A 127,971-nucleotide genomic window follows, 5' to 3' on the forward strand; every position below is an offset into this window, starting at 1 on the left:
CATTTTGCTCCTTTTTTGTTCCTACATTATTATTAACCTCAATAACACTAATTTCAAGTCATTTCCAGTCAATTTTGACCACCTCACAGGTCACAATATTATTTTCATACACTTTCGGACAAATACTGCAGGGCCCATTATAGATATGTGATTGCGCCAACCCCCTTCGTCAGGCTGGTGTCACACGTGCATCCTGCGAGCCGCCTATTTCTGCTGCTTACAAAGGCTCAGAAAATGTTTTAACAGTGTTGTCCTGAGTTTTTCTTACTGTAGAGGAAACACAGCAAATGTCCTTCAGCAGCTTCTTGTGTATCACAGGCTACAGCATTTGTTTCAATGGACCTGCACAGGGGCAAATGCAGGATTTGTAGAGGGGGTATTTCCACACCACGCCACCAGTGGGCGTGACCAGCATGCATGGGGGCGTAGCTATAATATTAGACAGTGCTTGGCTTCTCTTCAACTCTTCCTATCCCCTTAATATACACGGGCAATGCTGCCTGCACTACTGTTAGGTGCAGCTCTCCCTTTTCAAGCAGAGCCATGTGAAGTGGGGAGAAGGGTCCAGCCACCTCAATTATACAGTGCTCCAGGCTTGGAGGGGGGTTTTCCAGGCACTAGGAACCCCCCCCCCCCTCGGTTTGCCTATGTTGCAATTAAAATACACTACATGTAGCATTCATGAAGGGTAGATGCTGTGGAGAGAGCTAGTGTGCCAACCCAGAGCAGATGCCATAGCCACTAATTATCAGTACATATCTACAGCTTTTTATAGACGCATAGTAAAAGCTGCTTCCAATAGGCACGTGTGACACCAGCCTAAGTTCTTTGGAAGAGGTGGGATGAGAGTGAACTCTCTCTATTCAAGTAACTAAAGTGCATGTCAAATATTGTGTATTAAAAATGTTTTAATGAGAATATGCCGGCATCATCTCTCACCGTCACACCATGGGTGTATTGCTGATGTTCCCCCTATACACTCACTGCAATATTTAACTAATCAGGTCAGCTATTATATATCCGTATGAAACTAAATAGCTGAAAATTCTAAATTCCAAATAGATGATAACTGACGAATACATACAAAGTTTAAAAAAAAAGGGTTTTTTTTTATTATCAAGAAGGATGTGTAACCTGTAGAGATCCTTCAGCTACTGCCAAATCTCCCCCATAAGTCAGGTTAGGATACAGTGTTTCAGTCCAGATTTCACAAGAGCAGACTGTGCTGTTCAGTGTATTAATAATAGAGATATTCATTGCTGTTCCATTTCCACAGAACTAAACGGTGTCACGTGTGGGAAGATGAGGTTAAGACTCTTCTGGTAAGATATATGTTCTATTTATCTTGTGCTTTCTTATGTACCCTATCTAATCTATGTATCTATCCTTCCTATCTAATCTGTTTAATCTAACTATCTAATCTATCAATTTCATCTAGCTATCTAATCTAGTTAGTCTATCTAAATATAATGTGTCTCAGAGCTCCTCGTATTGCCAAGCAGTCAATTAAAAAAATTAAAAAAAACACACACATTTTTCAAATACATTTTAATTGAACTAAAAACTCACCCAAAACCCCTCGTTCACCATGTTAATATAAAATAAAGTCCAATGGAAAATTATTCTTTTGTATTATAAAATAGAAAAAAATAATAATAACATGCTATCTGTGATCTGATTGGTGGTAGCTTGGGGAAACACCTGCAATTGGCTGAGTGGGAAATCACATGGTTATTTCGTTTTCAAGGCTCGTAGACAACAGGTCGCATTTCTTGTTATGTCTATTTATTTATTATTTCCAGTCAGTGTACAACCAGCAAAAAGAAAGGAGAAAGAAAATTGTATTGTAAAATGAAGTGATTAATGGGGTGTGACAGGATGGACCGCCACCTTGTCTGTTGTTGAGGTGGACCGGCTGGGCTTGCTTTGCCACCATCTCCTTTCTTTATCCCAAATTGCACCTCTCTAACCGTAGTAGGAGGGGCCTGCTGCCACCACTAGACTCCTTCGCCAGCACCTAGGACCGCTTCCTTCTGGGTAACTCTCGCTGCTAGTGTAGCCCCTCGCTGGGCACCTGGGCTGGTATCCCTGACCTCTTCCATCAGATGAGGGTTGCTGTGGATGGTTCCCCCCGGCCTATCACACTGGCCAGAGCTGCTGGGTAGCGGGCAGAGCGTTGGTACTAGAATGTTGGGTCCCAACCTCAGAAAAGCCGGATGGCGGATTAGTTTGGGTTTAATCTGTAGGTCACAGAAATTGCCGCAGGTAAGTAGGCTTCAAAGCAGGATCTTTAAGCAGTGATGTTTATTAGCTCAAGTGTCCTATTAAGGACAGTTGCATACACTAGGTTTAAGGTACTAGTGATCTCCAGAAGTACAGATGGAATAATAATATATTACATGGTCAAACGGTCCACTTTTTATACAGATTTACACAGATACCCTGGCAGGAGGTAGACATGAAAAATGGGTAAAAGGGAAGCTAAAAAGTTCACCCGCTTTTACAACATACCATTATATGTTTTTTTTTGTTTTTATTTATGTTGTTAAATGCCCTATGTAAACCTGTAAACTGACTGCTGGCATGTTCCTCGGGGGCTGGGCCTGCTTCTTGATTACCCAGAGTAGGCAGACAGGTCAGAAAGCCCAATAGGTGTTCCTTAGCTCTGGCTTATATAGTGACAAGTTTATTATTCTTATTTTTATTCAGCACAAGTTGATACAGCCCAGCCATGGAGCATAATGGTGGTCGATAAATATTTATTTGTATTGTTTGTTAATCATGGATTGGTCGTTCCCAAAGACCTAGCTTAAAACTGTCACTGTGTAGGCAGAGCCATTTACTTGAACAGATTTGGCTCTTTGGCGCTTTGACCGAACAGTTGGGTCATAGGGGTGTCCATTAGCACCGTCAGATGATCGCCCTCAGTCAGATTGGGATGATCATCCAAACAACTCTTCTGCTAGTCTCAATCGGCAGCCAATTGATCTTGATGAGATGTTGATATGGTTTGGCTGTCATTTTAGGCCCACACCAAATTGCCCACTGGATAGCAGTGTCAAAAAACATCAGTTGCTCCTTGTATTTTTTTTGCATCTAGCTTAAAGTGAAGCTTAAAGAGATACAGGTCTAATATTAATATTTTTCTTCTGCAAAGCCTGTTGCAAAAAAAAATATCCATTACCAGTATTTCGGAGGGGGGGGGGGGTGGGTTGTGGGGTTCTTAAATGTACATTATATAGTATAATGGTGACAATCAAAGTAGGAATACAGTATCTTCATGGAGAACATTCTACCTGTATTTATAGAAAATTACATCTTATATATGGGCATCATACTTACAGTATAACATGCACATGAGTATGACAAATATACATCCTGCCTTAGCATAGTCAACAAGGTACATAGTTCAGTAAATAAAAATGTTTCTACAGCTCCGATTTGAAGAGCTCTATGTCTCCCACTAATGGTCATATTCAGTAGTGCAGTTTTGCCTTTTTATTTTTATTTTTTATTTTTTTAACAATATTTACAATGATTTGCAGCATAGTGAAACCCTTTCCTTACACCTATCCGTGTGGTCGGCACTACATACTGGGGCATATTTATGAAAAATGGTGCTTAGGGAACTGAAAAGTGGTGCTGTTATACATAGCAACCAATATGATTAGAGATGTTATTTTTATATCACATTTTAGAAAATTAAAGCAATAGTATAATAAGTTGGATTGCAGCAAATTGTGTGGCACATCTCCTTGAGCACCAGTTTTCATAAACATCCCCTAGTAGATTTACAAACAGATGATTACCCTATATGGCCTTACAATCTAGATTCTGCTTTCATTTAGTGGTCCAATAGAGTTTGAGCTGATTGTACCTAATAAACAGACTTGCCAACTGTCCAGATTTGAGGGGAATGTCCACCATCCCCAGGACCATTTGCCCCGTTTCCTTGACCATTGAAAGATACACTATATGGACAAAAGTATTTGGATGCTTGACCATTACACTAACAGGGACTGTATTGACATTGTATTCAAATACATATACATTAATATGGAGTTTGTCTCCCTTTTGTAGTAATAACACCTTCCACTCTTCTTGGAAGGCTTTCCACATGATGTTGGTGTGTTTTTGTGGGAATTTGTGCCCATTCATTTTGTAGAGCATTTATGAGGTCAGACACTGACGTTGGACGAGATGATCTGGCTTGCAATCTTCATTCCAGTTCATCCCAATGGTGTTCTATGGGGTTGACGTCAGGGCTCTGAGTGGGCCAATCAAGTTCTTCCACACTGAACTCATCAAACCATGTCTTTGCAGTCCTTGCTTTGTGCCCTGGGGCACAGTCATGTTGGAATAGAAAAGGGCCTTCCCCAAACTGTTTCCACAAAGTTGGAAGCATAGCATTGTCCAAAATAACTTGGTATGCTGAAGCATTAAGATTGCCCTTCACTGGAGATAAGGGGCCTAGCCCAAACCCTGAAAAACAGCCCCATACCATTATCCCTCCTCCACCAAACAGTTGGCATAATGCAGTCAGGTAGGTAACGTGTTCCGGCATCCACCAAACCCAGACTCACCCATCTGACTGCCAAACAGAGAAACGTGATTCGTCACTCCACAGAACACGTTTCCACTGCTCCATGGTCCAGTGTCGGTGTGCTTTACACCACTGCATCCAACGCTTGGCATTGGTCTTGGTGATGTGAGGCTTGCATGCAGCTGCTCGGCCATGGAAATCCATTCCATTAAGCTCCCGTGGCACAGTTTTTATGCTCACATTAATGCCAGTGGAAGTTTCGGAACTCGTCAGCTACGGAATCAGCTGAGCGTTGACGACTTTTACGCACCATGCGCCTTGGCAGTCGTTGACCCTGCTCTGTGATTTTACGTGATCTTCCGCTTCGTGGCTGAGTTGCTATTGTTCCTAAAACTTTCTAATAATACCACTTACAGTTGACTGTGGAATATCCAGCAGAGATGAAATTTAACGAACCGTTTATTGCAAAGGTGGCATCCTATCACAGTACCACGCTTGGAGCAACCCATTTTGTATCACAAATGTTTGCAAATGGAGACTGCACGGCTAGGTGATTGATTTTATACACCTCTGGCAACGGGTCTGATTGAAACATCTCAATTCTATAATTAACAGGTGTGGCCAAATACTTTTGTCCATATAGTGTATAGCAGCTAATATGATTACAAATGTTATTTTTATATTACATTTAAGATAATGAAAGTAACATTATAATAAGTTGGATTGCAGCAAATTGTGTGGCACATCTGCTTGAGCTCCAGTTTTCATAAACATTCCAAAGAGATGATTACCCTTCATGGCCTTACCGTCCAGATTCTGCTTTTATTTAGTGGTCCAAAAGAGTTTGAGCTGATTGTACCTAATAGATGGACTTGCCAACTGTCCAGATTTGAGGGGAATAGCCATCATCCCCAGGACCATTTGCCCCGATTCCAGGACCATAGGAAGATATCTGCCACTGATCAGTGCCCCTTCAATGCCGAGAACCAGGGTCAGGTATACCCGGCATTTTGTGTTTTTAGGGGACAGGAAGGGGACTGGTTGGGATCTAAAGCCCCCGAATGTGTGCATTGTGTCCCGAAAGCAAATATATAAATGTTGGGAGGTAAGAATTAGCTTGTTATTGTCTCCTTGGGACAGGGGAGTTATTGTTTTTTTCCATCTTGTAGGAGTAAAATTGACTTACTGTATACAAAATCTGTCTTCTGTGGTAGCAAGCCAACAACGCACAAGGAAGAAATAACAGCTGTCTCGTTTTAAATCCCTGCGTGGAACGTGATGCCCGGCGGCACATGCTCCAATTCAAAGTCTACATGTTTACACTTTCAATGAAAAAACAACACGGCGCAAAATGATTTATGTAACGGAAGGAAAATATTTGTAGAGTTGTAGCCAGACCCTAAACCTGTTTATTGGAGGTGATACCTCGTGACAAGTCATTAGATGATATAGATAGTCCACTGTTTATTTGGCTTGGGAGCTTCATTTCTTGGCACGATAACAATTTTTTTTTTTAGATAATTTTCATGAAATGCCAGCCGGGTATGACATTAAATGATACCATTGCGTGCCTGGCGTTCAAATCAGTTCAATATGACCTGCAATGTTGCACAACAGAGGGCTTGTATGTCATGCCAGCTTCCTGGATTACAGAAATCTCAAGATCATTATGCTTTTTTTTTCCCCCTGTGATAAAATATATAAAGAATAGAGCTCACAAACTCAGACGGAAGGCGGTGTTGTTTGGTGAGTTCTTCAGGAAGTGACATTTTATATCAAGCAATGAACTTTCCAGAGTCTCAGATTTTCAATGAAATATTGTGGAAAGAAATTAGAGCTGCTTATCTTTATCTCCTCAGGTCTGACAAGCACGACCAGTGAGCATTATGTTTGTCAATGCTGTGCAGTAAATCAAGTATAATAATTATTAGTATTAAGGAAAGAAGATTTGGATATATTCCTCATTTTTGCTCAGTATCACCTAGAGTCACTAATCTGCCCCTGAACACTTCACACAGCGGCGTAAGGGTTAGCTTTGCACTGGGGTCATGGGTTCAATTCTCGACCACTGCCTTATCTGTGGCGAGTTTTTATGTCCTCCCCGTGTTTGTGCTGGTTTCCTCATGGTGCTCCGGTTTCCTCCCACATTCCAAGGGCATAATGGCAGGCAAATTGGCATCCGACAAATTGGCCTCTAAGATGTGTGTGTGTGCGCATGGTCATAATTTAGATGGCAAGCTCAAATGGGGCAGGGACTGATTTGAATGCTAAATTTTCTTTGTAGAGCGCTTTGTAATATGATTGGCGCTATACAAATAAATGATAATATCATCATCTATTTATATAGCCCCAATAATTCCGCAGCACTGTACAGAGAACTCATTCACATCAGTCCCTGCCCCATTGGAGCTTACAATCTAAATTCCCTAACATACACACACAGACAGACTAGGGTCAATTTGATAGCAGCCAATTAACCTACTAGTATGTTTTTGGAGTGTGGGAGGAAACCGGAGCACCCAGAGGAAACCTACACAAAACACAGGAACAACATACAAACTACACACAGATAAGGCCATGGTCGGGAATCGAACTCATAATATGTGCTCTAGGAAACCAGATGGACGCTATGCAATAGAATAGTCTGCCCTTGACACAACCAAATTTAACCAACTTTTGTATCTGTGTGCCCTAATTGGCTAAGCATCTGATTTTCCTAAGGCAAACTGAATGACCGTATTCCTCTTACTTCCTGCACATTCAAGGGCCGTCTGATGCCATTGGGGTTGCCCGGCCAAACATATTTTACTTTCTACCCAATCAAATCTGTTTTGATTGAATTTTGATAATTTAGAGGGAACAGTTTTCAAATTTGGTTAAAATATTTGCAAACTTTCCATGATGATCTGTCCAATATAGTTTAAACCTGCCAATGTGAAATTGTTGCCATTGGTCCGGTAATGTGTTTACTAAACACTTGAACTCCATTATTGCTGTTCTTTACAAATTCTAATATGAACACTTTGACAAGTTTCAAATTTTATATTGAATCATAAAAATCACTGATTCAGCTGTGACTAGAATGCTGCCTAGGTCAATTAGCATACTAGCCAGCTTAATTAGCATACTAGCCTGGCCTAACTGCAGGAGTCATGTAACTTCTCTGTAGTGAACAGGGGGTTAGAGATAGGGATTTTTTTTTACTAAAACTGACAAGTCCTTTATATATCTTCAATTGAAACAGATGTAGTACAGTACTACATGAAAAAATAAAAGTAGAAATTATAGAATACTGTTTCAATTATTTGAGTTTTGTCTATTTGTAGCTTAGTCAATACAAAGTGAAAAGTTATGAACATTAAGCTATACTCCCTAGGGACAATATTCAAATTTATTACTCAAAAAGGATTACAGACTCTACATTGTCTTTATGCAAAATGTAAACTCCCCACCAATAAAGACAAACTGGCTGTGTGAACTTCATATAAAAGTGTACTTGACTCCAGATATTTCCTGTATCGATGACCGGAGCCTGACATCACTAGCGTTTATTAATAGATTCCAATGCGTCAGACACTCGTCATACAGATATGAATTACATACAATAAGCATAATACATGACTACAATTAAACATTATAGTAGATACATGAATACAATTATGCAAGATAGCAACGTGAGTTGTGAGTGAACAATGACAGCACAGATACAGGAATGAATTCCACAAGTTCGGTAAACAAACAGCATGACACTCATGCAAAATCCAGCATAAAACATGACAGGGACATACAAAGTAGATGGAGAGAGAATGGACATGAGAGCTAGGATACAGGGGACTTAGGCTGTAAGAGCTTACATTCTAGAGGGAGGGGGTAATGAGAGACTGTAGAAGCAAATGGGGGTGTGATACATATATTTGTCAGTTACATGATCGACATTTATATGGTCAACACCATAATTTGGTGAACGGAGGAAGTAAGAGAGACAGGGGAGGGCTGGCAGATTCCAGCCCGGGGGGCAAGCACACAGCAGCGGCCCATCCTTAAAGGGTGGTTTTTGGTACAATATATATTTATCTATATAAAAAGAGGCTATTGTAGTGTTGCTTAATCCATATATAGATTTTTATGAAATGAGCCTTAATTCAGCTCTGGGGGGCCTGAGCACTTTAAACTGGGTAACCCCCTAGGATGTAGCATGGTTATCATTTTAGACAAGTACACAGGCAATACTGTGTGCACTACTGTTAGGTGCACACAGTTCTGCCTTCACGAGCAGTACACGGTGAAGCGGGACATACCTCCCAACTGTCCTAAGCGAGACAGTCACCCAAATTTGGGACTGCCCCACCAGATTCAGGACATTTGGCAGACTGTCCTGCTCTCTCCTACCTGTTCTTGTCAATGTCACCACCTGTGGCTGCTGGTGTCTTTAGATCATTTGCTGGTTGTCTGGAACCTGAAATATTGGAGGTCCTATTTGTAAAAAAAAGTGGGTACATTAAATTTAGAAAACTCCAACCAGTCCCAGTGTTAAATCAATAGCACACACGTTTTATAAATAGCCCTCCCTCCAGCCAGAACATTAAAATAATAATATTTACATTTGCTAAATACATCTTAAAATGCATAGCAGGGAAGTTTTTCCCAAATAACACACCTGGGATAAACCTTTATTCCAAACCAAATAAAGACACGGACACAAAATTAAAGTTGGAATGAATGACGGTATTTATTTATTTTTAAACTAATAGGACTGTAAGGCGGACGAGAGCAGGGCAGTCAGGAACGCAAAACCAATACGGTGGAAAGGTCAGACCATAATACCACCAACCCAGGATCACACCTTATCTATTGGCCGGTGCTAAGATCAAGTCCAACGGCAAGACTACACCCCCTATAAACTCCGCCAGTATAAACCATATAAACTGGCCCAAAGGTCCTACTAACAAAACGGACCAACCATGGTATGACACCATAACCGCAGGGGGGTAGTGACCTATGACAAGATCACCCAAGCACCATATGCACAGTTACAGACTGCACTGTTCTCCTACTCTCAACAACTACATTCAAAGTTATGTAACCAATTGTAGGGAGGGCGGGCGGAATCCGGAAGCAGGAAGGGCAGAAGCCTCTGCACACTGACTTATAACTGTGTATAAGTCCCAACCCCTTCCTGCACTCATTGGCTGAAACTTACAGGAATCCACAGATAATAGGTTCTTTGGTAAGTCACTCACCCGCATGATTTTAACTGCGTTTAGTCTGAGGGACACACTTGTTTTCTTTCCAACCAACCTGACATTAGATAGCAAACACATTTAATATATAAACCTATTTTCCTCCCTCCAAACAGCCCCAGCAATAATTTAAATAGCATTTACATTTAACAAATATATTAATTTCCCACAACAATCACAGGCATTAAATAAAACTTAATCGCAAATTAATAAATAGATCTAAGTTCCACAAACAGCACTCCTCGATTAAATTAATAGCATACCCCCCACATTATATTAAGACCCCCCTCCCTCTCACACATACATACATACATACATACATACATACATACATACATACATACATACATTCATATACTGGCCCCTTCTCACACATACATACATATACTGGCCCCCTCTCATACACACATACATATATTCATATACTGGCCCCTTCACAAACAGACCTACATACATACATACATACATACATACATTCATATACTGGCCCCTTCTCACACATACATACATATATTCATATACTGGCCCCTTCACATACAGACCTACATACATACATACATACATACATACATACATACATACATTCATATACTGGCCCCTTCTCACACATACATACATATATTCATATACTGGCCCCTTCACATACAGACCTACATACATACATACATACATACATACATATACTGGCCTCTTCTCACATACATACATACATACATACATACACTGGCCCGTTCTCACATACATACATACATACATACATACATACATATACTGCCCCTTCTCACATACATACATACATACATACATACATACATACATACATATATATGCTGGCCCCCTTCTCACACACACATACATACATACATACATACATACACTGGACCCTTCTCACATACATACATACATACATACATACATACATACATACACTGGCCCCTTCTCACATACATACATACATACATACATACATTTACTGCCCCTTCTCACATACATACATACATACATACTTATACTGCCCCTTCTCACATACATACATATACTGCCCCTTCTCACATACATACATACATACATACTTATACTGCCCCTTCTCACATACATACATACATACATACATACATACATACATACATACTTATACTGCCCCTTCTCACATACATACATACATACATACATACATACATACATACATACATATACTGGCCTCTTTTTACATACATACATACATACATACATACATATGCTGGCCTCTTCATACATACATACATACATACATACATACATACATATACTGCCCCTTCTCACATACATACATACATACATACATACATACATATATATACTGGCCTCTTCTCACATACATACATACACACATACATACATACATACATATATATACTGGCCTCTTCTCACATACATACATACATACATACATACATACATATACTGGCCTCTTCTTACATACATACATACATATACTGCCCCTTCTCACATACATACATACATACATACATACATACATACATATACTGGCCTCTTCTCACATACATACATACATATACTGGCCTCTTTTCACATACATACATACATACATACATACATACATACATACATATGCTGGCCTCTTCATACATACATACAAACATGCATGTATACATACATACATACATACATATACTGGCCTCTTCTCACATACATACATACATACATACATACATACACTGGCACCTTCTCACATACATACATACATACATACATACATACATGCATACATACATACATATACTGCCCCTTCTCACATACATACATACATACATACATACATACATACATATATATGCTGGCCCCTTCTCACACACACACACACACACACATACATACATACATATACTGGCCTCTTCTCACATACATACATACATACATACATACATATACTGCCCCTTCTCACATACATACATACATACATACATACATATACTGGCCTCTTCTCGCATACATACATACATACATACATACATATACTGGCCTCTTTTCACATACATACATACATACATATGCTGGCCTCTTCATACATACAAACATACATACATACATACATGTATACATACATATGCTGACCTATTCTCACATACATACATACATACATACATACATATACTGGCCCCTTCTCACATACATACGTACATTTATATACTGCCCTTTTTCACACACATACATACATACACACATACATACATATACTGGCCTCTTCTCACATACATACATACATACATACATACATACATACACTGGCCCCTTCTCACATACATACATACATACATACATACATATACTGCCCCTTCTCACATACATACATACATACATACATACATATACTGCCCCTTCTCACATACATACATACATACATACATACATACATACACACATATACTGGCCTCTTCTCACATACATACATACATACATACATACATATGCTGGCCTCTTCATACATACATGTATACATACATACATACATATACTGGCCTTTTCTCACATACATACATACATACATACATACATACATACATACATACACTGGCCCCTTCTCACATACATACATACATACATACATACATACATACATATACTGCCCCTTCTCACATACATACATACATACATACATACATACATATATATGCTGGCCCCTTCTCACATACATACATACATACATACATACACGGCCCCTTCTCACATACATACATACATACATACATACATACATACATACACTGGCCCCTTCTCACATACATACATACATACATACATACATACATACATACACTGCCCCTTCTCACATACATACATACATACATACATACATACATACATACATATACTGGCCTCTTCTCACATACATATATACATACATACATATACTGGCCTCTTTTCACATGCATACATACATATGCTGGCCTCTTCATACATACATACATACATACATACATACATGTATACATACATATGCTGACCTATTCTCACATACATACATACATACATATACTGCCCCTTCTCACATACATACATACATACATACATATACTGCCCCTTCTCACATACATACATACATACATACATACATACACTGGCCTCTTTCCACATACATACATACATACATACATACATATGCTGGCCTCTTCATACATACATACATACATACATACATACATATACTGCCCCTTCTCACATACATACATACATACATACATATATACTGGCCTCTTCTCACATACATACATACATACATACATACATACATACATACATATATATACTGGCCTCTTCTCACATACATACATACATACATACATACATACATATACTGGCCTCTTCTCACATACATACATACATACATACATACATACATACATATACTGGCCTCTTCTCACATACATACATACATACATACATACATACATACATACATACATATGCTGGCCTCTTCTCACATACATACATACATACATACATATACTGGCCTCTTCTCACATACATACATACATACATACATACTTACATACACTGGCCTCTTCTCACATACATACATACATACGTACGTACGTACGTACACTGGCCTCTTCTCACATACATACATACATACATACATATGTACGTACATACATACATACACACATACATACATACATACATACATAAACACATACATACATACATACATACACATACATATACTGGCCCCTTCTCACATACATACATACATACTTTCATATACTGCCCCTTCTCACATACATACATACATACATACATACATATACTGCCCCCCCCCCTGCACGCGGCGCTCACCTGCTTCATTGGCGCGCAATGTCTTCATCTCTTGAAGGGACGGAGACCCACGCGGCGCCGCAGCTAGACTGGAGGAGGTGGCTGGCCCGGGGGAGTGGGCAGTCACCGGGGACCGGCCCGAGTACAGCTTTTTTGCCCCGGCCCGGGTGCCATGTGCCCCCCCTGCACCCCGGGCCAGCCCGCCCCTGAAGAGAGGGTAGGGTTGGCTACAAGTTGTTCTATTGCCACCCATCTTAAATCTTAGGTATACGGACAATACTGGGACACCTAAAATACTCAATGAGTGGCGTCCTGTCATTCACTTAGCATTTTTTATTTTTCACATTGAGAGCCAGCTCCTCTGTGACTTTAAGTCAATCACATCTGTTTGCTCATTGGGCGACAATAGGAAAGAGAGGTTGGGCCTGAGTCATTAAGCAGAGCAAGGCAAAAAAAAGGAGTAAATTTGATCCTGGACAAACCATGTTACAATGTAAGGGGTGCAAATTAGTTTATTATTTTGCACATAAGGAAAATACTGGCTGTTTTTTCATGTAGCACACAAATACTCGATAGCTTTATTTTTACACTGAAATTTAGAGTTGATCTAGGACATGATCTACCCCAACTCTAAATCTGCCAATACATTTAAAATTTACTTCCCCCTCCAATACAATATGGTTTTGCCACGGTGCAAAGTTACTCCTTTTTCTTGCTTTGCTCTCCTTAATGACTCAGGCCCATTGTGTTTAAGTCATACTTGCCAACTTTTCAAACAAGGTCATGTGATAGTGGTAGTAGGAGGCCGTAGTGACGCAATTACATTGGCTCCGTCCAGGCTAGCAAATGCCAACATTTATGGCATTCCGTAGCGTGCACAGGGTTGATTGATGCAAAATCACGTCACTAAGCCCCACCTCCATCACGGTCCAGAAGGATGCCTACTCTTCCGGGAGTCCAGGAGGGCGCTGGGAAACTCTGGGAGAGTAGGCTGGTATGGTTTAAACATTTAAATTAACTTGAGTGTACCTTGAACACTTCCTATCATGTGATATTGTCAGCCGCTATTCCTCTGCCCCACAGCAAAGTCATCCCCCTCTTTGGCCTGCTGCTCTCCCGCCTTTGCTGCACCCAAGGAGGTGTGGGGACAGTGGCACATTTATTATAAAGGGGGCGGGGGGGTTTGTTGCCGTTAAACAAGCCTTAGATAGATGCTTGCACAGAACACTACAAAGCACTTTAATAAATGTTGAATGATTGTATTTAGTCTAGGGATGAGCGCACTCGGATTTATGAAATCCGAGCCCACCCGAACGTTGCGGATCCGAGTCGGATCCGAGACAGATCCGGGTATTGGCGCCAAATTCAAAAGTGAAACTGAGGCTCTGACTCATAATCCCGTTGTCGGATCTCGCGATACTCGGATCCTATAAATTCCCCGCTAGTCGCCGCCATCTTCACTCGGGCATTGATCAGGGTAGAGGGAGGGTGTGTTAGGTGGTCCTCTGTGCTGTTTAATTCTGTGCTGTTTAGTTCTGTGCTGTGCTGTGCTGTGCTTTGCTGTGCTGTGCTGTGTTCTGCAGTATCAGTCCAGTGGTGCTGTGTGCTGTGCTCTGTCCTTCTGAGGTCAGTGGTGCTGCTGGGTCCTGTGCTGTGTCCTGTTCAGTCCAGTGGTGCTGTGTCCTGTGCTCTGTGCTTCTAAGGGCATAGTTATTTCCCCAATATTCCCCTGTGTTTAAAAAAATAAAAAAAAGTTTTTTTAAAAAATACCAAAAACTACTTTAATTTTTTTTAATTACCACAAAATTTGCACAACCAATCCTGCAGTATAAGCCCATTGGTACTGCAATATTACCAAGTTCACACATTCAGCAGTAAAAGTCCAGTGGTACTGCAATATTACAAAGTTTACACATTCTGCAGTATCAGTCCAGTGGTGCTGTGTCCTGTGCTCTGTCCTGCTGAGTTCCGTAGTGCTGCTGGGTCCTGTGCCGTGTCCTGTTCAGTCCAGTGGTGCTGTGTCCTGTGCTCTGTGCTTCTAAGGGCATAGTTATTTCCCCACTATTCCCAAGTTTTTTAAAAATAAAAAAAAAGTAAAAAAAAATAAAAATTTTTTTTAAAAAAAAAAATATAATAATTATAACCAAATTTGCAAAACCAATCCAGCAGTATAAGTCCATTGGTACTGCAATATTACCAAGTTCACACATTCTGCAGTATCTTGTGCTACATATAATGGAGACCAAAAATTTGGAGGATAAAGTAGGGAAAGATCAAGACCCACTTCCTCCTAATGCTGAAGCTGCTGCCACTAGTCATGACATAGACGATGAAATGCCATCAACGTCGTCTTCCAAGCCCGATGCCCAATCTCGTAGTACCGGGCATGTAAAATCCAAAAAGCCCAAGTTAAGAAAAAGTAGCAAAAAGAGAAACTTAAAATCATCTGAGGAGAAACGTAAAGTTGCCAATATGCCATTTACGACACGGAGTGGCAAGGAACGGCTTAGGCCCTGGCCCGTGTTCATGACTAGTGGTTCAGCTTCACCCACGGATCTTAGCCCTCCTCCTCCTCCCCCCCCCCTACAAAAAATTGAAGAGAGTTATGCTGTCAGCAACAAAACAGCAAACAACTCTGCCTTCTAAAGAGAAATTATCACAAATCCACAAGGCGAGTCCAAGGATGTTGGTGGTTGTCAAGCCTGACCTTCCCATCACTGTACGGGAAGAGGTGGCTCGGGAGGAGGCTATTGATGATGTAGCTGGCGCTGTGGAGGAACTTGATGATGAGGATGGTGATGTGGTTATTGTAAATGAGGCACCAGGGGGGGAAACAGCTGATGTCCATGGGATGAAAAAGCCCATCGTCATGCCTGGTCAGAAGACCAAAAAATGCACCTCTTCGGTCTGGAGTTATTTTTATCCAAATCCAGACAACCAATGTATGGCCATATGTAGCTTATGTAAAGCTCAAATAAGCAGGGGTAAGGATCTTGCCCACCTAGGAACATCCTCCCTTATACGTCACCTGAATAACCTTCATAGTTCAGTGGTTAGTTCAGGAACTGGGGCTAGGACCCTCATCGGTACAGGGACACCTAAATCCCGTGGTCCAGTTGGATACACACCAGCAACACCCTCCTCGTCAACTTCCTCCACAATCTCCATCAGATTCAGTCCTGCAGCCCAAGTCAGCAGCCAGACTGAGTCCTCCTCAATACGGGATTCATCCGAGGAATCCTGCAGCGGTACGCCTACTACTGCCACTGCTGCTGTTGCTGCTGTTAGTCGGTCATCTTCCCAGAGGGGAAGTCGTAAGACCGCTAAGTCTTTCACAAAACAATTGACCGTCCAACAGTCGTTTGCCATGACCACAAAATACGATAGTAGTCACCCTATTGCAAAGCGTATAACTGCGGCTGTAACTGCAATGTTGGTGTTAGACGTGCGCCCGGTGTCCGCCATCAGTGGAGTGGGATTTAGAGGGTTGATGGAGGTATTGTGGCCCCGGCACCAAATTTACTACCGGGGCCACTCCACTGTGCAGTCCATATTTAGGTGTATCAGATATTAAACAACGGTGACAGTTGATGCCCAATTTTTTAATTATATTGTGGCCTCGGTACCAAATTGTGTACCGGGGCCACCACACTACGCAGTCCAGATACTTGTTTGGTGGAATTCAGACCAGTTGAGGGTTTTATTATTATTATATTGTGTGGACCACTCTATCTATACCACACTACAACTCTATATACCACTCTATTTCATACTTTAATTCTATTTAATACTTTAATTCTATTTCATACTTTAATTCTATTACTAATTACCATAAAGAGGAACAAAATAAACCAATTTTACCAAAAGTATAATATGACTTAGACTTACAAACACTACACTTGAAAGATCGTGCCTTTAAATGAAAAAGTCAGTCTTCATTGCACGACTATGTGCAACAGGGACAGTTTTTTGGGTTTACAAAGTCAAACAATAACACTTTGACCCTGTCTGTCTGGGATCTCAATGACGAATTGTCTGTACCATGTTTGGAGGAGGTATTGTGGCCCCGGTATCAAATTGGGTACCGGGGCCACCCCACTATGCAGTCCAGATACTTGTTTGGTGGAATTCTGACACGTGGAGGGTTTTTTAATCATATTGTGGCCTCGGTACCAAATTGTGTACCGGGGCCACCACACTACGCAGTCAAGATAGATAGATGCGTATTGCGTATCATAGATAAAGTACATTCAGTGGTGTGGGGCAAATTGAAAAATATTCAAAATGCACTGACATTATCAAAAACAAGAGGTTGTCACACGCTAAAACTCCAACATGTATATGATGGAGAGGATGGAGGAGCAGCCGTATGTGTAGTGTAATGCAGATCTGTTGAAGGTTTTTTATATATTTTATTGTGGTGCCCAGTGCCCACTCCTCTACGCAGTCCAGGTACATTTATTGGTGCGATTCATAAAAGTTCAGGGTTTTTAAGATATTGTGGTGACCCACTCCTCTACGCAGTCCAGGTACATTTATTGGTGCGATTCATAAAAGTTCAGGGTTTTTAATATATATTGTGGTGACCCACTCCTCTACGCAGTTCAGGTACATTTATTGGTGCGATTCATAAAAGTTCTGGGTTTTTAAGATATTGTGGTGACCCACTCCTCTACGCAGTCCAGGTACATTTATTGGTGCGAATCATAAAAGTTCAGGGTTTTTAATATATATTGTGGTGACCCACTCCTCTACGCAGTCCAGGTACATTTATTGGTGCGATTCATAAAAGTTCAGGGTTTTTAATATATATTGTGGTGACCCACTCCTCTACGCAGTCCAGGTACAATTATTGGTGCGAATCATAAAAGTTCAGGGTTTTTAATATATATTGTGGTGACCCACTCCTCTAGGCAGTCCAGTTACATTTATTGGTGCGATTCATAAAAGTTCTGGGTTTTTAAGATATTGTGGTGACCCACTCCTCTACGCAGTCCAGGTACATTTATTGGTGCGAATCATAAAAGTTCAGGGTTTTTAATATATATTGTGGTGACCCACTCCTCTAGGCAGTCCAGGTACATTTATTGGTGCGAATCATAAAAGTTCAGGGTTTTTAATATATATTGTGGTGACCCACTCCTCTACGCAGTCCAGGTACATTTATTGGTGCGATTCATAAAAGTTCAGGGTTTTTAATATATATTGTGGTGACCCACTCCTCTACGCAGTCCAGGTACATTTATTGGTGCGAATCATAAAAGTTCAGGGTTTTTAATATATATTGTGGTGACCCACTCCTCTACGCAGTCCAGGTACATTTATTGGTGCGATTCATAAAAGTTCAGGGTTTTTAATATATATTGTGGTGACCCACTCCTCTACGCAGTCCAGGTACAATTATTGGTGCGAATCATAAAAGTTCAGGGTTTTTAATATATATTGTGGTGACCAACTCCTCTAGGCAGTCCAGGTACATTTATTGGTGCGATTCATAAAAGTTCTGGGTTTTTAAGATATTGTGGTGACCCACTCCTCTACGCAGTCCAGGTACATTTATTGGTGCGAATCATAAAAGTTCAGGGTTTTTAATATATATTGTGGTGACCCACTCCTCTAGGCAGTCCAGGTACATTTATTGGTGCGAATCATAAAAGTTCAGGGTTTTTAATATATATTGTGGTGACCCACTCCTCTATGCAGTCCAGGTACATTTATTGGTGCGATTCATAAAAGTTCAGGGTTTTTAATATATATTGTGGTGACCCACTCCTCTACGCAGTCCAGGTACATTTATTGGTGCGAATCATAAAAGTTCAGGGTTTTTAATATATATTGTGGTGACCCACTCCTCTACGCAGTCCAGAAAGATACCTTGTTGCAACGTTTTGGACTAATAACTATATTGTGAGGTGTTCAGAATACACTGTAAATTAGTGGAAATGCTTGTTATTGAATGTTATTGAGGTTAATAATAGCCTAGGAGTGAAAATAAGCCCAAAAACTTGATTTTTAAACTTTTTATGTTTTTTTGCAAAAAAATCCGAATCCAAAACCTTAAATCCGAACCGAGACCTTTCGTCAAGTGTTTTGCGAGACAAATCCGAACCTCAAAAATAACGAAAATCCGGATCCAAAACACAAAACACGAGACCTCAAAAGTCGCCGGTGCACATCCCTGATTTAGTCCCCAAATGGGTTTGCGTTAAGTTGTAAGTCAAATGTTATTTTCTAAACATCACATGCTGCAGTTTAAAATACATTGTGGTACAATATGAGTAAATGATGGCTGTGCCGTGTTCTGTAATACCCTTAAGATGCTGGATGAATAGTTACTTGGGTGATAATACTATTGACTCAGCTATAAAAGTTCAGTTGAAAGTATTAAAAGGTTTACACAGAGCAAACAAACAAACTCACCAAAATAGTTTTGTACATCATAAGAAGCACGGTATATTATTCACACCTCAAGTGGCTCTATTTTTATTCAATTTGGCAAGGATAATTCCTGTAAGTGAGTGTGGGTGGAAATCACGTAGGGAGATGTGAAAGGTGTCACCTAGAGATGAGCGAAAGGTCCTTATGCAGTTCAGCAAATTTCCCACTTTTGCTTTGGACATCCGACGCTGTCATTGTAAATCCTGCACTCCGCGGGATTTGCAGTTTGTAACTAAATCTGGGACGAGGGAGTTGATTCATTCTGCAGTGTGGTTGGAACAAGACAATAGCATGAATAAAGAAATCTATATAGAGGAATTTAAACATGAATAAGATAAATACAAGTCTGAGGAGTAAGGCCTGATTAAGGGTTCCAGCAGCCCCAGGCAAATATCCGTCCCTCCCCCAGTATATAAGTGTATAAGAATACTCCTGAATATGAATATATATTCCCCAGCACTAAAACTTAGATAGAATGTGCTGTTACCTGTTCTTGCAGTTCTGACTACCTGCTTTTCTCTCTTGCTTGTTCTTGCATCATCATCATCATCATTTATTTATATAGCGCCAACATATTCCGTAGCACTTTACAATTGGGGACAAACATAATAAACTAATAAACAAACTGGGTAAAACAGACAAAGAGGTGAGAAGGCCCTGCTCGCAAGCTTACAATCTATGGGATAATGGGAGATTGACACATGAGGTTAAGTATACATTTTGCATCTTGGCCCAGCCAGACTGCAAAGGCAAAAGTGACTCATAAGCAAAATGATCCTGTCACACAACAATGTTGGTCAGGGGGTAGTTGTCTTGTGTGAAATTGTGTAACAGGCTAAAGGTAGTGAGGTTAAGAGGGTGGTTGAGGAATATTATAAGCTTGTCTGAATAGGTAGGTTTTCAGAGAACGCTTGAAAGTTTGTAGACCAGAGGAGAGTCTTATTGTGCGAGGGAGAGAGTTCCATAGAGTGTGTGCAGCCCGAAAAAAGTCCTGTAACCGGGAATGGGAGGATGTAATGAGGGTGGATGAGAGACGCAGATCTTTTGCAGAACAGAGTTGCCGAGTTGGGAGATATTTTGAGACAAGAGAGGAGTTGTATGTTAGTGCAGCTTTGTTGATGGCCTTGTAGGTTAGTAAAAGTATTTTATATTGGATTCGGTAGAAGACAGGCAACCAGTGTAGAGACATACAGAGTGATTCAACAGAGGAATAGCGATTTGCAAGGAAAATTAGTCTTTCCGCAGCATGCAAAATAGATTGTAGGGGTTTGAGTCTTTTTTTGGGAAGACCAGTAAGGAGGGAATTGCAATAGTCAATGCGGGAGATGATAAGAGCATGAATTAAGGTTTTAGTAGTGTCTTGCGTGAGATATATGCGGATTCCGGAAATGTTCTTTAGATGTATGTAGCATGATTTAGATATAGAGTCAATGTGGGGAACAAAGGATAGGTGTGAATCAAGGATTACACCTAGGCAGCGAGCTTGTGGGGTGGGATTTATGGTCATGTTATCAACAGAGATAGAAATGTCAGGTATGCTCTTGTAGGTGGGTGGGAATATTATTAACTCTGCTTTAGAAAGATTAAGATTGAGTTGGCGAGAGGACATCCAAGATGATATGGCAGAAAGACAGTCAGTTACACGGGACAACACAGATGTCGAGAGATCAGGAGAGGATAGATAAATTTGTGTATCATCCGCATAGAGATGATACTGAAAGCCAAAGGAACTTATTAGATTTCTAAGAGAAGCGGTATAGATAAAGAACAGCAGAGGACCTAGCACCGAGCCTTGTGGTACTCCAACTGATAGGGGAAGCGGAGCAGAGGTGGCTCCAGAGAAATTAACAGTGAAAGAGCGATTAGAGAGGTAGGATGAGAACCAGGATAGAACAGTGTCTTGAAGACCTAGGGATTGCAGCGTTTGTATGAGAAGAGAGTGGTCAACGGTGTCAAATGCAGCCGAGAGATCCAGGAGAATTAGGAGAGAGTAATGGCGTTCAGTTTTAGCAGTGATCAGATCATTGACAACCTTGGTCAGCGCAGTCTCTGTGGAGTGTTGAGAACGGATGCCAGACTGAAGAGGATCCAACAGGTTGTTTGCGGAAAGAAAGCGTGTGAGGCGAGTGTAGGCAATTCTCCCTAGAAGCTTGGAGGGGCAAGGGAGCTGAGAGATGGGACGGTTATTTGAGAGAGAGTTTGGTTCGGAGTTTTGTTTTTTTAGAATAGGAGTAATCACTGCATGCTTGTATAGTGATGGAAAGATGCCAGTAGAGAGTGAGAGATTACAGATTTGAGTTAGAGGTGAAATGAGCACAGGAGACAGGGATCTACCAATTTGCGAGGGAATAGGATCAAGAGGACAGGAGGTAGAGTAGGAAGATAAGAAGAGAGTAGAAATATCCTCTTCATTTGTGGGGTCAAATGAAGAGAGGGTGTCAGAGGGTAGTGGGACGAAATTGAGCTGATTGCTTGTCGAGGAAGAGGATACCATTTCTAGTCTGATCTTATCAATCTTGTCCTTGAAGTAGGAAGCAAGATCCTGAGCACTGATAGTAGATGGAGGGTTCGGGGTGGGTGGTTTGAGAAGATGTTTAAATGTATTGAAAAGGCGTTTGGGGTTAGAAGCCTTAGCATAGATAAGAGATTGGAAATATGTTTGTTTTGCAGTGTCCAGAGCATTTCGATAGGAGTGGTAGACAGAAGTATATGTGAAGAAGTCATTAGAGCTTCAAGATTTACGCCAGTGACGTTCTGCTTTACAGGACAGTTTTTGAAGATTTTGTGTTGCTTTAGTGTGCCATGGTTGACATCGAAGTCGACGTGTAGTATGTAGTGTCGCTGGAGCCACTTGATCAAGGGCCGTTGCTAAGGTTAGGTGAAAATGAGGTACTGCCATCTCAGGGGATGAGAATGTAGAGATAGGGGAGAGAAGCCGTTGGAGAGAGGTGGAAAATTGTTGAAGATTAATAAAATTAAGATTTCTGCGAGTATGAGGAGGCTTGGTAGAGTTACACAGTAGAGAGGTTAGAGCAGTGGGGGTGAGAGTGTAGCTGATAAGGTGATGAACCGAGAGGGGGAAGGGTGTGTTAAGAAAATTAGAAACTGAGCATAGTCTAGAGAAAACAAGATCAAGGCAGTGGCCATCCTTATGAGTAGATGATGCAATCCACTGGGAGAGGTCAAGTGAGGAGGTTTGAGAGAGTAGTTTGGAAGCAGCTTTGGAAGGTGGGTTATCAATGGGGATGTTGAAGTCACCCATGATGATGGTGGGGATGTCTGAAGATAAGAAGTGAGGGAGCCATGCAGAGAAATCCTCAATAAATTGTTGGTGTGCTCCGGGGGGACGATAGATCACCGCAACACATGGAGAGAATGGATTAAAAATGCGAATAGCATGTACTTCAAAAGATGTGAATGTGAGTGATGGGACACTTGGTAGAACTGTGAACGTGCACTGTGGGGAGAGAAGTAGTCCAACCCCCCCTCCTTGTCTGCCTTCAGGTCTGGAGGTGTAGGTGAGATGGAGGCCACCATGTGAAAGTGCTGCAGGTGAGGCAGTGTCTGATTGCATGAGCCATGTTTCTGTTATTGCTAGAAGGTTGAGGTTTTTTGAGAGGAAGAGATCATGAATGGAGGTAAGTTTGTTACAAACAGAGCGTGCATTCCAAAGGGCACATTTAAATGACTTTGGAATAGAGGGGAGACAGGTGATGTGTTTGAGGTTTGCTATAGAACGGTAGTGTTCTGATGTATGTGTGTGTGAGGAGTGTGGGGGACCTGGATTAGGTGATATATCACCAGCTAATAGAAGCAGAGTGAGAGAAAGATAGGTAAGGGGATTATAAGATGTGTGACCTTTTATTTTCTGGCGACAGGTGGAGGCTGTACTTGTTAGAGATAATAAATAGGACAACAGTTCATGGGTGTTAACTAGAGGTGAGTGGAGTATTGCAGGTGCAATATGAAGTTTGTGTGTTGGTGGAGGGGTGAAAGATGACACAGTCCTAAAGATCATGCCATGAAAAGAGACTAAGAAAAGCAATTTGTTAAACATTGTGAAAAAGGAGTCAAAGCAAAAAGTAGGGGATTTTAAAGCATTACCTCTTTGCAGTGTTCCATATAGATAGACAAGTAATGCAGAAATAGGCTGTGGCAGATGTAGCTTATTGCTGGAAATAAAATCCAGTCAAATGTTGTCCTAAGTTTGTCTAACTGTGCATTTTCGTCCACTGGGTGAGAAAATCCCACTTCGTGAAGAAATCACACACGTCTACCCCCACATACGTCTCCCATAGAATGAAGCTAAGATGTAGTCAGTCTAATTTAGGAATACACTACAGATGTGCTAATTGGTCAGCTAATCAAAGGAAAAGAAAACATTTGTTGGATAGGATAGAGGAGGCCAGATACCCATCATAAATTAGGCAGCAATAAAAGACTGGGCCAACCTAAATTTAAATAGATAACAATTTCCTATAACATACTTTAAACACAGTTGCAGAGATGAGATACAGAAATTAATGTAGTTCTGCAGCTCTGATTACCTGCTGTTCTCTTTTGCTTGTTCTTGTTGCTCTAAATACTTGCTGTTCTCTCTTGCTTTTCCTTGCAGCTCTGACTACCTGCTGTTCTTTCTTGCTTGTTCTTGCAGCTCCTAGTACCAGCTGTTCTCTCTTGCTTGTTCTTGCAGCTCTGACTACCTGCTGTTCTCTCTTGCTTGTTCTTGCAGCTCTGAATACCTGCTATTCTTTCTTGCCTGTTCTTGCAGCTCCTACTACCTGCTCTTCTCTCTTGATTGCTTTTGCAGCTTTGTTGTCTTCTAGCTGGTTTCTGGAAGGTAGTTGTCAAAGAGCTATAATCAAATACAAACATCTACCAGCCCCATCTGATTAGTATTTAGCATTCTAGTGACCACTGAGGCCACTGACAGCATCCTTGTAACCACTACAAAATACAGAGGGCAGTCCTCATGAACGCCACACAATACCGAAATCACCATACCCCCAAGTCATTTAATCAACCCCAGCCAATTCATTGACCCCTTTAGCCAATGCATGTAATACAAAACTGGATGGATTTGGTTTGTTTGTCTGTCCGGATAAGCATCTCTAGTTTTAACCCAATCGATGCTGACCAACCCGACAACACTTACCCGGAAAGTTGACAGCGAACGGACCCTTACCAACCAGGCTCCTTCCCGACCGATGTGACCAATGACTGGAACATCGCGATGCCTTCCATTCGTTGGTCACATCAGTCGGGAAGGAGCCTGGTCGGGAACGAGCCGTTCGCTGTCAATACGTTGGGGTAGTGTTCTCGAAATAATGATCATCATATTCCGTACCCCACCCTTTTAGGTAGACCCCTAAGTATATATACATAGTTTTCTTTCCTTTTTTTTACATTTAAGTTTGATTACCACCGGCGTTCCTCCTCCACCTGCCACACAGACGCTCTCGTGCACCCCCCATCCGTCGATTCAACTTTGTTATTTATTATTAACAAAAAGTTAAATTGCGGGAGGGTGTCACATTCGTGTACCAGCTGTAGACACTCACCTTCATCTCTTGGCGATGACATCATTCTGGATCTGGGCGCATGGTTTTCCATCTATGACGCAGTCGTGCAGGTCGGCATCTGCTGTAAGGAAATCGTTCTCATATAAGCTTTCTTTCTCTTCCACACGTAACATTATATTAGAGATGCTCACTGACCCCCGTGTTTTGGTTTTGGTTTTGGATTTGGATTACCGTTGTGTTTTGGTTTTGCCAAACCGCCCTTGCGTGTTTTGGTTTTGGTTAGCTATTTTTGAAACAAATACCATTTTTTTGGTCTAAAATAACCTAATTTAGTGCTCCACCAGTTTCTTGGATAAGTGAGGTAATTCTAAAGCTAATAAATTATGAAAAAAACAGTTTAATCCCTGGTAGGCCGTCCTTAATTCTAACACTTGCCTGCAAATTATACAGACAAACCTGGTTGTCTACCTCCTCCATCTTTGACTATTGGCAATGTAGCCATCGTCTTTGGGTGTATATTACACCCTCCACTTGTAGTTAAATAGGAAAAAATCAGCCTGCATTGACTGAACAATATAACAAACAAATGGACCAAGGTAGTTTGGTGGCTGTCTATGCCCCCCCCCCCCCTCTCCACTTGTAGTTAAATAGAAAAAAATCAGCCTGCATAGACTGAACAATATAACAAACAAATGGACCAAGGCAGTTTGGTGACTGTCTATGACCCCCCTCCCCCCTCCACTTGTAGTTAAATAGAAAAAAGAAGCCTGCAGAGACTGTAGAATTAGAATATTAAAAGAAATGGACAAAGGCAGTTTGGTATCTGTCTGCATCAGACCCCCTCTACACTAGAAGTAAAATAGAAAACTATTCAGCAGTTATAGAATAGAGAATAGAAATAGAAATTGAGAAAGGCAATTTGGAATCTTTCTGCATCATCCTAATCAACATCCTCATTAGCGCCCTCGTCGCCTACACAAATCTCCCCCTCATCCTCTTCTAATTCCAAAGTGCCATCCTCAATTTGTGTATCACCGGCTACACTCGGGCTGTTCAGGCACACATCAGCAGAACTGCTGAAAGGGCCCTTCTTTATGGGTACACTAACAGAATGCTCACGATTAGACATACCACTGGTGGATGGACTCTCCACAGGGATTGTTGTCATTTCTGATTCAGAGCATACATTTTCCTCTAATGCCTTACTGTTATCTTGCAGCTCGGCTTTCACGTGTAACAGTAGTTGTGCACCACTTTTAGACTTCAAATTACTTGGTCTTGCTTGGTCATGAGTGACCGTACAAGAAGAAGGCTCAGTAACACTTTTTGATCTGCCACTAATAGAGAAAGGCGAAGGCCTCATTCTTTCTTTGCCACTGCGTGTGTAGAATGGCATGTTGGCAATTTTTTTTTTATCGGCACTTAACTTTTCCTCAGTTACACTTCTTTTTCGCTTCAACACGGTAAAAAAATTTTGGGTGTGTGTTTTTTTCCCTGATTTAAAAAGACTATGTACTTTTACATCAGCTTTACCAGATGACGAACTGGGAACACTACCATCAGGACTGGTGCCAGCACCTGCTTTCTGATTTTGCTCATATGTGGACTGCTTTGAATCCATTTTAATGAGCCCAAAGCACTTGTAGTGCAAAAAATTGTAGAAATACTGCGGATAAATATGACTTTTGACAGCCATAAAAATTAGTGTTTCACACTGGGGATTATGGGACACCCCAAAGCACTTGTAGTGCAAAATATTGTTTTAGATACTGCTGACAAATATGAGTATTGACAGCCAGAAAAATTAGTGTAAACACTGGGGAATATGGGACACTTCAAAGCACACGAGTGGAAAAAATTGTATTAGATAGATACTGCTGACAAATATGAGGTTTTTTTTACAGCCAGAAAAATTAGTGTGAATCCCTGGGGAATATGGGACACCCCAAAGCACTTGTAGTGCCAAAAATTAAAAAAAAAGCCTCCTCTATCCTCCTCTCTTACTGCTCTAACAATTGCTAATAGAATTGGTATTAATAATAGAATTGTATAGAATAGAATTGAAACAATAATGTGTACAATTATTGCTATGTCCCTGCGCTAATATAGCCTGTGACCTAACCGTGCTCTCTCCCTCTGTCAAATGGCGATGGATTGCTGTGGAGGCTGGTATTTATGCTTTTCAAATCTCGCGAGAACCGAGCTCAGAAAGACAAATACGTCACAATGACATTTTGCCTCGATTTCGATACCGAACGGGCGGGAGAGTACTGAGCCTGCTCGGCTCGGTACTCGGATAGGCAAAGTTCGGGTGGGTTCGGATCTCTGGGAACCGTGCCCGCCCATCTCTAGTTAAAACAAAAGCGAAGTTTTCCAGTTGAATCCTGGTCAGGTTTTAAGGGGGTTAGGGTCCCGATCGTACCTCCCGTTGGTGTACTGCAGAACTTTCACCCGACGAGCCTGTTCTGAGTCTTCCACTGGATGGGTTTGGACAAAATCTTCACAGGTCTTGGTCGGAACTCCCATTGGTATACGCTGGGCAGAGCTTTGACCCGGGGAGCCTGTTCTGAGCCTTCCACTGGATGGATTTGGTTTGTTTGTCTGTCGGATTATGCAGTCGGACACCCATGCACCGATTGGGATGAGACCAATCCGAAGTGGTCCAGTTGGATCCTGGCCAGGTTTTAAGAGGGTTTCGGGTCCCGGTCGAACCTCCCGTTGAAGTACCCTGGGCAGAACTTTAACCCGGGGAGCCTGTTTTAGGCACTCCATTTGATGGATTTACAAAACATTTAATATTAAAACAAAAACGACACTGGTCAGCCACCTAATGGCTGTGCTGAAAGAGCCGCTAAGCTGCTAATTATTTTTAAAATGTTGACAGTTACATCCAACTCATTGGTAACTTAATAACTTGAAGATTTAAACCGAACAAAGTAAAATGAAATATCCATCGACTAGCTGAAGCCAGAAACTAGCAATGTACTTGTATCCAGCAGTTGTCTGGAACGAGTAACTAGCACAGGGTCTGTAATCACCAACTGCCCAGAGCTAGGAACTAGCATAGGACCTGTAATCACCAACTGCCCGGAGCCAGGAACTAGCATAGGACCTGTATTTACCCACTGCCCAGAGCCAGGAACTAGCATAGGACATGTAATTACAAACTGCCCAGAGCCAGGAACTAGCATAGGACCTGTAATCACCAACTGCCCAGAGCCAGGAACTAGCATAGGACCTGTAATCACCAACTGCCCAGAGCTAGGAACTAGCATAGGACCTGTAATCACCAACTGCCTAGAGCCAGGAACAAGCATAGTACCTGTAATTACCCACTGCCCAGAGCCAGGAACTAGCATAGGACCTGTAATCGCCAACTGCCCAGAGCCGGGAACTAGCATAGGACCTGTAATTACCCACTGCCCAGAGCCAGGAACTAGCATAGGACCTGTAATCACCTACTGTCCAGAGCCAGAAACTAGCATAGGACCTGTAATCACCAACTGCCCAGAGCCAGGAACTAGCATAGAACCTGTAATTACCAACTGCCCAGAGCCAGGAACTAACATAGGACCTGTATTTATCAACTGCCCAGAGCTAGGAACTAGCATAGGACCTGTAATCACCAACTGCCCAGAGCCAGGAACTAGCATAGGACCTGTATTTACCAACTGCCCAGAGCTAGGAACTAGCATAGGACCTGTAATCACCAACTGCACAGAGCTAGGAACTAGCATAGAACCTGTAATCACCAACTGCCCAGAGCTAGGAACTAGCATAGGACCTGTAATCACCAACTGCCCAGAGCCAGGAACTAGCATAGGACCTGTATTTACCAACTGCCCAGAGCTAGGAACTAGCATAGGACCTGTAATCACCAACTGCACAGAGCTAGGAACTAGCATAGAACCTGTAATCACCAACTGCCCAGAGCTAGGAACTAGCATAGGACCTGTAATCACCAACTGCCCAGAGCCAGGAACTAGCATAGGACCTGTATTTACCAACTGCCCAGAGCTAGGAACTAGCATAGGACCTGTAATCACCAACTGCACAGAGCTAGGAACTAGCATAGAACCTGTAATCACCAACTGCCCAGAGCTAGGAACTAGCATAGGACCTGTAATCACCAACTGCCCAGAGCTAGGAACTAGCATAGAACCTGTAATCACCAACTGCCCAGAGCTAGGAACTAGCATAGGACCTGTAATCACCAACTGCCCAGAGCCAGGAACTAGCATAGGACCTGTAATCACCAACTGCCCAGAGCCAGGAACTAGCATAGGACCTGTATTTACCAACTGCCCAGAGCTAGGAACTAGCATAGGACCTGTAATCACCAACTGCCCAGAGCTAGGAACTAGCATAGGACCTGTAATCACCAACTGCCCAGAGCCAGGAACTAGCATAGGACCTGTAATCACCAACTTCCCAGAGCCAGGAACTAACATAGGGGCTGTAATTACCCACTGCCCAGAGCCAGGAACTAGCATAGGATCTGTAATCACCAACTGCCCAGAGCGAGGAACTAGCATAGGACCTGTAATCACCAACTGCCCAGAGCCAGGAACTAGCATAGGACCTGTATTTACCAACTGCCAAGAGCTAAGAACTAGCATAGGACCTGTAATCACCAACTGCCCAGAGCTAGGATCTAGCATAGAACCTGTAATCACCAACTGCCCAGAGCTAGGAACTAGCATAGGACCTGTAATCACCAACTGCCCAGAGCCAGGAACTAGCATAGGATCTGTAATCACCAACTGCCCAGAGCCAGGAACTAGCATAAGACCTGTAATCATCACCTTCCCAGAGCCAGGAACTAGCATAGGATCTGTAATCACCAACTGCCCAGAGCCAGGAACTAGCATAGGACCTGTAATCATCACTTGCCCAGAGCCAGGAACTAGCATAGGATCTGTAATCACCAACTGCCCAGAGCCAGGAACTAGCATAGGACCTGTAATCATCACCTGCCCAGAGCCAGGAACTAGCATAGGACCTGTAATCACCAACTGCCCAGAGCGAGGAACTAGCATAGGACCTGTAATCACCAACTGCCCAGAGCCAGGAACTAGCATAGGACCTGTAATCATCACCTGCCCAGAGCCAGGAACTAGCATAGGATCTGTAATCACCAACTGCCCAGAGCCTGGAACTAGCATAGGACCTGTATTTACCAACTGCCCATAGCTAGGAACTAGCATAGGACCTGTAATCACCAACTGTCCAGAGCTAGGAACTAGCATAGGACCTGTAATCACCAACTGTCCAGAGCAAGGAACTAGCATAGGACCTGTAATCACCAACTGCCCGGAGCCAGGAACTAGCATAGGACCTGTATTTACCCACTGCCCAGAGCCAGGAACTAGCATAGGACCTGTAATCACCAACTGCCCAGAGCCAGGAACTAGCATAGGACCTGTATTTACCAACTGCCCAGAGCTAGGAACTAGCATAGGACCTGTAATCACCAACTGTCCAGAGCAAGGAACTAGCATAGGACCTGTAATCACCAACTTCCCAGAGCCAGGAACTAACATAGGGGCTGTAATTACCCACTGCCCAGAGCCAGGAACTAGCATAGGATCTGTAATCACCAACTGCCCAGAGCGAGGAACTAGCAAAGGACCTGTAATCACCAACTGCCCAGAGCCAGGAACTAGCATAGGACCTGTATTTACCAACTGCCCAGAGCTAAGAACTAGCATAGGACCTGTAATCACCAACTGCCCAGAGCTAGGAACTAGCATAGAACCTGTAATCACCAACTGCACAGAGCTAGGAACTAGCATAGGACCTTTAATCACCAACTGCCCAGAGCCAGGAACTAGCATAGGATCTGTAATCACCAACTGCCCAGAGCCAGGAACTAGCATAGGACCTGTATTTACCAACTGCCCATAGCTAGGAACTAGCATAGGACCTGTAATCACCAACTGTCCAGAGCTAGGAACTAGCATAGGACCTGTAATCACCAACTGTCCAGAGCAAGGAACTAGCATAGGACCTGTAATCACCAACTGCCCAGAGCCAGGAACTAATATAGGGGCTGCAATTACCCACTGCCCAAAGCCTGGAACTAGAATAGTGCCTGTAATCAGCAACTACCCAGAGCTAGGAACCAGCACAGTTTAGTGCTTGTAAGAATCAGTTGCCTGCAGGGCTGTCATCGGAAACGTTGGGGCCCATTACAAATTAAACAGACAGGGCTCCCCATCCTCTGGCCTTGTCTCCCTAAGCACGGTGGGTGCAGAGGTGTAGCATGGATCCTGGAGCAAGATCTCATTGCTATTTGTATCAGGTTATTTCAAGTGGAAAAAAAAATAGTTGTTTTTCTCCGACAAACATCAGCTGTAAGAAAATACGTGAACATTAATGGTTGGGCTCTTTGTGCCTCAAGATGATTATCACTGTCCTGAAAGTTTGTAGAGAGAGGATGAGATGGAGAGGATGAGGAGTAGTGAAGGTGGCACGGAGAAAGTGAGTAAATGCAAGGTATAAACGCAGCAGATGGATGGACAGAACATTGTGGGAGGAGAGAAACAGAGGACAGCAAGGAATAAGGGGATTGTAAAAGATCAATAGACAGGGAGCAAGAGAGGTTAGGAAACAAAATTAGGAGTAGTAAAGGACGAGGCTGTTGGTGGACTGTTCTCTCCGATCTACTATTACAGATTTCACAACATGCTGCTGGTTTCTTGCCTGCATTCCGGGGGCTTGTTTAGAAAATGTGTATGGTACATGAAATATGGACAGTATATAATAAATACATCCAACCCTCAAAAGGGCCGCACATTACTCCAATTTTGAGAATAATAAAATACCCCGAAAATTACTCACTCATCCGAATGACTCACATATTCATCACTCATCCAAAAATATCCCCACATGCCCTTCTCTTGCTTCAAAATACCACCACATGCCACACAGACCTCCCACTTACCCTAAGACTCCCATGTGTACTATAAAACTCCCCCCAAAATAGTTTAGCAGCATCTTTGGCACTCCAATTTGTACAAATCTATATTTCCAATGATAACACCCCAGGAGAACTGCGAGACGCCCTTCCTGTGCTTCTTCAATACACATGCTCCTTCCAGGGCCATCTTTTCCATTGGGCACAATGGGCAGCTGCCCGGGGGCCCCACGGGCAAGGGGGCCCCATAGGCAGGGCTCTTAATGAGAATAAATAATCCTGCAAAAGAAAAAAACCTGCAAAAAAAACCTTCAAGGGTCACTGAGCAAGTACATCTATCTATCTCCATCTCTATATATCTATAGCTGTATCTCTATACATCTATATATCTATATCTATATCTAGGGGCCACGGTGCACTGCTTTGCCCGGGGGCCCATAATGTTGTTAAGATGGCCCTGGCCCCTTCTTGTGCTTCTTCAACAGACCCCTCTTTCTGCCCGGGCCTCATTTATCTTTTGAGGTCCCCTAGTCTGTCTGGGTCCCTTACAGTTGTAGCTCATTTTTTTTGAGCAGGAAATGTAATGTGTTTTATGTGGGGGAAAGCTATAAGAATTGAAAGGAGTTGGTTCAGTGAATAAAGATATTTAAAGCATTAGATAGCTGTGGAATTTTAAAATTGTGTTCATGCTTGGTTGTGTATCGATTGGAAACTATAAACTGTGTTTTTCTTAACAACATAATTACTGTCATTACACATCAATCCATCGTTGCATGCCAAGCCCATGAGTGAAACTTGGTAATGCAATGAAACCTTAAGACAGATCACCTGATTACATTCAAGCCCTTTATATTTCAAAGGATCAGGAAAATTTGAGGTGAAATCTAGGAAAATAAGGCCCCTGAACTTTTCAGTCCTTCGTAAGTTAAGTCCCATTGTAGTCTTGACTGATTGTTCTACCACAGGGGATGGAACCATTAGTGATGGATTGGAGGAGACCTAGATGTATGTGTGAGACCAAGGGGTGACATGAGAGATGGAGGACAGAGAAAAATCCAATTGCAAGAGAGTAGCATAGTATATGGCTGGTTCAGGGAGTATATATGGGTAGAGGAGTATATATGGGTAGAGAGTATATGCTCATAGGTAGTGATATAGATGAAAATGCAGAGGTTAAAGTTAAAGTAGTTTAACCTCATATCCAAACTAAACTATGTGGGGTTTGGTTGATTATGAAGTGCCCAAGTTGGTTCATCGCCGTACACTTGACCTTGTCTGGTTAGTGAAGAGGTACCGAGAGAGCTGCATTAGAGAGCTACAGCTAGCAGAGTCCTAAGTGGGAGATAAGCAAGGCCCATGCGGAGGTGCAGAGACATTGATTGCATGTATGGGCAGCTGGGGCTACACCAAGCCCGAAACTGTCAAAGTCAACCCATTGAGAGATTCAGGGATAATTGACACTTATTGTCTGTGGTGATTAAATGATGGAGGAGAATCAGGACTGCTACTATGGAGGACAGTGTAGACACTGTAGAGTAAGAGTGATTATCCCCAAGGCGTAGACTGTCAGCTTTTGAGCGATATTTAAGGGACATTGTCAAGTTTTGTTGCCACTACTAAGTATAGAAGGTGGTCAATAAAATAGTTGACTTTGTGAAAAGATGGTCTTGCACCCAATTATTACAGCTGTAATGTGGAAAATATTGATGCATTTGTGCTGTCCTGTTGTCAGCCTGAGTTCAAACTTGTACCTGCAGGGCCCTCTGAACCTTGCAACCCAGAGATGTAAAGACTGGTGGAACATTACATTAATGGGCTCCAAAAGTTTGGAGGGCTTCGCACTGTGGCTTGTCCTCCTGCTTTGCTCTTCTGTGCAGAGAGTTGATGTTTGGTCTTCACTGCACATGATCTGAGATAAAAATGGGTGCAAGTGGGACTCCCTTGGTTGTTACCCCCCACTCCACATTGATGGTAGTGCTGCCACTGGACTAGGCTAGCCTGGAGGAAATGTGAGTGGATTGTTGGTGCGCTGGCAACTAGCACACACATTACATACACCTATGGAAAAGGTTACAGTAAACCATAGGAAGATTCTAAACACACCAAAAAAATGTCAGCGAAATAAGTGAAAATCATATAAGACAGTTCATTATAGTATTGTATTATAGTATTTTGTTTAACAGTTTACTCCAGCTTGTAAAACACCTGTTTGCACATGGTGGGTCTCATTCCTCAACACAATGCATTCTGAGCACAAGGTATTATTATTATTATTATTATTATTATAAATTTTTATTTATAGGGCGCCACTAGGTGTCCGTGGCGCCGTACAGGGACAAACAGAATTACAATACAAGGTGAGACAGCACAGTACAGTAAACAATAATCACAGTAACTCAATGAGCACAATGCTAGGGTAGGGGGAGGGGAGAGACCGCATACGACTGAGCCCAGGAGGGAGGGCACGGGTGACAGGGAAACTCCCAGAGGGAGAGGGGGGAGTGAGAGGGGATGGGGGGGGGGGGGAGAGGGTCCTCGAGGAGGAGGGCTGATAGCTGGAGAGCAGAGTTGAAAGTGGTGGAGATAGGAGGTGAGAAGACCCTGCTCAAAGGAGCGTACAATCTAAGGGATGGGGAAGACAGACAAAGAGACACGGGGGAGGGAGGGAGAGAAGGAGGAACGGAGGATAACTTTGAGGGAAGTGGAGTGAGGGGGAAGAGGCAGAAGAAAAGGTAGGAAGTTAAGTGGGAGACTGAAAGGCTTTAAGAAAAAGGTGGGTTTTTAAAGCCCGTTTGAAACTGGACAGGATATGGGCAAGTTCTGATGGAGGGAGGGAGCTTGTTCCAGTGGAGGGGGGAGGTAAAAAATGAGTAAGTTTGCTCCTGTTTTAATTTTGTACCTAAGTTAAATGCTGTCTGTTTTTTCATGTAGCACACAAATGCTTGATAGCTTTATGTTTACACTGAAATTTAAAGTTGATCTAGGACATGCCCTACCCAAACTATAAATCTGCCATCACATTTTAAATTTACCTCCCCCTCCAATGCAACATGGTTTTGCCAAGGTGCAAAGTTCCTTCTTTTATTTTTTACTTTCCTTTCCTTAATGAGTCAGGCCCAATGTGCATTTATTTATAAGCGCACATAAATGGGCTCTGTGTGCTCCCAAATGCAAGAAGAAGTGGAAGAAGATATGTGCACTGGTGTATTCGGGTGTAGGTCTGCTGTGCTCTACTACAGAAGATACAGCAGCATATATCCAATACCTATGTGGATTATAAATTTGCAATAGAACGCACAGAAGAAAAATGATTCTTTTATTGTCACCTGTTAATAAAATAGGCATTAATGCTAAAACAGTAGAAAAAAAGTGTTTCTTTTTAAATTTATTTTTTCCTATGAAATACCCTTATTATGATATTCTACTGAACATAAAATACATTTTTACAGTTGCTGCTGATTGCAAACACATGTTATAGCATGCATACATAGCCAGCATCACTAGTGATTAGGACTTAGACTAGCCCTGTAGCTGGAGCAAGAGGTACAGAAGAAAAACAAGTAACTTTGAGATGTTCAGAGCTTCATTCGGACGTGGCTGCGTGAGCTTAAGTTTGGCACGCCCGTACTGTACATGGACTATGGCCAAATGCCCCTTCCCAGCCCCGTTCCCTACCTGACATCGTAGGCTGTAGTAAGTGTGCTTGCGTACGAAGACGGAGTAGACATGGCTGCGTTTACTGACTTATGTCCTGGTTCTGGGCTTACACAGAGTGATTTTGCGTATAATGCAGATCGGCAGATATGTGCATTGATGAAGCAGGTTCGGCATGAGTTCCATGAACAGCTACATCTACCGTACCTCCCAACATTTGAAGTTGGGAAACCGGGAAAATAAGGATGTGTCCTAGTGAAGCGCCTCCAAAAAGGGGCAGTGTCCATGTTGTGGTGAGCCACGTTCCCGGCGGTCCTACCTGTCTCTTCTGATGTGCTATGACCATCCCAATCTGCATTCACTCCCCTAAAACCCCCCTGTATTGCCGCACACAGCTCCAAAAGTCCAGGCAGTCGGGACAATAGTCCTGACTATAGGGACAGTTCTTATGATTCTACTCAATAAAAGAAATGTTCATCTTAGAAAATAAAATCACTTTCTTCTTATCTGATCAAACATATTCAGTGAAATATAGTGTAAAATACAACACAATTCAACGTTGTTTTAAAGTGTCAGCAATTTACCAAAATGTTACAAATTTGTCTCTATGGGCGACTTAAAGCACCTCCCCTACTGCAGGCTCCCACCAACGTGACCAGGACACAGACAACTATATAGGCCTGTTGGCTAAGATCAAGTGTAGTACCTGCCCTAGTCGGAGGGTGATGCCCCTCTCTGATGCCGTAGGCTGCCTTGACCAGATGCCAGCAGGTCAGCAGCAAGAAAGCCCAGGATGCAGTGCCCCCCAGAAGTAGCGACATGGGGACTGGTCACCCTCATCATGACAGAATAAGGCACTAGCGCTTGTCTCATCTTTTTGTCTGCACTTCTTTGCCCCGGCCTTTGGGTTGGCCAGGAAAAAATGTATATGCCAAGCTCCAGGCTGGGGCGACGTGTGTCCCTTTTGTATATTTTTTCGTAGAGGGTGGGGTGTGGGTTTCCCTTTATGGCCATCAGTACCCAACATCTAGGGGAGGATGTGTGGCCATCTGGTTCTCTCCCCCCTGGACCTCTTCCAGGATTGGGGCATAAGCTTGAACCTTGAGTGATGATTGGCCCATCCCCAGAGCGATACCCAGGCATTGGTGGCGAAGGGGGGTTTGAAGACCCCTGCCCACTAAGGGACAGTTTGGTCTCGGGGATTGAGGATAGAGTAGCGCTTCCACTTTTGAAGAAGGCCGGGAAGTTTGTACTCCAGTTTATCACATTTTTTTTAGGGTTTAGAGATCACGGTTCCGGACATTCAATAAAAAAGAAAACAAAAAAAGTATTAATTGGTAAATTATAGAAAAGAAATAAAAAGTAAATAAATATAATTATGTTTACTACGTAAATGGTTTTAGAAATGTATTAAGTGTTTTCTAACTTTTGCATTACTAAAACATAAATGACTGTACTGGACACTAAAAATACAGCAACTATTTCCTATCCCAATTCCATTGAAATTAAGGACTCATATTCAACACCTGTCTTGTTTCCAAATAACTATAAAGCATTCCAGCCTTAAGACATATTCGGTGCTATCTCTCCCTACATCACCCCCATTTCTCATTCACTGAGCTCATGTAATATATTTACTGCCTGTACATCAGTACCAGATTACCTGAATGAATAAGCAGAATGCCGTTCTGCTTCTTCCCGAAACCAGTGCAGAAAATCCCCCATCTAGAAATTCCTGTCTTGATCTTTCATAAATCTTTGTGCTTGTCTCCTAATAACTCCTGCTCCGGTAATGAGAGGTAACTTTCCTCTGAGCCTAAGCTGGTCTCGTTTCCCAGCATAGCTCACGTGCTAGATGTGAGGCCTATTGATTAAAATTGACACTTAGTGAGCAGCGAATAAAATTATATTGCTTTGGGTCGGCTTCTGGATCAATATGGCCGACCACTAGTGAGTGAAGTCCAGCAAATTTCTGTGTTGCGGGTGCCTCCGGTCAACTGGGTACCCTGGTGACTTAAAAAGACAATAGATCCATGCGGTAACAGGGTTACCATTCTAGAAGAGACCTGGCATGATTTGATAAACTATGTAAAATAAACTTTAATAATACAGTGTACTTGTACATAATAATGTAATATGTACTAATACACAGCATAGGTGAGAGGGGGTGTCAAGCAGGCTATACTTTATCCACTGGTGATAACCCCATTAATATATAAGACAAGGCAAAAACAAGCCCGATTACTGGTGAAATCAGGTGAAAATACCCGTTTCGTACTTTGATAAATCGAACCCATAGTCCATGACACTGGAATACTGTAAAGATATGTCACACAACATGACAAGGCATGGAAATTAGTTACATGATGTTCAGGAATCGACCGGGCAAATTAAATTATATTTTGGGGCTGTTCCTGACTACTAAGCAGGTTTTTTTTTTTACCATATTGGCAAACTGTGCAATGGGTGATAGAGGATCTGCAGATCTCTGTGAAGGTATGTAATCTATTAATCATACTTGCCAACTCTTCCGGAATATCCGGGAGACTCCCGAAATCTGGGTCAGTCTCCCGGGCTCCCAGGAGAGAGGGCAATTCTCCTGATTCCCGGGCGACGGTGGAAATTGAATGGGGGAGGCGGGGCTTATCGGTGTCACGGGCGCGTCATTGTGGCCCCGCCCCCTTGTTTTATTGGACGGAAAAAGTGGTGACAGTTTTGGGGGCGGGAAAAACGGCGCGATTCTTCTAGCCCTGCCCCCACACGCCCACCTGACCCCCGGACCTCCCGGAACGTAACCTGCCAATGTTGGCAACTATGCTATTAATCTGCAGAATATATCCTTATGTATCTGCATTGGGGTAAATGGAACAAAGCAAAGTTCTGCAGATCGTTGTAAAGTTGTGTCATCTACCAATCTGCAGAATATATCCATATGTATCTGTCAGAGGCTAGATGGAACAGCGTGATGTTCTGCAGATATTAAGAGAGGTCAGTAATCTGCAGGAAATATTATTATGTAACTGTCAGGGAGTGGAAGGAACAGAGCAATATTCTGCTGATCTCTACAGAGGTCATTAATCTAATAATCTGCAGAATATAATCATCAGATATTTATATAGCGCCACTAATTGCGCAGCGGTGTACAATGGAGTTTCCAATCTAAATTCATTAACATACATACTAGGGATGAGCGGGCTCGGATATCTGAAATCCGAGCCCACCCGAACCTTGCCGATCCGAGACAGCAGAGCCGTAACTTAGAATCCTAGTGCCCGGGGCAAGAAAGACAAATGCCACCCCCCAGCCCTCGATTTTAACCAAATTAACCTAAAATATTCCTAAATTGCACCCCCCTTCAGCGTTGCGCCCTGGGCAGTCGCCCCTGTCGAACAGCCCTAGTTACGGCCCTGCGAGACAGATCCGGGTATTCCCGCCAATTGCAAAACCGAAAGCGAGGCTCCGAGTCATAATCCCGTTGTCGGATCTCGCGATACTCGGATTCTATAAATTCCCCGCTGGCCGCCGCCATCTTCACTCAGGCATTGATCAGGGTAGAGGGAGGTTGTGTTAGGTGGTCCTCTGCCCTGCTATATCCTGTGCTGTGTTGTGCTGTGCTGTGCTGTGCTCAGTCCAGTGGTGCTGTGTCCTGTGCTCTGTCCTTCTGAGTTCAGTGGTGCTGCTGGGTCCTGTGCTGTGTCCTGTTCAGTCCAGTGGTGCTGTGTCTGTGCTCTGTCCTTCTAAGGGCATTGTTATTTCCCCATTATTCCCAAGTTATAAAAAATTTAAAAAAAAGTTATAAAAAAAAAAAAAATTATAAAAAAAAAAGAAATTAAAAAAAAATATCCAAAAACAATCCTGCAGTATAAGTCCATTGGTACTGCAATATTACAAAGTTCACTGATTCTGCAGTATAAGTCCACCAGTGGTACTGCAATATTACAAAGTTCACTGATTCTGGAGTATAAGTCCAGTGGTACTGCAATATTACAAAGTTCACTGATTCTGCAGTATAAGTCCACCAGTGGTACTGCAATATTACAAAGTTCACTGATTCTGCAGTATAAGCCCAGTGGTACTGCAATATTACAAAGTTCACTGATTCTGCAGTATAAGCCCAGTGGTACTGCAATATTACAAAGTTCACTGATTCTGCAGTATAAGCCCAGTGGTACTGCAATATTACAAAGTTCACTGATTCTGCAGTATAAGTCCAGTGGTACTCTCCTGTGCCGCATATAATTTTTAAAGGCTTTGCCGAGTGTGTGTGGCTTAGGGGAACACTCTCTTGTGCTACATATAATGGAAAACAAAAATTTGGAGGATAAAGCTGCGAGGAAAAAGCTCAGTTTTCCTAAAAGACCCGCTGGCGGGGATGCTGATAACATCTGGTCCGGACTGAAGGACCTGCCAATCATTGCAGACATGTCTACTGTTGCTGCATTGGATGCTGTCACAATAGAAAAAATGGTGGAGGATTATTTTGCTGACACAATCCAAATAGACATGTCAGACAGTCCATATTGTTACTGGCAGGAAAAAAAGGCAGTTTGGAAGCCCCTGTACAAACTGGCTCTATTTTACCTGAGTTGTCCCCCCTCCAGTGTGTACTCGGAAAGAATTTTTAGTGCAGTGGGGAACCTGGTCAGTGAGCGGCGAAGGAGGTTGCTTCCTCACAACGTTGAAAAAATGATGTTTATAAAAATGAATAATCAACTCCTCAATGAAGTACAGCACTGCCCTCCAGATAGTACAGAGGGACCTGTGGTTGTGGAGTCCAGCGGGGACGAATTGATAATGTGTGAGGAGGAGGAAGTACACACTGTAGGGGGAGAGGAATCAGAGGTTGAGGATGAGGACGACATCTTTCCTCAGTAGAGCCTGTTTAGTTTGTACAGGGAGAGATGAATTGTTTTTTTGGTGTGGGGGCCCAAACAAACCAATCATTTCAGCCACAGTTGTTTGGTAGGCCCTGTCGCTGAAATGATTGGTTTGTTAAAGTGTGCATGTCCTATTTCAACAACATAAGGGTGGGTGGGAGGGCCCAAGGACAATTCCATCTTGCAACTCTTTTTTTGGCATTATGTGACCATTCAACAGTCGTTTGCCATGTTCAAAAAGTATAACAAAATGTCAACAAATTCAAAAAATTAAACCAAAAGTAAAATGCCCTGTCATAATTTAAAACAAGAGGTATTGACGTGCTAGAACTACTGTAGTGTTTATATGTTATAAACACTACACTTGGAAGTTGGAGGAGGTATTGTGGCCCCGGTACCAAATTTAGTACCGGGGCCACTCCACTATGCAGTCCAGATAGAGGTGTATCAGATATTAAACAACGTTGACTGTTGCTGCAAAATTTTTAAATAATATTGTGGGGAACACTACACTATGCAGTCCATAAACTTTTTTGGTAGAATTCAGATCCGTGGAGGGTTTTTTAATTATATTGTGGCCCCGGTAAAAAGTTGTGTACCGGGGCCACCCCACTACGCAGTCAAGAAACTTTTTTTTTGGAATTCAGACCCGTGGAGGGTTTTTTAATTATATTGTAGGGACCACTTCTCTACGCAGTCCAGGTACAATTTTTGGTGGGATTCAGATCATTTGAGGGTTTTTAAATTATATTGTGGTGACCACTCCTCTACGCAGTCCAGGTACATTTTTTGGTGTGATTCATACCAGTTGATGGTTTTCTTATTATATTGTGGTGACCACTCCTCTACGCAGTCCAGATACATTTATTGGTGCGAATCATACAAGTTCAGGGTTTTTAAATGATATTTTGGTGACCACTCCTCTACACAGTCCAGGTACATTTTTTGGTGCGATTCAGACCAGTTGATGGTTTTCTTATTATATTGTGGTGACCACTCCTCTACGCAGTCCAGGTACATTTTTTGGTGCGATTCAGACCAGTTGATGGTTTTCTTATTATATTGTGGTGACCCACTCCTCTACGCAGTCCAGATACATTTATTGGTGCGAATCATACAAGTTCAGGGTTTTTAAATTATATTGTGGTGACCACTCCTCTACGCAGTCCAGGTACATTTTTTGGTGTGATTAAGACCAGTTGATGGTTTTCTTATTATATTGTGGGGACCACTCCACTACGCAGTCCAGAAAGATACCTCGTTGCAACGTTTTGGACTAATAACAATATTGTGAGGTGTTCAGAATACACTGTAAATTAGTGGAAATAATTGTTATTGAATGCTATTGAGGTTAATAATAGCGTAGGAGTGAAAATAATTGAACTTTTTATGCTTTTTTCAAAAAAAATCCGAATCCAAAACCTTAAATCCGAACCAAAACCTTTCGGCAGGTGTTTTGCGAAACAAATCCGAACCCAAAACATCGAGAAAATCCGAATCCAAAACACAAAACACGAGACACCAAAAGTCACCGGTGCACATCCCTAATACACACATAGACCAAGAGACACTAAGTTCAATTTAGATAGCAGTCAATTAATCTACTAGCATGTTTTTGGAGTGTGGGAGGAAAACGGAGCACCCGGAGGAAACCCACGCAAACACGGAGAGGACATACAAACTCCACACAGATAAGGCCATGGTTGGCCCCATGACCCATGACCCCACTGCTGTGAGGCAGAAGTGCTAACCACTAAGCCATCGTGCTGCCCAGAATATATAAATTGCATATTTGATTTTATGTAGAAGTCCTATTTCATGTTTTTAAGTTATTCCAATAAAGTTTAGTAACCAGGATAAAGATATCAATTAGGCAACGTGAGTGGAGTTATCCTTTAAGGTTGCTGTTCTTGACAGTAGGTTCTAAAGCAGGAGCTAATAAAAAGCTTCTGGGCTACATTTACTAAACTGCAGGCTTGAAAAAGTGGAGATCTTGCCCATAGCAACTAATCAGATTCTAGTTGTCATTTATTTAGCACATTCTACAAAGTGACAGCTAGAATCTGATTGGTTGCTATAGTCAACATCTCCACTTTTTCAAACCCGCAGTTTAGTAAATATACCCCTTGTGTGTTGTTTTTACACTGTATCAATAAACAACTGCGTTTATATGTGCATTTTAACTGCTGTTTATGTGAACCCCACTTTGTATCAAGATTAGGAGACACATAAGAGTGCTGATTTCCACTTCACAAGGAAAGAATCTCATTTTTAAAGAAACTAGGCAGCATCATTAAACACATTGTTCTGGCTAATTTACAATGTAAAGCTCCTGATACTTTCAATAGGACTGTCTGAAATGATCTGTTAAAACTCAGAAATACACTATTACTGCTAGTTGACACAAATAGCTGATACTCCTTAGCAACATTTGTAACAGTGTTTCCATGGTTACAAATGTTGCTGACAATCTCAGTTATTTCACACCTGGATGTTAAATGTCAGAAATGGTATCTTTCCGAGTTTTGATACATTGAATTCAGGACAATATTTTAATAATTTAAATATCAGTATTTATTTTAACAATGATTTCAATTAGACATAATTATTTTGAATGGAATTACGCTATAAAGAAAATGTATACTGTACACTACTCATACTCTGTTGCAGGCTTGGCTAACCTGTGGAAACTCCAGGTGTTGTGAAACTACAAGCCCCAGCAGGCCAATATATAGCAGCTTATTTCTGGACGGGTGTGCTGGGACTTGTAGTTTCACAACACCTGTAGTGCCACAGGTTAGCCAAGCCTGCAGTCTATTGTGTGCCAATGTTACAATATTGAAAGAGATGACTAAACATTTCTCTAACTTTGCACCAGGGATGGTTCTTACATTAGTTGAGCATCATGGAACCCAGGGGTAAACGCAGGATTTGTAGAGGGGGGTTTCCACACCACGCCGCCAGTGGGTGTGACCAGCATGCATGGGGGAGTGGCTATAATTTTTGAAAGTGCTTGGCTGCTCTCCAACTCTTCCTATCCCCATAATATACATGGGCAATGCTACGTGCACTAATGTTAGTTGACCCAGCCACCTCAATTACACAGTGCCCCAGGCTTGGAGGGGGGTTTATAGGCACTAGGAACCCCCCCCCCTCGATTTGCCTATGGAACCTTTCAATTAAGTTGGTCCAATTGCTTCTTGTATTGCACTATATTTTATAAATACACAAGGCACATATGCAGACCTCAGATGCCCCCATCAGATTATGAGGACAGTTCTACAGATAGCTGTGTGGAATTGGGAGAATTGCCAACAACCAATCAGATGTCTGCTTTCATTTCTGACCTGCACTAAAAAAATGACAGATTCGGACTGGGTGCTATGGGTAACACCTCATGTTCTAGTCATGTACCTGTACAACAGTTCCTATGCATTAAATGACTGCTCCCACCCCTAATGGGGCTTATTGCCAATATCCAGTAGCCACCAGCAACCAAACCGCATGTCCCGATAGTGCAGGTAATGGCAATGCAGTGCAGTCAGTAAAGGGTGATGGTGATTGTGTTACATTGTTTAATAAACTAATTTCTCCTCTAATTTGTCCCGTGAGGCAGTGACCCAGGTCAGGGAACCAGCTGGTAGTTTGTTTTACTTTCACAGGAGTGTTTGCAGATACCTAGAAGATATTTATTGGCAGAGACAGACGTGAAAGCTGTGTATGAATTCAGTGGAACTGAAATCTATGAAAAGAAATTCCTTAAGAACATCTTTTTTTTTAAAAAAAACAAAAAAAACCTCAGATATAGTATCTATTACTGGTAACACTGCTATTAATCAGTATGACAGCATACATTAAATTGGGGGCTTTTTTACTTTTGAAAATTACTTGGAAGAGAAGTGTTTATTGTGAGGCTATTGAGTTGTGATCTGTGTTGATCAGCACAGTGGCTTAGTGGTTAGCATTTCTGCCTCACAGCACTGTGGTCATGAGTTCAATTCCCGACCATGGCCTTATCTGTGAGGAGTTTGTATGTTCTCCCCGTGTTTGCGTGGGTTTCCTCCGGGTGCTCCGTTTCCTCCCACATTCCAAAAACATACTGGTAGGTTAATTGCCTGCTATTAAATTGACCCTAGTCTGTCTCTATGTGTGTGAGTTTGTATGTTAGGGAATTTAGACTGTAAGCTTCAATGGGGCAGGGACTGATGTGAGTGAGTTTTCTGTACAGCACTGTGGAATTAGTAGCGCTATATAAATAGCTGATGATGATGATGGTTGGGTACTTGGTGGGGGGGCAGGGGTGAAACAGGTGGTAGCAATGTGTTCATGGTCTAGGTCTAGGGGCTGCTTCTTCTGTTGTGTGTGTGAATGAGCTGGATGGAGAACAAGTCATTCAGCGGTTTTTCTTGTAGATGCTGGATGACTTAGCCGCTTAGGCGGAAGGGACATGATTAGCTGACGTCATAAATCTAAGGGTGCATGTTTGCCTGCAGGGCATTTTTCGGGGTTGGTGTAAGTTAAGGTGAGAAGCCAAGTGGTCTGCGGCTGTAGCACAGATCATGGTGTTAAAATGGCAATTTATCTGCCAATGACTCCTGCGTCAAGACAGCGCTGACCATGATACTTTTAAAACTATTATTTGCCTTAATACCGTGGGTTTAGGAAAGTATTCTCTCACCCAGGCAAATATCTGTATATCAAGGGTTTAGTTTAAAAGGTTTTTTTTACAACTAAAATACACCAAAAGCGCTATAACACTTAAAGAACGGGTTAACAATCACATTGTAACATAATGTCAAATAACAATCAGGGGGAATAAACTGTAACAAATATTGGTATCTCTAGCCAATCCCTGGGATCGGCTAGATATACCTCTCAGCAGGGGCAGGCTGGGCCGCTCAGAATTACCGATGTTAGGGCCGGCCGCCCCCCAGATTCAAAACCGCATCTCATGACACGGAATGCAGCCGCGTCATCGCACAGGTGGCCGCATCACATGACACGGGATGCGCCGCCTGTGCGCTCCCCGTCCTGAAATTGCCAGCCCGCTCCTCCCTGCTCACTGCTGGCCAGAGGTCCTGCTGCAGTATCAACCCACTTTCGGCAGGACACACACATCCACCAGTTCCACTGGAATAAGATCTATGGTCGCTGTAATATATACTAGCCACTAGGCAATGTGCCCTGTTTTGTGTACTAGCCACCAGACAGTGGGCTCTGTATTTTGTACTAGTAACCTGAGAATGGCGCCTTGTATACTCATTACACGACATGGCAATGATGGGAATGGTAAATGGGAGGTCACATATTGGTCATTTTGTCTCTGGTGCCAACACAATTGGTTCCACCGCCACATTCCTCTACTTTGTGATTGGTATTTCAATTTTACCAAAATTTTCTTTATTGAAAAAAAGGGTTGTAGCTACCGCCTGTTTTATTTTACTGTGACCCAAACAGAAATTCCTTTTTAGCATATGTTCATTGTGTATTTCTTAAAAATAGGACTATATGTTCCCTTTAAAGCCATTTGCCTGAAATAGGTGAACCCAATCTTGTGAACCAAGACAGATTTCCCCAAAGTATTTTCTAATGGGGCTATGAAAATGAGGAACGCTATATTTTCCCCGTAGCCGTTATAGAAGGGTCCATAACCCCTACTGGTCAGTAATGGAGGAGTAATGGTCAATTTATTTCAGTGATGAATACAGGTCCAGTAACACGATGACGAAGAATGACTTCTTATGGTCCAGGTCTTCGCTGACTAGAGATCAGACACAATGATTCCTCAGCTGTGGTAACAAGTGCTCCAGAATTTAGTTACAAATCTCATTACACTGTGGAAGAGCCAAACATTTCGCAAACAGCTATTCATGCTTTGAATTACCAGCTGTTCGTGTAACAATAGGTAAGAAGATTAATGGTGACATCTACGTTACTGAAGTTCCTGTTGTCAAACTCATGATTTGGCTTCTGTATGGAAGCCCTAAACTTTCTTCTGCCGGAATTTTTTGAAAGGTCATTGTATTGAATTCCTTAAAGATCATTTACATTCTACCTACGACTCATCGTGTATGGTATTTTCTATTACCATCCATATAACATTACAAATGTTCTTCTGTGTACAACTGTATATTATTGCTTCATGTTAACCGGTGGCTCAGTGGTAGCACTTCTGTCTCACAGCGCTGAGGTCATGAGTTCAATTCCCAACCATGGCCTTATCTGTGTGGAGTTTGTATGTTCTCCTTGTGTTTGCGTGGGTTTCCTCCAGGTGCTCCAGTTTCCTCCCACACTCCAAAAACATACAAGTAGGTTAATTGGCTGCTATCATATTGACCCTAGTCTCTCTCTCTCTTGGTCTGTGTGTATGTATGTTAGGGAATTTAGACTGTAAGCTCCAATGGGGCAGGAACTGATGTGAGTGAGTTCTCTGTACAGCGCTGCGGAATTAGTGGCACTATACAAATAAATGGTGATGATGATGTTAACCCTTCTATTTTCATCCCCTCATACATTGCAACATATTAAAGACATGTTTAAAGGTTCAATGGCTTTAGCACCCCTCGAGGAAAAATAATTATACATGATCTGAGACTTAGTGGCATTGGTGTCCAGTGGCCCACAGTCAATCTGCTATGGTTATGTCACTGTGCAACAGTTCTCTGGATTAAACATGTGAATCCTATAATGTTTTATATAATCCATATTTGCTCAGAAAGGGCCTTTCACAAATATGTATTTACAGCCCAAATGCTGTTTATTGTTCCATTATGATGCCATACGCCAATTTTTTGGACAATTTCACCCATTTGTACAAAAACGCGGCCTAGCCTGGCAAGACATCACCAACCACAGGGTTGAAAAAGTTTGCTCCTTCTTTGTTGAGGAGTTGGGCAGATCAGGAAGCACCTTGATGAATACTACTAACTTGCTTACTAAACTTCTTTGACACAGTCTCTCACACCATTTATTCAGAACACAGTCACCAAATCACCCTAATAAAGCACCACAAAAGAAGTCATTTCATACCTTAGAGAGACCTACAAAAAAAAGCCAACTGCAGCAAAAAACGAATACAATATACACAGACTTACCTGAAGAACGAAGACCTAGATTTCCGATGGCACCAGCAAGCTAACAGGCTGCGATTCTGAACACACTGCTCTCCGGCACTACAGTTTGACGTCAGGGCACCCTACAACAATGTTAATTTAAAGTGGCAATGTCTGGACCCTGCAGGTTAAGTGTTGAAACCCTTAGCCTGCGGGGTACCCTAACAGTGCCTTTCTGTCTGGCGTGGCTGTATCTCAGATAATGCAAGCATCAAGTTTTAGCACATAACATAGTAGTGTAAATATTGTTAGCTTTGCATTGCATGTAAATCCATGTTTGGGAAAACATACCATATCCTGATACTAAAAATAGCTCAGATGTTGCGGAATCATGTCAGATCAGAGGGCTAGCTCGCCCCCTGCCAGCAGTTATGTCAGAACTGTATAAAAAGTGAGCTGTTTGAGCATGTAATGTATCGTTCTTGCACCATCTATATTTCTGGAAAGATCACTAGTACAACAGACTTGCGTGTGAACTGTCCTTGTTAGGACTACTTGAGCTAATAAACCATCTATTGCTTCAAGTACTTGCTTTGACAACTACTTACCCTGCTGTAGATTCCTGTGACCTACATATTAGACCCAAATCTAATCCGTTCTCCGGGTGATCTGAGGTGGACCCAGCATTCCAGTGCCAACGTTTTGCCCACTACTTGCAGCTCTGGCCAGAGTGATAGGCCAGGAGAGAACCATCCACAGCAACCCTGATCTGAAGGCAAGAGGTCAGGTATACCAGCCCAGGTATACCAGCAAGGGGGTACCTTAGCAGTGAGAGTTACCCAGAAGGAAGCAGTTCTAGGTGCCGGTGTAGGAGCCTAGTGGTGACAGCAGGCTCCTCCTATTGTGACAGGAGGGGCATATTAGGGATAAAGAAAGGGGATGGTGGCAAAGTAAGCCAAGTTGGTTCCCAGCGACAACAGACAGGGTGGCATAGGCGGTCCATCCTGTCACAGTGCACAATGTAGACAATAAGATAAAGCAACGAAAACAAACATTAGGTAATTGGCACCAGCATAGTCACAATGTGTCTGAGGTACCAGTCTCTAAGGCATTAAGAAATGGAGCCCATATTGTATGGAACCTGAATCAATCATTCCGGTGGAGTTATGTCTTTATGTAGATTGTCTATCTATAATTTTTAAGTAGCGTATAAAAATGAGTGGATCATCATCATCATCAACATTTATTTATATAGTGCCAGCAAATACCGTAACACTTTGCAATTGAGGACAAACACAGTGATAAAACAATACTGAGTAATACAGACAGACAGAGGTAAGAGGGTCCTGCTCGCAAGCTTACAATCTATGGGACAATGGGAGTAGGATACATGAGGTTAAAACTACATATTGCATTTTGGTCCAGCCAGTTTGCAAATATCAGTATGGTATATAATCTAGTCACACAGCAATGTTGGTCAGGGGGTCAGAGTGTTGCTGTCTTGTGTGAATTGTGTAAAGGGTGGTAATAGGGTAATCTAGTGAGATTAACAGAGTGGTTGAGGAATATTATAAGCTTGCCTGAAGAGATGGGTTTTTAGTGAAAGCTTGAAGGTTTGTAGACCAGAGGAAAGTCTTATTGTGTGAGGGAGAGAATTCCATAGAGTGGGTGCAGCCTGAAAAAAGTCCAGAAAAGGGAGGATATAATGAGAGTGGATAAGAGACACAGATCTTGTGCAGAATGGAGTTGTCGAGTTGGGAGATATTTTGAGACAAGTGAGGAGATGTATGTTGGTGCAGCTTTGTGGATGGCCTTGTAGGTTAGTAGAAGTATTTTATATTGAATTAGGTAAAAAAACAGGCAACCAATATATGGTGATTTAACATTTTGGAAAACTATGAATTACGAGTATCATATACTAAAAAACAAAAAAACAAATATATTTTTTTTGTCTACTAGTCCAAATAAATATGCTTCAGTAGACTTCAGTAAAGGAGTATGTAGGACTGATAAGGTAAAAATGGAAACTGCCAAATTGAAAACCCGTAACCAATGAAAAGTCACCATCATAAAAATGAATGTTCTGGAAGGAGAAATATTGTCTAATAGTAATCCGACAGTCCCATATGGTGTAGACCAGCTTGGGTACAGTACATACCATGAGGAACTGATATTGCAACATTTTAACCTTTGAGCTTATGACAATAGATACCAGTCTGAACGTTGGTCTTTTTGGCAGATGTATTGGCAGAACTAAGGAGGTTAATACATTGTCACTAATCCAGAACGTTGGTTAATTGAATACAGGATGAGGTTTACAAATGTAATATACAGTCTTGTGAAATTGGTATAAATACACAAGGAGCTAAGTAGAGCACGTCCATGCAGCACTGAAGACACTCATACTTAGTGACGAACCAGGATCACGCATGCACAGTAGACATTTCAACTGGACCGCATTGCACATGAGCACAGCGCCCATCCATCTAAACCTTTATTATTATTATTATTTATTTATGACCTCGCTCATTAGTTTAAACTTTACACCAAATTCATCATCCAGGCATACTTCATGCATTAAAGTGCACATTACAGAGGTTGTCCCCTTCTTAGTCAATCCTGTCCACACATGATGAAGATATGGGTCCCGCCATTGCATGAATCCAGGAGCCACCTCTCAATGCGGCTGTATGCTGGAGATAATTTAGAGCACCTCAGTTGAGTCCTATCAGGGCGCTATGTATGGTTTGCAGTGTGCGCCTTTTCCCCACAGTTATGTGAAACAAGCATGTCAAGCAGTGTGCTAGCTCACAGATATAGGTAGAAAAGACCTACCCCAGAGTTCCAAGGAGATAACAGAAGTGTTCCATTTGTATGTACACTGCATTATGGTGGGGAGAATCACTGGGGACATTCCAGGTCTTTGATTCAAGTTCAGAAAAACCTCCAAGTTTCCAGAGTTGGTCAGCGGTCAGTGTCCGCTGCATATGAGTAACCTGTCTAACATTGCACTGTACCACACCTGGAGCTATTTGCCCGCGTGACAGTCTGAGACAGAGGTAATGCCTTGAGTTGCCCAACACCGCTAAGACAACTCCCCTCATCCTATTCCTATCCATACACTTAATTGTGCTCGTTTCTCAACAGACTACTCTGATCCTTTTTACTGCAATTATCTACACCTGTCAAGGGATAGTATATTTTTGGTATGCAAAGAATCTCCAGTTGCCCCAGCCTTGAGCATACTGCTAACCACCAAAAGTTGAATTCATAATAATTGTATCATCAGGACTACAACTCCCATTATCAACATTTCCGTTGACTTGTAAGGAACTACTACTATATATTCTTCAGTACTACTACAGTCATTGACAAAAGTTTTGAGAATGACACAAGTATTGGTTTTCACAAAGTCTGCTGCCTATACTGATATTCTGCAAAAGGTACAGGTATTGGACTGCTGAGGACTGGGGTAAAGTAAATTTCTCTGATGAATCCCCTTTCAGATTGTTTGGGGCATCTGGAAAAACGCTTGTCTGGAGAAGGAAAGGTGAGCGCTACCATCAGTCCTGTGTCATACCAACAGTAAAGCATCCTGAGACCATTCATGTGTGGGGTTGCTCACAATTTTGCCTTAGAACGCAGCCATGAATAAAGAATGGTACCAAAACATCCTCCGAGAGCAACTTCTCCCAACCATCCAAAAACAATTTGATAACGAACAATGCTTTATCCAACATGATGGAGCACCTTGCTGTAAGGCAAAATTGATAACTAAGTGGCTCGGGGATCAAAACATCGAAATTTTGGGTCCATGGCCAGGAAACTCCCTTGTGGTCAATCCTCAAGAGGCAGCTGGACAAACAAAATCCCCCAAATTCTGACAATCTCCAAGCATTGATTAGACAAGAACAGGCGGCCACCAGTCAGTATGTGGCCCAGAAGTTGATTGACAGCATGCCAGAACGAAATGCAGAGGCCTTCAAAGAAAAGGGACAACACTGCATATATTGACTCTTTGCATAAACTTAATGTAATTGTCAATTAAAGCCTTTGACACTTATGAAATGCTTGTAGTTTTACATCAGTGTCCCACAGCAACATCTGACAAAAAGGTCTAAAAACACTGAAGCAGCAAACTTTGTGAAAACCAGTTCTTGAGTCATTCTCAAAACTTTTGGCCATGACTGTGATGTTCATCTTTACATTATTAATGTTGTAATATTGTTATTTCCTTATAGTGTTTGATATTTAAGCACACATTGGTCTAGAAAGTACATTTGCCATTGGTGTTAACTTCTCCATCTCCACTCGTCCATATCACAAGTTCTTAAATGGTCGATTTTTCATACCTTAGAAAAAGGGGAATTGGAGGTGTTGAGGTGTAGCACATAGCAACCAATCAGATTTTCTAGAATGCGAGATATGGTATTAGCTACAATCTGACTGGTTGCTATGGACAATATCTGCACTTTTAGTTCCTTTTTTATAAGGTTTGATAAATCGACCCTTTAATCAGTAAAGTATGTATTCAAAATATCCTTAAGCAGTGATTCTCCATCAATATTAAATTCAAATGCACATATCAAACTTGATTAACTAGAGGATTCCTAAAATGTCCTGCGCCCGTAATTAATTGTCAAACAATATAATAAATCAATAAATCATTAAATAATGCGTCAAGTGTATAAATAACCTGAATTTTATTTCAATTGCATATTATCAAATCACAAAATGCCACGATAATATGTAACGTGACGTCACGTGAGGTGACAAAAATGTCACGTGACCTCACCTGCGGCGATAATATGTTATGTGACATCACACATCCTTTCCAAAATATGCACAGTACAATTTGTGTTATTTTATATACTGGAGATGCAATTCTAATTGTTTATTCTTGTTTCTTGGGCCTTATGGCTTAATATGTATTGAATAGGAGCCTTCGGAATGCAAACAAATAACATTTTAACCAGAGATGCTCAGGCTCAGTTCCTCCAGAACCGAACACACCTGAACTTAGGGGATCTGAGTACCGAGCCGGCTATTGCGCGCCCTCGGAAATTGAAAACGAGGCAAAACGTCATTGTGACATCGTCGGATCTCGGATCTCGCAAGTTTTGAATTCATTTTTAAGATCCAACATAGCGACGGGTGGGAGGGAGGGCGAACCCCCATTTTTCTTTTCTGCCACTGCTGTGTGCCAATATGTCCTAGATGTGCTAGGATATATATCATGGTGTATTGTGCTTTCAGCTGCATTGTGTACACTTGAATGTAATGTCTTATGTCTGTTTTTTGTATCTTTTTGCAAAATGAAGTAGAGATTTTGGTCTCTACCAGTTAACAGGGAAAGAACAATTGGTCCCTCGAGTACTGCCTTTGTCTCGATCTTTCCCCAGTACTTGGGGTGATGTGTGTCTGCCAAAAGTGTAGTGGACAGAGAGCACCCCCTGAAATCGGCTAGGATACAGGGGAAGTGTTTTTATTATACCCTGTATGTTGTCTGTGCTAGACTGTAGAGTGATTTGTTGCAGGTTATTATTTAAATTTTATTTTTGCTGTTTGATGCTACCATTTTGTTAAATACACCTATTATTTTTAGAGCTACTCAGGCTCGGTTCCTCAAAAACCGAACATATCCCGACCTTAGCAGATCCGAGTACTGATCCGAGCCGGCTCAGTACTATTGCGCTTTTTCGGATTTCAAAACGAGGCAAAACGTCATCGTTTCGTCATTGGATCTCGGATCTTACGAGTTTTGGATTCCTTTTTAAGATTCAATATCACGGTGGGTTGGAGGGAGGGCGGACCCCCATTTTTCTTTTCTGACACTGCTGTGTGCCCATGTGTCCTAGGTGTGCTAGGAACTGCCGTGTGTTTGTGTCATTGCTCTGTCGCTTACCATCCAGCCAGGTCGCTGCAGTATTTGTCCAAAAGTGTATGAAAATAATATTGAGGCCTGTGAGGTGGTCTAAATTGACTGCAAATGTCTTGATAATAATAATGTAGAAACATTAGTAGAGCAAAATTATGTGACTTTAGCATATTTTAGGATTTTTTTAAAAATCCAAAGCCAAAACCAAAACACAGGAGGGTGGTTTTGCCAAAACAAAAACAAAAACCAAAACACAAAGCTAATCCAGTTCCAAAACCAAAACCAAAACCAGTTCACGGGGGTCAGTGAGCATCTCTAATTTTAATCAATCAGTACGCATTACTCTGGTACACATTCTGTGGTTTTTTTTTTATCTCTGAGTTTTCACATTGTTTTCACTATTGTAGAAAGGTTTTTGTGACATAATACTGAAAGATCTCGTTGTCAATGCTGATGTCTGCGCGCTGTATAAACTTAGATAAAGGTCTGAGTAATCCTATTATGATAACGAGGACAGCTGGGACTTTGCACTATGACTTTGAATAGTAAACTCTGGCTCGTCACTGGCTCACACAACTTAGGTCATGGAGCTTGTTATCACCTGGCTCCTTATGTCATCATCTGACTGTTCTGTCCTTCTATGACCAAGTTACCAAGCTACTCACCGTGTACAGTGAATCAGAGTCCTCACACATAACGGCTGTGGGGTCTGCGTTGGATGACTCTGTAAATGGTCGACCAGTCACTGCTACAGAGAGCTTGCAATCTGCAAAACGATTAGGGGAATTAACAAAAAGCAAGACTTTTCATGATACAGCTTACCTAGATTTTCTCAATAGCACCAAAATGTATGGTTTCTCCCGTACAGTTCTTGACACAAGCCATAAGAAGAGTTGTAATCTACAGGCCCACCATCATATGTGATCCCTGCAGTTTGGAAGGAGTGTCTGCAATGCACAGAAACACTTGCAGAACTGAAAGCTTCACTACTGCCTGTTCCACCATTAATCATCCTTCATAGCATCTCAGACAGTAAGGGGGCAGAATGTCAAATATATTAATGAACGATGTTTAATATATATACATTTTATGTGCGCACATTTACTTGTTACTACTTACAATTCCATGGCTTATCATCATCATCATTTATTTATATAGCGCCACTAATTCCGCAGCGCTGTACAGAGAGAGAACTTATGTGTCACATCAGTCCCTGCCCCATTGGAGCTTACAGTCTAAATTCCCTAATATAGACACACACTCACACATAGACAGACAGAGAGGGAGAGACTAGGGTCAATTTTGATAGCAGCCAATTAACCTACCAGTATGTTTTTGGAGTGTGGGAGGAAACCGGAGCACCCGGAGGAAACCCACGCAAACACAGGGAGAACATACAAACTCCACACAGGTAAGGACATGGTCGGGAATCGAACTCATGGCCCCAGTGCTGTGAGGCAGAAGTGCTAACCATTAGGCCACTGTGCTGCTTGTTCATAAGCGGCTTTAGTTAACATTAGGGTTTTGTTACCTTTACAAAAAGTATTGCTTTTAATAAGTTTCTTTTTGCGTGGACCAAGAACATTTTCATATGTATACAGTCTTATTTCCTGCAAACTCATTAAAATGCCTTGTCATGCAAGACGAGATCTTTCTATTGCAGACCTTATACATAGTTAGGAGCATCATTGCGTATATCCCACTGAAGAGAGGATTACCCAATATTTGCCCATTTCCACTAACAGCTTTTACAAATTTACCACTTAGCTCCACATTTCTCCACATGAGTGGATGATTGGTAAACACGGTTTTGTCACGTGACAGGAGGTTATTGACGAAGCCCAAAACAGCCTGCTGTGCACTTTGACTGGAGCCATGGTGCGATTTGCACAAGTGTGCCTAGATATCATTGGGGGACAAAAGACTGCAGAGCAAGATGGATGCTTTTGCAGAGGAACTGAGCTTTGCACAAGCAAAGGAGAGGAGCTGGATGGAGCAAAGGTTTTCCTAGTGAAGTACGGAGCAGGGGAACTGCTGCACTTCATTTGGAGAGTAATGGGAACCAGGATTTCAGTTTGTGGAGTGAGATTATTCCATTGTGAAAAGGTGGTAAAGAATGTGTATTTTTATTCCATGCTTTAAGAGGGAAGCATGGCCATTTCCACTCTGCAAAGAGGCTTGAGTCTCACACCAGCCAAAAGTTCGGGAAAATTGGATCTAGTTCTATACTTTTACTGGGATCAAACTTGCGCCTCCCTGTTAAACTTCAACGGAGTTGAACAATCCACATCCACACATATAAATATATATATACAGCAACATCACCCTGTTTTCCCCCACTAAATAGAATTAGAAAGAAATATATATATTATACTGTATACATACACAGTAGCCATTACTCTATCTAAACGCTCTGACAGACTGACTCCCAATCGATCAGCAAACTATTCCAACTGACTGAATGCTACAGAAGCAGAACTTTTAAGCTAACTTTAGAAGAATCAATAAATATACACCAATCTTTTGTTTTGTACTTGTGACCAAGTGCTTACATAATAGATTTAACAGATTTAATAGATTTAACAGAACGGTCAGATGTCAATTGATTGGAGGTTTTGTGTGCAATCATTGGGCCAGTGTGTACTTAGCCTTAGACGAAAGAGCTTCAAAGAGCTGGATAGCTTCAAAGGTTGGATCAAGCCTTACATGATTACCACCATGCTCTACAGGCTCTATTTCTTGTTCATCATCACGAAGTACGACATTTTCTGAAGGATTTGCCACAGGCATTTTTTCACTATAAGGGACATGCCTTATGGCTTATGGTAAATTAGGCTATGTTACAGTGTGCCTTGAAATGATGCCTAAAATGTTCGTAAGACAAAAGTAACAATCTGTACAGTAATCTTTTCGTTCCAGCCAAATCATTGAAACAGCAATATTCATGTGCCGAGAACCATGTGAGGAGTCTGACACAAGCGATACAACAAAAATGAGGATGGTTAACGCAATTTCTAGGCATTGTGTCACTTGGTATTCTAAACACTATAAAATATATACTGAACTATATAAATATCAACTTATGACAGAGAAATACACAGCATTAAATGTTTGCAGAACAAACTCTGACGCCAACTGGTTAGGAACGATGACTTAGGGGTTCATGTTGCCCATAGCAACCAATCAGTATCTACCTTTCATTTTATAGGCTGCACTTGATAAATGCTTCCTCAAAGCTGATTGGTTGCTATGGACAACTTCTCCACTGGTCCATTGGTCCATTTTTCCACTCTTTTCCCTGCTTGATACATGAATCGCTTAGTAAGATTGGTTTACTTGCTTAGTCATCACTCCTATGACTCATCATGTGCAAAGTGCATCATTCAGCAGATTGTGACTCAACTGTGTATTATTCTGTACCCTTCTTAATTTATACTAATCTTCCCAGAACAGTATAATTAAAAGAAACAATGGAATTTCACTGAAGAAAAAAAATCCTCCCTAATCTCTGTATACACGGGTTATATATTGTAATGTATATACTTAAAGAGGTCGTAACCTTAAAACTATGGGCGATAGAGATTCCATGACCATTTTCAAAATCAGCTTAGAAAATTCATATATAACACATCCTGTGTGACTAAATCTTTGTATATCAGTGCTATCTGTCCCTACACTTCAGCCTTGTTATTATATCACAGTCCTGCAAAAGGGTATTATACAGTTTTCTTCAGGACTCCCCAGCTGTTCCCTAACTGACCAGTAACACAATACTCTGTCCAAGCAATAATAAGGTAACATGGGTTACTTATCCCCACTGGTCTCAGTATCTGCATCCAAGATGGCTCCTCTCTGTTCAGCTGTCCGGTAAACTCTCACTGGGAAGCTGTTTACACTCTCCCCTTGTATCTCTCCCTGTCTGGGGTCTCCCTTTCTCTCAGACCTCCGTTCAGCTCTCTAGTTGTCTTGCTGCAGAGGACTCCCTCAGGATATCTGTCTGTCCGAGTGACCCTCAGATTTTCAACAGCTGTTTGTAACTGCTCCTTCAAAAGCTCATCCTCCCCCGATGCATGCTGGGAGATGTAGTTTTCTGTCTGTAGAGCAGGCATCAAAGCGCATGTGCAGCTCAGGTTGCCAGCGCCACGCACACACACATAATGGGTCTTATGGATGGAGCCCGCCCTTCTCTTTCCATTCATAAACCAAGGGACCTTTGCACCTGCTTTTCCTACAGCCAAAAATAATCTTTGGGAGGCTCTTTCCTAAACACTTTTCTGAGGTTTTTAAAGCACATAATACAGAAACCTGGAGCATATGTATATCCCATTTACCAGTTTCCCACTACTTCTGTTACAGTTTTATTATTATTATTATTATTATCATCGTATATTTGTAAGGCGCCACAGTGCTCCGCAGCGCCGCACAGTAGGAAACACAGGACATACACAACACAAGGACATACCTGGTAGACAAAATAAATGCAGACATAAAAAGAAAGGGCATGAAGTACCCTGCTCATTAGATAGCTCACATTCTAAGTGGAAGCTGAAATAAGAGGAGCAAATGTGGCTCAGATTGGAGATTGGGACACTTGTGAGGGTGCATTAGTGTGAATAGTGTTATCGAGGATAAGGTCACCTCTAAATAAGAGATACGTTTTTAGAGAATGTATATATATATATTATGTCACAAATCGGGATCTTAGCCGCACTTATCTCATCCGCCGCTGTCATATCACGGCTACCTGGGTCCCTTCAGCTCATCTGCAGCATCCCCGTTCTCCACACCTCCGTTTGTAAACAAACACATACTGTTTGTTCTGCTGCATGGGCGCGGCCATCTTGGATGCAGTCAGGTGATTATTCCAAACCAACCAGATTCAGAAGCTGTGATCACATGAACTGATCAGCTAATAGTTATTTGGGACATCCTATTTAAACCTGCTGCTGTGATCTGTTCATTGCCAGAACAACACACTTCTCTCCAGAGGATAGTTCTTGGCTTCAGTGTTCCTGACTGCATTACAAGTGCAGTGTTCCTGACTGCATTACAAGTGCAGTGTTCCTGTCTGCATTACAAGTGCAGTGTTCCTGTCTGCATTACAAGTGCAGTGTTCCTGTCTGCATTACAAGTGCACTGTTCCTGTCAACATTTCTAGACTGCTCATTCCCCTGCTATATTCTACTATCAGCAAGAACATGAGCAGAAAGATCATCCAGGCTGCTAGTTTCTGTTTCAGTCCTGCTCCAGCTAGTCGCAAGGGTCCCGAATCGGATCAAGAAATACAGACGATCGTGACATATTATATACATATATATATATATATATCCTTTGCAGGAGTTTTCGTTGCCTTCATGAATTTTGTTGTCTACTTTACACTAATGCAACATTAAGCTCATTTAACCACATATCTGACAACATTTCAGATTGCAAAATCTGGCTAAACTACCAATCCAGCCAAACCATGTCCTATTTCATGAATACACGGTTTAACCCAGCTAAATCGTGCCATAATGTGCCCAAACCATGCCTGATTCCCTGAAACCACGCCCCAGTAAAAAAAGCATCAATCCGCCCAAACCATGCCCTGATCCACTGAAAGACTCCTCAGTCCATCCAAACTATGCCCCCATCAACCCCACTATGCCTGAATCCACACATATCATACCCCAATCTGCTTAGACATGCCATAATCTGCCCAAACCATGCCCCAGTCACCCCAAGGCATTGGCCAAAATCTGTCCAACCATGCTCATTTCCGGTATGGATGCTCCTATTTTGGGTGCCAAAATCCCAGGACTACCCTGGGAAAATCAGGACTGCTGGGAAGTATATAAGTATGCTTTGAGACCACACTGTTAATAATTGTTTACTATATATGAGAGATTAGCCTTTATCTGAACTCAAGTTTATGGGGGTAGTTTACGATGATGGGGCAAAAGTTCAGTTCAGTTACCAAAGCACCCAATTAGCAGTAAGCTTCCATAGGTCTGGTACAAATTAGATTACTGAAAACAGATCTGTTTTTGATTGCTTCCTATAGGTTATCGTATATTTCACGGTTTAAAACTTTGTAAAACAGTGAATCCACAATTACGACTAGCATTAACTCCTATCTCTGCTTGGAACATACCTGACGGCAATCTGTATTTTCCATGTATCCGTAAAGTATTAACAACCAGCTGCAAACTTCATCTGATACATCCAGAAATTACACTTCCCATTGTCCTTGACAATATCGCTTGCTTATTGTTTCTCTCTATTTCCATTGTTTTTTGTGCCTTTGCACCCTGAAACTTATTCTTAAGTCCCTATAAAATCCCACAGTACTATATCATTATTAACCCACCTGCATCACACCCCTTTATTCATATTGCATCCGAACTGCTCCACTCCCCTCTAAATAATAGTCATGAACTTCTTTACTATCTTCATCCCCCATCCCTCCCCCCTCTACCCACATCTCATGCCATTCTGATTCAACACACAAAAGAACATCCAGCACAAATGTCTCTACAAATGACTTCTTCCTTCTAATCAACCCCAACCTTCTGGCATTAACAGAAACATGTCTCACACAATCCGACACTGTCTCACTTGCAGCTCTTTCATGTGTTGGTCTCCATTACACCCACACCTCCGGACCTGGAAGCAGACAAGGAGATGGGGTTGGACGTATCCTTTCCCCACATTGCTGATTCACCTTTCAACCAAGCGTTCCATCAATCGCATTCCCATCATTTGAAGTACAGACTATCTGGATCTTCAACCCATTTTCATTGCATGTTTCTGTGATTTGTCATCCCCCTGGACCCCACCAACAATTGAACATTTCTCTGCTAAGATCTATCAAACTTTCGAAAAAGGAAAAAAGTGTTGCCCATATCAACCAATCAGACTCTAGCTATCATTTTTTAGAATGCACTAGATAAATTATAGCTAGAATCTGATTGGTTGCTAAGGGCAATACCTCCACTCTTCCTTCTTAGAAGGTTTGACAAATCAATCCCATTATTTCTTATCCTTTGGCTTCCCCCTCATCATGTTGTGCGATTTTAAGATCCCAATTGATTATCCATTCTCCTTATGCCTTCAAACTAATCTCTTTGACTTCATGCCTTGGCCTTTCTCAACCACTTTCCAGTTTTCGACAACAAATTCTCCCCCCAATTTCTACCTTCTCATCTCTTTATCTGGCAGTACCACATCTTAACCAAACCCTTGCAGCCCTTGATCAAGTGGTTCCAGCTCCTCTTTACTCTCAGCATCAAAAACGTTCTAAGCTGTTGCGCACTAAAAAAAACACGTTTCCTTTGAAAACTTTCTTGCAAAGTAGACATACATTGGTGGACGTCTCATACTTCTAATGACTTTATCAAATATAGTGCTGACTGCTCTGGATGCTGCCAAGCAAACATATTTACAGTATCTCATCACCGATCAGGCTTCAAACCCCAAACACCTCTTTAATACATTTAAATCACTTCTTAATCTTGACAAACCAACCCTCTGGCCCAGTATCTTTATATCAGCAGCACCTTCCCCCTACTAGTAGAACTGCAGGGTTCCTGTGTCTAGGACCTCATAGTCTTGGTGCGCTAAACCCTGACTTAGCCGGTTAATGGTTAATTCTCCAAAGAGTGTAACCTAGGGGAACTTTGAATGAATGAAGTGAGCAGTGAAAGTGTATTGTTTCACAACAGGTAGGTTAATAAGGAGCCTATAAGTTAAACAGCCCACATACCAACTTTTCATATTCTGTATCTTCAATATCATTTTCAGAGCTTTTTGTTGACAGCCCCTTCTAAAAAAAACATGTACCCTCCGTAGAGCAAATAAGGGTATCCCCCCAGTCAGGATCCACCCACCCTATTCTCTAAAGGGGAGTCTATAAAAGTACATTGATAGCTCTAATATACAGTTCTTCTGTGAGCCATGGATGGACTTAGGGTGCTGGTGCTGAAAGATGGAGCCAGCTGTAGACGCCTGCTGGTTTGAGAATATCTACTACCCATAGGGGTGAAACAAATAATGACTCACGGGATTAAACCACAACCATAATATTTTATAACCACGCCCACTGTTCTGCATTCACACACAGACATATCCTATATATTATTATATATATTACTCGTGGGAACCCAATGAAAATATTTACCCTGCAGTTAAATGACTTTGAGAAAATAAACAGAACCACCTAAGGACATCGAAATATGAAAACTCCAGTCAAACTACTGCTGCAACACAGGCTCCGTTTCCTAATTGGACTATTTACTCATGATATAGTTTCAACTTTTCTTTTTGCCATCAAGTCTCCAAAGTGTAACATAGGTTACAGCGCCGGACACCCAGGTGTTGTGTTCCTTTATGACCTGATACGCTATTATCTCTCCCATTCTATTCATAGAGCAGAGACCTTGCAGCGTACACAACAAGTGTTGCAGTGCAGTGTTGTGATGGTGCTTTAGACTTTGGACACCTTCCGTACTGCGGCTACAGTTTCAATCTTTGCAGGTCAATGTTTATCAGCATCTGTGAGAAGGATTCTTCCATCGATGTTGTTACAGTCTCTGCAGTTTCACGTGTTTGCTTTTTTAAAAAACAAATGAGTGTAAGATGGATAACAGGTGGCCCTAGGCCCTCTGAGCCTTCACCTGCGGGCCCCCACCTCCTTCCAGCTTTATTGTCAGATTGTTTGGTATAGCTTGTAACACTTGTTTAAAACGCCTACTGATATGTCAGTACGGATAGGTGTCTCTTTCGTTGATTAAGTATATTGTTTTAACTTATTACTCAGATTAAGGGTAATGTGCGGAGCTGTTGAAGGTTAGAGGCAGTGGTGGGATTCAGCCGGTTCTCACCGTTTCGCCACAACCGATACCTAATTTTAGGATTAGTGACTACAAATAGTCCACCCCCTTTGTTGGTGGGGGGAGCAGGGTCCTTTAAAAAAAAAATACTCACCTGTTCGCGGCATCGGCACTCCTCCTCCCTGCTCCGTCCGCACTGAATGTCGGGTGTGATGTCATCACGCCCGACGTTCAGTGAGGAGCGGCGCAGACAGGAGTCCTCAAGCAAAAGGCAAGAAGAGAACAAAAGAGAAGAAAGAGAAGAAAGAAGCCAATATAAAAGGTAAGTGAAGAAACGGAAGCAAGGAGGAGCAAAGGCAGCATGGCAGAGTCTGAAGGGGGAGTAAAGGCAGCATGGCAGAGTGTGAAGGGGGAGCAAAGGCATCATGGCAGAGTGTGAAGGGGGAGCAAAGGCAGCATGGCAGAGTGTGAAGGGGGAGCAAAGGCATCATGGCAGAGTGTGAAGGGGGAGCAAAGGCATCATGGCAGAGTGTGAAAGGGGAGCAAAGGCAGCATGGCAGAGTGTGAAGGGGGAGCAAAGGCAGCATGGCAGAGTGTGAAGGGGGAGCAAAGGCAGCATGGCAGAGTATGAAGGGGGAGCAATGGCAGCATGGCAGAGTGTGAAAGGGCAAAAGCAGCATGGCAGAGTGTGAAGGGGGAGCAATGGCAGCATGGCAGAGTGTGAAAGGGCAAAAGCAGCATGGCAGAGTGTGAAGAGGGTCAAAATCAGAATGGCACTGTGAAGGGGGCAAAAGCAGCATGGCAGAGTGTGAAGGGGCAAAAGCAGCATGGCAGAGTGTGATGAAGAGAGGCATTACTGTGGCATAATTTTAAATGGGGGCACTACTGTGTGACACAACATGACTCATGACTATTATTATCTTGATATTAGCAGCATAAAAATAAATATTTTAATATTTTTTCATTAATATTTTAAAACTATTTCTTATAGCATAATCTAGTTTTGTGTACCTCTTTTATTATTCTTATTTGAGTATTAAATGCATGAAATATTAAACTACCTTTTGGTATATCTTTTTGTATACTTAAAATGGTCATTAGGGCTTGATAATTTATTTAAATCCCACCACTGGTTAGAGAGCCTTAGCATATGGCCCCTGTAGTGTATAAGTTGCCTATCACTGCTCTACAGAGTGTACATTGTACAATCATAGACAACTTTGCACTGTTTTGTTTGGGCATTTTTTTCTATGTTTTCTATGCACATGCAAATTTCCCGTAGTACTCAACTATCCTATATTGGCAGAGCAGCGGTGTTCACTTGAGAAATTATTTCTTAGTTTAATCTTCCTGCAAGCTGGATGTTGTATATATTCATAAATCCATCACACCAAAGTTGCTGATTTACTTTTACACACTCCCAATATAGCAGCTTCAGTGTATGCAGCAGTAAGCTTATCCGTTTATTTAAAGCTACCACTCACAAATAAGTTAGGATGACTAATGTACATTTATAGAGGTAGCTATAAATTGTGTTAGAAATGAAAGGATTGCTAGATAAATGCAAGAAATATGACCTCTGCGTCTGCTGGTCGGGAGAGTGAGAGAGATAGAGAAGGGAGAGAGAGAGATAGGGAGGGAGAGAGAGAGAGGGAGAAGGATAGAGGATATAGAGATAGATATAGAGAAGGAGAGAGAGAGAGGGATGGTGAAAGAGAGGGAGGGGGAGAGAGAGATAGAGATGGAGTGAGAGAGAGACAGAGAGTGAGAGAGAGAGAAGGAGAGAGGAGATAGAGATATAGAAAAGGAGAGAGAGATAGAGAGTGAGGGAGAGAGCGAGAAGGAGAGAGGAAATAGAGAGAGAGAGAGAAGGAGAGAAGGAGCGAAGGGGGAATGATATTGATTGAGAGAAAGGTGAGATAGAGAACTAGAGATAGGAGAGAGATAGAGGAGACACAGGAAGAGATTAGAAGGAGAGCGAGATAGAGAAGGAGCAATTGGGGGGCTGAGAATTATTAAGAGAGACAGGAGAGATAGAGAACTAGAGAAAGGAGGAGATAGAGAAGGAGAGAGAGGAAGACATTGAGAAGGAGAGAGAAATAGAGAAGGAGAGAGTAAAAGAAGGAGAGAGAGATGGAAGGAAGGAGAGTGAGAGAGATAGAGGAGAGATAGAGAAAGAGAATGCTACGAGCCATGGTGGCTCGTGGCTCGCTCCCTCTGCAGGCGTCCTAGCTGTCATGACAACATCCGGAATGTCACTTCCTCCCTCCTCGTCCCGGCCACCATCATGACTATGGCCAGGACGCTCTCTGCAACACCACCGTGTTCCGGGATTAGGGGACAGCCAGGTGCGGGAAAGTTAGTTTAGCAAATTAATTATTCATAATTAGCCTCATGTGGCTAATCCCTCTCAGCTTTCTGATTGGCCCTTTTAAGTATTTAAGAAAGGAAGGGCTTAGCCTTCCTGCCAGTTATAGCATCCTATGTGCTGCACATTTTGCTGACCAGCCTTTGATCCTGTGGACTCTCTGATACCTTTGACCTGATTCTCTGTTGTTGCCCTTTTCTTTCTTTTTGGACCCTAACCTCTGGCTTTGTTATTTGGTTACCCCGCTTGCTGCCAACCCTGTCCCTTTGGACTATCCTTGTTACACTGCTTGCTACGGACTCCTGACCTCGGCTTGCTTTGACCGACTGCTCCATTCTTGCTACCGCCTCCTAGTTTCCAGTTCTGGTATTGCATTTAAGCTTGCACTACACAAGAGCTTAAGGCCTGGGAGCATCCAAGTACCTGTGAGCAAATAAAGCTCTATGTGGAAGACCTCTGTCTCCTGTTCTGCAAACTTCTATCAATAACCACGAGCCGTAACAGAGAGAGAAATAGATAGAGAAGGATTGATAGGGTGAAAGAGAAAGAGAGAGAGAAGAGAAGGAAAGCGGGAGGGAGATAAGAGAAATAGAGAGGAGAGAGAGAAGGGGGAGAGAGTGAGTAACAGAGAGAGAAGATAAAGAGAAGAAGGAAGAGAGAGGAGACAACAAAAAAGAGAGAGAGAGAAGGTAGAGAAGAAGGAAGAGAGAGAAGGAGACAAAAAGAGAGTGAGAGAGAGAGACAGAAAGAGAGACAGAGAGTAACAGAGAGAGAAGGTAAAGAGAAGAAGAAGAAAATATAGGGACCTACACTATATGGGCAAAAGTATTCAGACGCTTTACCATTACACCAACATGGACTGTAATGATATTGTATTCAAATACATATAGTTTAATATGGAGTTGGTCGCCCTTGTGCTTCCACTCGTCTTGGAAGGCTTTCCATAAGATTTTGGAGTGTTTCTGTGGGAATTTATGTCCATTCTTTTTGTAGAGCATTTATGAGGTCAGGTACTGATGGACGAGAAGACCTGTCTCACTATCTTCATTCCAGGTCATCCCAAAGGTGTTCGATGTAGTTGAGGTCAGGCCAGTCAAGTTCATGACAACTTGACTGAATTACCCATACCAATATTCCTACTTCACCAAACTTCACAGTTGGCATAATGCAGTCAGACAGGTAACGTTCTCCAGGCATCCGCCAAACCCAGACTCGCCCATCTGACTGCCAAACAGAGAAGTGTGATTCGTCACTACACAGAACACGTTTGCACTACTCAACAGTCCAGTGTCCGTGTGCTTTACACCATCCGACGTTGGCATTGGTCCATTGGCATTGGTCTTGGTGATGTGAGGCTTACATGCAGCTGCTCGGCCATGGAAACCCATTCCGTTAAGCTGCCGCAGCACAGTTATTGTGCTTACATTAATGCCAGTGGAAGTTCGGAACTCTTCAGCTATGGAATCAGTAGAGCATTGGCGACTGTTACGCACCATGCCCCTTTGCAGTCGTTGACCCCGCTCTGTGATTTTATGTGGTCTTCCCTTCATGGCTCAGTTGCTGTTGTTCCTAAATGCTTCCACTTTCTAGTAATATCACTTACAGTTGACCGTGGAATATTCAGCAGGGATGAAATTTCACAAACCGTCTTATTGTAAAGGTGGCATCCTATCACAGTGCCACGCATCCTATCACAGTACCACACATCCTATCACAGTACCACACTTGAAGTTACTGAGCTCTTCAGAACGACCCATTTTGTATCACAAATGTTTGCAAATAGAGAATAGATGGCTAGGTGCTTGATTTTATACACCTCTGGCAACGGGTCTGAATGAAACACCTCAATTCAGTAATTAACAGGTATGGCCAAATACTTTTGTCCATATAGTGTACTACTAGGCTCCCGATTTCAGCGATAAGTTTTAAATCACCATTGTCATTTATAAAAAAAATACTGCCGATATTGACCTGAAGTAGTAAGAGTTAATCTTTTGCTTAACTGAGACAATAACTGCGGTTTAATATTTCTATACCGTATTAACCAAAGTCAGAACTTCCGTGGTCGGCAGGGGGTGGCGCTGAAGGGGATCTGTAGCAGTTGCACTCCCATCAACTATGTTAGTTCTTCCTCTCAGCAGTGCCATAGAAAGTGTGGGGCGGGGTGAGAGCAGGGCCGGATTAACCCGAGGTCTAACTGGGCTAGAGCCCAGGGTCCTCGGGCATCCAGGGGGCCCTTCAAACTCCTCAGCAGCATTATTGATCGGTCGGGGGCGGGGGCGCCCCCGGCCCGATCGATGCTGCTGAGTACTGTCAGTGCAGTCCTCCGTCCCGGCGCGCTGTAGTCTGCTTACTGAGGAGATCTCGTGAGAGTTCATGAACTCTCGCGAGATCTCCTCAGTAAGGAGCTTACAGCGCGCCGGGACGGAGGACTGCACTGACAGGTAAGTGCTTGGGGGGGTCCTCGCGGGGGGTGGGGGGGCGGCGGACGGCTCACATTGGGGGCCTCGCGGGGAATGGAGGGCCCCTTAGCCCAAGGGCCTCCATTCCCTTAATCCGGCCCTGGGTGAGAGGAGGGAACGGAGGTTCTTCTGAGCATGCACAGCGCATGTGCAATGGAGCCACACTTGGGGGTAAATGTATCATACCCCAGTTTTCTCAACTCGCAGGAGATCGGCGTGTTCGCAGCTTAAATTTAAAGCGGTGCTGCCTTGTAAACAAAAATTTCCCTTTACCAGGCAGCGCCGCTTTAAATGTAAGCTGAGAAGACACCGATCCCCCGCGAGTTGAGAAAACCGGGGTATGATACATTTACCCCTTGGGCTTCAAAGTCAAATCATCTCCTCCCTTGTACAAGTGGGTGGTCACAATGTTTGATGTTACAAAGCAGGATTTGCTCTGCGCGTTTGCAATGTTGGGCAGCACAGTGGCTTAGTGGTTAGCACTCCTTCCTTACAGCACTGGGGTCATGAGTTCAATTCCCGACCATGGCCTTATCTGTGAGGAGTTTGTATGTTCTCTCCGTGTTTGTGTGGGTTTCCTCCGTGTGCTCCGGTTTCCTCCCACACTTCAAACACATACTGGTAGGTTAATTGACTGCTAACAAATTGACAGAAAGTCTGTGTCTGTCTGTCTGTGTGTGTGTGTTATGGAATTTAGACTGTAAGCCCAAATGGGGCAGGGACTGATGTGAATGAGTTCTCTGTACAGCGCTGCGGAATTAGTGGCGCTATATAAATAAATGAGGATGATGATGTTGTCAATTATCTTTAACTGCAAAAAAAAATAGATGGGCAACCTTGGCAAACAGGACTAAAAGACTTTAAAGCTAATACATTAGCCTTCATATTGTACACTCATATTTATTTATATTGTGTATATATAGTAAAATTAAGACAACCTCTGCCAAATGATGTATTTCTATGCTACAGACATTGCAGTGCTATCTATGTCCTTGCACAGACAACAGCATTAAGTATAATGATTCTGAGCATTCTTATGCATAGATAATTCTGCACCTGTGAGCTGGGTGAAGGTGTCTGACTGTGATATGCACAGCTAGATTATATCTCTGTGTAGCACTGCATTCTGTATCACCTCCTATAGGTGTGGTGGCAAAGCATGCTGGGGCAAGGAGGAGGAGAAGGAGGTGAATATATCCACACCTTCACACTGCTACCAGACAGTACAGCCAGGCAAACAGAACACATTTCATTCTGCATGCCAGCCAGCAACTACACATACTGCAGTCAGGGATCTCCAACTGGAGTTACCTGCAAGATAGAGAAGAGCCAGGGGACAAACAGTGACTAGACTGGAAGAGTCAGCCAAGAAGCTGGAAACAGAATAAGAAGAAGACCAGGGATAGTGACTAAAAGTTCTTATTACACTTTTATCATAGGGAATAGGAGATACTGGGGCAGGGTCCATGTTACAGTAGAAAAGGGTCATTGGCAGAAAGGTAAAACTTCACAGTAACAGATAACAGCTCAGTGGAGGCCAGTTAAACAGGTCAGGTCTAAACAGAGACAAGAGGAAACAGTGACGGAGGAACGTTGGCCAGCGGGAGACGATAGTGTTAGGAGTGACCATTAGGAGACACAGAAGGTGAAAGCTAGAAATTCAACACAACACAAGTCAACACAAGAAGTAAAGACGTTCCAGGTGTGTGTCACATTCCAACAACCCTCTGGAGATGTCTGCCATTGTGGAGACGGTGGGATTCTTCTTTGGGGTGTCAGGCTCCGTCATGTTGGGGATCACTCTCTTCAATGCCAACTGGCGGGTTTCTTCCGTTGACGGAAACGTTATCACAACCTCCACATTATTTGAAAACCTCTGGATGAGCTGTGCCACCGACTCCACCGGAGTGTACAACTGTCGAGACTTCCAGTCTTTGCTGGCACTGTCAGGTGAGAAGTAGCAGCTGGTTGGGTGGTTGTGGAACGTGGGGGTCTAGGAAAGTGTTGCTTGTATGATTCACAGAAGTGTAAAATGGATCTAGAATGTGTGTCCTTGGGGGTAAAACTATACAATTGAAGGATTCAGAAAGTTTAAGTAAATTATCCTTATGGATGTGTGAACTCTATATTATCTTAAAATACAAGCACTTTTGGTTATAAACTAGAGGTAACGTACAGTTTGATAGAATACTCCCAAGTGTATTCTTTGCAAGTAGATTATAAGGTCATGGGGGAATGCAGAGGAAGACGTGGAGACGTGGGCAAAGCAGTAGATAAGAGAAAGCGCAAGAGGGCACAGTGAGAAGGGAAACATAAGGTGACTACGACTCTTAGATAACGGTGGGACAGAGATGATCCTGACCTAATCTAATGTAGGGTCTACCGAAAGTTAGAATAAAAATATCATATTTTGTAAATGATACTTTAAGTTTGAGCGGAGTATGTTACAATGAACAATGAACCACTTAAGTAAGGTTTATATGGAAATTCATGCAGTCTGGCTGGCAGATCTGTAAATAGCCTATCTGTTTATATCTTGAGATATTTAAATGTATTGCAAAATGGTTTATGTGCTATTGTGCTCTGCTCACTGTAATAAATCCTGCTTCATCTGTATATATAAAACAGAAAGGCACCTTTTTTTTAGTAATTCAATGAATTGTGTAAAGTGTTTTATTATACACAGGGTATGTGATATGTCAGGGTGTAATAAAGCACTGGTAAGAAGAGTTACCTCTCCATATACTATGTATACAGTGCAGTAAGGCACTCAGGAGGTGGGTTACTTTCTCATATATTACCGTATATACAGTGCAATAAGGCACTCAGGGGGTGGGTTACCTCTTCACATGCTATATACAGTGTAAGAAGGCACTCAGGAGGTGGGTTACTTTCTCATATATTACACTATATACAGTGTAATAAGGCACTCAGGAGGTGGGTTACCTTTTCATATACTATATGCAGGGTAATAAGGCACTCAGGAGTTCGGTTACCTTATCATATACTACATACAGTGTAACAAGGCACTCAGGAGGTAGGTTACCTCTTCATATACTATATACAGTGTAACAAGGCACTTAGAAGGTGGGTTACCTTATTATATACTATATACAGTGTAATATGACACTCAGAAGGTGGGTTACCTTTTCATATACTATATACAGGGTAATAAGGCACTCAGGAGGAAGGTTACCTTATCATATACTATATACAGTGTAATAAGTCATTCAGGAGGTGAGTTACCTCTTCATATATACACTGTAATAAGGCACTCAGTAGGTGGGTTACCTCTTCATATGCTATATACAATCTAATAAGGCACTCAGGAGGTGGGTTACCTCTTCATATGCTATGTACAGTGTAATAAGGCACTCAGGAGGTGGGTTACCTCTTCATATGCTATGTACAGTGTAATAAGGCACTCAGGAGGTGGGTTACCTTTTCATATACTATATACACTGTAATAAGGCACTCAGGAGGTGGGTTACCTCTTCATATGCTATATACAGTGTAATAAGGCACTCAGGAGGTGGGTTACCTCTTCATATGCTATATACAGTGTAATAAGGTACTCAGGAGGTGGGTTAACTCTTCATATACCATATATAGTGTGATAAGGCACTCAAGAGGTGGGTTATCGCTTCATATACTATCATCATCATCACTATTTATTTATATACCACCATTTATTCCACAGCACTGTACAGAGAACTCACTCACATCAGTCCCTGTCACATTGGGGCTTACAGTCTAAATTCCCTGACACACACACACACACACACACACACACACACACACACTGATAGGCAGACTAGGGACAATTTGTTAGTACTTTATACAGTGTAATAAGACATTCAGGAGGTAAATTAGCTTGTTATATACCATATAATATGAAATAATGCACCCATGAGGTGGGTGACCTCTTTATTTGATATATACAGTGTAATATGGCACTCAGGAGGTGGGTTACCTTCCCATATATTATATACAGTGTAAAAGGGCACTCAGGAGGTGGGTTACCTCTTTATATTCTATTACAGTGTAATAAGGCACTCAGGAGGTGGGTTACCTCTTTATATTCTATTACAGTGTAATAAGGCACTCAGGAGGTGGGTTACCTGTTCCTCTTGTATTTACTAGGCACTGGAATATGTTATATATTCAGTATATAACAATTTTACTTCTCATAATTTAACTACTTCACCTGCTCTGGCTGAAACTGACACACACTTCAGTCTGAATGCATGATCATTTGTTTAACTCTATCAGTAACCTTGTTATTTGTTGATCCACAGATCATGAATGCATTCACTTTTAACGGTATCAGCTAAATGATGTTGTTTTGAAAAAATACTTTTCTGAGAAAGACAGAACAGGTGGCAAACTATAGTGAATTGTGAGTTATCATCAACAGCATCAACGTTTGTTTATATAGCGCCAGCAAACTCCGTAGCGCTCTACAGTTGGGAATTATGCAAAGTGATGAGATATCAAGCTTCAGGAAAGTGTATATTTAGCAAGATGCATGTTGTCATTATGAATATAAACGCTTTAAATATTTCAGAACTTAATGCTTACAAAATTGAATTCTGAATCGCAATTAGCAGCTTCGTAAAATGTAGAATTGGTTCCTTCCACAGGCACTATAAGAACTCTTGCATTACCCTTAACTTTCAGCTACAATAAGTTTAATCTGGAATATGTGCATGTCTGAAAATAGAGCTTTCCAAGATTTATGGGACGCAGTGGGGTGAAGTACCATATTTCCCCATGTATAAGGCGCTCCCATGTATAAGACACACCTAAAATTTGACCCAGAAATTTATATTTATAAATATATTACGGTAGCTGTCAAAAAGTGTGCGGAGATTGCAGGGGCTTGCTCCAGTCTCCCTGCCTGTCTCTGCCGAACAGACTTGCACATAGTGTGTAGCCGTCGGCAGTAAGCCCCTGCAAATGCCTCCCACTGCCACTGTAACGCTGCCCCCCCCCCCCTGGATCCCCGCTACCACTGTATAAGACGCACCCAGTTTTTAGACCCCAAATTTTTGGGAAAAAGGTGCGTCTTATACATGGGGAAATACGGTATAAGAAACTGATTTCTCAGTCCATTTATATTCCTAGAGTAGAATGGACTATTTGGTAACAAATAAACATTAACCTGTGCCTAGTGGCTGGTGTTGCCCAGCAGATTCGGACACTTATAAAGCCTTCTCTTTTCTGTGATAATAAATAAGATTCGATTTTCATAGTAATCTTGGGGTCAGAAGTGGGAAACCCTGGAAAATTAGGTGTTTTTGTGCTAATATGGAGTAAAGTGTGGTCCATTTCTGCCTCAGTATATAAACACCCCCAATGTCCCTCTTTGCCACACTACGCTGAGGTCCCCCAGAGTAGTGCCTGGAGGAGGAGTCAGGTGGCGCTACGGAGGTGGTAGTGAAATTAATCATTGCCATGTGGCGTGAGGGTCACTCCCTCCCTTTCTCCGTAAGCCAACAGGATTGAGTTGTACTTTAAAAAGCGTTTTTTACATATGTTGTTACACAGTCCCCATTGATGGGATAACTTACTAGGCTTCTATTTGTTTATAGCATTTATAGCATTCGCCTGCTGCCTACACAGAGTAAAGACAGCCATTGTGTTGGGTGATCCAATAATTTTAAGAATGCAGCCACCAATGACATTACTGAGGAATGGATGCCATTGGTTCCTAGTTAGTTGATAGGCTGCATGCACAATGTGGCTCCTTCTACTGAGTTCTAGGGAGTGGTTGTCCATTAACCAATTCTGATGCTTGTAAGACCCAGCTGTCAGAACATCGGTGAAATGTCTGTAAATAGTAAAGCCTGTCTAGTTTGCAATGAAATGTTTATATATTTTATGGTATCATGAAGAAGTGCATTGAGTACTGTATATATGAGAGTGTTTTCTCTAGGAGGGATGCATTATATTTCTGAGGTATCAGTCGTTCAGTAGATTTTTTTCCAATTCATATGCAAGCTTACGGTTGGGTACAAACTACAGTGTTTTCAGCCAGCTATCGGGCCAATCACATTCAGCCCGATATCTCATTTGTATGTACAATTAGACGATGAACGATAGTCGTCCCAAAGCACCGACCATCGTTTGATTCGATTGTTCAGCATTACTATAAATCTCGTTCAGCTATGGAACGACATCCTTCCAATGCTGCGGTGTGTATGCGCTCACCATCAGGATCTCCACAGAGTTTACAGAGTCATAGGGGTATATTTACTATGCTGCGGGTTTGAAAAACTGTATATGTATAGCAACCAATCTGTCATTTTGTAGAATGTACTAAATAAATGAGAACTAGAATCTGATTGGTTACTATAGGCAACATCTCCACTTTATCAAACCCGCAGTTTAGTAAATATTCCCCTTGATCTTTTCAGCCGATGGTTATGACAGATGAAGAACACAGATCTGAGGGTAAATCTTTTAAAACGTGTATAGTGTGTACGCATGAATCGGCATGCTGATCGGGAATTTTTTTTTCCACTTATTAATAAAATCGTTATAGATAACACATTGGTCGGAAATTTCCGTAGTGTGCACCTAGCCTAAGGCTGTGAATTTTACCTGTGGAGAACTCCGCTTCTGTCCGTGCTACGCCCCAAAGCTGCTTTTGTGGTCAAAAACAACATCACCTGTAGGCAAGCGCTCGGCTTATACAATGCTCTAATTAATTATGCCAGAAACAATTAGCAAGTTACATTGCTTGACCTAGAGGAATCACAATAGAGTGATTACTCTGTGTGCTATAGCCTGGAGGTTATTTGTGCAACTTGCTTAATATACTCAATTCATATAGAGAAATGATAACGTTTAGGTGCAAGAGTCGATATAATACATAGTATAATTGCTCATCGGGCTTGAATTGGCCACTCAAGTTATCATTGGGTCCTAAGTAGACCCCTACAGCATGTTTGTTTCAAATAAAGCATGGATTTTATTGGTAGCCTAAAATTGTTTATTAATTCACTTTGTAGAATATTTTGCATTTGTTGCTTAAAAACAGTGTGCTCTGCACACTATAATATTTTCATCCACCACAGTGGGCTGTGAATTTACTAATAACCCCAGTCCATTACCTCATAACCTAATCTATCAGTCCTCCTCCTAACTCTCTCCCCCAGTTAGTATAACCCTATTTGTGTCTCCCCCTTCCTTTAGGATGTAAGCTTAGATTAATAAAATAAGGGATTAATCCCTTAGATTGTACGCTCCTCTGAGCAGGGCCATCTCTCCTCCTGTTTCCACCACTTCTAACTCTGCTCTCCAGCTACTTAGCCCTCCTCCTCGAGGGTCCTCCACCCCACGTCCACTCTCGCTCCCTCCTCCCCCCTGGGGGTCTCCCTGTCTTCCGCGCCCCCCTTCTTGGGCCCCGTCGTTTGCGGATCCTCCCTCCCCCTTCCCCGCCCTCTCTAGCTGTGCATTGAGGGTACTGAGTTGCTGTGTTTACTGTACTGTGCTGTCTCCCATTGTATTGTGATTTTGTTTGTCTCTGTACGGCGCTGCGGATGCCTTGTAGCGCCTTATAAATAAATATTAATAATAATAATAATAAAAGCTCTCAGGAGCAGGGTCCTCTTTCCTTGTGTGCTTCTTGTACTATTCCGTCACCCTCTGTACCTCTTGGCCTGCTTCCCTAGCCCTGTTTTCTTAAGCTTTGGCCTACTTCTTGCTGATTTCTACCATCACTTTCACTCATTATCCCAGTAATAATTTGATTTGCATTACCATGTTACATGTGTCTGTGTATATATTTTTGTTCATTTTTTGTTCTTTCTGTATCGTGTTGTGTCATGGCTCATTGTTTTTTGTATGTCATGTACGGCGCTGCGGACCCTTTGTGGCGCCTTATAAATTAAAGATAATAATAATGATAATCTGAAACATTGCCTGCAAAGTCTGTGAGAGATGCTTGTTGCTGAAAATCATATAAACCCAAGGAAACAGACTCCCATAAGGAACATAACCCCTTACTTGACAACAGTAATCGCATGATCTTACATCATCTTGTATAACACATCAAGACCAATAGGAAGTCCAAACTTAGCCTGGTATTGGTAATCACTTACCTTTCCCTGCACTGCTGTTATTTTGGCAATTGTAGATGTTTGTACAATTATTTTCTTTGATTAACTTGACAGCCTGAGTTTGGACTACCTCTTTCCTGATGTGTTATGCTAGAAAATATAAGCTGCTATCTATACTATTGTCATCTTATGGAAAGGCTGAAATCTAGCTAGGGGTCATAACATACGTCTCCAATCTCTTAATAAAGGAGCAGAGATATAGACAATGAACTAGGAACAACTGTAGTTAGCATATTTAACTCAACATCAAATTCATTCACATATAGGCCTGGCGATCAGGTCAGTAAGGATTTATTTTTTAACACCGCTCAAAAGAGCCCAATTGTATGGTTAAATCCCAGCGACAGCCGCTATAACTTTTACACCGTTTAAAGAAACTATGTGCACACTATAAGACTTGCATTTCATGTTGTTGCGTTGAGTGTGCAGAGATATTCTCCATACGTGTGAGTAGAGATTACTGCTCCGTGCGGCACAGACAGGGAGCAGAAACAGATACATCTGTGAATGTCAGATATATCAAGGGATTATCCCGTTAGTAATGAGAAACTGACTCCAGAACTTAACCCCTTGTGAGACCGATCTCTGAATATACACCCCAGTTATGTTTACACTTTCCAGTATTCCCAGAGTATCTGGGTAAACATTCATCTCCTGCCAGGTATATGATACCAGGTGGGTCTGACCTTTTTATTGTCTAGAGTCATAATTCTTTTCTAACAGTTTACCAATATTATACTCTTCATACGTCCTACACTAACGCTTTTACAGAATAAAAGCCTATTTGAGGCCCGGTCACTCTCTGTAGATATCATCTGTTACCACCATCCTGAGATGCCTCAATGCCCAGCTCAGCCTGCACCTGCTCGCTCTACACCACCATCTCGCCTCACCTACATTATCTCCTCAGGCTAGCTCTGCTCCACCCTTTCTCCTCACTTACATTTGATCCTCAGGCTAGCTCAGCTCCACCCTTTCTCCTGACCTACATTTTCTCCTCAGGCTAGCCGTGCTCCACCCTTTCTCCTCACCTACATTTTCAACAAAGGCTAGCTCTGTCCACCCTTTCTCCTCACCTACATTTTCTCCTCAGGCTAGCTCTGCTCCACCCTTTCTCCTTACCTACATTTTCTCTTCAGGCTAACTCTGCTCCACCCTTTTTCATCATCAACGTTTTCAACTCAGGCTAGCTCTGCTTCACCCTTTCTCTTCACCTACATTTTCTCCTCAGGCTAGCTCTGCTCCACCCTTTCTCCTCACCTACAATTTCTCCTCAGGCTAGCTCTACTCCACCCTTTCACTTCACCTACATTTTCTCCTCAAGTTAGCTCTGCTCTACCCTTTCTCTTCACCTACATTTTCTCCTCAGGCTTGTTCTGCTCCACCCTTTTTCCACACCTACACTTTCTCCTCAAGTTAGCTCTGCTCTACCCTTTCTCCTCACCTACATTTTCTCCTCAGACTTGTTCTGCTCCACCCTTTCTCTTCACCTACATTTTCTCCTCAGTCTAACTCTACTCCACCATCTCTCCTCACATACACTTTCTTGTCAGGCTAGTTCTGCACTACCCTTTCTCTTCACCTACATTTTCTCCTCAGGCTAGCTCTGCTCCACCCTTTCTCCTCACCTACAATTTCTCCTCAGGCTAGCTCTACTCCACCCTTTCTCTTCACCTACATTTTCTCCTCAAGTTAGCTCTGCTCTACCCTTTCTCTTCACCTACATTTTCTCCTCAGGCTTGTTCTGCTCCACCCTTTTTCCACACCTACACTTTCTCCTCAAGTTAGCTCTGCTCTACCCTTTCTCCTCACCTACATTTTCTCCTCAGACTTGTTCTGCTCCACCCTTTCTCTTCACCTACATTTTCTCCTCAGTCTAACTCTACTCCACCATCTCTCCTCACATACACTTTCTTGTCAGGCTAGTTCTGCACTACCCTTTCTCTTCACCTACATTTTCTCCTCAGGCTAGCTCTGCTCCACCCTTTCTCCTCACCTACAATTTCTCCTCAGGCTAGCTCTACTCCACCCTTTCTCTTCACCTACATTTTCTCCTCAAGTTAGCTCTGCTCTACCCTTTCTCCTCACCTACATTTTCTCCTCAGGCTAACTCTGCTCCACCCTTTTTCATCATCAACGTTTTCAACTCAGGCTAGCTCTGCTTCACCCTTTCTCTTCACCTACATTTTCTCCTCAGGCTAGCTCTGCTCCACCCTTTCTCCTCACCTACAATTTCTCCTCAGGCTAGCTCTACTCCACCCTTTCACTTCACCTACATTTTCTCCTCAAGTTAGCTCTGCTCTACCCTTTCTCTTCACCTACATTTTCTCCTCAGGCTTGTTCTGCTCCACCCTTTTTCCACACCTACACTTTCTCCTCAAGTTAGCTCTGCTCTACCCTTTCTCCTCACATACACTTTCTTGTCAGGCAAGTTCTGCACTACCCTTTCTCTTCACCTACATTTTCTCCTCAAGTTAGCTCTGCTCCACCCTTTCTACTCACCTACATTTTCTCCTCAGGCTAGTTCTGCTCCACCCTTTTTCCTCACCTACATTTTCTCCTCAGGCTAGTTCTGCTCCACCCTTTTTCTTCATCTACATTTTCTCCTCAGGCTAGTTCTGCTCCACCCTTTCTCTTCACCTACATTTTCTCCTCAGGCTAGTTCTGCTCCACCCTTTCTCCTTACCTACATTTTCTCCTCAGGCTAGCTCTACTCCACCATCTCTCCTCACATACACTTTCTTGTCAGGCAAGTTCTGCACTACCCTTTCTCTTCACCTACATTTTCTCCTCAAGTTAGCTCTGCTCCACCCTTTCTACTCACCTACATTTTCTCCTCAGTCTAGTTCTGCTCCACCCTTTTTCCTCACCTACATTTTCTCCTCAGGCTAGTTCTGCTCCACCCTTTTTCTTCATCTACATTTTCTCCTCAGGCTAGTTCTGCTCCACCCTTTCTCTTCACCTACATTTTCTCCTCAGGCTAGTTCTGCTCCACCCTTTCTCCTTACCTACATTTTCTCCTCAGGCTAGCACTGCTCCACCCTTTCTTCTCACCTACATTTTCTCCTCAGGCTAGTTCTGCTCCACCCTTTCTCTTCACCTACATTTTCTCCTCAGGCTAGTTCTGCTCCACCCTTTCTCCTTACCTACATTTTCTCCTCAGGCTAGTTCTGCTCCACCCTTTCTTCTCACCTACATTTTCTCCTCAAGCTAGTTCTGCTCCACCCTTTCTCCTTACCTACATTTTCTCCTCAGGCTAGCACTGCTCCACCCTTTCTTCTCACCTACATTTTCTCCTCGGGATAGCTCTGCTTCACCCTTTCTCCTCATCTACATTTTCTCCTCAGGCTAGCTCTACTCCACCCTTTCTCCTCACCTAAATTTTCTCCTCAGGCTAGTTCTGCTCCACCCTTTCTCCTCAACTAAATTTTCTCCTCAGGCTATTTCTGCTCCACCCTTTATCATCACCTACATTTTCTCCTCAGGCTAGCTCTGCTCCACCCTTTTTCTTCATCTACATTTTCAGCTCAGGCTAGTTCTGCTCCACCCTTTCTCTTCACCTACATTTTCTACTCAGGCTAGTTCTGCTTCACCCTTTCTCCTCACCTACATTTTCTCCTCAGGCTAGCTCTGTCCACCCTTTCTCCTCACCTACATTTTCTCCTCATGCTAGCTCTGCTTCACCCTTTCTCCTCACCTAGATTGTCTCCTCAGGCTAGCTCTACTCCACCCTTTCTCCTCACCTACATTTTCTCCTCAGGCTAGCTCTGCTTCACCATTTCTCCTCACCAAGATTGTCTCCTCAGGCTAGCTCTACTCCACCATCTCTCCTCACATACTTTCTTGTCAAGCTAGTTCTGCACTACCCTTTCTCTTCACCTTCATTTTCTCCTCAACTTAGCTCTGCTTCACCCTTTCTCCTCACTTACATTTTCTCCTCAGGCTAGCTCTGCTCCACCCTTTCTCCTCACCTACATTTTCTCCTCAGGCTATCTCTGCTTCACCATCTCTCCTCACATACACTTTATTGTCAGGCTAGTTTGGCTGCACCCTTTCTCTTCACCTACATTTTATCCTCAGGCTAGTTCTTCTCCACCCTTTCTTCTCACCTACATTTCTCCTCAGGCTAGCTCTGCTCCACCATCTCTCCTCACATACACTTTCTTGTCAGGCTAGCTCTGCTCCACACTTTCTCCTCACCTACATTTTCTCCTCAGACTCGCTCTACTCCATTATCTCATTTGATATTCACTTTCTAATTTCACTCACCTTCTTATACCATATCTTCTTTCTCCACAGACCCACACTACACACTTCAGACTCATCATAATACACAATCTCTCACCTCCACACTCTCCAGACTCACACAACCCAGGCATCACAGCTTCAGTCTACTTTCTCCTCAGACTCTACATCATCTTTTCTTCTCAACCACGTTTTTTTTGGTCATATTCACCCTACTTCACTATATCCTCTTAACTCCTCATAGTTGTCTTTTTCCTCAGATTTGCCCTGCTACACCATCACTTCGTATCTTCACTTTCTCCTCAGGCTCAGTATACATCCAACTATTCTTACATCCATTTTCTCTCTATACCGTATATCATAATTTCTTCCCAATGGAACTCTCACTCACGCTTCACTTTCTCCTCAGACTCACCCTGCTAAACCATCTCTTCTTACCAACTCCACATTCTCCTCAGATTAATTCTTCACCAATAACTTTTGTAAACTTCACTTTCTCCCTTCACCCACCTATACCTCCTCCACACTACACCAACATCTCTTCTCATGTACACTTTCTATTCAATCCCACCATCTCTCCGCATTTTCATGTTTTCCTGAAATTCCCCATACTCCAACATATTTCTAAACTCTACTTCCTCTTCGTACCCACCCTACATAACTATATATATGATTTCCTTTAACCAGACACATACTACACAGCCTTCTCTTTGAACCTCCACCTTCTACTCCTACCCACCATTTCTTCACACCTCCACTTTCTTCCCATAATCACTATAACCCACTATCTCTTTTCATTTACACTTTCTACTCATACTCACCTCACCTCACCCACACATTTTCCCCTCAGAATCACCCAAATCCACCATGTCTTTTCATCTCCACTCATCTCCATAGACTTACCCTACTCCACTTCTCCTCTTGCCTCCACCTTGTCATCAGACTCATACTCCATCACCACCTCTTCTTGCCTCCACTTTCTCCTCAGTCTCACAACCACTTCACGGATGTGTTTTCCAAGACTTGCTTCATAATGTACATCTCTCTATTTGTAAGAATTTCTGAAGACAGAAAACTGTCTAGATAAGATCATCTATAATTTGTCAGGAAGACAGAAGATTCCAAAGTTCTGTATGATAAAGAAACACGTGTCATAGAGAACTTGTAGACATACTCTGGATTATACAACCAGAAAATGGATTAGTTAATAATTAGTTTGCAGAATGGATTAATGTATATACTAGAAATATAGAAACAACATTTTTTCTCTTATCTTACTTTAGTTTTATTTTTTACTAAGTAAATCCCACTGAAAAAAAGGAGCTTGAGTCACCAACACTAGCAAGCTTTAGTTATAATGGTGCTCTTTTTTAATATAAGTATTAATTAACTATTTATCACTCAAATTCTTTTTTGGATAACGGCAGACCTTTACGACACCCTTTGTTTTTGGTAAAAACACAGGTGAAAACATTTACAGAGCTAAATTCCACCTATTAAAAAATGTATCTTACAATGCATTAATGCTAAACACAACACCTGCTAAAACTATGTATTATCCACTACTTTCCATGGGGAAAGTACTGAAGTCAAAAATTATATGTTGTTATATTTTATTTTTGTTTACTAATTATGATTACATAAATACATGGCTTATAAGCACGGAAGGAAGTCAGGAAAAGTAAATCAAACTATAGAGTGAAAGGTGAAGGAGGGTATAAACTATGTACGAGACAATAAATGAGTCATTCCAAGGCAGACAACCCCTTTATCTTCTGAGAACAGTACATTTTCTGTAGTGAATTATTGTATATTAGTCTTTCAATTGAAGGCCGGGTATATTGCACCAATGTAAAGTTTAATGATTTGCCTGCCGTTCCCTTGCACCATTGCTTAAGGTCTATGCAATATAATATTTTCTTAATATGCAGCTTACTCATGCTTAGTAAATAACTAGCTGAAGTACCTGGCATTTCCTGGGTTTAAGTCTTCAAGTTATTAAGTATCAATGAGTTGGATGTAACTGTCAACATTTTAAAAATAATTAGCAACTTAGCTGTCATCCAAATCTTTCCAGTGGAAGGCCCAGAACAGGCTGCTTTTGTCAAAGTTCTGTCCAGCGTACAGCAATGGAAGGTTCGAACAGGACCCCAACCACTCCATTAGGCATCCCAGACCAATTGCCACCCCTCTGTAAAGTTATCATCCAAATTCATCCAATGGAAGGCCCAGAACAGGCTCCCCTGGTCAAAGTTATGCCCAGTGTACACCAACAGGAGGTCCGACCAGGACCCCAACCCCTTCATTAGGCATCCCAGACCAATTGCCACCCCTCTGTGAAGTTATCATCCAAATCCATCTAGTGGAAGGTCCAGAACAGACTCCCCAGGTCGAAATTCTGCCTAGCGTACACCAATGGGAGGTCTGACCGGGACCTCAAACCCTAGTATGTCTTCTGGGATCCAATGTTACCATTCTGTGAAGCTTTCTTCCAAATCCATCTAGTGGAAGGCCCAGAACTGGCTCCCAAGGTCAAAGTTCTATCCAACGTACAGCAACAAGAGGTTCAAACAGGACCCTAACCCCTCTAAAACATGGCCAGAATCTAACTGGGCCACCTTGCATTGGTTTCATCCCAATCAGTGCAGGAGTGTCCGAATTCTTAACTGGACAGACAGACAATCAAACAAACAGACCAATGATTTTTATATATAAGATAGCAACTGCCTGCATGTACCCACAGATTTTATTTTCCAAACTTGTGTTTGCAGGTTCAGGGGATATAAATAAGGTCAGAGAACTTTCCGAGCAGTGATCTTGATTAAGACACCGGTTTATAACCATGCCTAAAAGTTTGGATTTATGAAATAACCCCTTTTCCTCATAAGTAGTATTGGAGCATAATGATTTAGCTTTAAGTCTCATGTTGGATGCCAATTTGTACTATGGCACCTACCTCCTCAGTGTGTCTTTAGCTAGCTCAGACTCTCTGTATCCTTGAGTCATGTGGGTGGGGGCTTGGAGATGGGGTCCTTGCACATGCAAGTTTGAAACCACCAAAAGTCGGGACACAGCAAGCTGATGCAATTATGGGTATCAGACTATCTCTCGTAAAACTCCCAACTTTATTCCTTTATGATACCTCCTGCACAAACATGCATAGATTTTATATGTCGCAATAAAGTCTAACAATGTGCTGTTGTTATTTCCCAGCACCTGACCATTCTTGCGATGGAGAAATCACACTCTCTGCTCTTCTGGGTACTGTTCCTTGTCGCAATATTTGTCTCTTAAGCCAGTGAGGGGCAATGTGAAAGAAGTGGGGTGCAACATGTGCAGCCCTCTGGCCTTAAATAGGGGTCGCACAGAGGAAGGAGTAGGGCCGGTGTTAGGGTCCCCAACACCCTAGGCGCAATTTTGAAATCTGTCCCCCCCCAAAAAAAAATCTGCCCCCCCCCCAAAAAATCCGCCCCCGGTCTTTCCTTACCTTAAACTCCATAACTCTGCTCCTCTCTGCCGGGTCCCGTCCCTCACTGACACTGTCAGGCCCTGGTGATGATGTCACGCCCGACAGTCAGTGAGGGGAGGGGGAGTGGAGGAGACAGAGGTGTACCCCATCAGCTGTTGAAGGGGAGGCCGTTGCAGCGATGGTGATCCATAGCTGTGCGGCGGCCGTGGAAGGTATGCCCAGCGGTCGCCGCACAGTTTTACAGTATAAAACTATCTGCCTTTTAATTCTGTGGCGCCCACCAGAGCCTGGCACCCTAGGCAACTGCCTAACGTTGCCTAATGGGAGCGCCGGGCCTGGGAAGGAGGGAGTGCAAATTGCGCTCCCTCCTCCTCCGGGTACGCCGTGTGAGCTCCCTGCACTATGCAGAGGAGTTCACGTAACGTGGAAGTCGGCTGCCCTGATTCTAATAAAATATGGAGGAGCTGACTGGGAAGCCAGAGGTGAAAGCTCCGTAGGCTGCTGGCGGCTCGCAAACTGCATGTTGCCCATCGCTGTCTTAAGCCCTCTCAATTTAGCAATTTACATTTCTCCGTACTGTCCCTCAATCTCTACTCTTTGTAGTATTAGTCCAACTCACATGTCAACAGTCCCATGACCTTACGGAATAGGTTTGGGCAGGGGGGGGCTGGCAAATTTTAGCCCGGGGGGAAGACTCAACTCAGTAGCCTATTAGTAACATTTTAAAGGAAAACAATATAGGTGACCCAGCCCAAGGTAGCCCACAATGGAACAGGCCCGGGTGGTAGATGCCCCCTGCCTGCCCCTGGGTATGGGTTCCTGATGTTACACTTTTGGGCTCTGCGCATTATTTTCCAATGAAAATATTGTATGTATAATATGTAATTAAATGCAGAGTAAAAAATGCATGAAAATTAATGCTGTATAGAAGTAACTTATTGATTAAGTTACAATGCTATAGCTTTTTGGTGCAAGGCCCGTATACAGATGGATCATGTACAGTACTGTATCAGCACTGATAAAAAATGCTTACTCTTACTCTATGTTCTCTTCCTAATTCCGTCCCTTCTGAGTATTCTACTTGAGTCCGGAGCATATAAGGTATTTGTTCATTTGTGGACCGCTGACAAGCTGAACTGTAGTCCCACTATAAAGATGGAATACAGGTAACAAGCACTACATTTATAGATGACAAATTCATTTGTGAACATGTTCCAATGTCTTGCAGTGTTACCAAAGCGTTTCATCCTATAATTGGACTCAACACGTTTCATCCTATAATTGGATTCATCGCGTTTCATCCTATAATTGGACTCAATGTGTTTCATGTTGTTATTGGACTCAACATGTTTCATTCTACAATAGGACTTTCTGAAGGATAAATTCATGTGCCACGAGTCCACTATTTAAAGCATCCATCGAGTTCAACATTGCTTATGGGCCTGTTACACGTTTATGGCATGTTTCATCTTTTGCATAAAAAACTTTTCTTGTGCTTATGATCTGGTTGTGCGTATGCATATGTGAATGTACATGTGCCTGGCGTAAGTCTGACATAAACCTGGGGTAGTTGCAGTGGGTGCATAACTAGACGCATATTGAGTTGCCTACAATTCAGGGGTCGGGCATAAATTCACTATTTATATGGATGCCTTTTTTGACCATAAATTACGTCCAACTTAACATCAGGCCCAAAGTCTCTGCGTTTCCTGTTAACTCCATGGCTGCTCTGTCAGGGGAGTATATAGAGTGTGCACAGGTCATTAGTTCTCTTTCAATCAACAATCAGACAAGATCTCAGTTATCCCAAAGTTTGAACTCGAGCACAGCTCACTCTGTTACTACTCTACTGGGGCTCAAGTAAGGTTTGGTAATTAAATTATTGACTGTAGACTTCAGTATCTACTGGTGTTGTATACTCTCTGCCAGTGGTCGAAGTGGAAATTTAGAAGTGACAGTATGAACAATGAATTGAATGGAATGTTATAGTTTTGCAATGAAGGCAGTAGGAGAAGTGGTGGAATGGCCAACCCACAATATACCAGCCCACTTCAACCCCCGCTCTCTGCTCATTAGACTGGCTCCTCATAGGAGTATCTTGATTTTCTTCACCCTTTTCCATGTCCTTATCTCCCTCAGTGAGCTTCACCCTCCGTCCTCAAAGCTCACTCAGCGAATTCTCTCTCCTCTCCAAAATTTGTAGCAGTACCACTTGTAATTTCCTAATGGGCATATCCAGAGCCGTAACTTAGAATACTAGCGCCTAGGGCAAGAAAGACAAATGCCGCCCCCCTAGCCCTCAATTTTAACCAAATTAACCTCAAATATTCCTAAATTGCGCCCCCCTTCAGCGTTGCGCCCTGGCGGTCGCCCCTGTCGCCCTGGGCATATCTTACTCAAGTGCCTAGCCTTAATGGGAGTTACACAAAAAATACAGAATACGCACATAGCCTCTTTGAAACTGCCAAAGACAAATGTCCTCTTTGACCTTGGAGTTAAAATAGACTATAAATGGTGATAATCAAAGAATAAAGACAGGGAAGGCATTAATGAGGACTGGGTGATATTTCATCTAGTGTTGTCCAGAGTGGTCGACAGATACATAATAAACCTATATTCATGGCCTGGATTATGATCATACACTGTAGTATCATGTCCATTTGCCCATGGCCCATTACTTAGACAACTGTAATGTAAGCTACAGCCACATATTCGTGGAGAAAGTTTAGTTCAAACAAATCAGACAACGCTGCGTATGATAATGTAGATAAAATAGTTTCCATCCATTAAAAGACAATGTGTATTTGAATAAGCTATGAAGAGTGGACTCTTGTTTTTGTTCTTTACTGTTTTATTTATTTAAAGTAGAGCATGCTCATCATTAGGGTATATATATAGTTCCCATTTACAAAGCCCTCCACAATGCTGCACTCTTCTACATCTCTTCCCTTTTTTATGTTTACCACCCTACCAGTGCTCTTCATTCTGCCAATGACCTACCCCTATCATCCTCCCTTATCACTGCCTTCCATTCCCATCTCTAAGACTTCTTCTCTTGTGCTGCAGCTATACTCTGTGATGCACTACCTCAGACAATCCGACAAGTGTACCCTTATGGATTATAACATTTTCTAAATACCCTATAATTATTGTCTCTAAATTAGTATTTAACCCTACCGATATAACCTTCGTCTACCCTCTACAACGTATTTACTCTTCATCTATAAGAATAACATTACATCCTCCTGTCCATGTTATTTCCTACACCAGTATACACTGCAGTTACTCTGCCACCTCAGTAAGTTTCTTTATCTCTCCAGCTGTTATGTTCAGACCGAGGACCTTGACATTGAGAATGTACATACCTCAGCGATACTCACTCTCCTACAATAAAGCAGTCAGTCATACTCTCAGCATTGTTATAACTTGCAATAAAACAAATTATTTTATTGACTGTTATAAGTTCATCATCTGGTGGAATATTACAGCTGGGAGCCAGAAAAACAGATTTCATATTATTTTTCTGATATAAGCTTCTGAATCCATTAGATTATAAGCTCTTAGCAGGCCCTTTCTCGAATGGGCTTAACTACCCCCAGCTTTGGGGGTACAAATTCTTGTTCTGTATGCTGCTCTCAGTATCTATTCTTATTCTGTGTTTATGAATAACCGCACAGTACAACTTCTCATGTCCTGTATGCTGAATGTTATTCTTGGTATATCTGGCTATTCGGTAAGCATGGACGTTATCCATAGTCGCTTAAATTTAAAGGGACTCTTTTTTTCTTCAGGCTGTATCCCCAGAGGGTGTTCTGCACTGACGTGTGCACGCCACTACTCTACAAAGCTTCATACCTCCCGACATAATACAAAATAAGGCAAGCCCCTGCTCCACCCAAACGTCGCCCACGAATGGACACATTTGGGTAAAACTACACCCACTTTTCTGTGAAGCCCCACCCCTTTTGCGGTCCACGAAATGGGATAGCTACGTAGTTCCATGTCTTCAGGCTCATAGTGAAATGATATAGAGGGGGGGGCTTCGAATTAGATAATTTGCTCACAAACTAAGATATAGAAATAACATATTTTCATCGGATTTGCCATTTAAACGCACCTTTTGAAAGCATTTAGTGAACGGAACCAATTTTTATGAGTCATTAAGTAGGAAATGATAACAACAGCATTCCCTAAAATCCCATAGATTGTAAGCTTGCAAGCAGGGTCCTCTAACCTCTCTGTATGTATTACCCAGTATTGTTTTATTACTGTTTGTTCCCAATTGTAAAGCGCTACAGAATTTGTTGGTGCTATATAAATAAATGTTGATGATGATGATGATGATGAAATACCTGCTCTGAACCTTGGTCAATTCTGGGTGTCACTCATTATCACACAGCCTAATCTCATGAGTGTACACTCTAATGTTTAACAGAAAAGCGTTACCTTTTAGTGTGCAGTTTATCTTTTTATGCCTTTGACGTAAAATAGCCAGCGGTTTCTGCGAGTATATTGCTTGTTTATGACAATTGTACAAATTCATAAATTTTTTTTACGGCGCATTTGTGTGTTGGATTTTGTGTGTGCAAGATAAAACAGTTTTTCTAGGAAAGCGTAACATTATTCATAGGACAGTTAAAGAGACGTGTGTGTGCTATCCAAAGTGGCCTTTAAAAGGTGATTTTATAGTTTTACACACGTTGACACAGTGGATCACCCAACATAATTGAAGATAGGAGAACTTTTTTTCGGAGAAAGATTTTAACAGAATTAAATGTGATTACAGTGAAATGACGTAAGGAAGATTTGTAGGACATAGTGCCCGTTATCTGTGTAGCAAAAGAAATTGTATCCTAAAAGTTTATTTTTTTTTGCTGAAAATGTTTTAGAAATATGTTGCAAAGACAGATAGGTACATTATGAAAAAAATGAGTCTTGCAGTGATATGACTAATCAGTAAAACGTGGGATGACTGTGAGTGGATTAGTAATTGGCAACATTTTTCAAACTCTTCCCTGTAATATTCACAGTACTCCGTGAAATTTTGCACGTTTTAGAATTTGTCCTTAAATGTTCTCAGTCCTTCTCCAGCAACATCACGGAGGGGAATGAATAGAGCATAGTCGTCCCAGGTCTGCTCTTAGACTATAAATATAGCACAATGGACACTAGAAATACAGTGCGGAGCTGCAAAACTTGATTAGCATGAAATCCTCATTAATTGTGGAGAAAGTATGTTTTTCCAGCGGGGCTTCTAATTGAAGCCCTGCAAAGACAGTGAGAAGCAGGAGGAATTTTAATAAGAATATGTAAACTTAGGATCTTAGGCTCAGAGTTAACCTCCTATTTGTCTCCAGGAGATTGCAAGACCGCTCCCAATTCATAGAGCTTATTTTTTTTTAGTAATGCAATACATGTGCGCCTAGAACAGGAGAGCATGACGGCATTTGCAAATTTTGCACCGATAAGTAAAGGTGATCAATGAAGTGAGGGCGTTCCTTACCAAGCACAGCGTAAGGGGCTTTTCCTGAGTTGGATGTTTGTTTGGCGCAAAATATACAAATTGGTACCATGACTCCTTATGACTGGAGAGGCGGGAGGGGCGAGCAAATGTAGACTGAGTACAGCAAGGGTGTATTCACATAATTGTCTGAGACAGACCTGCAAGGAGGAATAGATACGCCTGTCAGTCGCCATATCACTTGCGGCCTGGTACAAATACACACTGACTAGCGGCTTCTAGTTGTGGATTGACCTTTGAAGTTGATAGGTGCTTTCTTCATTGCCTCTCAAGTCCTCTGCTTCCTCTCCCTATCTCCTCTCACGTCCTTTGCTTCCTCTCCCCATCTCCTCACATCCTCTTTTTCCTCTCCCCATCTCCTCTCACGTCCTCTTCTTCCTCTCCCCATCTCCTCTCACGTCCTCTACTTCCTCTCCCCATCTCCTCTCCCCATCTCCTCTCACGTCCTTTGCTTCCTCTCCCCATCTCCTCTCACGTCCGTTTCTTCCTCTCCCCATCTCCTCTCCCCATCTCCTCTCACGTCCTTTGCTTCCTCTCCCCATCTCCTCTCACGTCCGTTTCTTCCTCTCCCCATCTCCTCTCACGTCCTCTGCTTCCTCTCCCCATCTCCTCTCCCCATCTCCTCTCACGTCCTTTGCTTCCTCTCCCCATCTCCTCTCACGTCCGTTTCTTCCTCTCCCCATCTTCTCTCACGTCCTCTGCTTCCTTTCCCCATCTCCTCTCACCTTCCTCTCCCCATCTCCTCTCTCGTCATCTGTTTCCTCTCCCCATCTCCTCTCTCGTCCTCTGCTTCCTCTCCCCCATCTCCTTTCACGTCCTCTGCTTCCTCTCTCCTTCTCCTCTCACGTCCTCTGCTTCCTCTCCCCATCTCCTCTCACATCCTCTGCTTCCTCTCCCCATCTCCTTTCACGTCCTCTACTTCCTCTTCTTGATCTCCTCTCATGTCCTCTGCTTCCTCTCACCCATCTCCTTTCATGTTCTCTGCTTCCTCTCTCCCATCCTCTCTCATGTTCTCTGCTTCCTCTCCCCCCCTCCCCTCTCTCCTTTCACATCCTCTGCTCCCTCTCCCCCATCACCTTCCTCTTCTGCAACTCCCTTCTCAACACTCTCCAATCTGGCTTCCTCCCACTCTACTCCACAGAAACCGCTGAAACCAAAGTCACCAATGCTTACCTCCTACAATGTCTTTCCCCACCAGCGATAAGGGGGTCTGGTCCCGGGAAATTGGGGCATGGCCACACTCCCAGAAGGCTGCTGCCACACCCCCAGAGGGCTGCCTTCCCCCAACAATCCCACCCACAGGATAAACATGTTCCTGAGTGGGACAGCAAGACAGAGCAATAAAATCATGACTCGCCCACAAAATCGGAACAGTTGAGAGGTATGCCAATGATCTTCATTCTGTCTGCCAAATCCAGGGGTCATTTCTATCCTTCTGGGCCTTCAACACTGTAGACCACCCATTCCTACCTCACTCCCTTCACTTTATTGGCCTTCACGACACTGTCCTCACCTGGTTCACCTCTTATCTCTCCAATTACTCCTTCTCCATCTTGACCTCATGCTCCTTCTCCTTCTTGCTCTCTATCCAGTTATGCAGTTTGGCTGTATTATGCCGCTTTAATGTTTTATAGCAAACAATGCAACCTGTACTCTGCCACCCTTGTTATGCTTGCAAACTGCCTTTTGTACTGTTACCTTGTTCTATATCTGTCATTAGTGTTATGTAATGCTACTTCTTTACCCTTGTTATTCTACCGCTATGTACGGAGCTGTGGAATTTTACAGTGGCCTAGAATTAAATGATAGTAATATAATAATAATAATAATAAAAATAATAATAAAAGCCATAAATGAGGATGAGCTGAGCTGATTTTTTCTTTAGAAAAACAGGAAAGTTTGACTAAATGAAAGGAGTAACTCAAAAGTGGTAGGAGGGCATTTTTATGTTTAATGTTTGCACTTTACACAGTGTGCACCTTTAGATTATTTCGCCTTTCCACACACGTAGGCATTTCTCAATAGAGGACAATAGGCGTGTACCTCGATTTGCACAGGGTATGTAATACAGGCACTGGTGTAAAACCAAGGCATTTCGCGCTGTACATTGTGTGCCCCTTTTAAATGTGGTCTAGTGTACTTGGCAGGTACACTTTAAACACAGTACAGACATTGAAAGGATAGCTGCCCTTTGTAATATTATATCAGCGTTATTAAATATCCATCATAATATTTGCTTGAAACATCCGTCTGTTATCAAGAACTTATCGCTCTGTCCACACTAATGCAATTATTAAGATAAGGTTTATGGCTTATGAGTTACCACTAGAATAACATTTGCTAGTGGCAATTAAGTCCCACTGACCAATCTCGGGCGACAAGCATTTTGTTAGTATTTATTTGTGATTCTTGTGTTTAATTTGCCATTTGGCAAAATACTTCAAATGTTAATGTCTCCTTTGTAATATAATCCCAGTGATCTTCTAGTGCCTCTAAAAGCTTGAAAAAGTAGGTCAACATTACACTGCTGCCCATTCCAAGTAATTCTCCTGTTGACACTAATATTTGTTTGATAATTCTCTGTATACACTGTGCATATAGCCGTGTCATCCGCCAGTATCACCAGCTCTCAAGTCCCCAGCGTGAAAAACATTCATGATGCAGATTCGAAGGCCCAGACAACAGTGCAATGGGGGAACGACCATATGCGGTAGTGCATTCAGTGGTCAGAAAAAGACACAGGAGAAGTTTTAATCTCGGGCAAGTGTTAGATACATTCTACTAGAGAGAGTCCAAACAAGATGTGCAGCCCACCAGGATGTACCATTGGTTAGAGAACCATTTGGGCCTGATTCATTAAGGAAAGTAAGGTAAAAAAAAGAGCAAGTTTGCTCCTGGATAAATCATGCTACAATGCAAGGGGTGCAAATGAGTTTGTTATTTTGCACATAAGTTAAATACTGGCTGTTTTTTCATGTAGCACACAAATACTTTCACACTGAAATTTAAAGTTGATCTAGGACTTGCCCTACTCCAACTATAAATCTGCTATCACATTTTAAATCACATCCCCCTCCAATGCAACATGGCCAGGTGCAAAGTTACTCTTTTTTTTGCAGAGTAAAAAATAGAAATAGGTAGTAATTTCTTTTGATTTGTGACTGGATGCTTTCCCTTAAACACTACCACTTATGTGATGATATTGACAGCAGGGGAGTGACATATTGTATAATCAATTTAATGTTGGGGGTCATTCTCATCACGACTGGTATAGGTGGGTAGACAGCCTTCCTGTTACAATGTAATGTATGTGTCTAGAAAAGGGTGTGTTCACACGGGGATCGCCTACTCAATTTTCTGTACTCTGTTCGTGTGGTCTGCTTTGGGAAACTGCACCTGCCATGAACCTATCAATTGATTGAGCAACTTCCACTTCTGTAATGATGGGCAAATGTTTGCAAAAAAATGCAGCCTTTTTGCACTCTGGTGACTTGATGTGGCCAGTGTTCATACAATGTCACAGCTACATATACCATGTAGGCAAACTAGGCTTGTGCCTAAAGGCAGCATACATATATACGATGGAGATTTGTGAAGTGACCATTTTCAAGCCGATCGGCAGCATCTATGCATGCAGGTGCAACCACCTGGAGGAATTCACCAGGTCGAAATGCTGGTAATCATATAAACGATTACCACCATTCCGACCTGGTGAATTCCTCCTCAAAAAATACGAAAGAATTAAAATCCGACTGTAAAATAAAGAGACTTACTTTGAATTCAACGCTGTAGATGAGCGATGAAAGCACAATGTTGAAAGCAAGGTATTCCGATTGAAGAAGTCTTCGGCAGTGCGGGGTGACATCATCGTGACGTCTGTCAATCCAAATTTAAAGAGGCAATGTGGGGTTAAGTGTTTAAGCACTTAACTTTTGGGGTCCCCACATTGCCGCTTTAAATTTGGATTGACAGACGTCGCGATGACGTCACCCGGGACTGCCGAAGGCTTCTTCAATGGGAATACCGTGCTTTCAACATTGTGCTTTCATCGCTCTTATACAGCGTCGGATTCAAAGTCTCTTTTAGTCGGAATTGAATTATTTCGTATTTTTTTGGGAGGAATTCACCAGGTCGGATTTATCAGCATAGATCATCCATACCCAACCTCAACCACCTCCCTACCTTTTGTGTTTATGTCTGCATTTATTTTGCCTACCTTGTATGCCCCTATTTTATGCACTGCATGTGCTGCTTTCCCCAATGCCCTGAGCTGTGGAGCACTGTGGCGCCTTACTAATCAATAATAATCATCATAATAATAACCAGCACTATCTGTACATGATTAACAATATGACTTGTTTGTTAGTCTGTAGTCATAAAGATTTCTGCTGTCTTTGTCAAAATCTTCAATCACGCGCAATACCACGGATCCCAGGTGACTCTCCCAGATTCACCCTAGCAGATAAAGCAGCTGATGAATATTCTCCTAGCACAACAAATGTTTTCAATGCTGCAACCGTCCTCCTTACAGGACTGCTTTAATGCATTGTCCACTTCGGATCATTCCACATAATGGGTAAACATTGGCAAGTGGAAACTGATGCACGTCTGACAATGCAATAAAGTAGGTAGATTTTTCAACCCATGCCCTAGTAAAGATAATTATCAACCCAGAACTACATTACTGATTCATTCATATATACTAAACATGTATTTATAACCGCAGGATACGCATATCAAGTGCACGTGTGACTGGAGCCTTACTTGTGTGTTTTGCATCACTGTCCTGAGGCATGATGCATATTATGTACATCAACACTGTCTTATATCCCGCGTGTATCTCTTACTGCACATGCCAAAGACATGTTCGCAGTCGGAAAAAGACACGTTGCAAGAATATCCATATTGTCAAGGTATTTTACTGTAGGCTTTGTCATTATAACAATGGCATTTTGTTCTAATGAAATTTTGCAATTTTACCTTCAAAGTTACATTGTAGCAAATAATGCTACGCCAAGGTAACGCTGATCTAAAATTCTGAATGTTGCCTTTGTCTTGCTCGCACACACAGTACAAACCTCACTGTGAACAGTGACATCAGCACATTTTTCCTGATTATAGGAAGAGAAAACAAGTTGGATGTATAAACGCTGCTTCCTGTAGAAGTAGCACCAAGATTTTCCATCATGTTTCACAGGAGCCTCACAGCACTGCCCTGTGCTGTCAGAGGATCCTGTTCTGTCTACTATCTAACTTGCCATCTGTGGCTTACACTGCCACCAATCCCCTCCTTATGTCACTGCTCTGTGCTGTTAGAGGACCCTGCTCCCTCTTATCTAATGCTCAGTCTGTAGTTTCTTGTTGCCACCAAATCACCTCCTCACATCACTGCTCTGTGCTGTTAGAGGATCCTGTTCCGTCTACTGTCTAACTTGCCATCTGTGGCTCACACTGCCACCAGTCCCCTCCTCACATCACTGCTCTGTGCTGTTAGAAGACCTTGCTCCTTCTATTATCTAATGTTCAGCCTGTAGCTTCCTGTTGCCACCAAATCCCCTCCTCACATCACTGCTATGTGCTGCTAGAGGATCCTGTACTGTCTAGTATCTAACTCTCCATCTGTGGCTTACAATGCCACCAATCCCCTCCTTATGTCACTGTTCTGTGCTGTTAGAGGACCCTGCTCCTTCTATTATCTAATGCTCAGTCTGTAGCTTCTTGTTGCCACCAATTCACCTCCTCACAACACTGCTATGTTCTGTTAGAGAATCCTGTTCTGTCTACTATCTAACGTACACTGCCACCAATCCCCTCCTTATGTCACTGTTCTGTGCTGTTAGAGGACCCTGCTCCTTCTATTATCTAATGCTCAGTCTGTAGCTTCTTGTTGCCACCAAATCACCTCCTCACATCACTACTCTGTGCCTTTGCTTCTTCTACTATCTAGGGCTCAGTCTGTGGCTTCCTGCTGCCTCAATTTCCCTTCTCACATCACCGCTCTGTGCTGTTAGAAGATCCTGTTCCGTCTACTATCTAACTTGCCATCTGTGGCTTACACTGCCACCATTCCCCTCCTCACATCACTGCTCTGTGCTGTTAGAAGACCTTGCTCCTTCTATTATCTAATGTTCAGCCTGTAGCTTCCTGTTGCCACCAAATCCCCTCCTCACATCACTGCTATGTGCTGCTAGAGGATCCTGTACTGTCTAGTATCTAACTCTCCATCTGTGGCTTACAATGCCACCAATCCACTCCTTATGTCACTGTTCTGTGCTGTTAGAGGACCCTGCTCCTTCTATTATCTAATGCTCAGTCTGTAGCTTCTTGTTGAATTTAACAGAAAAAACACACCCTTTTACTTGCTTAAAATTCTTTAAGCAAAGAAAATAGAAGAGACAGGTGTAAATATAATGGGCCTGATTCATTAAGGAGAGCAAAGCAAAAAAAGGAGTCAATTTGATCCTAGATAAAACCATGTTACAATGCAAGGGGTGCAAATTAGTTTATTATTTTGCAAGTTAAACACTGTCTGTTTTTTCATGTAGCACACAAATACTTGATAGCTTTATTTTTACACTGACAATAAAAAAAGATCTAGGACATGCTCTACCCCAACTATAAACCTGTCCCCACATTTTAAATTTACATCCCCTCCAATGCAACATGGTTTTGCCAGGGTGCAAAGTTATTCATTTTTTTGCTTTACTTTCCTTAACGAATCAGGCACAATATAATTAAACAATATAAGCATCTCTGCAGATAAAGCCCAAGCGATAAAGTATTGAACTGTTAAATGTTAATTCATGGTTAAAGAACAGAGGGTTGGATTTATTAAAGCTCAAAAAGTTCTATTGGTGATAAGAATTTTATAAAAATCCTCCATATAACAAGAAAGGACTACCACCAACTTTCGCTGGTGATATCATTGGACTGGCACTATAGCTGTTCTCTTAACTTTGAATAAAACTTCTTTTTTTTTAATGCTAGGTTATTACTTTTTATTTTTTTTTATATTTTCTATCAATTTTTTAACCTTTGTTTTATTAGCAGAACTGAAACCCTAATTATGGCTTTTTAAATTCTGCTGTGCATGCATGCGCCAGCTAGGCGGCTTGTGCATGCGCATATCTACAGAGATTGGCTCGGCCAAGCGATAAGTTAACGCTGAGTATCACTCTTGTTGGTTTTCTCTATCCCAGAAATTGTGGCGACAAGGGATTTTTTAAAGTCACCTTATCGCTGGATAAAGGGAGTTTATTACAAAATAATTTATGAGAAGTCTTCCACGAGGATGAAGATATTTGGACGGTAGTCGAAACATCGTCACAGCAGAGGGTGTTACCGATATGTGTCACGGAGGTTAGGGCGACCTGACAATGCTATGTCGCACCCCTTATAGTCCCCCAATCCTCCCTGAGGTCCTGCTCTGCTCTGAAATGATTAGAGTGGAGACCACTTATGAGCATGTAGTGTCCAGCACATGCACAGTGAAGCCCCAGTGCTGGTGGCTTGGAAGGCTAGAAGGGCATCGGTGGAGCTTTACCCAAATTTTTATATGGCGCTCAGCACTGTTTTGCACCTGTATGAAGATATTAACTATATAAACCACAAACTTAAATCTCCCGTTCTTTGAATTAAATTTTCCATCATCTTTCGATAGACAGCTCTCTGTCCCCGTTTACTGCACTCAAATCATATAAATAATTTAGACGTTGTTAGGTGTAGGAAAATATTTTTAGGTTACAAAAGTTTGCAGTGACCTATCAGATCATCATGAATCATATTTGTGGAACCTTGGCCGATAAAAATACTTTTGATAATCTAGGTTATCAGACGTTCATAGACTCTCCATTTTATCAGCTTGCTGGGTACTAAAACAATTATCGTCAATTAACATTCTATCGTTGCAGATTAACATTGGCTCAGATTTTAGGGATGGGGATATCTGATATGTTTGAGAAGTGAGTAAATAGAACAAATATGAAGCTATAAAGTGTCAAAGTCCTGCTGATCATTGGCTGCCCCTATATTTATGATACCATGATGCCAACCTTGTAAATGGGCTTTGCCAGGAAGATAATTACACTGTAAGATAAGTTCTTCTGTTTACGAAACAATATTGATCACGTGTGACACCAAAAATTGTGATAAAATATCTTCTTTTTGGCATGTAGTTCATATTTAATGATGTGTCGATATATCATCATCATCATTTATTTATATAGCACCACTAATTACGCAGCGCTGTACAGAGAACCCATTCATATAAGTCCCTGCCCCATTGAAGCTTACAATCTAAATTCCCTAATATAGACACACACTCAAACACAGACATAAACAGACAGACAGATAGGGAGAGACTAGGGTCAATTTTTATGATAGCAGCCAATTAACCTACCAGTATGTATTTTGTTTTTTTTGGCGTGTGGGAGGAAACCGGAGCACCTAGTGGAAACCCACGCAAACACAGGTAGAACATACAAACTCCACACAGATAAGGCCATGGTTGGGAATCGAACTCATGACCTCAGTGCTGTAAGGCAGAAGTGCTAACCTCTAGGCCACTGTACTGCCCATTCTTTTGTATTTCTTAGTTCATGCATGTGGATTTTATACTCATTTCCCCTGGCTTCTAGATTGTAAGCTCTCGTGAGTGTCAGGCAACGCCCCCGTGCTGTGTCTTCCGCACAGGAACGAACGACTGCTTCCGCTTACAAGCGCCTGGTTGCTAGGCAATGAGGCGCACTTCCGGGTCTCCGGCTGCGGCGCATCCCGTTGCTCAGCAACGGGACGCTACTTGCAGACTCTGGCGGTGGTGTTCAGCGTCACCACCGCCAATAGATAGACCAGCCCCCTCGCACTATAAATATCTGGCACCTAGTGGGTGCCAGAGTATTAGGTCCCCTGTACTCCAGCGCTCCTTGCATTAATTCCTGTATCCTGAGCCTTCCAGTGTATGACCCGGCTAGTTCTCTGACCACTCTCCTGTCTCCTAGTGAATTCTCGTGTATGACCCGGCTTCGTTGTTGACCTCTCTCCAGTCTCCTGCGCTACTAGTACCTGACCCGGCTTGTTATCGGACCTCGCTTATGGATCTCCCTTTTTGGCACCTCTCTCCAGCACGGCTTGACCTGTACCGCCTGACTCCTCTTCCATCCAGGCTTCACTGGTTCCTCTCTCTGAGGACCGCGACCTGCGTGTCTCTGCAGCAAAATCCATACTCCCTTGCGGGGGTCCCTGGCAAAAACCTGGGACACGTTAGACTCCGTGCCTCTTTGCTGAGCAGCGCTGAAACCAGTAAGCTATACTTTCCTTATTTCGTGACAATGAGCAGACCTTCTTCCCGTGTTCCTTCCTCCTTCGTTACCTATGAAACCAGCACACATATGTCTTCTCTCCTTCCTTGATCAGTTTCTATGGAGCTTGGCACTGTTTCGCCCCTGCATGAAGATATAAACTTTATAACCCACAAACTTAATATAATCTGATATGCTTTACCATGTCACCTGTGTTTGTATACATTTTTGTATCATGTTGTGTCTTGGTTCTGTTTTCTGTATATGTAATGTACGGCGCTGCGGACCCTTTGTGACACCTTATAAGTCAAAGATAATAATAATAATAATAATAATATTTAATGATGTGTCAATATAGACATTCTTTCGTATTTCTTAGTTCATGCATGTGAATCTTAAACTCATTTCCCATGTCTTCTAGATTTTAAGCTCTCATGAGCTGGCCTTCTTCCCGTGTTCCTTCCTCCTTCGTTATCTATGAACCAGCACACGTCTTCTCTCCTTCCTTGATCAGTTTCTATGGAGCTTGGCACTGTTTTGCCCCTGCATGAAGATATGAACTTTATAAGCCACAAACTTAAATCTCCTGTTCCTTGAACTCATCATCCATCATCGTTCGATAGGCAGCTCCCGCTCCCTCTTTACTGCACTCAGATAATAGAAATAATTTAGACGTTGTTGGGTGAAGGGAAATATTTGAGGCTTACGAAAGTTTGCAAATAACCTATTGGATAAAAGCATCATGAATCATATCTGTGGAACCTTGGCCTCTAAAAATACTTTTGATCATATAGGCTATCAGACGTTCATAGACTATCCATTTTATCAGCTTGCTGGTAACTAAAACAATTATCGTCAATTAACATTCTATCGTTGCAGATTAACATTGGCTCAGATTTTAGGGACGGGGATATCTGATATGTTTGAGAAGTGAGTAAATAGAACAAATATGAAGCTGTAAAGTGTCAAAGTCCTGCTGATCTTTGGCTGCCCCTATATATTTATGATACCATGATGCCAACCTTGTAAATGAGTTTTGCCAGGAAGAAAATTACACTGTAAGATAAGTTCTTCTGTTTACGAAACAATATTGATCGTGCGTGACACCAAAAACTGTGATAAAATATCTTCTTTTGGGCATGTTTTTCCCTCCCTTGGTGTCCTCATCCGCTCCTTTGGCCTCCAGTACCACCTCTATGCTGATGATACCCAAATTTATCTTTCATCCCCTGACCTCTCCCCTTCCCTTCTGTCTGTTGTCTCCTCCTGTCTCTCAGCCATCTCATCTTGGATGTCCCAACGCTTCCTTAAATTCAATATTTCCAAGACCGAGCTTATAGTCTTCCCCCCTGCCAGGACTCTCCCACCTCCCCCCCTCTCTATTTCTGTTAATAACACTACCCTCGTCTCTGTCCCCCAAGTCCGATGTCTTGGGGTCATCCTTGATTCCTCCCTATCATTCAAGCCTCACATTCTGTCCCTCTCAAAATCCTGCTACTTCCACCTTCGGAATATATCTAAGATACATCCCTTTCTCACCACGGAAGCCACGAAAACCGTTGTTTACTTGCTTGTTATCTCTCGCCTTGACTACTGAAACCTCCTTCTCTCTGGCCTACCTGATTCTCGCCTTGACCCTCTTAAGTCTATCCTCAATGCTGCTGCCCGTCTCATTTTTCTCTCCCGATGCTCTGTATCTGCAGTCTCCCTCCAACAGTTACTAAATTGGCACCCCATACCCTACAGAATTAAATTTAAACTCACCTTTAAAGCTTTTAGTCAATCTTCCCCTCCCTACATCTCGAATCTCATCTATACCTACACTCTTACCCGCCCCCTCCGCTCTGCCTGTGACCGCCACCTCACTACTTCACTGATCACCTCCTCTCACTCTCGTCTTCAGGACTTTGCCCGGGCTGCTCCCCTGCTGTGGATCGATCTTCCACGTTCCATCAGGTTAGCTTCTACTCTCAAAAGCTTCAAGCGTGCCCTTAAGACTCATTTCTTTATTCAAGTCTATCAGTCCTCCTCCTAACTTCCTTGTCCTGGCTCTCTCCCCCAGTTAGTACCACCCTATTTGTGTCTTCCCCTTCCCTTTAGGATGTAAGCTCTCATGAGCAGGGCCCTCTTTCCTTGTGTGCTGCTTCTACTATTCCATCACCCTCTGTACCTCTTGGCCTGCTTCCCTAGCCCTGTTTTCTCTGTCTTCTTAATCTTTGGCCTTCTTCTCGCTGATTTCTACCATTCCTTTCACTATCTGTCCCAGATATAATCTGATTTGCTTTACCCTGTCACCTGTTTGTATACATGTTTGTATCATGTTGTGTCTTGGTTCTCTTTTCTGTATATGTAATGTACAGCGCTGCGGACCCTTTGTGGCACCTTATAAGTCAAAGATAATAATAATAATAATAATAATATTTAATGATGTGTCAATATAGACAGTCTTTCGTATTTCTTAGTATTTCTTAGTTCATGCATGTGAATCTTAAACTCATTTCCCATGGCTTCTATATTGTAAGCTCTCATGAGCAGGCCTTCTTCCCGTGTGCCTTCCTCCTTTGTTACCTATGAACCAGCAAACGTCTTCTCTCCTTCCTTGATCAGTTTCTATGGAGCTTGGCACTGTTTTGCCCCTGCATGAAGATATGAACTTTATAAGCCACAAACTTAAATCTCCTGTCCTTGAACTCATTATCCATCATCCTTCGATAGACAGCTCTCACCTCCCTCTTTACTGCACTCAGATAATAGAAATAATTTAGACGTTGTTGGGTGAAGGAAAATATTTTAGGCTTACGAAAGACCTATTGGAAAAAAGCATAATGAATCATATCTGTGGAACCTTGGTCTATCAAATTACTTTTGATAATCTAGGCTACCAGAAGTTCATAGACTATCCATTTTATCAGCTTTCTGGTAAATAAAACAATTATCGTCAATTAACATTCTATCGTTACACATTAACATTGGCTCAGATTTTAGGAGCGAGGATATCTGATATGTTTGAGTAACGGGTACATTAGAAGCAGAACAAATATGAAGCTCTAAAGTGTCAGGCTGATCCTTGGCTGCCCCGTTATATTTATGATACCATAATGCCAGCCTTGTAAATAGGCTTTGCCAAGAAGATAATTACACTGTATATTAGAATTTAAGATAAGTTCTTCTGTTTACGAAACAAGATTCCAGCTAGATCGCGTGTGATACAAAAACGGTGATAAAATATCTTATTTTCATATTTAATGATGTGTCGATACAGCCATTATTTTTTATTTCTTACTTCATGCATGTGAATTTTATACTCATTTTCCCTTGCTTCTAGATTGTAAGCTCTAACGAGCAGGGTCCTCTTCCATCGCGCCTTCCCTCTAGGCCACCAACACACCTATGTCTTCTCTCCTTTTCTCAATCGGTGGCCCTGTACCTGTTCGCTGCACCATTCTTCATGGGCACAGCACTACTCCCTATTTTCTCCCCTTTTCATCATGTCCCTCTCCTCCAGAGAGAGTCCTTGAACCACATTGATGTGGTTTGGATATTCATTGCTGTTTACTGTTTTGTTTTGTCTTTATTGTATTGTAATGTTATGTTCTACTGTGTGCACTGTGTACAGTGGCCCTTTCTAGTTCCTTATAAATAAAAGGTTTAAGTTGGACATAAGTAATATTCACTCAATATACTAGATCAGGGTTTCCCAAACCCAGTCCTCAGGGCTCCCCAACAGTGCATGTTTTCCGGATCACATGTGACATAATTAGGACCACCTGTGTATCCGTTACAATGTGTCAGTCAGTAATGAATACACCTGTGCTCCAGCAAGGAGATATGGAAAACCTGCACTGTTGGGGAGCCCTGAGGACTGGGTTTGCGAAACCCTGTACTAGATTGTAACTATGCATTAGCTATGCAGATATTTATTTTGATATATTATGCCCTGATGTTTAATTTACTTAAGATGGGTGCTGAGGAGCGCCCATGGGAAGATATAATCCCAGGAACAGGAAAAGTATTACCTAAGAATTGAATTGTAGTATCAACAGCAGCACGGTAGCTTAGTGGTTAGCATTTCTGCCTCACAGCGCTGGGGTCATGAGTTCATGAGTTCACAGATAAAGTCAATTCCCGACCATGACTTTATCTGTGTTTTTGTGGGTTTCCTCTGGGTGCTTCGGTTTCCTCCCAGACTCCAAAAACATACTGGTAGGTTAATTGTGTCTCTGTGTGTGTTAGGGAATTTAAACTGTAAGCCCCAATAGGGCAGGGACTGATGTGAGTTCTCTGTACAGCGCTGCGGAATCAGTGGCGCTATATAAATAAATGGTGATGAACATCACGATGTTCATACCAAGAGGTCTGTTGTAGGCACCTCTGAATCTGACTTTTAGTAGGGAGGGTTGGGGTGATTATATAGCTTCCCCATTTATCAAAAATTGCTGTCTGCTTTCCTTTTTCTAAAGTTCTCAACTGCATTTGAAAAACATGGGATAATTTATCCTTAAATAAGGACAACAGGGAAGCATCTCGGGGATCCATTGCCCATTCTGGAGTGAAAGGCAAAAATTTATCAGATGATCCGCCACATACATCCTGACTACAAGCAAAGGTCTGCGGCAGATGCGATACATCTTAGGCAGTTGTGTGAAGATGAAAGTCCCACCAAGATTTAGGAAAAATGTTGAGCAACATTTCAGTGTGGATTCTCGCTGGTAATGACCAACTAGAGTTTAAGAGAGCACATAATAATATAGGGCCTGATTCATTAAGGATCTTAAATGAAGAGGTATCTTATTTCAGTCTCCTGGACAAAACCATGTTACATTGCAAGGGGTGAAAACTAGTTTTCTGTTTTGCAAGTAAAATACTGACTGTTTTTTCATGCAGCACACAAATACTTGATAGCTTATTTGTACACTGAAATTCAAAGTTGATATTTGTGTACTACATGACAAAACAGTCAGTATTTAACTTATGTGCAAAACAGAAAACTAGTTTGCACCCCTTGCATTGTAACATGGTTTTGTCCAGGAGACTGAAATAAGATACCTCTTCATTTAAGATCTATCACACACTAAGGTAGCGGGTGTAGGGTAATAAAGTATGTGTAATGTAAGAATAAATCCAAAATACCATTTTAGTTTGTGAAACTACAAATCCCAGCCAGCCCGGGTTGCCATTAACAGTCTGGGATGGCCATGGTAGCCAGGTCCTGTGTGTCAAATGTCCATGGAAAACATCTTCTTATATTCAGTCCAAAGATCACATAATTTTCAATAGTCCATCTTCTTTTGTTCGACCCCATAATATTCCAAAATTGCTTGTAACCAATTTTCTTTTCTTCAGACCAGAGGTCCCCATTATAATTTCACAGGAACAGGCTTGGAAAAATGATAAACCATAATGAACGATCAAATTTTTGTTCCTCTATGGAGGAACACGCGATGCTGAATGCAATATAAACAGAAGCAAGATCTATTTATACTCTACAGGGTTTCCCATGACAGAGTGGGGAAACCACCTACAGTATAAATAGACCTCACGTCTGTTTATGTACACACCATGGGGGAAGCCATTTTGTGGGCTATTCATGAAGATGCAGCATATCAATACACTAGGAACCAGTAACACTGCCAAGGCATGAGGTACTTTGTGTGTGTGTGTGTGTGTGTGTGTGTGTGTGTGTGTGTGTGTGTGTGTGTGTGTGTAGACGACGGGTGCACTTTAATTTAATAACTGTTTATAGACTTTGAAAATCAAATGGGTTCTCAGTATCAATTAAGCATAGGTTTCAATGCAGGGAATGGTGGGTGTCTGTACCAGTGGAAGGAATTAACATCTCAGAAGATTATAGGTGATCATTACATATTGGCCGTAACTTGAGGCAAAGTTCCAGCACATTCCAATTTAGTCCACAAAAGATTATCTTGTTGATGCATGCAAATCCATTCAAGTGGATATTTGTTAATTGAACACTAAGTAAGAGTATCCTACTAGGTAACGCCACTAACGGTAACAAAAGAGAAAGCTGCCTTGGATCAGGCTTCGTGTAACTTTAGGCAAGTCACCTTATCTGACAGTGCCCCAGGCACCAAGTTACTTTCTGAGAAAAGAATCAATCTGCCTTAAATAAATTTGTGTACAGGGTGAAGTACTTTCCCATAGATCTATTACATTTTGTTTTGCTATAATTACCTACTTCTCGGGCATTGCATGCCAATGCTGGGTGGACAACCTATTGATTCAGCAATAGTAGCTGTAGGATTTCCAAATAATTGGTATGTCTGGCCTGCCAACCACCCACATTTTTGTATTGATGCATGAGATGCGTGCTCCAATCACCCAGTGCAATGATCAGACTGTGCTGGGGGATTGGTCCTTTGGGTACTCTCCAAAAGAAGAAGAACTACGTTCCTCCCCATCACCCAGGAGCCAAAAGACCCCAGAGAGGGACAAGGAACTACAGGATCGGAGAGGGACAAGGTTGGGACATCACTGACCTCCAGAGCCAAAAGCCCCTTTAGGAGGCAAGGGTCTTCAGGCCCACCTCTACCGCAAGGCTTGGGTGGGCACCTTTGTCCCAGGAGTCAACCAAAGTCTTCCTCTAGGACTGGGTCTTCAACCCCCCTCATTAGTATTATCATATTTTATTTATATGGAGACACAAAATTCCAGCAACATCGTACACAATACAAACAGTAGACCATACAGGGAAAACAGGACAGAACAATAAACAAGTAATACCATGACTTCAGAGGCTCCAGGCATAGCAATTATAGCAAAGTTGCAGCAGAAGAGTAGGTAGAGAGATAGGAGGGAAGAGGGCCCTGCTCATAAGAGCTTACATTCTAAAGGGATGGCAAACAGACGGCTGGCACAAAGGGAGTCAGAGGAGGGGACCAAGCACAGGAGATGCGAGGTGATGAGAGCGAGCATGGAGAGAGGGTTAAGTGGAACGCTGGTATGCTTTGAAGAAGAGGTGAGTTTTGAGTGCCCGTTTGAAGAAACACAGATTAGGAGACAAACAGATGGAGCGTGAGAGGTCATTCTAGTGCAGGGGGGGCATCTCGGGAGAAGTCTTGGATTCTTGAATGAGATAAAGTGATCAGAGTTCAAGCGACGGTCATTGGCTGATCGCAGGGAATGGGAAAGAGAGGGGGTGTGAAGAGAGAGGAGATATAAGGGGAAGTATAGTGGGAAAGGGACAGGTAGGTGAGGGTAAGAAGTTTAAAAAATTGATTCTGTAGGGGAAGAAAGCCAGTGTAAGGCAATGCAGAAAGGGGAGGCAGAAAAGGAGTGGCGAGAATGGAACATAAGTCTCACAGCCACATTGAGTATAGAACAAAGGGGAGTGAGGTTGGAGTGGGGGAGGCCGGTGAGAAAAAGGTTGTAGTAATCTAGTTGGGAAATGATGAGTGCATGGACAATGGTTTTGGTTGCATCCTGAGATAGGGAGGTAGGAAGGGTCAGATGCTGGCATTGTTGCGTAGTTGGAAGTGACAGGATTGGGCAAGGGATTGAATGTGGGAGGCAAAAGAGAGGGAGGAGTCAAGGGTGACGCCCAGGCAGCGGAGTTGGGGGACAGAAGAGATGGTGGTGTTGTTAACAGTAATGAAAAGATCCAGGTGGGATGAGGATCTAGAAGGAGGGAAAACAATGATATTTTTCCAAGAGGAGATGGCGAAGAGGCAGTCAGATACACGAGAGGGGGGGGGGGGAATCAGGAGATGAGATGTAAAATTGAATATCATTGGCGTAAGAGTGATACTGAAGACCGAATGAAGTGATGAGAGCACCTAGTGAGGTAGTATAAAGCGAAACGAGTAGAGAGCTGAGAACAGACCCGTGAGGGACTCCTACAGGGAGGGGGGAGAGGATGAACCAGATGTGGATATAGAGAAAGAACGGTTGTCGAGGTATAAGGTGAACCATGTGAGGACAGAGCTAGAGAGTGAAGGGTCTGCAAAAGTAGGGGGTGGTGCACGGTATCAAAGGCCGCGGACAAGTCTAAGAGGATGAGCAGGGAGAAGTGACCTCTTGATTTAGCGGAGAGGAGATCATTAGTTACATGCCTCTTCCTCATAAGGAGATGCATCCTACAAAATTTAGGGAGGCTGGTGACCCATAAGGGATGTGTGGTGCAAAGTGTAAAATAAATAAATAAGTGCCATGAAGGTCCCAGCCTTTCAGATGGAAACTTTGAAATTGTCCTTTCAACCGGCTAAAAGGATAGGGCAAACTAAAATAGTGTCACTCAAAAATCAAAAGTGCTGTAGTGCAAAGTGCCTTACGGTGTGCAAAAGGTGTGCTCCATCACCTAGTGCATTTTTTGGCGCCAGGGGCACACAGCATCTTTGACTTCAAATGACCGGACTAATGGCCAGAGGACCAGATGAGGGCCTATCGCCTACAGCCCAACTGCATTAATGGGCATCTAGACCTCATATTAGCCATAATTCAGAGATTTCCCTTCCAAATTTCATAGCTAAAAGAGCTCAGGGTGTATTGAGCCCATGTGGCCCATAGGCCCCTCCACTAGAGGAAAACACGGGCAGGGGGAGGAGTTTAAAAGCCCATTTCACCCCAGCATATTTATTAAATACCAAGCAAACAGCAGAAGGCTTTAACTTTTTCAATTTGGCAAGCAAATGAGTCATATTTAATATTAATAATTAATAAAATATTATCTATCAAAAATGGTTCTAATGTATCTGACCCAATATTTGAACCCAACCCAGCTGAAATAGCTAGTGTTTTTTGTCAGATGGTGCTACATGAAAAAATAGTCAGTATTTAACTTATGTGCAAAACAGAATACTAATTTGCACCCCTTGCATTGTAACATGGTTTTGTCCAGGAGACTGAAATAAGAAGTTTCTTAAGTTAAGATCCTTAATGAATCAGGCCCCAGGTTCTTCTATACCATATCTTTCTCCAATACGATTCTCTTCTGTGTCTTAAACTATGTATCTACCCCCCTACTGACTCCCAAACTTGCCTATCTGGGCAATTTAGAATAATAATATTTCATATTTTTAAGGAACTCTAATACAATATATATTTTTTTAATTTTCCCTTTGTATTCTTCTAGTGTCCATATTCAGGGAAGGCTGTATAAAAAAATATTCTTGCTAGGGGACTTTTCTTGTTCCTGTAACGATCTTAGGAAGTCTGCTTTATAGAGGTGTGATAATCATGTAACAAATTTCGCAGTTTGCTTTGATTCAAACAGCTGCAAAGTATCATTAAAGACGGAACAGTTTTCAGGCTAGCGGTAACAAGCAGTGTTCTGTATTTCAAGGGTCTGGCTACATAAAAACTGTGTACATTGCTATATAAGAAATATTAATGTGACACAGATGCTGAGAGGTGTGGTTTATGCATTAAACAAGTCTTAAATACTCTGCAGCACAGGAGTGTTATGCCACGTGAAACATCAAGCGCTTCTGGGAGTTAAATCTTTACAAGGACCATTGGCAGCGATATGAGATAATCAGGACAGAGAGAGACTTAGTGCAGATATATATTTACACTTCATTACATCTGAAAGTGGAGAACTTTTCAATGAGCCCATTAATCACTATAATTGCATCTTAATCCTTATTTTAAAGCACATAATGTACTGTGTGAGCAGCGATAGTGCCAGCTTCCTCTACACCAACACTACTAGGTAGCAACATGTACAAGGGCCAAGGACCAGTACACACTCAACTACACTGTTCCCGGGGTAGGGACACTAGAGTGTACAGTGCTATCCCGTGGAAAGGACATTAGAATGAACAGTGATTATTAATATTATTATCCTTTATTTGTTAGGCGTCACAAGAGTTCCGCAGCACCGTACACAGCACATACAGTAGACTACACAAGGTGAAACATTACAAACAGAAAACAAACATACAAACATGAGCTTACATCCTAAAGGAGGGTAGACAGAACTCAGGCACACAGGGAGCAAGTTGAAGTGAGTGGGGAGAGAACAGGGGGGCTGGGAGGAGAGAGGGGGAGAAGAGGCGGAGGAGATGAGGGGGTTAGGTGGAAGGTTGGTAGGCTTTTAGGAACAGGTAAGTTTTGAGTGCCCGCTTGAAGGAGGATAGATTAGGAGAAAGACGGATGGAGCGAGGGAGGTCGCTCCAGGGGGCAGCATGGGAGAAGTCTTGGATTTGGAGTAGGAAGAGGTGATCAGAGTGGAGGAGAGGCGATGGTCATTGGCCGAGCGCAGGGAGCGGGCAGGGGTGTGAATGGAGAGGAGGTTAGAGATATAGGGGCCAGTAGACTGGGAGAGAGCCTTGTAAGTGATGGTCAGGAGTTTGAAAAGGATTCTGTAATGAATTGAGAGCCAGTGTAGGGCAAGGCAGAGAGGGGAGGCAGACGAGGAGCGACGAGAAAGGAAGATGAGTCTTGCAGCCGCATTGAGAATACAGCGGAGGGGGGGCGAGATGGGAGTGGGGGAGGCCAGTAAGGAGGATGTCCTGCAGTGTGGACATCAGAGTGTACAGTGCTATCCTGAGGTATGGACATTAGAGTGTACAGTGCTATCCTGTGGTAAGGTTTGTAGAGTGTACAGTGCTATCGTGTGGTAAGAACATTAGAATGTACAGTGATGTTCTGTAGTATGGACATTATTAGTGTGTACAGTGCTATCCTACAGTATGGACCTTAGAGTGTACAGTGCTTTCCTGCGGTATGGGCACTAGAGTGTACAGTGCTATCCTGCAGTATGGATACTAGAGTGTACAGTGCTACCCTAGAGTATGGACATTAGAGTGTACAGCACTATCCCGTGGTATGGACATTAGAGTGCACAGTTCTCTCCCAGAGTATGGGCATTAGAGTGTACAGTGCTATCCCGTGGTAAGGACATTAGAGTGTACAGTGCTATCCTGTGGTATGGACACTAGAGTGTACAGTATATCCTGCGGTATGGACACTAGAGTGTACAGTGCTATCCTGTGGTAAGGACATTAGCGTGTACAGTGCTATCCTAGAGTATGGACATTAGAGTGTACAGTGCTATCCTGTGGTAAGGACATTAGTGTGTACAGTGCTATCCTGCAGTATGGACACTAGAGTGTACAGTGCTATCCTGCTGTATGGACACTAGAGTGTACAGTGCTATCCTGCGGTATGGACATTAGAGTGTACAGTGCTCTCCTACAGTATGGACATTAGAGTGTACCTCTCTGCTAAAGCCAGGGGACACTTCTCCCTTCTCATCCTCCTTGACCTCTCTACAGCCTTCGACACCGTTGACCACCCCCTCCTCCTTCACACCCTCCAGTCTTTGGGCCTCTCCGGCCCAGTCCTGTCCTGGTTCACCTCTTACCTTACTCACCGATCCTTCTCTGTCACCACCTCTGGGTCTCTCTCCCCCCTGTCGGGGTCCCTCAGGGCTCTGTTCAGGGACCCTTTCTCTTCTCTCTATACACCTCCTCCCTGGGTGAACTTATCAGCTCTTTCAGCTTCAGCTACCACCTTTACGCTGACGACACTCAACTATACCTCTCCTTTCCTGATCTCTCTCCCTCCCTCCTCTCTAGGGTGTCCGCCTGCCTCTCTGCCATCTCCTCCTGGATGTCCTCTCGATTCCTCAAACTTAACCTTGCCAAAACTGAGCTCATAGTTTTTCCTCCCTCTCATACCTCATCCCCTTTTGACCTCTCCATCACTGTCGACAACACCTCTATCTCCCCTGTCCCCCAACTTCGCTGCCTTGGTGTCATCCTCGACTCCTCTCTCTCCTTTGGCCCCCACATCCTCTCTCTTGCTAAATCCTGCCGCTTCCAGCTGCGTAACATCGCTCGCATCCGGCCCTTCCTCTCCCAATATGCCACCAAATACCTTATCCACTCTCTGATCATCTCCCGCCTGGACTACGGCAACCTCCTCCTCACTGGCCTCCTCCACTCTCATCTCACTCCCTTTCGATCTGTTCTTAACGCTGCCGCTAGGCTTATTTTCCTTTCTCGCCGCTCCTCTTCTGTCTCCCCCCTCTACCTAGCCCTTCACCGGCTCCCATTCCCCTTCAGAATCCTCTTTAAGCTCCTCACACTCACCTACAAGGCCCTCGCCAACTCCACTGCGCCCTACATTTCCATCCTCCTTTCTATTCATGCTTCATCCCGCCCTCTCCGTTCTGCCTCTGACCGTCGCCTCGCTTCTCCCCTTATAACCTCCTCCCATGCGCGTATCCAAGACTTCGCCCGCGCTGCCCCTCTCCACTGGAACAAGCTCCCTCCCTCCATCAGAACTTCCCCTAATCTGTCCAGTTTCAAATGGGCCCTAAAAACTCACCTTTTTCTTAAAGCCATTCTGTCTCCCACTTAACTTCCTACCTTATCTTCTGGCTCCGTCCCCCTACTCTCCCTCTCTCCCCAGCGTCTCTCTGTCTGTCCACCCCTCCCCTTAGATTGTACGCTCCTCTGAGCAGGGCCATCTCTCCTCATGTTTCCACCACTTCTAACTCTGCTCTCCAGCTACTTAGCCCTCCACTCCACGTCCACTCTCGCTCCCTCCTCCCCCCTGGGGGTCTCCTTGTCTTCTGCTCCCTCCTTCTTGGGCCCCGTCGTTTGCGGATCCTCCCTCTCCCTTCCCCGCCCTCTCTAGCTGTGCATTGAGCTTATTGAGTTACTGTGCTTACTGTTTACTGTACTGCGCTGTCTCCCATTGTATTGTAATTTGTTTGTCCCTGTATGGCGCTACGGACACCTTGTGGCGCCTTATAAATAAAAATTCATAATAATAATAATACAGTGCTATCCTGCGGTTTGGACACTAGAGTGTACAGCGCTATCCTGCGGTATGGACATTAGAGTGTACAGTGCTATCCTGTGGTATGGACATTACAGTGTACAGTGCTATCCTACAGTATGAACATTACAGTGTACAGTGCTATCCTACAGTATGGACATTAGAGTGTACAGTGCTATCCTGTGGTATGGACATTAGAGTGTACAGTGATATCCTGCAATACAGACAATAGAGTGTACAGTGCTATCCCACAGTATGGACATTATAGTGTACAGTGCTATCCCACAGTATCGACATTATAGCGGTGGTTCCCAAACTGTGCGCCACGGCTCCCAGGGGTGCCGCGGCGCTGTCTCAGGGGTGCCGCGGGCCAGCCATAAAAAAATCAAACAGAAACACTTACCAATCCGCGCGGTGCCAGGACCCAGCATCCTCCTCTCTCATGCAGCTGTCATATCAGTGACAGCTGCTGCATGAGAGAGGAGGATGCTGAGTCCCGGCGCCGCGCAGATTGGTAAGTGTTTGTTTGTTTTTTTTATAGCTGGCGCACGGCAGAGGGGTCAAAGTGAGAGAGTGCAGAGGAGCGTGACAGGAGGGGACAGAGCAGAGTGACAGCGTGACAGGAGGGGACAGAGCAGAGTGACAGCGTGACAGGAGGGGACAGAGGAGAGTGACAGCGTGACAGGAGGGGGACAGAGGAGAGTGACAGGAGGGGGACAGAGGAGAGTGACAGGAGGGGGACAGAGGAGAGGGACAGCGTGACAGGAGGGGGACAGAGGAGAGGGACAGCGTGACAGGAGGGGGACAGAGGAGAGGGACAGCGTGACAGGAGGGGGACAGAGGAGAGGGACAGCGTGGCAGAGGTGCTGTGACAGAGGGCAGCGGAGGGGGACAGAGGGCAGAGGAGCTGGGACAGCGTGACAGAGGGCAGAGGAGGGGGACAGCGTGAGAGGGCAGAGGAGGGGGACAGCATGAGAGGGCAGAGGAGGGGGACAGCGTGAGAGGGCAGAGGAGGGGGACAGCATGACAGGAGGGGGACAGAGGAGAGTGACAGGAGGGGGACAGAGGAGAGGGACAGCGTGACAGGAGGGGGACAGCGTGACAGAGGAGCTGGGACAGAGGGCAGAGGAGCTGGGACAGAGGGCAGAGGAGCTGGGACAGCGTGAGAGGGGCAGTGGAGGGGGACAGCGTGACAGGAGGGAGACAGCGTGACAGAGGGCAGAGGAGGGGGACAGTGGGCAGAGGAGGACAGCGTGAGAGGGGCAGTGGAGGGGGACATCGTGACAGGAGGGAGACAGCGTGACAGAGGGCAGAGGAGGGGGGACAGCGTGACAGAGGGCAGAGGAGGGGGGACAGCGTGACAGAGGGCAGAGGAGGGGGGACAGCGTGACAGAGGGCAGAGGGGGCAGCGTGAGAGAGGGCAGAGTGTCTGGATGCAGAGGGGGCATTTTTGCATACAACTAAATAAGCATTTCTGTCCTGACCTAAATACTTATTACAATTTTTTGACCCAACTACTTCTAAAACAGGACTGCTCGGTAATTATTTTGGAGGGGTGCCTTAAAAAAATTATGGAGACTCTAAGGGTGCCGCGAACTGCAAAAGTTTGGGAACCACTGCATTATAGTGTACAGTGATGTCCTGCTGTATGGACATTAGAGTGTACAGTGATGTCCTGCAATACAGACAATAGAGTGTACAGTGATGTCCTGCAGTATGGACAATAGAGTGTACAGTGATGTCCTGCCGTATGGACATTAGAGTGTACAGTGATGTCCTGCAATACGGCAATAGAATGCACAGTGATGTCCTGCTGTATGGACATTAGAGTGCACAGTGATGTCCTGCAGTATGGACATTAGAGTGTACAGTGATGTCCTGCAGTATGGACAATATAGTGTACAGTGATGTCCTGCAGTATGGACAATAGAGTGTACAGTGATGTCCTGCCGTATGGACATTAGAGTGTACAGTGATGTCCTGCAATACGGCAATAGAATGCACAGTGATGTCCTGCTGTATGGACATTAGAGTGCACAGTGATGTCCTGCAGTATGGACATTAGAGTGTACAGTGATGTCCTGCAGTATGGACAATATAGTGTACAGTGATGTCCTGCAGTATGGACAATAGAGTGTACAGTGATGTCCTGCCGTATGGACATTAGAGTGTACAGTGATGTCCTGCAATACGGCAATAGAATGCACAGTGATGTCCTGCTGTATGGGCATTAGAGTGCACAGTGATGTCCTGCAGTATGGACATTAGAGTGTACAGTGATGTCCTGCAGTATGGACAATATAGTGTACAGTGATGTCCTGCAGTATGGACATTAGAGTGTACAGTGATGTCCTGCAATACAGACAATAGAGTGTACTGTGATGTCCTTCAGTATGGACAATAGAGTGTACAGTGATGTCCTGCAATACGGACAATAGAGTGTACAGTGATGTCCTGCAGTATGGACATTAGAGTGCATACTGTTGAAATACAGCATGGACATTAGACTGTGTGGTGTCCTGCTGCATGGACATTGCAATGTGTGTTATTTATAAGTCACTTATTGCTTTTTTAAAAAGTGCACAGTTTCTGTTCTCAATGGGCCTGATTCATTAAGGAAAGTTAAGCAAAAGTAAGTAAGGCAAGACCATGTTGCATTGGAGGGGGAGGTAAATTTAAAATGTGATGGCAGATTAATAGTTGGGGTAGGGCATGTCCTAGATCAACTATAAATTTCAGTGTAAACATAAAGCTATCAAGTATTTGTGTGCTACATGAAAAAAACAGCCAGTTTTTTTTTCCTTATATTCAAAATAATAAACTCAATTGCACCCCTTGTATTGTAACATGGTTTTGTCCAGAAAACTTGAGTAAGAAAACTTACTACATTTTTGGCTTAACTTTCCTTAATGAATCAGGCCCAATAATTTAGCTTTTTTATTGACCATTTTTAGGTGCTTTAGAATATAAAACCTGCCCCTGTGTACAGTACTGTGGAACCTGTGTGGCACCTTTTATATAAAAGATAATAAAAAATAATAAGAAGAAGAACTTTTCCACCTTTGGAAAAGAAAGAGCTTCAGAGTAGTTTTTAAAAACATCATCTCATGCCCCCTTGTGGTCAATTTAGAGTCTGCAGGTCCTTTGGAATCTATTGGGCACTATTTATATTCCATTGAATTTCAGAGACATTGGAGAAAGGGACAAACTCAAATATACTGTCTACAAGAGATGGGGGTAATCTAGGCGACCTTTATTTCCCAAACGCTCACTTTGGGAGGCCCTATTAAGTCTTTCCATTCTGATGTGTCTGTCCATCCTTCCATATTCCTGGCACAATCTGATTTATTTTCCTGAGCATGACAAGATACTAGGCAAGATCTTGTGGTCACCAAGAAATCATTGTATGTATGTTCAGGGAAGCACTATTAGGCTATTTTAACAAATTTTGTGTATGTGTCACCAGGTTACTTGCAGGCTTCCCGAGCACTTATGATTTCCTCGCTGGTGTTTGGCTTGTTCGCATGTCTGTGTGGGATGATCGGGCTGCAGTGTACTAAGGTGGCCGATGGGAACGCTGCGCTGAAGGGCAAATTCGCAACGGTTGCCGGAGCGCTCTCCATATTTGCAGGTGAGACGAGAGCCAGCTCTTGTGGGAGCAGTGTCCTTCTCAATCCAATCTCCTTTTTCCATGTATTAAATAATCATCAGCCTAAACAGGTCCCTTCATTACAGATTGGTCTTCCCATCATTAACGAGTTCTATTCCATCTTGTAATTAATGTCACATCATAAAGATCAAGAGTTGGCAAGAACAGAACAGGTTCTGTGGGGATACAAGTACTGCCGCCATACTTGTTTAGAGGCTTCTACGAAGAGGCCATCACCGGGAAAACCACTGGTTACTGTCAGCACTAATAACAGTGTTTTCGCCGGTGGGATCCCTTTGATGAGCACAACATTTTTTTAAAATAAAGTTTATTGACTACCTTTCCGCCCTCCCATAGTGAAAACCAGCCTCTGGCTGTGCGTCTAAAGGGGGCTACAGAAACAGCCCACTTTATGTAATGGGGTCGGTGAAGTGCGCACCCTGAGAGCTCGTCAAGCGGCTGGTCGGCAATGTCGAGAGTCAAGGATCTGGTGGTGGATGGGAGGCTTGGGCGAACTAGAGCTCGCCAACTACTTCTTGCTTTGCTCCTCTAATATTATATAATTCATTTGGACTGAATATATCCTAGTTATCATACCGCTATTACCGTATTTCCCCATGTATAAGACGCTCCCATGTATAAGACGCACCTTAATTTTGGCCCCGAAATTTGAAAAAACAAATATTACGGTAGCTGTGATCAGAGCAGCCGGGTAGCACACTCTCCTTGCAATCGCCCCCACCCACCCCCCACCCCCCGCTGCCACTGTGCCTCTGTCCCCCTCCTCCTAGATCCCCGCTGCCACTCTGCCTGTCCCCCGCCTGCTGGATCCCCGCTGACACTCTGCCTGTCCCCCGCCTGCTGGATCCCCGCTGCCACTCTCTGCCTGTCCCCCGCCTGCTTGATCCCCGCTGCCACTCTGCCTGTCTCCCGCCTGCTGGATCCCCGCTGCCACTCTGCCTGTCCCCCGCCTGCTGGATCCTCCCCGCTGCCACTCTGCCTGTCCCCCGCCTGCTGGATCCTCCCCGCTGCCACTCTGCCTGTCCCCTGCCTGCTGGATCCTCCCCGCTGCCACTCTGCCTGTCCCCCGCCTGCTGGATCCTCCCCGCTGCCACTCTGCCTGTCCCCTGCCTGCTGGATCCCCGCTGCCACTCTGCCTGTCCCCCGCCTGCTGGATCCCCGCTGCCACTCTCTACCTGTCCCCCGCCTGCTTGATCCCCGCTGCCACTCTGCCTGTCCCCCGCCTGCTGGATCCCCGCTGCCACTCTGCCTGTCCCCCGCCTGCTGGATCCCCGCTGCCACTCTGCCTGTCCCCCGCCTGCTGGATCCCCGCTGCCACTCTCTGCCTGTCCCCCGCCTGCTTGATCCCCGCTGCCACTCTGCCTGTTCCCCGCCTGCTGGATCCCCGCTGCCACTCTGCCTGTCCCCCGCCTGCTGGATCCCCGCTGCCACTCTGCCTGTCCCCCGCCTGCTGGATCCCCGCTGCCACTCTCTGCCTGTCCCCGCCTGCTTGATCCCCGCTGCCACTCTGCCTGTCCCCCGCCTGCTGGATCCCCGCTGCCACTCTGCCTGTCCCTCGCCTGCTGGATCCCCGCTGCCACTCTCTGCCTGTCTCCTGCCTGCTGGATCCCCGCTGCCACTCTGCCTGTTCCCCGCCTGCTGGATCCCCGCTGCCACTCTGTCTGTCCCCCGCCTGCTGGATCCCCGCTGCCACTCTCTACCTGTCCCCCGCCTGCTTGATCCCCGCTGCCACTCTGCCTGTCCCCCGCCTGCTGGATCCCCGCTGCCACTCTGCCTGTCCCCCGCCTGCTGGATCCCCGCTGCCACTCTGCCTGTCCCCCGCCTGCTGGATCCCCGCTGCCACTCTCTGCCTGTCCCCCACCTGCTTGATCCCCGCTGCCACTCTCTGCCTGTCCCCCAGCTGCTGGATCCCCGCTGCCACTCTGCCTGTCCCCCGCCTGCTGGATCCCCGCTGCCACTCTGCCTGTCCCCCGCCTGCTGGATCCCCGCTGCCACTCTGTCTGTCCCCCGCCTGCTGGATCCCCGCTGCCACTCTCTACCTGTCCCCCGCCTGCTTGATCCCCGCTGCCACTCTGCCTGTCCCCCGCCTGCTGGATCCCCGCTGCCACTCTGCCTGTCCCCCGCCTGCTGGATCCCCGCTGCCACTCTGCCTGTCCCCCGCCTGCTGGATCCCCGCTGCCACTCTCTGCCTGTCCCCCACCTGCTTGATCCCCGCTGCCACTCTGCCTGTTCCCCGCCTGCTGGATCCCCGCTGCCACTCTCTGCCTGTCCCCCGCCTGCTGGATCCCCGCTGCCACTCTCTGCCTGTCCCCCGCCTGCTTGATCCCCGCTGCCACTCTCCTGTCCCCCGCCTGCTGGATCCCCGCTGCCACTCTCTGCCTGTCCCCCACCTGCTGGATCCCCGCTGCCACTCTCCTGTCCCCCGCCTGCTGGATCCCCGCTGCCACTCTGCCTGTCCCCCGCCTGCTGGATCCCCGCTGACACTCTGCCTGTCCCCCGCCTGCTGGATCCCCGCTGCCACTCTCTGCCTGTCCCCCACCTGCTGGATCCTCCCCGCTGCCCCTGTAACACTGCCCCCCCCCTACATCCCCGCTACCCCTGGATAAGACACACCCAGGTTTTAGACCCAAATTTTTTGGGGAAAAAGTGTGTTTTATACATGGGGAAATACGGGTATGTCTTAATTGCCAAGATGTTTAAATAATATCCAGGGATACTCCTCCATAAATATCACGGTATGTAGCCTATAGTACATTGCATTCAATATACAGAATAAGAAGTATTGCACTGTGCATCTGGGAAATATTGAAAAATAGGGACATTTCCATGTTGAGGAAGTATAATTTGTGTGTTGCTGTTACTATGAAATGCTCCCATGACACATAAAATCATGTTCATTTTCTATCACTCTCTTTCTACAGGTCTCTGTGCAGGAATTTCCATTTCTTGGTATGCATTCAATATCACCAGTGAATTCTTCAACCCCCTGTACCCAGGAACCAAGTACGTATTGACTGTCACCTGACCTGGCAACACCGCACATTATAGAACCCAAAGACAAACAGATAAGCATATTTAAATAATTCAAAGGGGATCTTTGCCCACAAAATATAATACCCCCCCTATTGGATTTGGAAAGCTATGTCATGTGTCTATATTTGAGAACTCACTCGATACAGTGTTTACAACTCTGCAGCTTACAACAAGTAGATGTGATTAAAAAAAAGCTTAAATAAAATATTTATTTCCACCAGAAGGCCGCAGTACAAATTAACAATGATTTGTACAGTCTTATTATCAACTGGTGGATATATATATATATATATATATATATATATATATACATCTAGATATATTGGCTTGACCCCTCCCACTTTAAACTTGACTGCACAGGGACTTCCAGGAGTTGGCTGCGCTAAGATACTCTGTACTGCTGTTAATGTTAAATGCTCAGATTGGCTACATTTTGGTCCAAGGTCCTCCCACTTCAAATGTGTACACACGGGGACACGCAGGAACTGGTCGAGCTAAAATACTCTTAGTCCTTCCTACATGATCCCTTGGAACCAGTACAAAATTCTCTTCTCCAAAATAACTAGCTGCAGCGACCTGGGCTGAATGATTTCATTCATGTCTAAAAACATCATCCTTAGCGATTAGTTCAGCCCTGGTTACTTCAATATGAAATTAGGTGGGTAGTTCGGAAACAGAGTATTCTGTAACGGATGGAAGTGACTTTATTAACATTCTAATGCTCTGATTGGCCACTGGCTCTCCTAACCCCACCCACTTCCTGTTGCAAGCATGTCACTAGATTTGAAGAATAAACGCAAATTAATGCTAAATACTGAAAATATGCAGATTTCAGTGACTGGGATCAGAGCTGTATTTTACATTAGGGAACCTAGGGCACAGTGGGCAATGAGGGGCCTGGATTACTCTAATATGTTTTTATGTGTTTGTTTTTAACAGAGGGGCTGAGAGGGGTGTTGGCTAGGACCCATGAGGTCTTAACTTATCTTTGAGATGTTTCCCTGTTCTTTCCATACAGATATGAGATTGGGCCGGCTCTTTACCTGGGCTGGTCAGGAGCCCTTTTGGATATTGTTGGAGGTGCGCTGATGTGCTGCTCGTACAAGCAGGTGACTAAGTCTAAAAGGTAAGTAAAAGAAAATATGTGTGTTTGTGATGGATGCTGGTGTGTGCTGGACCTGCCCCAGGACAGGCCCAGATTTACACAATCCCCCCCAAGCCAATTTTTTATGCACTGGCCCATTTCCCATTCACAGCAACCCAATAGCCTTCCACGTCTCCAACCTCCACTGTGACCCTTCTCTATACAGCAAATTAAAATCATTCAGTCCTAAGATCTCGGTTAAATGTGTAAATATGAATACACCGATCAGCAGAGTGCTGCACCTGGAAGCTTGTCCTTCTGTGTATACATGTCATGGTGTAGTAGTGTCTGTACTGGGCTGTGTGTGTATGTATACATGGCATGGTGTAGTAGTGTCTGTACTGGGCTGTGTGTGTATACATGGCATGGTGTAGTAGTGTCTGTACTGGGCTGTGTGTGTATACATGGCATGGTGCAGTAGTGTCTGTACTGGGCTGTGTGTGTGTGTGTATACATGTCATGGTGTAGTAGTGTCTGTACTAGGCTGTGTATGTGTGTATATATATATATATACATGTCATGGTGTAGTAGTGTCTGTACTGGACTGCGTGTGTGTGTGTATACATGTCATGGTGTAGTAGTGTCTGTACTGGGCTGTGTGTGTGTATACATGTAATGGTGTAGTAATGTCTGTACTGGGCTGTGTGTGTGTATACATGTCATGGTGTAGTAGTGTCTGTACTGGGCTGTGTGTGTGTATACATGTCATGGTGTAGTAGTGTCTGTACTGGGCTGTGTGTGTGTGTGTGTGTGTGTGTGTGTGTGTGTGTGTGTGTACATGGCATGGTGTAGTAGTGTCTGTACTGGGCTGTGTGTGTGTATACATGTCATGGTGTAGTAGTGTCTGTACTGGGCTGTGTGTGTGTATACATGTCATGGTGTAGTAGTGTCTGTACTGGGCTGTGTGTGTGTGTGTGTGTGTGTGTGTGTGTGTGTGTGTGTGTGTGTGTGTACATGGCATGGTGTAGTAGTGTCTGTACTAGGCTGTGTGTGTGTGTATATAGGTCATGGTGTAGTAGTGTCTGTACTGGACTGCGTGTGTGTGTGTATACATGTCATGGTGTAGTAGTGTCTGTACTGGACTGCGTGTGTGTGTATACATGTCATGGTGTAGTAGTGTCTGTACTGGACTGTGTGTGTGTGTATACATGTCATGGTGTAGTAGTGTCTGTACTGGGCTGTGTGTGTGTGTGTGTGTATGTCATGGTGTAGCAGTGTCTGTACTGGGCTGTGTGTGTATACATGTCATGGTGTAGAAGTTAGTAGTCAAAGTGGAGGTAAGGAAAATGTAAATCAATGGAATTTAATAGTTTTACAATCAAAACAATAAAAATGTATACACCCCCACTTCAACCACTGGTAGTAGTGTCAGTAATGTTTTGTTCATTTACATTTTATAGTGTGTGATGACACGATTGTTTATGATTATTTTATTTTATATATTTTACAGCAAGTACACTTATAATTATCGCTCCACGAATACGGCGTCTGCCGCTAAGCCTGCACCTCAAACCGCTCTCCCGCGATATGAATCCAGTAACAGTATCTCCAAATATGGCAAAAACGCATACGTGTAGGACTATACACTGATGAAGACTGTGAAACATACGTGTGCGTTCAGGCCGTAACGCGCCAGCACACATCCTCCATCCATATCAAGCTTCTGTCTTCTGCTTTCAACAATGGTCCATCGACATTTTCAGTTGCCAAAACTTGACACATTGGTGCACTTTCGAAACGTTGGACAACAGAGAATCAGATTTTTTTGTGGAACATGTTGATCTTTTGATGTCGGCAAATTAATTTTGAGCTTTGAAGGGAAAATCACTTGTATGTTACCTTAACCTAAAGTCTATATTGTCCAAGCACGATTCAACCAGACCTGTGTCATCTCTACAAGTCGTCAAGAACTTCACAAAAGGGTTTTGTTTTGGCGATATGTGTCAACTTGCTCAATATCTACTAGAATGTAAAAAACATTGTTTTATATCTACAGATTCTACTGAAGAAAATTGCTTATAAGATTTACTAAACATTTTTGTTAATGTTTAAGAAAATATCCACAACTGTTGTCTGTGAATTGTATAGTGTAATACGATTTCACCATTATAACTGCTGCGATACCTGTCGAAAGACATTTATATGTGAATCATGGAAGTGGCGGATTTGTGTAGGGAATTTAAGAGACTATTTGGAAAGATTAGTGAAGTGAAGTCAATTGATGGATTGTCATATCGACCTGGCACTCCCCTCAGGAACGATGTGGCATTTGTTTCATAGCAGTTTTGCCGGTACCGGGATGAATGGTTGCATCATTTCCTTGAGCAAAATCATGACAACGGTTGGCAATTGCTTTGAACCGTGCCAGTGGAGAAACACGTGACCCGTTTGTCGAGCCCCGTAGGATGCTTTCCACAACGAATAGGACACACCTGCCAAATGATCATTTGTGTCTTAAATTCATAAACTGTACTAGATTTTGATCTTTTTTTTTTGTATTGTTTATTTTTGTATAAACTGTCTATGTTTGTTGACCATCAATAAGTATAAACAGTTGAATGCAATCTACAATTAAAGTATTGTTTGATATCACCTAAAGAGTGATGAGATATTCCACAATTTTGACAAATGTGATGGTTACATTAGTAGGTCTTTATGTCGAGGAAGTTTTTCTCTTTCACCGAATACATAATTTGTTCTGTCACGAAAAAAAAGCTTAACAATTTAGCGGCTGTCACATAAGGGACAAGCACACAAGTGGAGGCAATTGTTGACCCTTCCATCTACTGATAGACACATGCCAAACATATTCTATAAAGAAGTTTGGTTAAAAGATCTAAATCTGCCTCGGCTCTCATGACATAATTCCCTTCTACCAGTTCAAGCGACATTCAAAGATTATGTCGAAGTGTTATGGGATGTATTCTGAAGCATAGCAATGTACTGTATGTCAGTTTATTATCAAATGTATTATTATTATTTTTTACTCCCATTTATTGCATATGCAGATCATGTACTGTGGTTGAAAAGTTATCACTTTTGTACAGGGTGAGATTGGGTTAGGGTCTTGAACGTGGTGGTGATATTGTTGGTAAAGCTACCTGACCTCCTTTTCATTCCATTGCCTCAACTTCTTTATGGTTTTGAGGTTGACTGTGTGTCAGCTGGAAGAGCCAAGTGCTGTACAGTAAGGTGGACCGGTCAACTGCACCAGGATGTTGGTCAATATTTAGCAGGACGTAGTAGAACATGGTGTATATTGTATCCCAGGGTGCATGGTTTTCCGGTGTTGCAACATGATATATTGAGGGTTGTCCCAAAGTGGACTATCCTATTAAGCCCACAGTAGCCCTTAAGGATGCTATTATTTCGATATGCCCAAGTAATTTTTCCTGGATTCAATTGTTAGACAATTATTATTGCCCTGGACAATTACATAACAGCATCTCATCATCATCATTATTTATTTATTTATATAGCGTCACTAATTCCGCAGCGTTGTACAGAGAACTCACTCACATCAGTCCCTGCCCCATTGGGGCTTACAGTCTAAATTCCCTAATATAGACACACACACACTCACAGAGAGGCAGGCAGACAGACAGGGAAAGACTAGGGTCAATTTTGATAGAAGCCAATTAATCTACCAGTATGTTTTTGGAGTGTGGGAAGAAACCGGAGCACCCGGAGGAAACCCACGCAAACACGGGGAGAACATACAAACTCCACACAGATAAGGCCATTGTCGGGAATCGAACGCATGACCCTAGTGCTGTGAGGCAGAAGTGCTAACCAATAAGCAACCGTGCTGTCTATATCTCTCTTCTTCTCTTTGCCTTCTCTCTCTGTTACTCTCTACTCTCTCTCTCTCTCTCTCTCACACACTTTTTGTCTTCTTCTCTCTTCCTTCTTCTCTTTACCTTCTCTCTCTGTTACTCACTCTCTCCCACCTCTCTCTCCTCCTCTCCTCTCTCTCTTTTGCTAAGCACTAGGCAACTGTGCTGACCCACTTTTAACTTTGGAAATGGCTCTATAATGACAGTGGAAGGAAGCATATGTCCACCTAAAATCCATTCGCACTATTAACACTGCCCCACTAATTGTCACAGACTATTAGGTTTTGTGTAGAGGGTTTCCATGTGTAATTGTGGTCTTAGTACAGAGTCAGCATAGGGGGAGAGTAGTTCTGGACTATAATTTTTGCGTGCAGGAACAATCAACCTATTATTGGTCCCATAGCTCACTTGGTCATCTGGCAGTTCCTGCTGCACTTGGCAATGGGTGGGTTGATTAGAGGAGAGCAGAGGGACTCTGCATAGGGGGACAGGTAAGTGTTGGGGTCTGAACCCTGTCTACCAGAATCAGAGGTCTGCTTTCCACCCTGGCTACCAGGATCAGGAGTCTGCTTTCCACCCTGGCTGCCAGGGTCAGGAGTCTTCTTTCCACCCTGGTCTCAGCGTCAGCAGTCTGCTTTCCACCCTGGCTCTCAGCGTCAGGAGTCTGCTTTCCACCCTGGCTCTCAGCGTCAGGAGTCTGCTTTCCACCCTGGCTCTCAGCGTCAGGAGTCTGCTTTCCATCCTGGCTCTCAGCGTCAGGAGTCTGCTTTCCACCTTGGCTTTCAGCGTCAGGAGTCTTCTTTCCACCCTGGCTCTCAGCGTCAGGAGTCTGCTTTCCACCCTGGCTCTCAGCGTCAGGAGTCTGATTTCCACCCTGGCTTTCAGCGTCAGGAGTCTGCTTTCCACCCTGGCTCTCAGCGTCAGGAGTCTGCTTTCCACCCTGGCTCTCAGCGTCAGGAGTCTGATTTCCACCCTGGCTCTCAGCGTCAGGAGTCTGATTTCCACCCTGGCTCTCAGCGTCAGGAGTCTGATTTCCACCCTGGCTCTCAGCGTCAGGAGTCTGATTTCCACCCTGGCTCTCAGCGTCAGGAGTCTGATTTCCACCCTGGCTCTCAGCGTCAGGAGTCTGCTTTCCACCCTGGCTCTCAGCGCCAGGAGTCTGCTTTCCACCCTGGCTCTCAGCGTCAGGAGTCTGCTTTCCACCCTGGCTCTCAGCGTCAGGAGTCTGCTTTCCACCCTGGCTATCAGGGTCAGGAGTCTGCTTTCCACCCTAGCTATCAGCGTCAGGAGTCTGCTTTCCACCCTGGCTATCAGCGTCAAGAGTCTGCTTTCCACCCTGGCTATCAGCGTCAGGAGTCTGCTTTCCTCCCTGGCTATCAGCGTCAGGAGTCTGAATTCCACCCTGGCTATCAGCGTCAGGAGTCTGAATTCCACCCTGGCTATCAGCATCAGGTGTCTGCTTTCCAGCCTGGCTATCAGGGTCAGGAGTCTGCTTTCCACACCGGCTACCAGCATTGGGGGTCTACTTTCCACATTGGCCTCTGGGATTGGTGGTCTGCTTTCCATACTGGTCTCTGGGATTGGACAAGTGCTTTAAACACTGGCCAACAGGGATTTGAGTTTGCTTTACACACTGGCCATAAGGATTGGGGGGGGGGGTCTGCTAACCACAGTAGCCACAAGAATTTGGGACATGCCTTCCATAATAAGGACCATAATTGGAGGCCTGGTTTCCACAATGGCGAACAGGATTGGAGGACTGCATACCCCACTGGCCAACATGATTGGTAGTCTGCTTGTCACACTAACCAGGGATTGGAGGTCGGCTTTGCACACAAGTCAGCAGGATCGGGGTCTGCATTCCACAGTAGCTACTAGTATTGGGGGTCTGCTTTCCAAACTGGCCTCCAAGATTGGAGGTCTGCGTTCCACACTGGTCATCGGGATTAGGGGTCTGCTTTCCATACTAGCCACAAGAATTTGGGGTCAGCTTTCTACACTAGCCATAAGGATTTGGGGTCTGTTTCCACAATAGTCTCCAGGATTAAGGGTCTATGTAAGAAAATTATGCCTCATGCAGACTTTTTTTCAACAGTTACCTCTGTACTGTGTATATACAGTAATTTCCCCTATGTGTGTTTTTGATTTTAATGTGAGTCGGCCAAACCCACAACACACCTAACAGCCCAAACATGAGAGCTTCTCTCTGATGAGAAGATTTGTGGGTCTGGGAAACTCGGAAAATCGGGGGAGCAAAGATAAGTTTCTTATGTAACCTACATCACCTAATTCCACCTAAAACAAAAATTTCAGTTCTTAATATGATTGACATTTCTTAAAATCCAATGATGTTCATATTTTTTCAGGAAGGCACCGCAGATTACCCTTGTAGAGATGTAGAGAATAACTTGGTGTCCATTCTATTAAGTACCCGTTATTTTGACTATAATGTACTATATCATCATCATCATCATCATCATTTATTTATATAGCGCCACTAATTCCGCAGCGCTGTACAGAGAACTCATTCACATCAGTCCCTGCCCCATTGAAGCTTACAGTCTAAATTCCCTAATATAGACACACACACACACACATAGACATATACATATACATACAGACAGAGAGGTAGAGACTAGGGTCAATTTTTGATAGCAGCCAATTAACCTACCAGTATGTTTTTGGAGTGTGGGAGGAAACCGGAGCACCCGGAGGAAACCCACGCAAACACAGGGAGAACATACAAACTCCACACAGATAAGGCCATGGTCGGGAATCGAACTCATGACCCCAGTGCTGCGAAGCACAAGTGCTAACCACTAGGCCACTGTGCTGCCCTACTATATCTTAATTAGATTGGGTTAACGTTTACTTAATACATATACATATGTGCGGACCATCCCATCATACGCATGAACAGTCCTGACCTAGAGGGGGCAATTCAGTTAGCCCGAAATACCATTATATTCCTCCTCACTTCCATGTCCCACTATCAACACATGATTCTTACATGGTTTAACTATGATGAAGGTTGGCCAAATGCTGGCAGTTACAACTGTTGTCCAGACAGTTGCTGTTATATCCAAAAACAAGGCAGTATGTAAAACAGGAACATAAACAGTAAACAAAAAAAAGTTGAGACATGAAAACAATGTGCAGGACGGATCTACCTCATGAGAGTTTACAATATGGTGATAGCACACAGACATGTATAACCAAATCTGAAAGGTTCAGACACTCAGCACATCTACCATCTGTTCTGTTCCACATCTGATGACTCCCCATGAGATGTATATCAGGGTCTGTGGTTTATTTGTACCCATAAATGTATCGGTACCATGACATTATGAAGGGGTAAAAGCCACAGATGAGGACAAAGAAAAAAGTGCAGCTCAATAAAGAGCCAGGAACAAGCCGGAGGCGACGATAATGTCAGAAAATGTGTCTGTCCTCGCTCACGTTCACAACGCAGAACAATAAACACAAAACAGAAGAGATAGGAGAGAGGGAAACCAAAGCCCCTTTTACAATATCTAAGGAAGTCTAAGGAAGAGAAACAGAAGTGCAGAGGTCTGGGGTTAAATTCCAAGTAGAATCACCATTAACATTTGGCAAATCTCAAGGGATTCCTGCAAGTTGTGACTAATAACATTTTCATTTTTGGGATTAGTTGTGGATAAAATTCACACCATGGTCTATACCAGTTCTGATTTATGTGTCATACTCCTGATTTTTTTGAGATGAGAAAGGGTAAGGCCTCTCTGAGAAGGCGTGTTGTGGCATGGTTGGATTGAACCTGGTTTAGGAGGAACAGAGATGTGACCTAACTTATCAGAATTTTCCAGATTACTTTGATGATCTGTTCCACGTTCTCTGTGTTTAAAGGCAGAAGAGACTGAAGCTCACAGAAATCATCGATTCCTATGGAAAAAACACATTTACACTCACACAACGACAACAGGTCATGAACATAGACGGAGGCTACAGTTAAATAAAACAAAAACAAAAGCTGTATGTTTTTGCTAAATAGAAGCCAATCTTTTAAAATAGTTTCCAGGGACAATTAGGTGCTCATCCATCTAATCACATCATGACCAATACTGTGTCGGGTGACCTGAGGGCACCATCCTGCCCATTGTGTAGCATTTTCTAAACATTTTTTCTCTAGTGCCCTACAAAAAGAAATAAACCTATAAATTGTTGATGAATATGAGGAGCCACTAGTTATGATAATGAGTAGAGAAGCTGCCAGAGATATGTGTATATAGTTATAAGCAGCAATATTAAAACTGTGATTAAAAGGTCTTTGTACCGTTAAAAAAACAGACCAGCGCTGGGCAACTAATGACAGCAGGAGGAGTGAAGAGTGTCTGAAATGATACACCCCATATATTACCACAAGCCGCCAACCTTAGCTTATGGCCTTTATATCACCCAATATCACGGGCCCCTCCTCCTGTCTCCCTTAAGGTTTATGGTGTTGCCCTCTCTCCTGTTCCCCATGCACGCTGTCTGGCGGTCATCACTGACTCAGCCCTGAACTTCACTCCCAACATCCAGACCCTCGCCCAATCCTGTTGCTTCCAGTCAACACTGCCAAGATTTACTTTTTTCTCTCTCTGGATGTCATCAAGACCATCGCCCATGCTCTTATCATCTCCCGCCTTGATTATCGTAATTTTGTCTTTGGCCTGCATATTACACTCTGTCCCACTGTGCTTCTCCGCAAAGCCCTCCATTGGCTCTACATTTCCTCTAGAATACAAGTCAGCTGCTCACCCTCACCTATAAGGACCTCTATAATGCCGCCCCTCCTATATCTCCGAACCTGTGAAGAAATACTCCCATACTCATACAGACGGTGGGGTGGGCATCCTCCTATCCCCCACTTGTACCTTTCAAGTCATTCCTCCTGAACCCTCCCGCCTCTTCTCCTATTTGAAATCCACTCTATCCGTCTCTTCCACCCCATCCATCGCTGTGTTCCATCATCTACCGCCCCCCTGGTCCCACTTCCTTATCTCTTGATAATTTTTGCAGCATGGCTTCTCCACCACCTCTCCTCCATCGTAGGCGACTTCAATATCCCCATTGATAACCCCACTGACCCTGCTTCCATCAAGCTGCTTGCCCTTTCTTCCTCCCTATCTCAACGGACTTCTTCCCCTACCCACTGCCTTGGTCACTCCCTTGACCTTGTCTTCTCCCACCAATGTGATCTTTCTGACTTCTCCATTTCTCCCTTCCCACTATCTGTTCACTATCTCCTCTCCTTCTCACGCTCCTCGACTCCTGCACCCCTCCC

The 127,971-nt window shown here is 43.3% G+C and overlaps 1 protein-coding gene across 1 annotated transcript; it reads left to right on the plus strand.

The window, feature by feature from the left end:
• Positions 1-68,777: 68,777 nt before the first annotated feature.
• CLDN15 (claudin 15) lies at positions 68,778-121,318 on the plus strand. Its single transcript, XM_075206369.1, has 5 exons — positions 68,778-69,529; positions 114,450-114,614; positions 117,575-117,656; positions 118,705-118,812; positions 120,281-121,318. The coding sequence occupies exons 1-5, from the start codon at positions 69,313-69,315 to the stop codon at positions 120,405-120,407; spliced, it is 699 nt and encodes a 232-aa protein (XP_075062470.1). The 5' UTR covers positions 68,778-69,312; the 3' UTR covers positions 120,408-121,318.
• The last annotated feature ends 6,653 nt before the right edge of the window (positions 121,319-127,971 follow it).

This window comes from Mixophyes fleayi, chromosome 4 (assembly GCF_038048845.1).
Source record: "Mixophyes fleayi isolate aMixFle1 chromosome 4, aMixFle1.hap1, whole genome shotgun sequence".
Lineage (NCBI taxonomy): Eukaryota > Metazoa > Chordata > Amphibia > Anura > Limnodynastidae > Mixophyes > Mixophyes fleayi.

Bases quoted from the DNA above. Each gene is read 5' to 3' on its own strand.
- CLDN15 (XM_075206369.1), top strand. From the start codon at position 69,313: ATGTCTGCCATTGTGGAGACGGTGGGATTCTTCTTTGGGGTGTCAGGC. The intron at 69,530-114,449 runs GTGAGAAGTAGC...ATGTGTCACCAG, and splicing joins GTCTTTGCTGGCACTGTCAG to GTTACTTGCAGGCTTCCCGA. The intron at 117,657-118,704 runs GTACGTATTGAC...CTTTCCATACAG, and splicing joins CCCCTGTACCCAGGAACCAA to ATATGAGATTGGGCCGGCTC.